Genomic DNA, 141,784 nt, shown 5'->3' with positions numbered 1-141,784 from the left:
CAGCCGGCCACAGCAGATAGGGCTGCGTCACAAGTAAGAGGCAGAGGCAGGAGGATCTCTGTGAGGTACACAGTGAGACACTGCCTTGGGAAAAAAATAAGAATAAAGGTGTCTTTTGATGGTTCACAGATTTTTTTTAAAAATCATACTGGCATCTTAATTTTACTTTGTTTTGTTGAGACCGAGGCTAACCCCAAACCTGCAATCATCCTGCCTCTGTCCTGAGTGCTAGGGTCACAGGTGTAGACCAGCACACTGTGGCGGGTGGGTCCCACTGGCCCTGAGGGTGCCAGGAAGGCTCTAAAATGTCTGAACTCTGGTTAGAGAGGAAGAAGTGAGAAGGTTCTGGTGCTTTAAATAAACAAACAACAACAACAACAACAACAACAACAAAAGGCCAAACGCCCCAAATAGAACAAAAAGTAAAACAAAACATCCCAAACCAAACCATAGAAGGACAGGGAGCAGCCTACAGACAGGAGACGCCTCTGAGGACCCAGTTCTAAAAGGAAAGCAAGTATGGTTTGGCAACTTGCAACAAACACGATTGTCAGAAAATCCCCTAATCAGACACTGAATGTTTGCTGAGACACAAAGGAAGAACCCAAAAAGACCAACGGACAGGAAGGAGGCAGATGAATGGCAGCTCTATAAACATGGTTCCAGCATGACTCCAGCACATGGGAACAGTGTCTCTTGTTGGGTGACTTCTCTGGATCACAGAGGGCAGAAGGGACCAGGCACAGGGTGCTTCTACAGAGCCATCGTGGGTCCTCTGTGGTTTAAACAGGAGGCGGGGAAGAACTATCTTCTGTACTCGACTGACCCCGCAGCGCAGCATCTGAAGCCTCTTCCTTAGAGTTCCATCTAGGCCATTGTTTGACTCTGAGAAGGCCACAGAAAGATCACAGGGGTGGGAAGTTACCGCTGTCTGTCCCCTTACTTCCTGGTCTAGTTAACAGCAGAGTAGAAAAGGCCAGCACAGCCTCCACGAAGACCACAACAGTTGATCTGAACCAGGACGAAGACCTCGCCTTTATTTGTAAACAGAGTTGGCTATATAATATATCTGTATATATATAATCTTTTCCTTAGTGGAGATTTAATCCCAGCCTGGAGCAAGTTAGGCATGGAATTGGAGTTTTGGTTTGTGGGAGTCATGTTATTTTCCCAAGTCTTAGTCCAAATGTTTGCACATTGCAAAATTCCAAATTAAAAGACACGGAAAGGGAAGGGGTGTTGAACACATTATCTCTTTGCTCTCACAAAGTACAAGGCGTTTGTTTTTGGATAGTACTTCACATTCTGCTTCTTGTCCATGAGCCCTCCAAATATGATGAGCTCGCCTCGGCCCTGTACCACTGTGTGCAGGCTGGTTTCAGGAGGTCCAACCACAGAACTGCTAGTAAATACTTTCCACTTGACCCGGCCCTTCTCCTTGGTGTCTTTAATGTCCAGCACATACATCTGCATGGGTTTGCAGTTCATACTCTGGTACAAGGGCTTGCCAACATTGAGGGACTGTGGAGGGTGGTGGCCCAGGCGACGAGCAATGGGGGGTAAGGAATGACCATCTCCTTGGGCTGGTCCTGGGCGGGGGATGGGTACTGTTTCTCCACTGCTCAGGCTCTGACTCCCAGGGGAGCTTGGAGAAGACCCAAGAGGAGGACTTAGTGCTGCGGAGGCTGAGGGGCCTTTGGATGACATCGCTTTGATGGCTTCCAAACTCCGACGCAGGGCACCGGGAGATACAGCCCCTGCAAGGGCACTGGCCACATGTGGTGGGGTATGGACACCATTGGTCTGTTCTGGAGGGTGTCTCACACTCCCCGCAACTGTCCTGCTGTCTGTACTATCCACATGACTGTTATTGGACGCTGACTTGAGGTCCCAATTCAGATCAATGGAGCTTAACCTCAGGTCCTTCTGATCTGGTAAAGACCCTCGCCGGGGAGCCAGAGAAAGTCCTGCTTTTAGGTCATACCCATCAGAGGCAGATGGGGTGCTTGGAGATACCACCTGTACAGGGCTATCTAATGAAGCACCTCCGACAGCTGCTGTCCCTGGAGACAAATTTCCACCATTGAGGATGGGAGAGCCATCTCCTCTGGCTGGGGAGAGGCTCCCTTCCCGGGAACCTGAGGGAGTCTGCCTTTGAGCCCTGGGCCTCAGTGTTCCCCAGCGGCCGTTAACACAAGGAGCTTCGTCCATACTCCTCACTGGGGACTGGGAGCGGTACTCTCGGGTCTCGGGAACCAGGGCTGGCGGAGTGGCACTGATAGGTGATGGGCGAGAGTTCAAGCTGGGGCTGAGGGGCGCTCTCCCACTGGGTGCCTGGCTGAAGACCACCACACACTGTCCCACCTGGAAGAGAAAGGACTCCTGCTCACAGCCCCGCCCTTAGCTCTCATCTTTCATGCAGTGATCAGACTCTAGCTCAGACTGGGGATGAGCAGGAGCTGTGTAGGCCTACCACGGGAAGGAGAGTACCCGTCATGTGCGCTAGGGAGGCAGGCAGACAAACATGACTGCTGCCAAGTGTGAGTTTATCAGTCATGGCTGCGGAACACGGGGAGAAGTCTGTAGACAAATGAACTGAAAGCCACAAGTAAGACGTGCACATGTTCTACCAAGCAGCTCACGGACACGGGAGATACTGAAAGAGCACGACAGCGAACTGTTTGCTACTTGTGTAGAATTTCTCTTCAAGTTTAACAAATTAATTCAGATTTCTAGTTTAGGGCGTTTCCTGCTGGCTGCTCATTCCCTACTTACCCGGCAGGCTGGATGACACCATAGCTCTGGGGCACCGTGGTCTTCGTTTTCTACCTTGAGTGGCTGCCAGGCCCAGGGCCCCGGGTGCATGTGCAGCAGCCAGGCATCTTTGAACAGCTGTAGGAGGACCCAGAACAGAACTTATGCTCCAGTACACACACAACTGTGACACAACTACCGTCGGAAGGCTGTGGTGCCTGGCGCAGTGTGCGTGTGGGCTTGGCAGGGTGGGCGTCCTAACCCTTAGGCATTCGCTCAGCTAGGACTCCTGCCTCCATTCATTCATACATGGCCGCTGACTGTCCTGGCCCATGGAATTGTTCTTGTGACCCATGTGCCAACTCCAGCTGGTGTGTGTGTGTGTGTGTGTGTGTGTGTGTGTGTGTGTGTGAGAGAGATAACATAGCCATTAACTTTCTCGGTCTGCATTCTTAATCAAATTCCGTGTGGATTTCAGTCATCTGCCTGTTTATTATTTCCTGCCCCTTCCCAAACAAATCATACTGGAAAATCTTATAGTTTAAAGAGGAGACAGGGATAGTAAGAACTGAGAAATGAATATGTAAGAAACCAATGTTTCTATTTAAAAGTACCTCTCAAGCGCCACCCCCCAAAAAAAAAATGGAGAAAAAAGGTAGAAAATATAAAAGCTGTCTACTCAAAGTGGAAAGGACATTCTGTAAGTCAGCATGCGGGAAAAGGATTCTGTGTCTTACTGAGCAAGCGGGCTAAGCACTTAGCAGCTCCACCAAGTAATACTCACAGCATTGGGACCGCCACACCCGCCAAGGATCAGGATAGTTGCATCATCTATGACAATCTGGGGAGATGAAGACATTTAAAATAAATCTACAAAGACACAGGCACCTGATTTCCCATGCTTCTGTGATGTACACAAACGTCATGCCCAGCTCCCAAGTGAGTATCCCAGGTGGCAGCTCCACTCAACCCATGCGTGTCTATCCCTTTAAACTCATGACCCTTGAACAGACACATTCTTACTTTAAAAAATAAAAGTGTTAACCATAAGAGTGTTAGCCACAGAAATGCAGAATTCTCTTAATAAAACCCCCACTCTAATACGGCACAATAGATATTGAGAGCGAGCACGCATATGTGAGAGCGCTCGCGCGCGCGCGCACACACACACACACACACACACACACACACACACACACAATTCTCTTTGGCTCACTGCACAGGGACCTCACCTCACTCCCAAAAAGATACTACAGTGCTTGCTCAATAGTTAAACTCTTTAGCACCTGAGACTGGCCACCTCGGGGGTGAGGACTGGGGCCAGAGATGTTCGGCTTGGACCACGCCCACTGCTCCAGGTCAAGGACCCAGACTTCATTGCTCCTGTGAGGTGAGAACACAGTCAGAAGGAAGTTGTGAGTTCCAGGGAGCACAGTCTGAGTTTCTGGTGCCTGTCCCAGCTGGTAGACTCACACCATTTTCATACATACAGCCTGTTTGGGCTGGAGGAGTCTTCAGAGACAGTCTCCTCAGAGTCCAGGAGCTTCAGAAAAAAGACTGCAGCTGAACCCTACATCTGCAGCCTAAACAAGAAATTTTATTTTCTCTACTTTTGGTGTCCTCTCCTATGAAACAGAAACACTGCTGTTCTACAGAATTGACAGAAAGCAGGCATGGTAGCACACACCTTTGATTCCAGCACTCAAAGGAAGAAGCAGGAGGATCTCTGAGTTCAAGGCTAAAGTGATGTACAGAGTGTTCCAGAACAGCCAAGGCCACACAGAGAAAATCCCGTCTCTGAAAAACCAAACCAAAACAAGCCAAAAGAAAAAACAAAAACATAACAAAACAGAGGGGGAGGGGAGAGGGCACCAGAGCAAGCAATACTTCTACAAGGGCTTCTCAGAACACAGTCAGCACTGAACCTGTCCTGAGATCTTTCAACCTTTTATTTCCCTCTGGCCACAAGGTCTGAGCTGAGAGTACAGCCACACTTTGGACCTGAATAATAAGTTCACCAGTGGCAGTAGGAGGTGGCTACTGGTCAAGCGATAGCCTTCTAAAACTGAAAACCACAAAAAGGGAAAGAAATGGTTCTGAAGGCATCTGTCATTGTGCAGGAGTTACAAAGCTCTGTTAATGACAGGGTACTTCACAGTGGCTAATAAAGCTGCGGTTCTACCAGGAACCAACTGCTATCTCCAGAAGGTAACAATGATGGGCGAGGCGAGGTGGCATGCACCTTTAGTCCCAGGCAGAGGCAGAAGATCTCAGTGAATTTGTTACTAGCCTGGACTACGTAAATTCCAGGCTAGTCAGAGAGACCCCATGTCAAAACATCAACTCCCTCTACAAGGAGAGGGGCAGGGTGACCTTGGTGTGGCTGTCCCTCAATTTCAATCCTAGCACTCATGAGGCCAAAGAGTTACAAGAATTCAAGGCCAGACATAGCTGGAGAGAAGGAAGGAAGGTAGGAAGGAGGGAGGAAGAGAGGGAGGGAGGAAGGAAAGAAGGAGATAAAGAAAAAAGGAAGGAAAAAAAAAAATTTAACAAAGCAAAGCAAGCACAACACCGCCTGCTCCTGGCTGGCAGTCTTGGTTTCTGGTTGTCTCTTTAAGATCTTCTATTTACACACAATAATATAAAGCACTCCAAATTTAAACCCTAAGCCCTCTCATCTACAGGGCAGTTCCTTTTGTTTTTCTCCATAAATATTTTATATTTAATTTACATTTTTGCTTTTGTATTGCTTTGCTTTTTTTAATGTACAGATTCTCATATACCCCAGGCTGGCTTCAAATTTGCTACATCACTGAGGATAACCCTGAACTTCTCCATAACTATTTTAAACAAAGCTGGTGGGGTCATCATAGGGCAAGCTTGGGTCTGCAATGACTTACTTACTTTCTTTTTCTTTTTTCTTTTTCCTTTGAGACAGGGTTTCTTTATGCAACCCTGGCTGTCCTGAAACTCAAAGAAATCCACCTGCTTCTGCCTCCTGGGTGCTGGGATTAAAGGGGTATGCCACCATGACCAGCCGCAATGACTTTCTTAATGGATCATCAACCCCCCCCCCCATTTTATTCAGGGCATACAGGAAACTCCAGTGGCTCCTACCCATGCCAGTGACACAGACGGACCTGCTGCCCTGACTTTAACACAGGGTGGGCAGTGACACAGAAAGTGGTGGCTGGGGTCAGCCTCTCTACAATTTCCCCATTCTAATTCACTTTCCCAGTCTCCTATCCCATTTGGAGAGTCCACAGTTTTTACCCATCCTGTGAATAACCTTTGTCCCTTCTTTGGAAGTGTCTGAGTTGGGCAGTAAACCATCCTGTTTCTTGAAAGATGGCCTTCTTTAGGTACAAAACAAGGAGCTTTCACAAGAACTTGATCCCACTGTATTAAACAGAAAGAAATCCTTGAGGCTGAAGAGATGGCTCAGCAGTCAAGAGCTGCCCTTCCAGAGGTCCTTAGTTCAAGTCCCAGCAACCACATGGTGGCTCAAAACCATACATGAGGGGATCTGATGCCCTCTTCTGGCCTGCAGAACTCTCATACGTTAAATACAAATTTTAAAAAAGTCTTTACATTGAATTTATGGAGCAAATATTTCAGCCTATTTATCTGGGATAGAGGGACTAAAGAGCTAAATGCTGGGGTGAAGTAAGAAGTTGGGTTCAAGAGAACTATGTTCAGAGACATGCCTGTGCCTAGTTCACCTCTCTGGCCATTATGAACAGGAGTTTCTACCTTCTGGTTAGCACAACATGAAGCAAGCTGGAAATACTTACATCTGCCGGGATCCTAAGGAGCCACCGAAGACAATCATTTTATCACCTATCACACAGGAGGAATGGCCAGCCATGGGAGGAGGCCCGTGTGTGGTGACAATGCAGTTCCACCTAATGGAGAGCAGGGGAAGGAAGCAGAAGTCAGAATCACCTGCTCCATCTTGGAAGTGCAGGGCACAAAGGAGTGAGTGGTCCACTGAGAACCTTAGTCTGCCACCCTCCTAGCTGACGTGGGTAGGACAAGAATGGGGGCAGAGCACGGGGTGTTCGCAGCTTTCCCGTGCACTTCCTTCTTCAAGTTACGTCCGCTGCAAGATCTCAATGTGGCCGCAAACAGCTAAGAAGAATTGCAGACCATCACAGGACAAGATTTGGCTTCATGGCTCCCTCAGCATGGTTTGCTGAAGAAGTTCTACTTGTCATTTTATCTGATTGATGGTTACTGTCATTGCGACAGACATGTCTAGGAGTGGAGAGATGGCTCAGCAGTCAAGAGAACTAGCTGGCTGCTCTTCCAGAGAAGACCTGGGCTCATTTCCCAGCATCCACATGGTGACTTGTAACTGTTTGTAACTGCAGTCCCAGGGGACCTGGTACCCTCACACAGACACATGCAGGAAAACATCAATGTAAAAACAAAACAAACTCAGGAGGCAGAGGAAGGAAGATCTCTGTGAATCTGAGGGCAGCTTGGTCTGCAGTGAGTTCTAGGACAGTCAAGAAAATGTAGAGAGACCTCTCTCAAAAAATGCAAGGAAACCAAAACAACAAAAGAAAGACAGACGTGTCTGAGAAAGAACCTGAAACTGTGTGCAGTGCTCCTATGTTGCTGGAGAAGCTACAAAGGCCAAAGGCTCCTTCTCAACTGGAGGAGAACTAGAGCTCTTCTCCTTCTTCTGGAGTGTGTGTGTGTGTGTGTGTGTGTGTATGAGGAGGTGCTCCTTAACATCCTAAGGGCACACTGCAAAGCATCTCAATTGATAACTAAACTCTTGCTGTGCTCCCTCTGCCTTGGAAAAAACTCTCCAAGGGATTCTGTTGTTTTGTTAATGCTTTTCCAAGATTGTTAGTAATTTTTAAAAAATTTATTTTTATATTTATATATATATCTATGTGATTTTATGCTGTGTGTGTGTGTGGGGGGAGGAGAGATGGACCCTTTGGAGCTGAGTATTGGGAAGGAAGCTCTGGCTTCTGTAAGACCTGAAGGCACCTCACCACAGAGCCTCTCCAGCCCTCCAAGAGGTTCTGGACACAGAAATAAAGACTCCATTGATCTAAAGCCCATCCGGGGAAACAAGCTAGCTTGATGGACTAAGGCCCTTGCCGGTGAGCCTGAACTTCATCTCTAGGATCACATGGTTACAAGAGAGAGAGATGGCTGCAGATGTCCTCTGCCCTTCACATACACGGCATAAACCAACACCCAAAATAACTTAAAAATAACACAATGAAACCCACTTCTTTCAGACACAGAATGGCTTATCTTTGGGGCTTACCAATTTTTAGAAGGTGAATAGGTGTGAATTTCATCAAAGAATCTCTCTGGTTGGTGTAAGGGATAGGGACTTGGCCTTGTCCAGCCACCAAACAGCACTAGCAAGTCCTTGTACACAACCAGGGTGGCCCCAGCTTTGGGGGAAGGATAGGACCCTAGGAAAAGGCAACAGCACCATGATTAGGATTTAGGACAATACCCACAGATCACCTTTCCTTGTACGGACAAGAAGGGAGACAATGTTTGTCACACAGCAGAAGGGTAAGGGAGGAAAGCTGGGTTTTCAGGTCAAAGAGACCCATTATTGAGTTATACATCTTCATACCCAACAGAGAAAGGTACTCAGCTTTCTTTGGAAAGTGGTGTGGAATGGGCACCCATCTCAAAATGCCCCAACTTACCTTGGCTTAATATTACAATGGAGCTACAGTGGCCTACAGTCAGTGGGACCCTCCTAAGAAATTAGCTCAGTGAGAATGTTGGGTAATAGAGTGAACTTCACCTCAAGTAAGTTTCATGGTCACAGAAAGAATGGTGGGTACTACAAACCATTCTGTGTTGCTGTGGTGTCTTGGAGGTATATGAAGTGTACTTTTAACTTACAACAGGTTCAGTGGGGTACAACCCTGTCAGATTTAGTCCAGGGACAGCCTCAACTAACAGTTTGAGACCAGCATGGGCTTTATAATGCCCTATTCAAAAGAAAAAGAAAAGAGAGAAATGTCTCATACTGAGATGACACATCTCTCATAGATAGGAACATACCTTTCCAGAGTTTTTTGTTTTGAAATGACCACTGTTACTCCCCCCCAATTCCTACTGGGTATCTCATTGTTATTATGGTCAAAGTAATTTGTCCCAATATCTATGGGTCAGAAAATATTGGAATATTAAAAAACAAAACTTCTAGGCAGTTAAGGACCAGGTTCAATTCCCACATGAAGGTCACTACATGTTACTCCTGTTTCACGGGATCTGATGCCCTCTTCGGGACTGTATGGACATCGGGCACACATGTGGAACACAGATACACATGCAGGTAAAACACTCAAGCACATAAACTGGTGCTGTAGACCAGGCTGCCCTCAAACTCAGAGATCCACCTGCCTCTGCCCCCCAAGTGCTGGGAGCAAAGGTGTGAGCAATCATCACTCAGCAATTTTTTCTTTTTCCCCTTTTCTTTTAAATTATTAAAAAAGGGTCTCATGTAGCCCAGGATGACCTCCTATCTCTGACAAGTGTGACTGACCACACCCAGTCTATAGGCTGCTGTGGGAGGTACCCAGGGTTTCCTTTGTGTCACTCAAGTACACCAACTAAGATGTAGCCCCAGCCCCACAATCTGTTTTTCTCAGTCCATATTGTTTCTTGTTGAATAATTTTGCCTTCCTTCAAGGAAGCCTCTTAGCTAAACTAGACAAATCTAACAATTATTCTGTTTTAATGATCTAGTTCAGAGTTATTGTACTCCAAAATGATTCACTTTGTGAAATACAAAATAAAGTTTCATATTCTTTCAACTCACTTGGAACTTATAGTTAAAGCAGAAGAGATAAATAAACAAGCAAGCAAAACAAAACAAAACCCTACAAATAAAATATCTAACAGGCCAGGCTGTACAGTGAGATCCTGTCTTTAAGGGGGGAAAAAAAACTCAGAAAAAGTCAGGTGGTGGTGGTGTCTGCCTTTAATTCCAGCACTGGAGAAGCAGAGGAACAAGGATCTCCCAGTTCAGAGCAAACCTGGCCTACAGGTCTAGCTCCAGGACACCTAGGCTACACAAAGAAACCTTGTCTCAAAAGAGCAAAAAAGAGCTAAACAGGAGAGTTGGCCCTGCCCCACCTCACTTGGGCGGGGGCGGGGCTGAGTCGGCCCCACCTTTAACCTGGGCAGTGCTAGATGAACTGCTGGAGCACTGCAGAGGATACAAGAGCTCCCGGGGTAACAGTGGGGTATCAGAGAGGAGCTCTAGCGAGGAGTAGCAGGAGCCCAGGACTCACTGCAACCATCACTGGCAAGAAAGGCAAAAGGTACTGAAGTGGAGATTGAAGTGTTCTCTGGGAAGTCAGTTGGATGGTGTTTTGCTGGGGCAAACATGTAAAGGAGAGTTTTCCTGAAGTGGACACAGGTGAAAGACTAAGGCAGACTTGTGAGGGAACGTTTCAATGAAGCAGATTCAGGAAAGAGGATGTTCTGCTAAATCAAGCACGTGAAAAGACATGTGATGGATTAGCAAATATGCTAATAACACGCATATATAGCTCAGCCTTACATTGTGTAGTTGAGCTCCATTTGTCAGGACCCAACAGAGAGATGCACCAAAAAGCTTCTGGTTACCACCAGTTTCTTGCCACTTTTGTGGACTTGGACTGATTGGCACAGTGATGTCAGCTGAGACAGATGCGTGTGCTGAGACAAGACCCTTGGAGGACACGTGATGTTTGGAGAGAGTATAAACGAACTCCATAGAGTGGCTGAGATAGAGCTTGGCCTGCTGGGACAGCTAGCTGTGGGTCTCAAGCCTTTGTTGATCTTTGCTTCCCTGAGACAGGCACAGCTGAGAACTTCTCCTGGTGTTCCTCTGGGTCCCTCCTGCTCACTCGAGCTGAGGCTGAGGCCTGGCTGTCTCTGCAAGGTCGTGCCACCGCTGCTGATTCATGTTTGCTGTCCCAACTCTACCGAACTCGACTGCTGGAATATCTGTGAAGTGTCTGCAAGTGGGTTGAGCTGCTGCCGCCTGCTGACCTGTGAACTGAACTGATGATTTCCAGACAACACAATGGGAGTTGCTTCCAAGAACCTTTCTAAACAGGTCCATTCTTCGTATCCTCTTTCCCACTACCTCTGGCGGGTGGTAGGCTACAAGGGAGGTTAAAGCGTTTAAGAACCATCATTAAAAATAGGTTCTAAAAAAAACTAAAGTTACAGTATACTGTGTGACACTGTGACATCTCGAAGTTTCCACAGCTAGATGCTTCTGTTTGTTTTCTTTTGGGGGGGGAGGTTGCAAAGTTGGAGAGTTGCTATGAGGGAGGGATGAGGAGAAGACGAAGGTTAGGGCGAATGATGTGACATTCACAAGGAATCAATGAAGAATTAAAAGAAAAGAAAAAAGAAAAAGTGATTTTCATCTTCTAGACCAGCTTACTGATTGGATCTGAGACATGGTGATAGGGTTTACAGTCAAATGTAGAAACTGAAGCTTAATGCCATGGGTCTGTCCAACAGCCATACAATGGAACAAACCAAAATGTAATTCTTATTTTTATTTATTTGTGAGATTTACTTTAGTATTTATGCACATGTTTGTGTGTGTGTGTGTGTGTGTGTGTGTGTGTGTGTGTGTGTAGTTTGAATATTCTTGGTCCAGGAAGTGGCACCATTTGGAGGTGTGGCCTTGTTGGAGGAAGTATGTCATTGCAGGCGTGGGCTTTAAGACCCTTGTCCAAGGGCTGGAGTGATGGCTCAGATTAAGAGCACACTGACTGCTCTTCCAAAGGTCCCGAGTTCAAATCCCAGCAACCACATGGTGGCTCACAACTAGAGATCTGATGCCCTCTTCTGGTATGTCTGTGTCTCAAGACAGCTACAGTGTACTCATATATAATTAAAAAAAAAAAAAAAAAAAAAAGACCCTTGTCCAAGTAGCCTTCCTTTGGTTAACACAGGCTGGAGGCAGTGGCTGCCATCACAACATAATAGATCCAAACAGTTCTCTTTTATATTCTTGTATTTTTAAAACAGGGTCTTTTTATGTAGCCCTGGCTGCCCTGGGATTTGCTCTGTAGGCCAGGCTAGCACAGAAATCAGAGATCCACCTGCCTCTGCCTCCCGAATGCTAGGATTAAAGGTGTGTTTGTCACCATGCCTGGCTTTCTTAGTGTAAACCTGTGTCTCCAATTTACCCTGTCTTTCTATTATATTCCTCAATTTCAACAAGATCAGACACATCATTAATTGACACTGACATTAGAGCTTGAGGGGATATAGATTATAGATATAGTCAGACAGACAGATAAATAGATAGATAGATAGATAGATAGATAGACAGACAGACAGACAGACAGACAGACAGACAAAGTTTCACCATGTGGCTTTGTTTGTTTTGAGATGGGATATCCCTATATGTTTTGTGGGCCAGGGAGACCTTGACTTTGCTTCAACTTTCTAGTCTCAGGCTCTGCAGTGATGGAACAGACTTGTGCTGTCACAGACAACTACAGGCATACATTTTCACTCACGCCCACACCCATGCCTTTAAAAACATCTTGGATAGTTTATGGAATTGTCCCAATGGCAAAAACTTTAGTACTTGCCATGAGAAGCAAGCCAGGGGCATGAACATAAAGAACTCCATGGGTGTTGTTCCCAGTGCCAATAAAGCCACATGAAAGATCACTGCAGGAACAGGACTAAGTTTACCAGCTAAAAATTAACAACATGAAAAACAGGGAAGACTCCTTGTCTCCACTCCAAGCTCTTTCTGGGGCAGGAGAGGTTACATCTGATAACTTGTTAATTGCAGCCCTAGTCAGAGGCACCTTTCAAGTAGCTCCATTCATAGTGAAGACAATGTTGCTAGTCACAGACCTTCCCTCCTGGAGAAACAGGAAAGCCCCACTAGCCCTGAAATATGCTAGTCTATTTACTGTCTCTAGATGACCAAAGGCCACACAGATTTGTATGGGGTAGTTCCTGCTCTTCTCTCCAGCTGCACAGAATACTATCCACTTCCAAAAAGTACGTGTTCTAGAAAAACCTCAGAATCTAAAGAATCCCTTTCTTCCCTCTGCTCTTCCCTACAAACCCTGAGACCACAGGCACACACTGTCCCAGGACTGCATCAGGTCAAAGGAAACAAGGCAAAGTCACCATGCAAAGAAGAGTAATCAGTAAATTGTGTCTGTAAACAGTAAGGGGAAGCGAAAGCCAGCAGCGAGGGGTGGAGAAGCCCTAAATCAAGCACACTTCCTCTGCTTCTGTTCTGAGCCACATGGAGCATGTGCTCTAGGCCTAAGGCTCAAATGCCTGCCAACAAGAGAAAGGCAGGCAGGAGCTGACCAGGGTCAGACCGACCCCATGATAGGTGCCTGGACAGGAGCTCCTCCTACTGTGTCCCCTTGCCTCCCAACCAGATAGAGCAAGCTCGCCTGCAAATGCAGGACAGAAGTGATGGAGGCACAGACACATATTTAACTGGGGCTGGCTGACAGGTTTAGAGGTTCAGTCTATTATCATCATGGCAGGAAGCATGGCAGCCTGCAGGTAAGCACAGTGCTGGAGAGGTAGTTCAGAGTTCCACATCTTGAGCCTAAGGCAGCCAGAAGAAGGCTATCTTCCACAGACAGTCAGGAGGGGCTCTCTCTTTACTAGGCAAAGCTTCACCATAGGACCTTAAAGCTCACCTCCACAGTGACACACTTCCTTCAACAATTAACCGGTTGCCTTTATAGAATTGTCTTGGTCATGGTGTCTCTCTCTTCACAATAAAACCCTAACTAAAATACCATCTCTCTGGTACCACCAACCACCAAGCCAATAAATCTTAAAAAAAAAAAAAAAAACATAAAAAATAAAAACGGTAGGCATGATGGTATGTCTCTAGTCTCAGCACTCCTGAGAAAGACAAGCACATCTCTGCGAATTCCAGACCAGTCAGGTCTATAAGGTGAGACCATGACTGAAACAAAACAAAACAGCTAATGTCAGAATTGACAAAATGGGGTTAAGAACACTGACTGCTCTTCCAGAGGTCCTGAGTTCAATTCCCAGCAACCACATAGTGGCTCACAACCATCTGTTATGGGGTCTGATGACCTCTTCTGGTGTCTGAGGACAGTGACAGTGTGAGAACAGGCAGAGTGGTCTGTAAACATTGTCCGACTGCTGTCACATGGCGTCTGAGGTACTTTAACTAGTAGCAACTGTTAGAATGAGAACTTCCCGGGGTGAGGTGTTGCAGAAGCAATGCTTAGGTGCAGGTGCTAGCAGGATAATTCAATGGTAGACACTTGCTGTCCTGGGGCTCAATACCTGGTGCTGCATGGAGGAAGGGAGAAACTCAGAAATTCCTCTGCACTCCATACATGTGCTACAGAGCATTCATGTTTGCATCACCATATCAAGTGTGGGGTTTGGCTTTTTTCATTTGTTTGTTTTGTTTCATTTTTTGAAACAGGGTTTCTCTCTGTGTAGCCCTGGCTGTTGTGGAGCTCTGTAGACCAGGCTGGCTATGACCTAAGAGATCCTCCTGCCACTTAAGTGTGTCACTGGTCCCCAACAAGTGTGGGGTTTTCTTAACAAAACGTTCTTCATGTAAATACAGTCAATATGCCACTGACATATGTCAATCAAATAGCATTTTAAGATTTCAGAAAGTGTATAAAAATAGTAATGGTGCCAAAAGAGCACATAGGGTAGAGCCACACTCAATACATACTCATCAATACAAAGGCACTCAACACACACTCAACACACTCAATACAAAGGCACTCGATACACACCCAATAGACACTCAACACAAAGGCACTCAATATACTTAATACACACTCAAAACATGCAACATACAAGCACTTTAATATACACTCAACACACTCAGTATATACGCAATACAAAGGAACTCAATACACTCATTACACACTCAACACACAATACAAAGGTACTGGCAGAGAAAGCATACAGAACAGAGCCACACTCGATACAAAATTACTGGCAGAGACTAGGAGAGAGAAAGTCCTAGGGCTCTGCCTGTCTGAAATATAGATTCTAGGAAGGGAAGCTCAATCTCATTTCCCAGGAGACCTTCTGAGCTCTGAAGGATGAAGCAGTCTCCTACCCAGAAGTCAAGCTGACATCTGTAAGCAGTAATGACCAATCACAGCGCTCCTCTGCCTCACAAAAGCAGGTGATCTTTTCCACAACAGACCAAGCCAAGTCTTCAAATACACTAAGTTTATTCAAACCAGCACACTGAGAAAGCTTAAGTTAGAAACTTCGGGATAAAAACCTGTGTTCCCACAGTTAGAATGGATTTCTACAACTTCCTAAAAGGCAAACATTCAGATGGCACCGGGACACATAAGACAACATACAGAGTGAAGTTCATCGTGTCCTAAGCCACAGAGAGATGGCTCAGCGGTCAGTGCTCTTCCAGAGGTCCTGAGTTCAATTCCCAGCACCCACATGGTGGCTCACAACCATCTGTAATGGGATCTGACGCCCTCTTCTGGTGTGTCTAAAAAAAGGAAATCCCATGGATATCTGAGAATGAACAAGGGCAGTGCAGGATGATTTAGGAGTGTCACTGCACAGGGAGCCCAAGAACAACCAGGAGGACATGGGAAAGACCTGAAAGCTGAGGAGTCTGCTTTATTTTCAGTGACGCTACAAGACTAAGCAAAACAAAACAAAACAAACCTAAAAGTAGAACTGAGTCTTCTCATTCACAGACAAAACTAACCAAAAAGATAAAGCAGTGGGATCAAGGGCTGGAGAGACAGCCCAGTGGTTAGAGTAGGCTCTGCTCTTCCACAGGACTAGGTTCCATTTCCAGTACCCACATGGTGGCTCACAGAGGTCTGTAACTCTCGTTCCAGGAGATGCCTCCTCCTCCTCTTCTTTTTCTCCATTTGTCAAGACTGGGTTTCTCTGTGTAACCCTGGCTGGCCTGGAACTCAGGGATCCACCTGCCTCTGCCTCTTGAGTGCCCTCTTGGGCATGGTGCCCTCTTTTGACCTCCCTGGTCACTACACACACATGGAACACAAACATATACACAGGCAAAACTCCCAGACACATAAAATAAATTACTGTCTGCACCTGAGACCAACAGACAGCAGGAACTCGCACTTGAAAGACGCACAGGTCTCCCTCCGGGTGCTCAGTGTGCATCAGTTAATAAACACCCACTCTAGCTCCACCAATCCCGAAGCCTCACAACATTTTTCTGGGTAACAATTAAACTGTTTAAGGTTGTGCGTGATGATGCACACCTTTAATTCCAGCATCCAGAAGGCAGACATTAATTTTTAACAGTTCCCGGTCCCAAAATATAAACAAACAAACAAACAAACCTGAAAAGAGCTAGGTAGGTTCAAAACAACCCTGAACGAGGGCTTTCCTGCCCACAGGTATGTTTCTACCTTCTCTTTGTGTTGATGTGCATGTGTACATGCCACATTGCACATGTGGAGGTCAGAGGAAGACCTACAGAAGCTGGCTGTCCCCTTCTACCATTTGGGTATCGAGGATCAAACTGGTCATCATCCTGGTACTGCTGAGCTATCTAGCTGGCCCACTTGTCTCTTTTGAAAGTAGAGATCCAGGAAGCTGGTGAGGTGGCTCAATGTTAAGAACACTTGCTGTGACAACTACAAGGATCTGAACTGGTATCCCAGATTCATGTAACAAGCTGGGTAAAGTCCTAGGAGCACTTAAAATCCTTGTGCTATGGAGGAAGAGATAGGAACTATTGGGGTTGCTGGCTGTCAGCCTCCCCCCTCCCCCCAGTGAGCTCCATGTTCAGGGAAAGACTCAATGGCAGAGCGTGACAGAGGACATCCGACACCCTCTTCTGGCTTCCATGTGTGTATTCACACCTGTGTGTGTTCTACCTGCTCATGTACATATACCACCCCACCGGCCAGATCCACCAGCCTATCCACAACTCCACACACTAGGAAAGAGAGTCTCCTATGGGCTAAAGACTCTACATGTAAATATGCGGAGATATGAAGAGGGCCGCCATATCTACGGTTGAGGAGTGGATAGTCTTTTTCACTTCTCTGTGCAGAGAGCTAGGAAGTGCACAGAAGCTATGAAGTTCAGAGACACAAAGCTGAGGGTGTGGGGCTGAAGTAAACAGACTGCAAATCTTTGTCCTTGGGTATAAATTCCTCTAAATCAAGATTCTGAACCCACAAGCCAGTACTGGGAACTCCACATGAAGGTACAGAAACTGGAAAGGGATTAAAAAAAAAAAATCCTTGGAAGATCCTATGGGAGAAAGTGGTGGGAAAACCAAATGATGTCCCAGGGCTATTTAAGCCATGCCGGGCTTAGCTCCAGCTTTGCTATTCAGAGACTCCATCAGCACAGTATCAAAGCTGCTCCTAACTGAGAAAACATGTCTCACCAACTGAAATTCTCTCCTTTTTTGCACATGAGAGTGGGGTAATCTTTAGGAAGTTTTGAAGACGGAACTCTGAATGCTAACGTAATAACTGCATCTTGAGTTGACAAGATGGGAAGGACAGAGTAACTTATAACTGTTCTTAAATACGTGCTGGAATCAGCTTCAGTTGGAATCACAGTAATTTATTTGGGAAACTGGTTTAAGCATTAGTCTTCTGAAACACACTCTTAAAGAATAGCTTATGCACTCTGGGAATTAAGCACAAGGTAAGTCAAACAAACCTCAATAAGAATGAAGGTGCCACCTTTGTACAATTCTAGATGGTCAGTTCATTTCCCGGAACTGTTTGGCAAAGACTAGATTTATGTTCATTCACAAGAACCATAACTTCTGATGGTTCCTCTCGTCCCAACCTCCACTACTTCATGAGTGATGAAACTATCAGCTCGAGTCTGCACCAGTCCCTATTCCCACCAACGGGTGTTCAACTCCTTCACTTGACAACCCTCTCTCTCTGTCTGGTCAATTATTTCTCCTAGAAGACCACTATCACTGGCATTCAGACATGATTCTAAACATTCTGTTCATACCTTTCTAAACTGGCAGCATTTCTCATGTAGAGATCACTACCAGCCACTTGCCCAAGGACAAATACTTCTTGAGATGCTGGAGGCTGTTGTTCTTTTAACAACCACATGTCTTCACTTCCCCAAAATAAGTATGGTTGACCCAACTGCACCAGATGTGCTTAACCACAGATAGGCAGAAGTATGTCAGGGTGTATGCTAAAGATCCAGCTGAAAGTCGTCCACTTGATCCTCTCCACACTGTGACTCTAGTCCACGACTCCACACTGCTCTTACTATGATGAAGATGGCTCTTACTCCAGCCTCTCTGATCCACTTCCTTGCTTTTCTGATATCCAGGAAGCAATAGCAGCATTCTTTGAGATTTTTGTTTTGTTTTGTTTTTCCAATACAGGGTTTTTCTATGTATCCCTGGCTATCCCAGAACTCACTTTGTAGACCAGGTGAGGCTTGAACTCAGAGATCCATCAGCTTCTGCCTGGAATTAAGGGCACGGGCCATCACAGCCTTGCTGAGTTCTTTGAGACTAAATTAGATCTTCATACTCCTCTCTTGAAAATCCCGAAGCTCAGCCTGATTTTTCTCCTTTTTCTCACTGTGGTGGTGTCAATGAGAAAGGCCCCATAGGTGTGGCCTTGTTTGTGTGTCAATGGGGATAGTGGACTCTAAGTCTCCCTTGGCTCATGGGTTAGGACATGGCCCTCAGCCACTGCTCCAGCACCCAGAGTGCTGCTGTGTCCCCGCCATGCTAGGAAGATAATGGACTAATAAACCTTTGCAGCTGTAAGCTACACTCAGTGTGTCCACGTTGCCTTTGGTCATGGTGTCTTTTTCACAGCACTAACACAGTGGCAAAGACACTCACAATGTGATAATCATTCATCTTGCTTTAGACTCACATAACACATTGTCCTCTTTGCTACTCAAGGGTCTTTGCATATGAATTCTCACACATTTCTTCAGTTGGAACTGAACAAGAGGCCCCTGCTTACAGAAGTCGTCTCTAGTTTATACGCTGTTGCTTGCTTGCTGTGCAATTTCACCTTGGCTTTTGCTTTACTGCTCCAGTGTGAGCTCCAGTTTTCTCTGAAGAGTCTGCAGTCTTTCACTGTGAGGCCCGCCATCTTCCCCACCCACTCCAGATGGAGCAGTGCTGTCACCTCAATGGATCTGAAAGCTTTACTCTGGCACACAGAAGGGTAGGTCCAAGGGAGGGCGCTAATGCTGTTCCAGACACAGCAGCACACACAAACTTGGGTTTTGTTCAGAAAGATCTCAGTTTCAGCTAGAAAGCGGTTTGAGCTTGGACTCAGGAGAGCACACACAAACATTCTTTCAGGGGATCTCAGCCTAAATGAGAATTTCATAGGGTTCGGGTTTTTTGTTCGTTTGTTTGTTTTAAGCAACAGTTGTTTGGATTTTTGTTTTAAATAGTTATCTCAGCCTGGTGGTAGTGGCACACGCCTTTCATCCCAGCACTCAGGAAGCAGAAGCAAGAGATCTGTGAGTTTGAGGCCAACCTGGTCTACAGAGTGGGTTCCAGGTCAGCCAGGGCTACACAGAAACTCTGTCTTGGAAGAGGAGGAATGTCGGAGAAAACCTCCCTCGAAACACTAAGCTCTAGTTAAAAGTTAGAGTGAGACAGCAATGAGAATCTTTTAAGGCACTTCTATAGAAAATGATTTTAAACATTCAGTACAAACAGTCCTAGCACGTGACAGAAGCAAGAAGATCAGGAGTTCAAGACCAGCCTGAGATACAAGAGAGTCTGAAGAGACTCTGTCCCCAGCAGTTAGCCAGCCTAAAAAGAACAGTCTCCGTGGTTATTTCCTGTGTTAACTGAGTTACCCAACCAGGTACTACAGGGATTTCAAAGCGTTGTCTTTACACTTCATGGTTTACCGGGCTGGAGAGACGGCATGTTCTGCTTATGCAGAAGACCAAATACAGTTCTTAACGTACATGACAGTTGCTCAAAACCACCTAAAGTCCAGCTCAGCAGATCTGACACCTTCTGGACTCAGCACGCAATGACTTATAGCACAAACCTTCCCCGTGCTACATAATTGAAAATAAAATATTTTTTTTCAATAAAATTTTAGTAGTTTTTTAAAAAAAACTACTATTTATTTAAAATTTTTTTAAAAAAGTTTCATGTGTATCTTAAAGAAAGTTGTGAAGGTCCCCAGCCCAGAGCTCCATTTGCAAAGGAAGAAGACCCATGGCAGATTAGCAAGGTGTATGGGGAGGTCACACAGCAGAACCTAGCAGAACTGGCACTGAGACTGGGACCATCAAGGCTGCTCAGAAATGGTGCCTCAACCCAATGCCAGGTATAGTAACCACAGGATACTACATTTTAAAAGTGTTTATTTATTTAATGTATATGGGTGTTCTGTCTGCATGTATACCTGTATACCTGTGTGTATATGTGTCTGGTGCCTGTGGAAGCCAGGAGAGGGTCTTGGATCCTATGGGACTGGAGTCATAGACAACTGTGAGCTACCATGTGGGTGCTGGGTCTCTGAAAGAGCAGCAATGCTCTTAACCACGGAGCCATCTCTCCAGCCTCAATGTTCTACATTTTACAGTCTGTAGCTCCAGGGGCTGGAGAGATGGCTCAACAGTTAACAGCGCTTGTTGCTCTTGCAGAAGCCTGGGGTTCAACTCCAGTACCCACATGGTGGCTCACAACCATCTGTAAACCCCGTTCCAGGGGATCCAACAGGCATGCACATGGTTCACCTCCTTGCCCATAGGCAAAACACATGAATGTTATTTTTTAAAAAGAATCTGTGGCTCCAAACACTTATTAATCAGTGCTTCATTACATGTAATAGGAAACAAAGGGACTAGAAAAGGAGTCCTTTACTCAGCAGAAAATCCTGAGCCCTAAAATAGCAGCATTTAGCCACACTTTCAACTTTTCATATAGCCCTGCACAACCCCCCTAGCACGCCAATAGCCCTGTCGCATGCTCCTGCTCTATTTGCATGGATCTGTGGAAGACCTAAGTTTCTGGCACAGCCTCACTCACAGCAGCGGCTGTTCTGTAAACACGGGGCATGACGGGTGCTCCCAGCCTTTCAGACAGGATCCGCAGTCCACACTTCTGAGAGCTGCAGTAAGTCACGGATACTAAGAACTGAGATCATGCCGAAAGCAAAGATCCTGCCTCCTCACCAGTGCCCTTCCTAAAAGGCCAAGCTGACCCAACCTCAGCCAACCAGCGAGGCAAGGTCGAAGTAGATGACAAGAGCCCAAGGAAAACTCAAGTCTCCTTGGTGCCAAGACTCAGTTCCAGCCTTGAAAAGCCGAATGAAGAGTGTCAGGGAAAGCCAGCCAATGACTATCAGGGCATCTTATTCCCTGGGGGCTCAACTTCTCCATAGCACCAGCACCTCCAATCTTGTGACTGATACTTCAAATTGACAGGACAGTCTTGTGAGTGCAGATACAACTTTTTTTTTGTTGTCTTTTAAAGAAAAGATTAAATCAAAAGGAGAAAAGGAATCTGTTTTCCATCGTAATTCTGCCATCCTGGGACTGGGTAGGAATGCACCTACTATGAAACCTTCCCACACTCCTGAGTAACCAGCAGAGGCATGTCCCATACACTCCCCGAATATCTGAGCTGGCAAGAACAAGTGTTATTCAGAGACCTCAGCCTGGGACAATAGCTCCTGTCAGTCAACTATGTTCTCACGACTGTTCTGTTCTTCAACTTCATTCCAAACACTAATCACACATGTGTAAGTACCTGAGAAAACCACACCATGGACTCACATAGTGCCATGGTGATGCTGGACAGCTACTGACAATAAAACACAAACTTATTTTTTGTTTATACAGAATCTCTTTATGTAGTCCTGTGGCCCTGGAACTCTCTATGTAGACCAGGCTGACCTTGAACTCACAGAGAACCATCTGCTTCTGCCTCTCAAGTGTTAAAGATGTGCACCACCTATAATTTTATTTTTACTGCAAAGATTTAGATGAGTATGTGACCCTAGGTATTTGCACAGCAGATGTGACATGGGACACTGGTAACATGCCAAGAAGTCGTTTGGTGAGAAGGCAAAGGTCAGCAGTTCATCACTTACCTGAGGCCAAGGGTCGAATCCACTCTTTGCTATTTAGATCGAGCCTCCAGAGGTCATTGAAGGCAGCATTGCAACTGCTCTGGGTACAGCCTCCAAAGACATACATAGACTGATTGGCATCATAATAGCATGCACCTACAGGGGATAAAGAAAAACAACAAGTGACTGCAGCTTAATTTTGAGATTTCTTTAACATTTAACCATAAGCTGCCCTCCTCCCCCACCCCCTGCTTTTTTCAAAACTCAGTTATTCCACACATTCAACAGCTCTGTACCAGGCAGCTTCTCTCCTTAGCAGCTGGTCTTCAGACTGATCAGTATCTTATCGCTGGGGAAAAGCCCAGAGAAAAGCTGCGAACATTTCTTTTTTATTACTTAAACATTTCTTAACATTTGTCTTTATTATGTGTGTGGGTTTCTTTCCTGCATGTATGTCATGCGCATCATGTATGTGCAGTGTTCATGGAGGCCAGAGAGAATGTTAGACTCCCCTGGAACTGAACTCAGACAATTATTCGCTGCCATAAAAATGCTAGTAACTCAATCTTTTACAAGAGCCAACCGTGCTCTTTAACAGGTAAGTCATCTTTCCAGCCCCTAAACATTTTATTTCTGAGCATTAAATACACCAACAATGACCTCACAGAGCACGCTGGCATAATTCCAGAAAGAGCAACATGCATCCAGATGGTGGCATTTAGAATGGAGTCTCTTTCAGTCTGGCCGATCTAAACTATATCCTGTGCCCAAGAGCAAAGCAAGCCAGCATCCACTAAGTCCTTCCTCTGTCCTCCAAGGACTTTGCTCTAAGTTTTGTATTTCCAAATGTAACCTAAAGCACAAAGCTTTATATGAAACACAACATTGAGTGAAAACAATTTTAACCAGTGCCATGAACACCACACAACCACCACTGTGCCTAAATCAAGATGGGTTTTGTACAGGAAACAGCAGTTCAGGCCCAAAGCAACTGAAGGAAGAAGCCAAAGCAATTGAGCCCCTAGGCATGCTGGTTGGTATAGGCTAAAATCAGGATAGTAATGACTCTGAAGAGAACCAAGGCCACAGAAGAGCCACAGCTAGTTGGCCACGTGCTCATCATAGGAGCATTCCCAAGAATAAACCCAGAAAGACCTAACCCAGAGTTCAGCTGAGAGGCAGAAAGCTGAGCTCTGCCATCCAGGTGCTGTCCTTAGGAGATGAACACAGCCCTGCAGCCTCACAGCACTGCAGGAAGACACTGAGCAAGCATTCCGGTGTCCACGTCATAAGCACAGGCCGGGGGAGTCAGCCCTCCTTTCTCATGTAAACCCAACAGCTGGTGTCACATGAGAGGAAGGGTAAGAACAAAGAACCCGTAATTCTGAAACACTTGTGCTTGGCTGCAGTTTAGTCTTGCTTGACACTATATTCAAGTTTGCAATTACAGCAGCGGTGTGCACTGGCTCTGGGAGGCACCCCGTTTCTCTCATCTCAGCCAGCTGTCAGGCCTGTAGGTAAGCTCGTTAGCCAGGCCATGTCAGAAACCAGCTGAATAAATCCTTGTGCTTCAGTAACTGCCCCTGTAATCCCAGTAAAGGAACAAACGACCACAATGGCTGCCACTGCACTAACAACAAAAATGACTATGACACACTGGCTCTCACTGCTCAGCATCCACGCCAGTGACACAGGGAGCTTTAAATGTTCTGGGTTGGTTTTTTGCTTTTGTTGTTTTAGGGGGTTGTTTATTTGTAGACAGAATCTATGTAGCCCTGGCTGTCCTGGAACTCTCTACATAGACTAGGCTGGCCTAGATCTTACAGAGAGACTCCTGCCTCTGTCTACTAAAAGCTGAAATTAAAGGTGTGCACCACCATGCCCAGCCTTTAAATATCAACCCTTCTGAGATGGATCAGCAGTTAAGAGCACTGTCTGCTCTTCCAGAGGTTGCAAGTTTAATTCTCAGCAACCACATAGTGGCTCACAACCATCTGTAATGGGATCTGATGCCTCTTCTGACATGCAAGTGTACACGCAGCAGAGCACTCTACATTTAAAGAGAGAGAGAGAGAGAGAGAGAGAGGAGAGAGAAAATATTTAAAAGTACTGGGTGCTCTTCCAGAGGACTAGAGTTCAATTCCCAGCACCCACGTGGAGGTTCATAACTCCAGTTCCAGGAATTTGATACCCTCTCCTGGTATCAGAAGGCAGTGTGTACACATGATGCAAAGACATACATGCAGGCAAAACACCCATACATATAAAAATAATTTAAATTCTTGCAAATGGTAATTTTAAATCTATATTTAAATGAGTTACTTTGTCTTCACCACACAAAAGTCTATTAAGAACCTAGCATGTTCTACAAAGCAAGTTCCAGCTCACACTGTGAGCTCCTATCTCAAAATAAAAGTAATATAAATAAATAAACAGAGTAAAAAGTAGAGTCTAATAAAATCCTATTGCTCCTATTTGTTAAGAACTGCACATAACAAACATCAAGTTAATGGCTTGAAAGGAATGAGGATAGTTCCGGGTGCTGCATCTCCACTCCATTAAGGAAGTGCTGCAGCTCCAGGTTAGCTTCACTCTGCAGCCCAAGCTTGCCTTGAGCTTGTGGCGAGCCTCCTGCATACTAGGAATACAGTATGGGCTACACACTGGGTCGTCACAGATTTGGAATGGACGAGTAACTCCAGGAACAGAGCCATCGTGGGGAAGTACCTGACGATACTCTAGAGTTTCTGGAACGTAACTGCCGCTCATTACAGTGATGCTTGGTAACGTAAATCCAGGTCAGCTCAGTGGGTAAGGGTGCTTGCTGTCGGGCCTGATGACCCAGGAACCACATGGTAGTGTGCATACATACAGTAAGTGATAATATGGCAAGTCCCTGATTTCCTCACTAGGATTGTCAAGTCAAGCTTATGTTGCCCTAAGTCTCCACAGACTCTTAGCAGCAGGTTCCTTCATGTAGCAAAGGGGCAGAGTGCCTTTATTTTTCAAAGACATGGGAAACATTCTTCTCCTCTATTTGGATTGAAAACCCAGCCAGTTGGGCCCCATGAGGTCCTTCACATGTATTTAATCCTATACTAAAATAGCGCAAGCTGCACTTGCCTGCTTCTCTGAACAAACAAAGGTTTCTGAAGCAGGAAATAGGGCCAAAGCTAAGGTACCGAACCTCAAGTGACACAGAGCTGAGTTTCAGTGACCAGTGAAACTGGGAAGAAAAGGAGTCAATTTGGAGCACAACGGTTAGAACTCAGATATAACAGGACAAGAACGTATCACAGGACTGGACACGATGCATGCTTAGTCACAAGCTCAAGGACAACATGGTCCAAATAATGAATTCCAGCCAGGGCTACATAGCAAGACTCTATCTCAAAACCCAGAAAGAAAATAGGGATTCATACAGTCCATCAAGCACCCCATTCACTTCTCGTACTGCCTGCTTGGATGAGACACTCATGGTGACAGCAGCGGGAAGGCCCGAGGAGAGAGGACTGAGCGCAGGCTCCAGTTCTCCACCCAAATAGGCTTTCCTTCCAGACATCTAGACTTCTGGAATGTCGCAGCACTCAGAGCTCACAGCGGTGTGAATACTGCACTAAGATCCTAGAACCTGTGTGTCCCATCTGTTAAATCCCCAAACCTGCCCACAAACAACTATAACAAAGACACTTATCTCAAATTTCAACACTGTCCAGACAAAGACATAGCCATGATATAACTGTGCGCTAAAACCAACAGTTCTCCACACACCACAATAATTTTCTACTGAACTACAATCATCTCAGGTTCAAGACCTTGAGCAATCTGAATTTCTACAGTGCCTGAACAGTCCCCAGTGTTCCCTGGGTGAGCTTCACACTCGTTAACGTTCAGACTTTCTTGTTTTCCTCCTGTCACCAGGGAAAGGCCCTGAGGCATTTATCCCATGCTGGAAGAGACTATGCTGTCATGTGTCTCCCAGGTACAAGCTGGAACATATTTGATAAGGCCTGTAATTACATAACGCAGGACAGCCAAGGGTGGGGATCCAGCCTGGGCCTGCAGGCTCCTGCAGGTGCCAGATCAGCAGTGTGTAGAACTACCTGACTGTATGAGAAGCCTAAACACTTCAAGGCTTACGATGTTGGGAATTGTCTACAGCATTCTGACAAGAGTATCCGCCGTTAACCAAGGCGGTCATGATTAGACTTGCAGATGTTCACCAAGTGAAACTTCACCTGCCTTTTCTGTCCCAGGCTTTTAACACAGGAAAGATCTTGTACTTGACAAATATTTGTTATGCCTATAGCTTTTAAAGTTATTTTTTAAATTGTGTGTGCACGCTGTGGCACATCTGTGGAAATCAGGTAACTTGCAAGATAACTTCTCTCTTCTGTGTGGGTACTAGTAATTGAACTTAGGTCTTCAGGCTTGGTGGTAGGTACCTTTCACTTCTAAACCATACTTGTTGCTGTTTAAGCCTACAAGTCTTGATAATTATTAAAACCTGTTAGTACTGATACAGGAGATGCCCAAATAGAATTGAAGGATTTACTAGTAGATATGCTTAGGACACATCAAGACACAAAATACAGCTTAACTAAGGGAGCTGCCTCCCAAACACCCAAAAGATACATAGTCTGCTGACCAGGCCTGTCAGAGACAGGTAGAATTTAGGAAGTAAGGATGCTAATGTTCACTCATCAGAATCAACCCTCCACTCTCAAGGAGTCAACTATGACTTTGAACAAGCCATTAGAACCATCTCCGTATCAGCTATAAGGGATGACAAAGGGTCACAGACAATGTCAAATCCTGGCCTACCATATAGCCCCCTCAGTTCTCTTCTTGAAAAACGCATATTCTGTCAGGTGAGCAAGATGAGTAACAACTGTTTGAAAAGACTGGTGCACTAAACAATTCTGGCAATATCTTTGCTGTGTGGGTCTCCCGTCTGCCTAGGTGGCTAGACTTGCAGTCTCCTGATTCTGCCTAAATTGTTCAACATGTGTGTGGGGGGGGAGGGTTGAAGAGATGTAAGGATGACAGAGAATGTGGACTGCATAAGCCTAAAATGTAGATAAGCTAGAAGATCTTCTGTTTGAGGCTGGTCTTCTTGGGGCATTAGTTACAGCCTGACATTAACGGTATTGAAGAGCTTTTCCTTTATTTCCTCTAAGTGTGGAGTGATTTCTCACTGGAAAGGCACAGTGACTATAGAACTGGCTATGAACTAGGTGCTAAAAGATACAAGGCTATCTACCATTAGGCCTGTCCTCAAGGGACAAGCACTGGAGGAGACATTGTGATTGTTTCCCAACCACACTTTATAAGCAGGATTTGCCACATACATTTTACAAATATAGAAACTGGGTCAGAAGCCCAAAGAACTTGATTCCCAGATGCAAGGGTATTTGTTGTTGGCTAACAAAGCTTCTTTAACAGAGACTATGAGGAAGGTGCCGTGTTCAGAGAAGGGCAGAGGGAAAATATAGTCTCTACAGGAGAGGCCAGGGCGGTCTGTGAACAATGTGGCTTTTTCTGTTGTTGTAGGAAGTAGGGTCTAGCTTTACTTTCATTCAGCTATAGGTGGAGACAGAAAGAGGACACTCAGAAGGGGGAGGGGGCAGGGCTCAATTTATGCTTGCCTTGCACCACAGAGGGAAGAGAGGGATGTCCTGAGATGCCTGAGGTGTAATAATCAAGGAAAGGAAGACGGAAAAGATCTGAGGCACAACAGAAACTGGCTTTTGGTTTGTTTTACATAGAATCTCAGGTAGCACAGGTTAACCTCAAACTCATTCAGTAGCTAGGGCTGTCCCTGAACTCCCGATTCTCCTCACTCTAAGTACAAACATATACTACCACACCCAGCTTTATATCTTGAGGACAAGAATGGAGAATGAATCCAATACCTCAAGCCTGTGTATTTAAGATGATGGTGATATTCACTAAATTAAGGAAGGAAAAAGGTTGGGGGTGGGGGCTGAGCTCCACTTTTAGCTAAATGACTCTGAAACATCCAGTATCTCCATGGTAACATAAGTGAAGAATTAAAAATGAAGATCTTGAACCAACATGAAGTAGGGATAAGAAAGAAAACTGATGGATCAAAAATAGATACAGAATAGAAAAAGGAAGGAACCAAGGGAGAGAAATTAAATCCTTTAGTTTTCTTTTCATTTAAAAATTACATTTATTAGCCAAGCAGTGGTGGTGCACATACCTTTAATTCCAGCTCTTGGGAGGCAGAGGCAGGCAGATCTTGGAGTTTGAGGTCAGCCTAGTCTGGTCTACAGAGGAAGTCCCAGGATATCCAGGGCTACCCAGAGAAACCAACAACAAATTTCACTCATTCATTCATGCATGCATGTACCCTGTTTGTGTATGTATGAACACATGTGCCAAGGTGCATGTATGGAGGTGAGAGGACAATTTTTGGGGACTTGGTTCTCTCCATCCACCATGTGGGTTCTGGGTATCAAACTCAGGCTGTCAGCATTGGTTGCAAGCACCTTTACCCTGAATTCTTAATTTTTAATATATGTTCCAAATTTCCTGTTTTTCTATAATGATCCTCTTTAGTTTGCCAATCAGAACCAGAAAAAAAGCAATCCTATGGAAACTTTAAAAAAAAAAAAAAAACAAAAAAAAAACCCAAAATTACCTGAGTCCTTCGTGGATTTCAAACAGCATTTCAAGCCACCCTAACCAGAAGCTCATGGCGAGTTACAGGCTGGGAGGTGCAGCAGCTTAGGTGCGAGCCCTTTCCCTTCACGTGCTGCCTGCCTCCAGTGCTCTGCTCACACAAAGCTGGCTGACACTGTGTTTGTGACAGTCTTGGGGCTGGGACATTAGTTCGGTAGTAAAGAGCTTGCCCTCAGGAAGAGGCCCTCACTCTGATCCCAGCCTTGTAAAAACCAGCCCAATAGTCTTCAGAAACCCTGTCAGCATCTGCTCTATTATCTGTAGTAGCAACACACATTGAATCAAATATGGATCCCAACAGAGACGGTCATCCAGTCCAGCTGTTCTGAATCATGACCTGCAAACCTCAGAAACAGTTCAGATCTTCGCAGAACAGCCCAGCTTGGTCCCGAAGCCCTCCTGCCCCACCTCCACAGCAGAATGCTCTTGCACTGTGCTGCCAACGGCTCACACAGCTTGGTGGCACTGGGTAAACTGCCAGTGTTTCAGCATGGCTCACGGCACCACTCCACTAGCCTCTTTTCCCTCACTCCTTTTATTGATTGATTCACTGGGGGAGGAGACAAGCCACAGTGTGAGTGTGGCGGTCAGAGGACAACTCTCAGTCAGCAGACAACCAGTAGGAGTTGGCTCTCCTCAACTATGTGGGTCCTAGAGATGGAACTCAGGCAATGACAGCATGACAGCAAGCCCCTTCCCCTGCTGAGCCATCTCGCCAGCCCTCAACTATTCTTGCAAATCCAGTGTCCTTCACTGCCACGCACTCACAGTTCTGATTTCAGCAAGTCCCATGGAGGACTCATAGCTGTCCCCTCCCGAGCAGCACTAGTGAACGGGTAGCTCCCTGAGAGCTGCATTCGACACTTTATCTGTCTCCTTGGTCTACTTTCATCCAACCCAACATCTGGGGGTAGGTGGCATTGAGGAGCCTCACCTCCTGGTGTTTACAAGTCCTGTCAATCTCTGTGTGACCAAGACAACAGAAAAGAAGAGATGCACTCACTTCAGAGACTGTGAAAAATGCTCTGGCTTCCGTCTCAGACACCCTCTCAGCTCTACAGGAAGCAGCTGACAGTGTGAATGGTTCTACTGAGAGGCCCATGAATAAAAACCTTAGGCCTCTGGATGACAGAGATGGCAACTCTAGAAGACACTTCTAAATCAGAAATCATGACCATCTCCAAATCCCACACCTTCGAGAACAGGTAAGAAATACTGTTTACGCTGCTAAGTTTTGGGGTCGAATTTTTATGGCATGGGTAACCAATACATGCTCCTTCCTACCAAAAGCTCAAATTCTAGCCAGGTACGGTGGCACATGCCCAAAATCATCACCTTCAGGAGGCTGAAGCAGGGGTACAATCAAATTAAAAGCATAACATTTAGAAGCCAGCACTTTATCCGTCAAGGTGTCAGGGACTGAACCTGGGCCTTCCTGGGCAAAACATTCTACCACTGAGTTCTCCATCAGTCCTCACCACGTGCCTACACTCACTTCTTTCTAGTTCTCTTAGAAACTGTCACCTCACACTCTCCTCATTTAAATGGCAGACAAAATGCATGCTTCCAAGAAAATCTAAAGACACAGCACAGGCAGTGTGGGACTTGCTTTCCCAATGTGGACACTCACTGTGGGAGAAGCGCTGAGTGATGGGGGTTCCGGGATAAGGGTAAGTCCGGCTCTCCCACTGAATGTTTCCTTCCTGGACAGCCTTCATGAAACCATGGTAACACTGGTGGGCCACACCTAAAGATGAGGGAAAAAAAGATGTCAGCTCAGATACTAACTTCAAAGGGGAAAAACATTAAAATTGTAACTTTTAACTGTGTTATCACTTGTACAAGTCATAAATGTTTTGAGAAAGTCCAAATTTCTCATGTTTGTTCAAAGAAAGGAAACAGAATCAAGGAATTTCAAAATTAAGAGAACTGCATTTTATTAAGCCATAGGAGGTTTAGAGTGAGTGTGAGTCAATGTATCAGGTCACGTGAGAAACCTTGTCCTCATGTTTACCACGAGGCAATGAAGACAACTGGCAGCCTTCACTTCAAAGCAAAGGGGCTGAGCAACAACTTATCTCCATGAAGGACAAGATAAAGCAGTGTCTACAGCTTAAAAACCATCGGCAGTTAGATCACAACGATCAGATTCTCTCAGTAATCGAGATCCTGTAAATAGATTATTATAGATTACGAGACATGGAATATGTGTCTATAAACTGTCTCTTAAAAGTTAAGAGCTTAGGTGGTCTGGACAGATGGCTCGGTGGCTATGAGCACTGGTTGCCCTTACAGAGGACCCAGGTTCTGTTTTTGTTGGGTGGCCTAAAACCATCTGTAATTCGTTCCAGAGGATCCAGTGCTGACTTCTGACCTCCACAGGCATCTCCACATGTGTAGTGCACATGCACACACTGAAGGCAAACACGCACACATATAAAATTAATAAACATCTTTTTCTAAGTTAAGAGTTTTCCAGGAACTAGGTGCACTTTTAAGCCCAGCATTTAGGAGAGCAGAGGCAGGTGAGCAGTGTGGCCAGACAGGCAAGCATGTTGAGACCCTGTGTCATAAAGGTCAATAAACATAGGTGAAGAGCTTTTCTCCAGTAGTAAATGCACATCAGTACACCCTTGTGTGCATCTGTAGTACGGACACCACCACGACCGTAAAGGATAGTCCCTGGGTGGTAATGATACACCAATACAGGTTCACCAGCTGCAACAAGGCACCACTATGGTGGGCAGTGCTGACAAGGAAGGAGGCTGTTTCTGCGCAGGGCCCAGGTAGATGGCAAGTCCCGTGCCCAACACTATTGCCTGTGAACCTAAAATTTCTCTAAAAATAGAGCGTTATGCTAGGCTATAACTCCTGTACTTAGAGAACTGACATGTAAGATCATGAGTTCAAGTCCAGCCAAGGTTATACACAAAGCACATGTGTTTATGTGGTGGATTTTAAAAACTAAACACTCATCAGGCACTGTAGCTCCATGATTTTAATCCCAGCACCCAGGAGGCAGAGGCAAGTGGATCTCTGAGTTCCAGATCAGCATGGTCTACAAAGTAAGTTCCAGGACAGCCAGAGCTATATAGAAAAACTATGTTTTTTAAAAAAAAAAAAAAAAAAAAAAAAAATCCTGGCTGGAGAGATGGCTCAGCAGTTAAGAGCACTGACTACTCTTCCAGAGGTCCTGAGTTCAATTCCCAGCAACCACATGGTGGCTCACAACCATCTGTAATGGGATCTGATGCCCTCAACTGGTGTGTCTGAAGACAGCTACTGTGTACATACATACATACATACATACATACATACATACATATATATATATATAAAATAAATAAATTTCAAAAAATCATATTTCTAGGGCGATCTATTTTTCTAAAATATTCATTCTAATAAATAATCTCATTTGAAGTCATATTTTGTTTGCTTTTTTTGTTGTTTTGTTTTGTATTTTGAGACAGTTTCTCTGTGTAGTTCTGGCCGTCTTAGAACTCACTCTGTAGACAAGATTGGCCTTGAACTCAAAGATCCGTCGGCATCTGCCTCTCAAGGGCTGTGATTAAAGCCACATGCTATGTTAAGTCATCTCTCTAGCACACCTCTCTCTTTCCTTTATATTTAAGCATATATTAAAATATCTCCAGTATCCCTGCTTTTGTTTCATAAAAATTAAAAAAAAAAAAAAATAAAGGTCACAAACAACTGAGGAAAGACACTAAAAGTCAACCTCTAGTTTCCATACACATGCACTCACATACATGTACCCACATATATACACAGTCACGGATAACAGACATACACACCAGGCCTACAACTGTCTGTAACTTCAGCTCTAGAGATCTGATCCCTTCTTCTGACCTCCACAAGCACCAGGCATTGTACATGGAATACAGATATATGTGCAGGCAAAACACTCACATACGTAAGACACTAAATTAGTGTTCTAGCTGTTCATAAAGTAAACCAAGACAGAAAAATGCGTTAACTTATCTAATACTAAATTCTAATTTTTATGAGTAATTTTTAGCTGTCTTCAGACACACCAGAAGAGGGCATCAGATCTGGTTGCAGATGGTTGTGAGCCAGCCTGTGGTTGCTGGGATTTGAACTCAGGACCTCTGGAAGAGCAGTCAGTGCTCTTAACTGCTGAGCCATCTCTCCAGCCCCCTACATTCAAATTTTTAAACACAATGTCTTTAAGGGAGAAAAGAAAGAGGGGAGGAGTCTAAAACTAAATCGCTCAATAAAAATTGACATAGCAAGGGCTCTGCAGTTAAGAGCTGGTGCTGCTCTTCCAGAAGACTGAGTTCAATCCCAGCTTCCACACGGTGGCTCACAGATCCTGTAACTCAAGACCCAGTGCCTTCTTTTGGCTTCCAGATACCTGCACACATGCAACATATACACACATGAAGTCAGACAGACACACACACATCTCTTTAAAACACTTGTACCTTTGATAAGCCGATACCACTGCTTGCAGACCAGAGCTGCAGTTTTGTGCTCCTGATATGGTGAGAGGAAGGACAAAATATACTCCAAAACCTCTTCTGGCAGCTCCGACATGGACCTATTGTGTCTTGTCTCCTCAGTCTCCAATACTGGGTGAGGGTTCTCATCTTGCTCCATTGTCCCTTCCAGTGCAGTTTCTTCTTGGTCCACGGCCATGAAACTGTCATCTTCACTGTCTGAGGAACTGGCCATGACACACACCTGAAGCTCTAGTGGAAAAGAAGTAAACATTAGTGTACACCTTGCAGACGCACAGAAGCCACTGAGCACATGAGCTGCACATGGTCTCCTTCCCACAGCGTGAAATTGCTCCAGCACTTTCCCATACTAGTTGGATCCATATTAATTTGATAGGTAGAGTTCAAATGCCAAGCCTATTACATCCTCCCTCCCCTAGAATAATGGCAGACAAGTCCCAGGATAACCTTAAAACAGGAAGACCAGGATAGGAAAGAAGGCTCAGCAGTTCAGAGCACTTGCTCTTCTAAAGGGCCCAGGTTTGGTTCCAGCACCACACAGCCGCTCTTACAGCCTGAACTCTATTTCCAGGGGACCTAGCACTATCTTCTGGCCTCTATGGGAACTGCACACGTAAACACTAAAACACATTAAAAATAAAAAACAAAACACCACCAACTGGGCCTGGTAGCACATAGCTTTAATTCTTTCATTCTAGTACATAGGAGGCAGAGGCAGGAGGATCTCTGTGACTTTTAGACCAGCCTAAAGTCTACATAAGTTCTAGGCCAATCAAGACTACACACATTGGAACTGTCTTAAGCAAGCAAAAACAACCTGGAAAACCTGTTCTTTCATAATTCCTTTAACTCAGAGACCTGACTAATACATGGTGCAGGGAACACAGCCAATGATACAAAACCTCCCACTGACAAGGAAAAACTAACTCTGGGCCCTGGAAAAGAGTAGCAGCACGCTGGGAAGATGTATGAGTTACAGAACCGCAGCTATGAGACAGGCACAGTGGCACACGCCTGAGATCTCAGCTCTTGGGAGGCTGACGCGGGGCAGCTGGAGGCTACACACTTTACTACATATGTTTATACACCACTGTTTGAGAGGGGGTACGGTTCAGCTGTAGAGTGCCTACCCTTACAGAGGACAATTCAATTAGAGAATAGTAACTTTTCAAAGAACAGGCTTAGCTGACTAAACTGCTAACCATAAAACAGTATCAACAATGGAAAACATGATAAATCTAGGTAATAAAGACAAACAAACAACTAGCAAAAACACAAATGTTTAACAACAGAACCAATAAAATGAACTATCATTCGTAATGGAAATGCATAAAGTCAGAAAGGACAGGCACATCTCTCAGCAGAGAGGGCAGAATGCAGACTATATGACGGTTTATACCAGAGCAAAGCTAACTTATGCCACTGTAGGTGAGAACAGAGATTAACACACACAGGCTGAACATGTACGTACTTCACAATCGTTGACCAGAATATGTGCTTGTCAATAGTTATTTCTAGTGGAGCTATTCTAGATAATTTAATTTTTTTCTTCTCTACTCCCAGAAATCTCTAGAAAGAAAATTCTATATCATAACCAAAGGCAAATAAATCATTTGCATGTGCAAAGCCTAAGGTAAAAACAGTAAAACTAAGGAGTTGTCATTTATATAAGAACAGGTACAGTGGAACACACCTTTTGTCCCAGCACTTGAGAGGTAAAGGGTCAGAAGGATCTCTGAGTTCAAGGCCAGCCTAGTCTACACAGTGAGTTCAAGGCCAGCCAGTCTATTCAGTGAGGCTGCTCAAAAAGAGAATTATGCTCCAGTTAGACCTGAAAGGAGAAGGTGCTTAACAGAATTAGGACTAAAAAGGTTTAGTGGGAGGAAATTTTTTAAGGGATGTAGGGAGCTGACAGGAGACAGATCAGGATGCCAAGCTGAGCAAGCCTGCCTCACAGAGCTTGCTGAGACAGTCAGTTAAATCAGAGGAAGGATAGACAGAATGGAGCGCCTGAGGCACTACCTGACTAAGACCAGCTGGGGACCAATCACTCCAAGAGGACTGGGCTGCAAAGCTCTAGCAGACTTCGAAGCTAGATTCTTCACAATGAATGTAGCTTTTTAAGTCTTTCTTTTTGGGGGACGGGGTATTGGCTTTTTGAGAGGGGGTTTCAAAATTCATTATGTAGGTGTTGACTGGGCTGGCTTAGAGATCCACCTGCCTCTGCCTCCCAAGGGCACCATGTCCAATACAAGTTCTTTAAGCACGTGTAAAGAACATTAGGCTTAGTTGGTATTTGTTTTATTTTTATTTATGCTTTGTCTGCTGTATTTATAAGCAGCACTTGCATGCCTGCTGCCCACAGAGGTCAGAGAAAGGCACTGGATTCCTGGTACTGTACTTACAGCTGGGACTAGTGTGTGGGTTCTGGGAATCGAACCTGAGTCCTCTGCATGAGCAACAAGTCCTCTTAACCACTATGAGCCAACTTGCCAGCCTTGTGGTGTTAGTTTTATGTTTCAAAATGATTTACCTTTAATTATGGATCTACGATCTACGGATTTCTGCATGTGAGTATGGGCATGTGAGTTCAGATGCCCTCAAGTTTCCCAGTGTAGGAATTGAATTCTGGTCCTCTGCAGGAGTAGTACGCACTTTTTTGTTTGTTTGTTTTGTTTTGTTGTTTTGAGACAGGGTTTCTCTGTGTGGCCCTGGCTGTTGTAGCCCTCACTCGGCAGAGCAGGCTGGCCTCGAACTCAGAGATCCCTGCCTGCTGCCGGCAGCAATTGTGTTCATTCCTAACCTCCGAGCCATCTCTAACCCTATTGTTTGTTTGTTTGGTTGGTTGGTTTTTTGATATCCTGTATCCCAGACCGTCTTTAACTCACACTAATCCTCCTGGCTCAGCTTTCCAAGTGGTAGAATTCTAAGGCATGAGCCACCATGCCTGACTTGGTTTGCTTTCCTTCCTTCCTGTGGATATAAACCCTGCTCTGTACATACACTGCTTTGCAGGCTCCTGATGTCTTTTGAGCTTATTCCCCCATCTTCCCCTACTATTCCCAATCTCCCTCCTCTCAGGCCCCTGGCTCTCCTACAGAGTTTTACTTCTATTTTCATTTCTGCATACACACAAGACTTCTCTCTTCTCTGCAAACTAACTAAAGAAAAAAGTCCAAGAAAAAGACCTGTTGAGTGAGGCCACAGTCAGCAAATCTGAGCAGCAGGGGCCCTCACACAAACATCAGCCCCATGCTTCCATGGACACAGGCGCGGTAGATGCCTTGCCCTGGCAACTGTATGCACTGCACCAATTCACATAGCTTCCTTTTCTCATCCACAATCAGGTACTCAGAGCTCCTGAGGATATGGAGGCATTCTGATGCTCGAGTTTTGGAATTTTCTTTTCATTTTGGTTTCTGTTGGCTTAAAGCATTTCCCACATAACCATACTGACCCCAGGAACGAGGTTTTCATGAAGCTGCCGAAGACAAGTTCTCATCCTCCCTTATGTCAGAACTCTTCTTTCCCCAAAGTGATGAGTCTTTTGGGAAAACTCACAACTGGAAGTCAGCTTAATAGAATTAGAATGTGAGGACTGGCTGTTCAGCTGGGACACTTTGCCTTCTATGGGGTATCCTGATGAGCACAAGTTCCCCAGACATGTCCTCAGAGCATCTCTATGCTGACTTCACTTCATAACAGAAAGTAAATCAAAATACAGCAGATAGGCCTGTAAGCCACTGAGTGCCAAGGTAGTCTGCGGGCCAAAACTAACAGCTTTTGTGTCTCTTGAGTTCAGAAGTTTTTGGTTCTTTTTTTTTTATAGAGGGGAGCAGAAAGAGTGGGGCTGTTTGCTTGTTTGTTTAAGAATGCCAATGTTCTGTTTGCCAGGAGGTCACTGACTAGCCACACTAGCTGCATCACTGAGATCCAGCTTCAGTGAGAGACTCTATTTCAAAAATGCAGTAGAAGAGAAGGTGAAACGGGTCAGTGAGCAGAAGACACTTTACCCCAAACCCGGTCACTGAGTCCAGTCCCCAGAACCCACATGGTAGAAGGAAAAAGCCAGTTCCCACAAGTTTCTCTCCTATCTCACACATATACTAAAGAACATACACACATATAGACAGAGATGAAACTGAAATTCAGTTGATTCACTTAAATAAAATGCTGGTGAAGATTTAGAGCAGAATCTAGCTTGCTCTTCATAATTTCAAAAGTTTTTTTTTTTTTTATCATAATCACACAGATGCTGTGCTGTAAGCTCAGGAAGTTCCCACCTCAGAGGTGCTAAAGACAACACTGCCCCTGAAAATACAAACACTGCTGGACCAGAGATCTATACAGAACCATAAGAGATTATACTAAGCCTTAAGAATATACAGGGCTAGAGAGATGGCTCAGTGGTTAAGAGCACTGGCTACTCTTCTAGAGGTCCTGAGATCAATTCCCAGCAACCACATGGTGGCTCACAACCATATGGAATGGGATTCAATGCCCTGTTCTGGTGTGTCTGAAGACAGCTACAGTGTACTCATATAAATAAAACAAATCTTTAAAAAGAAAAAAAAAGAATATACTGCTATTATCAATCATCATTTATTTTACTCTACTTTATGCAGTCACTAAATATCAATGTGGGCTGGAGAGACAGCTCAGTGGTTAAGAGCACTGACTGTTCTTCCAGAGGTCCTGAGTTCAATTCCCAGCAACCACATGGTGAATCACAACCATCTGTAATCAGATCTGATGCCCTCTTCTGGTGAGTCTGATGACAGTTACAGTGTACTTGTATATAATAAATAAATCTTAAAAAATAAATAAGTATCAATGTAACCTGTACATGGACTAAAATACTGCCTTCAGGGCCAGTGAGATGGTAAAAACTTGCTATACAAATCGACAACCTGAGTTTCATCCCTGAGTGCCATAGTGGAAGGTGAGAGCCAGCTCGCACCAGCTGCCCTCTGACATCCACTGTGGTGGGCATATACTGAAACACAGACACAAGTTACATTGTTGCAATTATTAGAAATACTATGTTTGGATCTCACAGAAGGTACAAAAAGAATGATTCCATTAAGAGCTAATAACATAGCCAGGTGATGGTGGCTCACACCTTTAATTTCACTCAGGAGGCAGAGGCAGGCAGATCTCTGGAGTTCCAGGCCAGCCTGGTCTACAGATCACGTTCCAGGCCAGCCAGGGTTACACTGAGAAACCTTGTCTCAAACCAAACCAAACCAAACCAAACCAAACCAAACCAAACCAAACCAAACCAAACCAAACCAAACCAAACCAAACCCAGTAACGTATGATGAGCTATGTGTGGTGTGGAGCCTGAGCAGCTCCAGTTGGAAAGGAGGAGCCCGCCCACTGTGCAGGACACTCTGCTGAATCACTCTGCTGACCAGGTAGAATTTCAGAGCACCAAAAGGAAAGGTGGGGATGGAGGGTTTTAAATTGATGCTTTTTAAACTGGTAATACACCAGTTAGAAAAACTGCACTAGAGAAAAGGGTAAAATCCACTTGGCACTCAAACAGATGTTTTGACCACACACATGATAATAAAATATCTTATCTATAGTAACAGAAGCTCATAATCGGGACACTCCTCTCCTGCCAGTCAATGATTTAACGCCCCCCCCCCCAAAAAAAAGAAAAAGAAAAGAAAAACATCCAGGAATAGAATGTTTTGGTGTAACTGCTGCTGTACAGTGCTATTAGCAAACCGAGTCCCTCTGATGCAGACACTGCCTGGTGGTTTCTATAAAGCATCCCATATTTAATCACAGATGTCAGCAGGAGTGTTTTTTTCAGTGGTTAATATGTGTTACCCAATTAGGATTCCCTTTAATAAAATAAAGTGTGCCCTCATATTACCCATCAGCATTTTTTCTGTTTGGAGACAGACTCTGAATATATGCCAGGCTTACAACTCTCTATTGGGCTTAGACTATCCTCAACTTGTGATCCTCTTGCCTCAGACTCCAAAGTGCTACAATGTCAGATAAGTGACACAAAGGTCAAATCATACTTTTAAAAACACAAATATTGTATGTGAATGGATATTTTCTCTAAAGGTATGTCTATGTACCACAGGTGTACCTGGCGTCCCATGTGTGTGCCTGGTGCCTCTAGAGGTCAGAACAGAGTCAGATCCCTTGGAACTGGAGTTACAGACTGCATGAGCTGCCATGTGGGTGTGAAGAACAGAACCTAGGTCCTCTGGAAGAGTAACCACTGCTCCTCACCACACAGCTACCTCTCTAGTCCCAAGTCACACCATTCTCTACAATGGTCAGTATTAAATACAAGTACCTCAGGGCTTACAAGGGCTGTAGGATTGGGCCAGCTGCAAGGCCACACACTCTCCTTGTCTATATATATAGCCGTCAAAGGATTTGCTACCTCTATGCATAGGTTGGTTAAGAAAAGGGCACTGGTTTCAACAGGGAGGATACTTTATGTTCCAAACCATGCATTCTAGACTCAACTTTGTAGAAAAACCACAATTATACTTTAACTCTTAAACTTCTGTTTTTTGAGGCCTATATTCTTCTCCTTATGCAGTGCTGGGGACTGAACTGGGGACCTGATACACGCTATGAAACCACCACTAAGTAACCTACATCTTCAGCCAAAAATGGAGATCCTGGCTTTCTCCACAAGGTTTCATATAACCTGTCAGTCTTGAACCCATGCTCCTCTGGACTTAGCCTCTGGAGGGCTGTGATTACTATGAGAGCTGAATTTGAATTTGGTTTTAGTTAAATCTATGATGGTGGAGGGGCGCACAGGGGAGCTCAGAGGACAGCATTCCTTCCACCTTAGGAAGGCTGAGCTCAGGCTGCCAGGCTTGTGTAACACCACCGACCTGAATTTCTGTATCTAAGAAAATATGGCACAAATATGCAATGCATAGGATAATTCTGCTTATGATAATCTGACATAATTTTAAGCAGAAGGCTGTGGTTGTAAAAATACAGTACAAATCAAAGGGGAAGTTAGAAACAGTGTCTTTTTTCTTTTTGTCTTTTTCTGACTTGGTTTCTGTCCACTCCAGGCTCTCCTTGAACCTGTAATCCTCTTGCCTCAGCTTCCGGATTGCCTGTGCTTCTATGTCCAGCTTTCTCACCACATGCTTCAGACCTGGATTGGTAACAAAATTTAACTAACACTATATTTTACTTTTATCTTATAGATTCCAACTGATTGATTATATCAATAAAACTTTACTGCAGTCAAATCAGAGTTTCATACTTACTCCACAGAGCTTGGTATTTTACGCTTAGATTCTCACGTATTAGCGTAATGTGAAGAACAGGAAGGCGACCTCCCCAAATGGTGCAGTTTAGGGAACAGCTCACCCGTCCACGGCAGACCTGTGCCCATCAAGACCCAGCCTTCTAAGCTCTAACCCACTGTGCTCTCTACATCAGTGGTGCATTCCCTAGAGGTGCAACTGTGAATGCCACTCAAGTGACTGCTGCTACTGCACAGGCAGAAGGAGCATGTTAAACTTTGGTACTACTGCACTTGGCAACATGTATCCTTAAATAAGTAAACTGGGGGTAGGAGGTTTGACTGAGCTAGGTAATTTTCAGGCATCTCTCACAGGCTTCATGCGCCTTCTTTGTTATAATAAAATCCTGCAAAACTGAGGTGGCTCTAACAGGGCCCCACGGCTTCAGTTGTCCTTGCCTAGAACACACTACAGTAGTTCAGCTGGCCTCAACCTCCTTCATTTACACACATAACTTAAAGCTACACTACGCCTACATCATGGACTGCACAGACATCTCAGCTTTGTCAACGTCGAATATCGATGAACCTTTAACCTTTGCTAATCTCCACCGGGTGTCGCCAGGATACCTGCTCGCTTTATAAACCTCACGTCTCTAACACACTAACAGGCATTTATCAACACCACTACTGTGCTTTCTTGTAGTGCTGATGTGCAAACCCACAGCAAGCACACTATCCACTCTATTTTAACACCATTTGTTGTTTTGTTTGTGTGGATGAGTGTTTTGCTTGCAAGTATCTATGTGTGCCACGCGTGGTGCCTGTGGAGATGAGGATGTGGGTATCAGATCCCCTGGAACTGAGAGCCGCCATGTGAGTGCTGAAGCAAACCCAGGTCCTCTGTGAGAGCAGCCAGTGCTCTTAACTGCGGAGCCACCTCTCTGGGCCCAGTGTTTTGTTTTTAAGGCAGGAATTGACTATGTAGCTGAAGCTGGCCTCAATTTTACATTGATTCGCTTGCCTCTGCCTCACTAGTGCTGGGATCCGTGGCACATCCTACCGTGCTTGGCTGTGGATACTCTTGAATAGAGTCCTTCCTGATGAAGTTAATGTTAATGACGAGTTGTAAAATACAACCTTGAAATGCCGAATGCTAAGGAGTCCTGTGACTGTAGTAACTGAGAAATATATAAGTGGCCTTTCTTCTGCTTCCTGGCACACAACTTCTAAAAACAGGAGAATTTTCAAAGTAGAATCTTTCTGTACTAATGAGCTAACTGACAACTGGCAGCCCTAGGAGCTTCAGGACTGGGACTGATCACAGTAAAGGTTAAGGCATGATTAAAAAGTCAGACTATTAGGCCAACCCTCCAGTTGCTAACTTGATCACCAATAGCCAATGATTCAATCAATCAAACTCAAAAAGGCACCAGGCCTGGTGTACCAGCCTGTAACCCAGCTCTTAGGAGACTGAGGCTGTAGGATTAGGAACTCAAGAAAGTCCTGCTTATCTATAATACAGAGTTTAAGGCCAGCCTGAGTTACACAATAGCCTGTCTAAAGAGCACAGAAACAAAGTAAGAGCTCCTTGTCCGGGGAATCCAGACTGAGTCTATAGATACTGAGCCTGTATTCTCAGCCCCTCACAAGTCAGACTCCACCCACTAATCACCTGCCTAATTAAAGGCCACATTTCTGTCCTCACAGCTATGGTTCCCAATGAAGTGGAGAGCAAGGCAATAAATAGCAGGAAGAAACTAAGCTGTAACACACACAGCCAGAATTGTGCTCCAAGGTAATAAGAAAGCCTCAGGACACAGGGTCTAGCCATCCTTTAATCCAGTACCTGGGAGACAGAGAGAGGAGAATCTCTGTCTGGTCTACAGAGTAACTTCCAAAACTGCCAGGGCTACACAGAGAGACCCTGTTTTGAAGAAAACGTAACACAAAAAGATTCCATGTCCAGCCAGTGGCTCATACTGTAATCCCCAGGACCAAGGACTGCAAGTTCAAAGCCAGTCTTGTATACAGAAAGTATTCCAGCCCAGCTGAGGCTACAGAGAGAGATCATCTCAAAACCAAAACCAAAGGTATCATGTCCGGATACATGGAAAACGGCATGACAGACTGTCCTCAATATTCTGTGTCACCCCATAACATATCCCCCAGGAGGGAAAGTAGAAATGACTACTGTCAGCAATGCTGCAATTGAGGCTTAAGGGTCAGCATTTAAAGGAAGAGTAAGATACACTTCCTTCTGTGCTGGCCAGTTTTTAGGTCAACAAGACAGTGAGGATCACCTGACAACCAGGCCTGAGGACCGAGTTCTAACAACAGGACTCACATGGTGGGAGAGCCAACTCCCAAAGGCTGTACGATGGCATCCCACACTCACATACTCTCAAAAAATTTAACACATTTTAGAATAAATATTTGGACAAGGGGCAAATATGAGAAGATAAAATGACACACACATATGTCCAAATGGAATCCCAGTACATGCTACCTAAAAACTTAGAAAAGCACTTACCTGTGCAAAGGGCCCTGGGTTCCATCCTAGCACCTTAAGCAGACAGATGGACAGACATGATAAATTCTTTAAAGAACCCACAACTAATATGCTCTACTAAAAATAAATACTCCTAATTTTTTTTTCGTTTTTGATTTTTTGAGACAGTTTCTCTATGCAGCCTGTTCTGGGCAGGGAGCGGAGCCTCAGACACGGCCTCTGTCGCGCACTGGGATGAAGTGTCTGCAGTGTCCAGCACACTCCTAATTTCACTGCTTCTCACTCACTACTCCAGCTCAGTCTGCAAATTCTAATATCAAGCTGACTCTTCCCACAACACTGCCACACAAGAGAAGGATGATCCCTTCTAGGATTTAACTATCATGCTTTTGTTTTGTTTTTTCTGAGACAAGGTCTCTGCCATACCCCTGCCTCAGCCTCCCGAGTGTTGGAATCATAGGTATACGACACCACATTTAGTCCTGGTCCATCATTAAAGTGACAAATCATAAATCAAAGTTTAAGATGGGACGGGGCTTAGTTCAGTGGCTAAGCACTTCCCCACCCCCAACATTGAAGGATTCCAGTTCAATCCTAAGCAGCTAAGAAAATTAGAACAAAATCAGAAAACACTCGAAACAGAAGAGACTCTAGATAAACAGAGTGCATCAGCGTGGGTTGTACTAGCAAACAAGTAGGCAGAAGCACCCCAAATTCTTTCTTATCTTTTGATTTTCTTTTTCAGTGCTGGGGAATGGGTCTTGGACATGCTATGCCATGTAAGTGCTGTGTTTCTGAGGACAGCCCAGAGCAGTCAATCCTCCTGTTTCAGCCACTGACTGTGCCAACCGTATTTGTGTGAAGCACTGTTCTCAAATGACTCACAGAGCTGAATAAACGGAACTGACACATGGGAAAGACATAAAACTGCTACAACAGTGTTCGCTCTCTCCCTCTGCCAGTTGTCTTAACACTGATCAGGAGCCAGAGTTCCCCAGACACTCCTCCCTTACAGGATGGGAAGGGTGGGGGTGAGAGGGTTTCTCTGTGTAGCCCTGCCTGTCCTAGAACTCTGTAGTCCAGGCTGGCCTCCAACTCACATCAATCAATCCTCCTGCTTTAACTCCTGACTGCTGGTATTAGAAACATGAGATACCAGCCGTACTTGGTAGCACACGCCTGTAATCCCAGCACTTGGGAAGCAGAGGCAGTTGGACCTCTATGAACTTGAGACCAGCCTGATCCACACCGAGAGTTCTAGGTCAGTCAAAAATACATAGTGAGACCCTGTCTCCAAATAAAGAATTTCAGGCCTGCGCTACATAGTAAATGACTTCCAGGACACGCTGAGCAAAGCATGAGACTCAATTAAACCCCCCTGAGCCCTTGTCCTTTAAATCCAGGCCATTAGCATGACATGTTATTTGTTTTTACTTAGGTGTCTGTGCAGGACCAAGTGCAGGTGCCTGAGGAAGTCACAGGACAGACCAGGAGCTGGAGTGACAGGTAGGTCTGCCCCACATGGGTGGTGGGAGTTGAACCCCAGTCCTCTGTAAGAGCTCTCAACTGCTGAGCCACCTCTCCAGCCCAGACATGCTCTTGGCTTTCATTATTTGGGGGGACTGGGGGTGCTAAGATTAAGCCCAGTTAGGGCTAGTGTATGTTAGACAAATGCTGTATCACTGAGCTACTTCCTCAACTCTGGTTAAAACCTTTCTTAGATTTACTATTTATGGGAGTTAATGTGTTGCCTTCATTCCCATCTGTATATTATTTGTATGCAGTGCCCTCAGAGGCCAGAAGAGAGGATGGGGTCCCGTGGAACTCAGCCACTGTTTGGGTGCGAAGGTCTTCGCTGCTGAGCTGCTTCTTCAGCCTCACCTCCTCCCCTACCCCTCTAAAACATTTTCCTGTAATGAACTACTCCACTGGCGACTGAAGTGCAGTTTAGTGGCATGAGTCCATGTGCTCACTGAACACAGTTCCCATCTCAGACAGTCCACATTCATCACCCGTTTAAGTCCCATTCTCCCCTGACCCAACTCCTGGACACTGTCCTCACAGGGCTGCTACCATTCTACTGTCTGTCGCTAGGGATCTGACAGTCACTTGTGAATGGATTCACATGTTACTCTCTCTTACACCTTAGGCTTATCTCTCATAGCACAGAATTTTCCAGGTTAAATTGTTAAAAATCTCAAAATGATGCTATCTATTAACATTTTAAATGTACAAGCCAGGTACTTACACAACCTACCTCTGGAAATGTCCGAATAAAGGTTCGGGAGATAGCTCAGTGGGAAAGTGTTATGTAAGCATGAAGACCTAAATTCAGACCACCACCCACACAAAAATTAGGGCAGAGTAGCATGTGCCTGTAGTCCCAGGACTCAGCAGGTGGATGGACATCTGAGGCTTGCTCAACAACCAGTCTAGGCAATTTGTGACTTCCAGGTTCCATCAGACACACAGACATATAGACACACACACACACACACACACACACACACACACACACACACAGAGAGAGAGAGAGAGAGAGAGAGAGAGAGAGAGAGAGAGAGAGAGGAGAGAGAACAAGAATAGAGGAAAAGAGAGAGGATGAGAGAAAGGACTTTTAAAGAGATTTTTAAAAGAAACTTTATAACAAAGAGGGGAAAAAACCACAATCTAACTAGCCTTAGCATTTGAGGGAGCCTGGGCAACGTGTCTAGAGAACATTACCTGCTAAAATGAAAACTTGCTTGCTCTTGTATAACTAATGGAGCTACCTCAAAACTGTGCGTGACTATGCTGAAATGTAAGAACAAGTCGTGTCAAGGCTGAAAGGCTAGCTCAGTGGCTGAGTGGTGGAGAGGGGCGTGACCAGCGTGGGGTGGTGAGCAGGGTACAGAGAAGTCCTGGGCTCAACTCAGAAGGAAGATGTGTGATTTATCTAAGCTAAGTTACCATACAGAGTAATAAAGTTTTCCATAATACCTACATGTTCATCACACACACACACACACACACACACACACACACACACACACACACACACACACTAAAAACACACCATCCCAAAGTACCACACAATACTTCCATCTTCTGAAGCAAAACATAGAATAACAGTGGGAAAAATAACATGATTTTTTTTTCTTTTTTTACAAATTAATAGTAAAAAAAAAAAAAAAAAAAGTAATATAAGAACATCCAGGGACTGGAGAGATGGCTCAGTGGTTAAGAGCACTGACTGCTCTTCCAGAGGTCCTGAGTTCAATTCCCAGCAACCACATGGTGGCTCACAACCATTTGTAATGGGATCCAATTTCTCTTCTGGTGTGTCTGGAGACAACTTACATAAATAAATAAATATTAAAAAATAAAGAACTCCAGAATTCACAGCAGATTGCCTTCTAATTACATATATCATTAAGGAAATGCAAATTTCAAGCATCAGGAATTCCACTAAGTCATAATTTCTAAGATTTGCAGTGTCACAGGAACAATTTCAGAAATAAGATATGTATTATGCACTCAATTCTAGGTGATTTTAAAATGACTTATAAATAGGTCATCTCCTTCATGGAACAACTGTCACAATGCAGAATGATGAGTGTCAGGGTAGATGGCTCAGCTGGTAGCCTGTCTGATGAGTATGCACACACAGCCCACACCTGGATCTGCAGCACCAAATGAACCAGGCTTGGTAGTACACACGGGCCTGAAATTCTAGCACCAAGGAGACAGAGGCAATAGGATCAGAAGTCCCAAGTCATCTTCTGTTCCACAGAGAGGTCAAGGCCTGTGAAGATATACAGTGCAAGGTGCACATATCTGCAATCCCAAGCCTAGAGAGCAGGAGGCAGGAAGAGAGATAACAAGTTCCAGGCCATCTTGGGAGCCACTAAACTTGTCTCAGAAAAAAACAAAACAAGCAAATAAAGGGGGGAGGAAAGGGGGTTGGAGAGATGGCTCAGGAGCAGCTGAGAGCATTCCCTCCCGCCCACACCTGAGCATCCACATGGCTGCTCAAAACCTCTGTAACCCCAGTTTCATAGGATCCAATGCCGCTTTCTGGCCTTTATTGGGCGCCAGGCTCACAAACATGCTTGTAGGTAAAGGACCCATATACACTAAAAAGAAAGAAAAAAAGGATAACACAAAACAGGGCTGGGCACGTAGCTCAGTGGCAAAGCATTTGCCCAGAGTTCACAAGGACAGGGCTGGATCCCTGGCACACACACCATCATCACCATCACCACCACAGCCACAATTAAAACACAATGCCTCGTATGCTAGTTGTCCAATTTTTTTTTTTAATTTTTTTCACAATATACTATACCAGATGTCCAACACCCTGAAAAGGGGGGATAAGTCAAGTCCTACCTGAATCTTTTCAGATAGTCTATGTAAAGGCTAGCCTTTAACTCACACGTAGATCAATATGGCCTCATAGAAATCTACCAACTCCATAGTTCTAAAGAGTATATCAAAGAGTGTATCATGCACTAACCCAGATAGGTCATTGTTTCTGATCTAGGCACTAACAGGGACACTGAAAGCCCCTACTAGTGAATCAAGACCAGCAGATTTTCTTCGAGAACTCTAGCACACCAGGACAAGTGGCCATGTCAGGATGTGACTCTAGTCTCATCTGTCCAATTTTTTTTTTTTAAGTGTCACTCTGAAGTTGCCTCATTCAGAATCTGAGAAACTTTCACTGATACAAATGCTTGCTGCCTGCGCCTGTGACTCACTCAGAAAGGCTCTCCCAAGGCTGCTAGATCTTTGACAATTCAGAAACTATAACTGGGGCATGCATGCTGGGCAGGAAGCATCATGATGGTGAATGAATAAAAGGGAAAGAACTCAGGACAAAGACTAAGTATTCCTAAACCATGCATTGCAATGCACACGTAGAATCCCAGCCCTAGGAAAGGCAGGAGGAGGATGGGGAGGACCCAGGCTGGCATGAGCTATATATGGAGACAAGAAAGAAATAAGCAACAGCTGCATTCCTAGCACCTACATGATGGTTCACAACCATTCACCATCCACCACCTCAAGTGTGTGTGTGTGTGTGTGTGTGTGTGTGTGTGTGTGTGTGTGTGGAGGGGGGTGGTCCCATGTCCTCTTCTAAACTCTGAGGACACCAAGAAGCATATGTTGAATATATATACATACATGCAGAAAAAATATCCATACACATAAAATAAATCTAAAAAGAAATTTAAAGAAAAAAATAGGCCTGGAGTTGGGCACACCTTTAATCCCAGCACTTGGAAGGCAGAGGCAGGAGGATCTCTGTGAGTGGGAGGCCAGCCTGGTCTATGGAGTTGAGTTCCAAGACAACCAGGGTTATATAGTGAGATCCTATCTCAAAGATGAATGAATAATTAAGTAAATAAATGAAAGAAAGAAGGAATAAAATAACTAACAGACTAGGCAAAGCTCTGAGAGCCTCCCTTCTCTTCCCTGGTTGGAGATGCACACTTACTACACTACCATAAACACACTGTTTTTCTTGTCTGGCTTTACAACAAGCCTCAGACAACTTTTAGATTAAAAAAAAGAAAAACAAAAAAAAAAAAAAAAAGAAAAACAAAAAGCAAAGCTGTCCTCAGAAATCATCAGTACCTCCTTCCTCAGTACCCAACACACAGAGGACCTTATAATAAAGATATATAATCTTATTTCTCTTGTACTTTTTTTTTTTTAATAGCCTGGGTCTCGTTATGAAGCCCTGGTTATCCTGGAACTCTCACACAGAGACCAGCCTGCCTCTGCCTCCCTCGTGCAGGGACCAATGGCCTGCACTGCCATGACCAACTGCTTTGCATATTCAGAGTACACTCTTTCAGAGCTCTCACAGACCTTACCTCTTATTATCCATAATTTTGTAAAGTGGGAATCCTATTACTGAACCCAGCAGCATTGGGTTTTATTAAGAATTTTTTTTTTTAAGAATTGTTAATTCACTAACTAAACTGCCCTGAAAACACACAATCACATACTCTTCTCATCTCCAGAACAGATTCCCTGGAGACTTAGGGGTGCCTATCAACCCAAAACTTTGCTCCTTTCCTTTGCCAGCTCTTTACAGACGGTAGCTATCACACAGCTACATAAAATGACACTAAGAAGTGTCCTAGGAGCTGGACATTGGTGGCACACACCTTTAATGTGTGACACTCAGAAACAAAGGCAGGTAAATCTCTGAGTTCAAGGCCAGCCTGGTCTGCAGAGTTCCATGACAGTCAGGGCTACACAGAGAAACCCTGCTGGCGGAGGGGGAATGAAAAGAAAAATAAAACATTTAAGAAGCATCCTAGAGCTGTAGAGATGGCTCAGTGGTTAAAAGTGCCTTCTGATCTGAAGAGGATCCAAGCTGAGCTCCCAGCATCCAAACCAGATGATGGGTCACAACCCGCAGTAACCCCATCTCCGGGGGATCTGATGCCTCTGGCCTCTGCTGACACATGGATTTCTCTCTCTCTCTCCTCCTGCCCTTCTCCCCTCGCCATACACACGCGATTTTTTAAATAAAAACAAGTCTTTAAAAGCAAAAGCATCCAAGGCTGGGTAGATAGTTAAGAGTACTGGCTCCTCCTTTAGATGACAAGGATTCCATTCCCAGCACCAACATGGCAGCTCACAGCTGTCTGAAACTCCAGTTCCCAGGGGATGAATACAAGGCACTTGGCATGCAAACAGAAACATACAGCTGAGTGCTGGCAAAAATACCTGTAAACTTAAAATAGACAAATCTAGAAGCAAACAAACAAGCCATCCCTCGCTGTTTTTCCTGCTCTTTCTCATTCTGTACCTGAGTCCGGTAAGGAAGTCAGCCAAAATGCTACGAAGTAAATGATGTCCCAGAGTTCCACCAAAACCCAAGACTGTGGCACAGCAGTGAGACCAACAATGGCCAGAAGCATGATGTCAAGCCACCACGGATCCCACGATCCTCTATTAGCAAATTCACAGGCAGAGCAGCCCTCCAATTTCCTGCTCTTGGCTCTATTTACATCTTTAGCTAAGAAAGTAAGGAAGTCCGCACACTTCCATTTAAAAAAGAGCTAGCTAATGTTAAATTTACTAACTGTCCTTTTAACTTAATACCTGTCATTAAAGGGGAGTGCAGAAAGCGCTCAAGGCTCAATGCAGATCGAATGCTACCTTACACTGGGTTGTTTCAAAAGCAAACAGCTACAGGATATAAACAGACAAACATACAACAGAAAGGACATCCAACCACACTAAACGACTGAATACTCTGTCAGAAATATGACACAAGGGGCAACCCTGTCCACCTTAAGAGCCACAGACCGAATTCTAAGTGATGGTATCTCTCCACCAATTTCCCTTGTCCCTTTAAATCCATGATGTCATCATCATTCTTAAGCCCAAGCAAAAGCCGATGTGTTACAAAAGACATTTGGTGTGTCCAAGCAAAAGAGATGGCCCCAACAATTCATAACAGCACAATTCCAAGTGAAGCCATTCTTGCTCAATGAAAAGGCTGCCAGGCATCAAACATCTTCTCTACCCTAGAGAAACGAAACCGAAGTCTCTCAATTACTACCATTTCAACAACAACAAAAAGTTCCGAGAAAAATAAATAAATAACAAAAATGGTCCAGTGTTGCCTCCTGTGAAAACCGGTTTTGTGTCTGGTTCTGCATCTAGATCCATCAGAACGCTACCACAGAAAAAGTCCAAACGTTTTGGCCATTGAGAAACAAAACGATGCTTTTATTTTCCTATTAAAACTCAAGAGGATCCAAGAGACAAAGCAATCGGTTTATTCCAAAGGTTTCCAACCAACTCCAGCATCTGAAGTTTCTCTGCTGAAACTAACAGGATCTCACCCAATTGTGGTTCTCTTGATTTACAAACTGTTGCCACCCTCCACAGTTCTCACCACAAACAATTCTCACCAGGGCAAGCCTTCCTCAGTCACAACGTGGACTGCTGTCTCTCCAGCCAGGAGAGCTGCAGTTCCCACTCCTAAGAGAACACTCAAACGGCTAGGGGTCAGGAAAGGAACTGCTTGTGTTTCATTTCGTCAGCCAATTCCAAAAATCATCTCTTCACAGCGGCAGCTTCCCAGACGCCGGCCCCCTCGCCGCAGCCCCAATTCGGGAGGGCAGCGGTCTCCCCGCTCTTCAACGAGAACTTAAGGGTTTCAGGGGGCGGGGTGAGGCTCCATGACACCCCGAAAGCCATTCTTGCCCTGGCCACGCATCCTCTCCCGGTCCGGATGAGGACCCAGGACCACCCTTCTGAGAAGAGGGCACAGGTTTGCACCCATCCCGAGGGCTGGCTGCAAAGGGGCGCCTGTCCTCACCTCAGCCTGGGAAGCAGAGGATGACGACAGCAAGACCCCAGGCCCGCCAAGACCCACGCCCGCGCAGGACACAGGGCCCGCGCCGGACTCGGGGTGCCCTGGGGTCCCCAGGCATAAAGCGCAGGAGGCGTCGGCGCCCGGCCTCGGCCCCGCACCGGGAGAGGCCTCACCTGGCCCAGCCCGCTCGGCGTTCTCGGTTTCCCGTCTCCGGCGACGGCGGCGAAGGAGCCAGGGCCAGGGCCAGAGCGCAGCCGCTGTGCCTCAGGCCGGTGCTTGCTGTGCTCCGGGGATCTTCACCGCTGGCGGAACCCGGGGTCGCCCGGAGCCGCCATCTTCCTCCCCTCAATCGCCGTCGCGGCTACCGCCGCCGCCGCCGCCGTCCCTGATGCCACCGCCGCTGCTGCTCAGACTGGGAGAAGACAGCGCGCAGTGCGCATGCGCCGGGGCGGGGCGTGGAGGAAGCGCGCGCGCGCACACACGTCAGCGCGGCCGGCCTTCGCGCAGTGGCCGCTGGGCGGCGCCATATTGAGAAGGGCCGAGGGAGCGGAGCTTTCTAGGACACTTGTCTGGAATCCGCGCCGCTACCTGAGCTATTTTCCCGATTGTTTGAGACTACAGATTCAGATTAAGTCATTTGTGCCCCGAGGTACCCACGAGTTGAGCACAGAGAAAGGGCAGTGGCGAATGGAAGTGCCTTTTAGATAATCGCCAGGGAGAGGGAGGCTCACCGCGTTAGAAGCCTCTGGAAACAGTAGCAGCAGCTATGTTGCTACCACCTTTTTTTTTTTTTTTTTTTTTTTTTTTTTTTAATGAGGAAACCCAGTCTCAAAGCTCCCCGTGTAGATCGGAGCCCGGGAAGAAACAGGCTTGTGTGTTTCTCTGTGTTTCCCACTGTGACCATCACCCCGCCAAAGTCTCACTTTCAAGAAAGCTGTGTGTGGGTGAGAACCTTCTAGAACCTTACCCCTACAGGTGTGGTTTAAGGAAATGCCAGATACAGAGAGCTCAAAGGCTTCACCTCTTGTGCAATCCTGAGACATCAAGCAAATATCCCTGGGATAAAGCAGACCTCCTAGACTAGTAGCCCATGAGATATCTGACTAGGTCAAAAGTACCACAAGGCTTGGTGACCCTTAAGTCCTAGCTATGAAGGAGGTTTAAGGGTAAGAATTGCTTGATCCAGGAGTTCAAAACTACTTTGAGGAACCTCAATCTACAAAACATGTATGTTCCTCAAAGGAGCATTAAACAAAACTCTTGACACACAGTATGTGAGAATTTAACAAGAAATTCCACTAGCCTGGCATGGTCGTTTACCATTAATTCCAGCACTTGGGAGGCAGAGGTAGGTAGATTTCTGAGTTCAAGGTCAGCATGAGCTGTATAATGAGACCCTGTCTCAAAAAGAGAGAGAGAGAAAAAAAAAAAAAGCAAGGTGGCTCAGCAGGTAAGAGTTCTTGCCCCCAAGCTTGAAGACCTGAATTCAATCCCTAGAACCCACATGGTAGAGGGAGAAAGCCAGCTGCACCTCCCAGTTTACCATCTGATCTTCATTCTCAGTGACACTTGTGAACATATATACGGAAAATATTGTGTGTGCCAGAGCATCACATGGTGGGGGCCCTTGGAGTCCAGAAGAAGGTGTCAGGTCCCATGGAACTAGAGTTACAGGCAGCTGTGACCCTGCCAACATCATGTGGGTGCTGAGAATTGAACCTGGGTCCTTCTGCAAGAGCAGTACATGTATCTCCAGCCCTGTAATCTAAATTATAAACACGTTCTAACAACTCAAGCTGAACTAAAATAGCTCAGCAATTAGGAGCAACTTGCCCCTCTCCAAAAGACCTGAGTTCAGTTGCCAGCACCTACAAGCAACTCACAACTGGCTAGCACCAGCTCCAGGGGATCTGACACCCTATTTGGCCTCTTTGGGCACCCACCCACTCACATGGCACACACCCACCCAATCATAAATAAAAACAAAACAAAAAAAAAAGGATTAAAACAAGACTAACTGCTATTGGACATTGGTGGTACACATCTTTAATTCCATCACTCAGGAAGCAGATGCAGGCAGATCTCTGGGTTCAAGGCCAGCCAGGTCTACAGAGTGAATTCCAAAACAGCCAGGGCTACGGAGGGAAACGCTGACTTGGGTGGCATTGGAGGACTGCTAGGTCATGTTAAAGAGTTCAAATACAGAAGCATTTTACCCTTAGCTCAAAGATGGCAGAGAGTTTTGTTGTTTTGGCAAAAAAAGCTTTATCATTAATAGTCCTCACATATAGACTAGTAGAGACTCACTGAATATTTGCTGAATAAGCGAATGATGAACTGGGAATTTGAGAACTAAAGGGATTCAGCAGATGCGTATTTAGTGAACACCTACTATGCACCACAGTATGTGACATGTCTACGTCTGTTTGTTGGGATTTTTTGTTTGAGGTAGAATTCCACTGTATGGTCCCAATTTGCCTGGAGCTCTCTTTATAGACCAAAGCAAACTCACAGAGAACTGCTCACCTCTACCTCCCAAATCCTGGGATTAAAGGAGTTTGCCATCATACCTAGCCCATTCTGAGGGTTTTTGATGAGAACAGGCCAGCCTTATACTTTCTATGTAGTAGAGGCTGACTTTGAACTTTGATCCTCCTGCCTCAGTCTCCCAAGTGCTGGGATTATAGCATGTGTAATACATGTATGACATGTATACATGCATATATGTGTGTGTGTGTGTGTGTGTACAACATATATATATATATATATATATATATATATATGAATATATATAAAGATTTTAACCTCTATTTCTGAGAGTGCATATGAGGGGAGTGGATGGAGCTCAGAGAACAACCAACACACAGTGTTGGCTGTTTCCTTCCACAGCATGGTTCTAAGGGAGCAACTGAGGTCATCAGGATTGACAACAAGTGCCTTTACCTACTGAGCCATCTCACCAACCTGTGATTTAAGTAAAACCAACAGGGTCCCTGACACACAAAGAGCTCTTGCAAGAAAGACAATAAATACATGCCCATATTCAGTGCAATACACATAAAGTTATTAAAGCAAATTATTTACTACTAGTCAGTTCATGTTTTATTTTTACGATGTGCATGAGAGGGTGTGTGTGTGTGCGTGCTTGTGCTGTGGCATGTGTGTAGAAACCAGGGGACAACTTCAGGTGTCTGTCATTTCCTTCCACCCCAGCTGAGACAGGGCTTCTTTGTTGTTCTCTTCGGAGGACTCCAGGCTCTTTGGCCCATAAGCATCCAGGGACGCTCCTGGCTCACTGGAGGCAAACTGTGATCAGAGACCGTTACAGACACTGGACGCTACTGTGCCCAGATTAAGGAAGGATCTGTCCGTTTGAACTTAAGTTTGTGTTGTAAGCATGTTCCTGATGAGTCCTCTCCCCAGCCTCTCTCAATGGTCACCTTATTAGGTGCCCAATACTGCTACCCAGGTTGTAGCATAATGCCAATTGTACTCATTGTACAAATGGAGAAACAGTCTTCTCCAGGTTAAGTAGCTCACCAAAGCAGGCAGGGCTCAAGCCTAGAGGGCCTTGTTGGTTCAAAGCAAGAGTTCTGACAAAGCGGAGGCTAAGCCGGGTTACACATGACCTGGACCATTGGGAGAACTGACTGTTATCTCCAGCCATGGAGAGAGTATATGATAATGATTCAGATTTGTCTCTCAGCCACACGAAGGCTGGGACAGATAATGGGGAACAGAATGACCTGAGACCAGGATGAAAGATGGCATTCTTAAGGGTCCAGTAAGTTTAAATGTGCTTTCCTTAGAGTCTACCCAAATAATTACAGAGGGCATCTTATGGTTTTGTTATTTAGTAATATGTGCACATGGCACAGCATTCAAAAGCATATCAGGAAGTAGAATAAATTGGAGTTGAGGACTTGGTTCAGTGGTACAGAGCCTGCCTAGAATCCTCAAATCTGTTCCCACCACTCAGGAGTCAGAGGCGCATGGGATCTCTGTGAGTTCAAGGGCAGCCTAGTTAGTCTTCAGGGTGAGTTCCAGGATAGCCAGGACTACACAGAGAAACCCAATATCAAAAAAAAAAAAAAAAAGAAGAAGAAGGGAGAGAGAGAGATGGTGGCTGTTCTTCCAGAGGTCCCAAATTCAATTCCCACAACCACATGGTGGCTCACAACCATCTGTAATATAATCTGAGGCAGGTGTACATGCAGATAAAGCACTCGTATACATAAAATAAGCAAATAAATATTTTTAAAAAGATTTATTTATTTTATATATGCAAGTACACTGTCACTCTTTTCAGACACACCAGAAGAGGGCATCAATCCCATTACAGATGGTTAACTGCTGAGCCATCTCTTCAGCCCTGTAAATAAATCCTTTAAAAGTCTCCTATTAGCCCCTCAGATATTTTTGCTCACACCAAATCAACTTCTGTTAAACCCCCTGACACTTTCCCAGAGATTTACAGGTGAGAATAAATGGGGAAAAGTGTATATATATATATATATATATATATATATATATATATATATATATTTTTTTTTTTTTTTTTTTTTTTTTTTTTTTTTTTTAAGAAAACTCGGTATCAGCATTTGTTTGTTGAAACAGGCTCTGTGTCACCCTGGCTGGCCTGGAACTTTGGAGATCTGCCTGCCCCTGCCTCCTGAGTTCTGGGACTAAAGATGTGTACCAGCTCTGCCTGACAACTTTTCTTTTGCTAAAAGAGAAAAGGGAAAAAAAGAAAAAAGAAAAGAGAAGAGAAGAAAACCACATACAGCCTAGCATTTGGGGTTTTCTGCTTGTTTGTTTAGTTTTACATGTATATGGATGGGTGCACGCACACGCCTGTCCGTTCATGTGCCCACCACTCAAATCTTAACTGCCTGTGTATTATCTTGTGCCAACAGTGTCACCATAGTCTTTGTGTTCACATTCCTACCACACCTGTGATCTCCTAACATAAAGGCCAAGCATGAATTTCGGCTAAGGTCATTTCGCCTGAAACAGAAGTATATGCCAATACATGAATCTTGCCACGATCTCTACTTTGGGGGCTTCCCCTTAGAAAACAAAACTGCCCTGGAGTCTTAACTGTGAAGTTTCTGTCCCATCCCCTCCTCTTGTAGAGAAGCAAACAGTCCAAGCAAAGAAAGGACTTGCCCCAAGTCCTAAGCGGTTGCTGGTCTCTTGGTTTCCCATTTAAGTGGAACCAAAGTTATTATTTTTGCAGCGTCCTCAGATTATTCCCAGGATTTATGTCTTTCTGAATCTCTTGAAAAATCTCAGCAAAAGAGAGTCCTGCCTTTAGGGTTGTCTGCCACAAAGGAATTATAAGAATTTATCTCCCTCTGCTGGCTGCACTCTGTAACTACAAGGCTAAAAACTTGTCCGTTCCTCCGAAATGTTGGCCATTAGAGTTGGTGTTAAGAGTTTCATTCGCGGGGCTGGAGAGATGGCTCAATGGTTAAGAGAGGTCCTGAGTTCAAATCCAGCAACCACATGGTGGCTCACAACCATCTGGTGTGTCAGAAGACAGCTACAATGTACTTAAATGAAAAAAAAGAGTTTCATTCGCTTCACTGTTTCCAAGACACAGGAGAATTTGCTTCAAACATTGAACTCAGAGGCCACCCGGTAATGCACTTGCTGTGTAGGCAGGAAGACTGGGATTCGGATCACCAGCTCCACATAAAGGACGGTGAGGGCAGTGATCCTGGAACCCCTGAGCAGACCTGAGAGTTAGACTAGCTGAATCCTCGAGCCCAGGGTTCAAGTAAGACACCTGCTAATATATGAAGAGTGACCAAGGAAGACACCTGCTATGCAATCTCTGGCTTGCATACTCGCATGTGCTCTCTCTCTCTCACACACACACACACAAATGAATTCACAGAAGACTCACAAATAAATACAGCCCCCAGAGATGGGTAAAATATGGCACCTTTATTCTTGTAGACAGTGAGATAGTCCAATTCTTTTGAGTTTCAAACAGAGTTTGAACTGCTTGTGGGACATCTGTTTGTCAATAACAAGAAGCCTGGTTGCCTCAAGTGGAATTCAGGCTGGGCATGGCAGTATACACATTCAATCTCAGTACTCCGCATACAGAGGCAGGTGGATCCCTGTGAGCTCCAGTCAGGCTAGCCTGGACTACAAGTGAATTCTAGCACAGCCAGGGATACACAGTGGAACCCTGCCCGCCGGAGCGGGGTGGTTGGTGGTGGGACTGGAATCAGAAACATCTTGAAAGAAATCATCTTGAAAATCTTCAGCATACAGGGTGTAGAGCCGGAGGTTCTAGGTAAGAGCGCAGAGTGAGGTCAGACCTGGAGACAATGTAGAAAGCTGTGAAATAGCAGGATTGGTAAACAGGTCACTTGAGTAGGAGAGAAAAACTGGTAATATTTTACCCACATAGTTGCAATTATAACCACTAAGAATACTCCCTGCAAGATGTCACAACAGGAAACTGTTACTTCATTAAGATTAATGGGACCCCAAAACTATGAGGGAAAAAAACATATTCCAAGTCAGTTAATTTGATCATAGTAGCAGCATGCTGCCCTACCCAACAACATGGTTCTTTTTTAAAGATTTATTTATTTATTTTCTTTATATAAGTACGCTGTAGCTGCCCTCTGACACAGGAGAAAAGGGCATCGGATCCTATCATAGATGGCTGTGAGGCACTGTGTGCTTGCTGGGAATTGAACTCAGAACCTCTGCAAGAGCAGTCAGTGCTCTCAACAGCTGAGCCATCTTTCCAGCCCTCAACAGCATGTTTTTTTATAGAGCTAATTATAAGGAACATGTCCCTGAAATGAAAACACGTGACGTTTGCTCCTTTCCTTCTGTGTGGAAAGGATTGAGAGGTGAGGTAGTCAGGTGAGGCAAATCTGCCCTCCCCTCAGTCATTACTCCTAGAATTTTAAAATAGATTTATTTATTATTTATTATATATAAGTACGCTGTCTTCAGACACACCAGAAGAGGGCATCAGATCTCATTGCAGATGGTTGTGAGCCACCATGTAGTTGCTGGATTTGAACTCAGGACCTCTGGAAGAGCAATCCGTGCTTTTAACTGCTGAACCATCTCTCCAGCCCAACTCTTAGAATTTTTAAGGTAAGTCAGATACTGGTTGTGACTCCATTATAATAAGGTGGGGTTGGGGGGGGAATGTGGTTGTTGTTTTGTTTCCTTTTGGTTTAGTTTTTTGAGACAGGGTTTCTCTCTCTATAACCCTGGCTGTCCTAGAATTTACTCTGTAAACCAGGCTGGTCCCAAACTCACAGAGAATCCCCTGTGTTTGCCTCCTGAGTGCCTGATTAAAGGAGTGTGTCTGCACTTCCTGGGCAAGCCTGCTCTTCACCATCTTCAGCTGCCATTTTCCCCCGACCATTTCCTCCAGATGCTTTATCGAATTTCTTTAATCAATGATTTCACCGCACCGATCTGTCTTGATTGACGTCAGTGGAAGGTGTGCCATGGTTCTATAAAGCCTAACTAAAAATTTCAACACAGCGACAGGACGTAAAGCAGTATTGGGTAATCCAAATGCTGTTTGTTTACGATTTCTGGAGATTTTTATTTATTTATTAGCAGATGGTTGTGATCCGACCCTGGGTCCCGTCTGCAAGAATGGCCAGTGTGCTCTTAATGGCTGAGCCATCTCTCCAGTCCCTAGAATACTGTTTCATGAGGGGGAAAAAAGTGATAATTTCACTCTATCAAATAGAAATAATTCAATGTCTTATGTATGAGAAATATTTTTAATCCTTTGTTGAAGTATAGAAATGTTTCAAGAATGTCGTAGAACACATAACCTATAGCTTAGAAAAACTTAGATTCACTTTTTTCTTTTGAGATTCAAAGTTTGAAGAAAAAAATAAGAGGGTTTTGGGGGGAAAAAAAAGAAAAAAAAAAAACCAGCTTGCCCATTGTCTGCCCTAAGAAAAGATGGTTCCAAAGAACACAGTTCCCGAACTGTAACAGGTTAAAGTCACTTGAACTCTCATTCAGTAAACCCGTGAGCATGTTGACCTCAAAAAAGATGGCGGTCTATCTGACTTCTCTGCCCTCTTCCAAGATGGCAGACCAGGCTAGTTGAGGGCCTGGCCTGGAGCCTCTTCCGGGCTGGGTGAGGGGGCGTGGTCCATTGAGGAAAGCCCTGCGTGCCTCCGCCCGCGACCCAGGCGCGCTTCAAGGCGCAGGCGCGGGGAGGGGTTGGGGGAGGAGGGAAAGCGGCGAGTAAGATGGAAGATGAGGAGGTCGCTGAGAGCTGGGAGGAGGCGGCAGACAGCGGGGTAAGGAGGAGCTGCCGCCCCGCGGCAGGGCCGGCAGACCTGGCGTGAGGGAAGCCTCCGGGGAGCGGGTCTGGGGATAGTTTTCCCCAAGGAAGGGTCTCCCACACCGGACCGGAGGTGTAAGAGAGTCCCCCGGTCCCGGAGCGCCGCGAAGGCCTCTTAAAGGGGCCGCGTTCCATTTCTTTCTCCACCTTTGCCCGGTGCCTCTCCGCCCAGCGGCGTGCGAGTCACTTTGAGTGCCCCACCTTCTACCCTGGGGCAACTCTCTCTAGTCCCCGGCGCCCCAGGGACCATTTTAAAGTTCTTGTGCTCTGTCTAGTGAGGGAGGGGTTCGGGCGGCGTGCCTGGCTCTGAGGAAGAGCGGGAGGAGGCCCCGAGACAGCGGGGAGCAAGCAACCATGTGTCCTCTGGGACCGCTGGGCCGAAATCCCCCGCCGCTGTGCGCCTTCGCCGCGGTGAGCGAGCCTGGGTTTTCTCTTCCTTTCCCTTTTCCTCTTTCAGTTTTACTCCAAGTCTCCCGGGGAATCTTAGCAGAGCTCCCCTAAACTCTGCAAGCATCCGCTCTCTTCCCCGGGACCCACCCTGAGGTCTGCGCCTTGGGGAGGATCTCGGACTACGTTCGTCTGGGTGGAGGGAAGGGAAGAAGGGTGTGATTTGTAAGATAGTTTCATGCCTGGTAGGAGAAGCAGAGATTACCGATCGGTATGATTTGAGAGTTTCTGCTCGCCTCCAAAAGTTATAGGGGGAAGGAAAAAATTATCCTAAGTAGGAACTCGTCAATTAGGTTCGTGATTATCGTGGTAATTTCAGAGTTTGAGGTTCGACGCTAACCCTCGTGGAGACGGAAATGTCTCTTTGGTGACCATGTGTCCACGCCTGGGCTGGGCTGGGCTGGGCTGGGCTCGGCTCCAGTGACATTCACCTCAAAAGCTTATGTGTGGGGAGTCACATATACCCGGATAGAGGAGTAACAGGGTCTGTCTGCCCAGCGCAGCAGTGGTGTATCTTCACAGGAATGTTGAAACTTGGCCTCGAAGTTTTTTCCGCTGGTTCAGCATTTCTCGAAAGATTGGTGATGCTTTCCCACTCGGCATTAACGAGCATTTGAAGGAGTTACTGGTTCAGAGATTATTTAGTAGAGGATTAACGTACATTCCCCTTTAATTAAGAAAGTAAGTGTAGCCTTGGCTGTCCTGGAGATCACCATGTAGACCAGGCTGGCCTTGAAATCACAAAGCTCTGACTGCCTCTGCCTCTGGACTGCTGGGATTAAAGGCATGAACCGTCACACTCTACAAAAGGGTTTTTATAGAGTACAACAGGTGTTGTCATTTAGGTATTTATCCATTTCACTAGTATTTTTGAGTGTGTGCTGCCTATTAGAAAGTGTGTGCAATAGTGACTTCTTCCAGTAAATGCACAATTTCCGGTAGAGGCATTTATGGCCTGCCACTAGGAGGAGTGTCACCCAAACACCCTTCATGTTACCTTTTGCATTAAAAAAAAAAATAGAAAAGATAAACATTTTTCTGATTTTTATTTATTTATTTTGAAAAGATGGGTTTTCAAAACCCTGGTTTTTATGGCTTTCCTGTAGTTCTGGCTGTCCTGAAATTTGCTCTGTAGACCAGCTGGTCTGGAAATCACAGTGCTCTGCCTGCTTCAGCTTCCTGAGGGGAGTGTTGGGATTGGATGCACGCACCACTACTCCTAGAGAAAGTGAGGGTGTGCATTTTCTGCTCACGGACTCATGAGTGTGTAGGATGCCAGATGTCATGGAGCTGGGGTTACAGACCATTGGGAGCCATTTGCCGGGAGCACTGGGAGGGAAACTCTAGTCTCCTGCAAAAGCAGTGGGAACTTTATCCCTGAGCCATCCCTCCAGCCACTGGTCTTCGTTTTTAATATGTTTGCTTTGGTTGTTTTGTTTTTTGTGAGAGACTCATAGTTACTGTCCTTTCATTGTGAAGAGACAACCCCTGACCGAGGCAATACCTGTAAGAGTCTCACAAACTGGAGGCTACTCATTCAAAAGTCTGTGGGAGCGATTCTCATCCAAACCACCACATAAGGTCTCACTGTGTAGCTCTAGCTGGCTACACAGTCACTGTGTAGGTTTGGTTCTCCTTAAACTCTTAGAGAGCCACCTGCCTCGGCCTCCCAGGTACCTGGCTCAGGTCTTTATTTGAAGATGTGCGGTTTGTGAGTGTCAGGCTTTTACACTGTAGTTCAGGCCGACCTCAAATACAGAGTACTCCAGACTCAGCCTTCCAGATGCTGGCATCACAGATGCCTCAGCCCCTTGCCTCTAGAGACTGCCATGAATTCAATTGCCTTGAGTAATGCCCCTTTGAAGGAGAAGGGTAAGGAGGGTGCAGCTCACTCAGGGCACTTTGAGGTGTGGGTGGTTACTGGTGTAAACACTCTTGGCTTTACATTACCCTGAGTCCCTTCCGGTGATGAGTTTTGAGTGTACCTGACCTCGGAAAAGAAAGACCTAAACAAACAAGTGAGCGGAAGAAAACGGGTGGGAGCAGAGAGATCAGTGACCGGGAGCTGTCTGGTGGTCAGATTGAGTGTCCAGACTCTGCAGATCCAGAGGACCCCTGCCCTCCAGCACCACTGAGTTGGCTCTCGCTGGCTCAGGGTCTGACGTCATTTTTTCCCTTGAGTGTCTTCAGAGTACCCAGGGTAGAGTGTGGTGTTCCACTGATGGAAGGGCCAGCTTGAATGGTCACCTCAGGTGGATTTTTAACCAGGCTGCTGCTGTCTGTGACTGCTTCCCTGCTGTATAATCGCTCCTTTGCATGTATGTTTCCTTCAAAGAGGTTACAGCCACACTCTAAAGACAGCTCCGAGAGTATGATTTACCTTTCACCAAGAAATGCTTCTTTAAAAATGTGCCTGGTGGGGATGTGAAAATGTTGACTTCAGTCACTGTTGATTCACACCTCATTGGTAGGGAGGGCACTGAGGGTCAGACCCAGGGCCTTCCTTGTGCATGCTAAGCACACCACCCTGAGGTGACTCTTCCCTCTACTTCAAACTTTGACCTGTGGCCTCTATCTTCAGTAGGTCTTAAATGGCAGTAAGAGCAGTTTGCAATTGGAAGACATCTTCCTGCCCCAGAAAGTCCATCAGCAATTGGTTTTCTCCTTTCTTTCTTTCTTTTCTTTCTTTCTTTCTCTTTTTTCTTAAAGATTTATTTATATGAGTGCACTATCACTGTCTTCAGACAGACACAACAGAAGAGGACATATGTAATGGGATTCCTATTACAGATGGTTGTGAGCCACCATGTGGTTGCTGGGAATTGAACTCAGGACCTCTGGAAGAGCAGTCAGTGCTCTTAACCGCTGAGCCATCTCTCCAGCCCCATTAAGCTCCTTTTTAAAAGCAGAGTCTTTATGAAGCCCAGGCTGACCTTAAACTCAGATTCTCCTGCCTCTGGGATCATAGCTGTGAATCTCCATCAGTCCCCTCCACCCCCACATGTGTTGCCTGTACCAAGAATGAAACCCAGGGTCTCATATGTGCCAGACAAGAAATCTACTAATGAGCTCATTTCCAAGCCCAAGAAAATGCCTTGTGCAAGTTAAAGGGTAGCTAGATAACTAGTCTTCTGGGTTGAGAATTCAAATGCATGCTTACTTTCCACTCATGTGAGCCAGTCATCCAACCATTGCCCCATCAGTGATGCTTAGCCCTGTGAGAAAGCATCCTAAGCTATTGTATAAGTTGTGTGCCAGGCACTAGTCCATTGAGTCAGCGACACTGGAAGGTGAACAAGTAGGTGCCATGCCTGGAACCAGAGGTCTTTTGCAGATTACGTCAACACAAGCCTTGAAAGACCCAAGAGTCAAGAGTAGTGGTGCACACCTGTCATCCCAAGGTGCAAGTCACTGAGGCAAGAGGGTCGTGAGTCTGAGACTAGCCTGGGCAACATGGAGAGGCTGTCTTGGGTGGGGGCTTGTGAGGAAGAGGAACAGTTAAAGAAGATTTGAAAGTCCAGCGGTCCCTGGGCAGGTGGTGGTGTGGCCAGTGCACACACAGACGAGGCAGAGCGGGGAGAGCTTCCCACACTGCAAGCATTTCCTCCTGGCTGGAGACACAGAGGTTGGCAGGACGCAGTGGAAAAAGATGGAGCCGGAGCGGTTAGTAGAGGCACTTTGAACTTGCTTCTGGGAGCTGCAACTTTGTCCTTAAAGCAGTGGAAAGCTTTAAATAGCTGCCTCCTGCCTCCGCCCTCCTTTAGCAGATTCGAGACAGAGTTGGGTTTTTACTTAGGAGATAAAATCTGTCCCTTTTCTTTGGAGAAGTGGCTGTATTCTAAAGGTGTTTTGTTTTATTCTCTTGTAGTTTTGGACTGTGTAGTACGCACAAGATAGTAGATGAGTTAGTCTGGGCACCCAGCTTTGCCACGCCTGAAGGCCTCAGCACATCCCATCTTTTCGGGACTTTTTTTTTTTTTTTGGCAGAGCTTTTGGCCAATTGAGGCATGGCGGCTGTGAGCTGGCTGAACCTGACCTCTGGAAAGAGATCTGCTTTCCCGTGGCTTCAGAGAAAGAAGGATAATGAGCTTTTCTCAGCAGTGGCTCCTGGTCCTTTTCACTGGGGCTGTATGGGGCCCTGTTCTCAGCATGCTCTGGGCTCTTGAGGGAGCTTCCATGGTTGCGGTGGGCTGTGGCCTTGCCTTTTCTTCTGCAGGAAAGAAGTGTCTCTCTAAAGCTGCTGGTGAAATCCTGCAAGAGAAAGTCGCTATTGTGGAGATGTAGTGACCCAGACATTGTCCTGGGGCCAGCCCTCTTAATTCCTCCTCTAGAGGACATTGGCCCCTCAGTGAGCAGCTGTCCTTGCAGGTAGCCAGCTTCCATACAGCACAGTGTTTTCTGACTGCTTTCCTCTCTGGCATTGGTTAGGTTTCTCCTGTCAAGACTGAGACTGACTCGTTGGTTTCCTAGGAAGAGATTAAGTTTAAATACTTTACCTGGTTGTGGCCAAAGTACAACATTTTAAAAAGAACTAATTTATTTTTTCTTTTTGTGGTATGAGGAATTGAACTTGGAATGTAAGAATCATTGAGCTTACAGCCAAAGCCCTCTGTTGTTCTGGGTAGAGCCGTGGGGGCTGAGCTGGGGCTTGGGAAGAGTACCACCTGGCATGCCATCAGAAAGCACTGTTAGTAACCCCAGAGATTTCATTGTGTAAACGGTTTTTAACTCTGCTAGCCTCTGACACGCAGCTTCATCTTGTTCTTGCAGGATGTTGGTTCCAAACATTAAGAAACCAAATGCCACAGAAAGGGAAACAAATCCTATCAGTGGTTTGTGTGCACATTATCTTGTCCCTGGTGCTAAGGCGTCCCCTGTGTACTCAGGAAGTAAGCCATGCTGCTCCTAAAAGAGTGGTACATGTGGACAGTAGTGGTGCTGGGCACGTCATATGCAAGTCTGTGGCGGTCAGGCTTGCCATTCTTTACGGGCCCAGAGAGTCAGCCTTGGCCTTCTTGGCTTACAGAGCATCAGACAGAGATCCTCCAGTGTCCTGCCCCTGGTGCTCTTTGAATGGCTCACTGGTGAACAGACGCTACCACCCTTTTCTGGAAGGGCTGTGAGACTGGAGTGAGCTCTGCAGTCAGTCTGAGTGTACCTTAATGCTCAGTGTCACTCTAGGGTGGAAGTTGTTCTGTCCCTGCTCCCATGCTCCAAGAAAAGAAGCCACGAGGTCAGTTCTAGCCCCAGGACCTTATTCTGGCTGTTTACATTCCTTGTGACCCGGTAATTAACAGGTGAGGTGCTTCAGCAAGCTTTTTGCTGGCTCTTTGAAGTTCTCACCTGTGCTTGGCCTGCTTCTATGGGGGTGAGCAGCTCACTTTTGCACCCACAAAAATGACACCAGTGAGGTGCTGGCTGCTCGAGATCTTAAAACACTCCTTCCTTTAGTTTGTCTCACTGTGCAGCCCAGGTGGACCTTGAACTTGTGATCCTTCTGCCTCAGCTTTCCTTTATCTGGCTTGAAATACCATTTTAACACTTGACCAGGTGAAAGAGATGTAAATAGTTTTTGCTCAGGATTAGGTTTGAGTGCCTTCATGTGGGTCCTGGCTGCTCTCTTCTGGAGTACTCTGTGTGTCTTATGGCTCATTTGTGTTCTCTTCTGCCTGCCGAATGCCACCGATTGCTTCAAAAATGGACTCTATAAGAGCACCCTTGGCTGTGCAAATAAAATTGGAGGTGTTGTAATAGTAACTTGACTTGTCCTCCAGAGCCCACCCACCTAACCTTCTCTGGGAGAAGGGGAAGTGACTCCTTTAGGTTCCTCACTCTTTCCCCCAGTGTGGCCACAGAAGCCACTTAGCCTGGGGGTTCATGCCTTCTGGGTCTGATCTGGGGCAGCTAGCTTCCTGCCTTCTCTTAGCTTCATTCTCATTTGTCTACCTGAATTGATAGGTTTGGCCTGGAGGCTGGAGAGTGAAGGCTGGGGTGAGGGCTGTGCTGTGTGTGGGTATTAAAGTCAGTGCCCTCCAGACCCTGAAGGCTCACACACAGCTCCGGAGACTGTCCAAGGGCTCTCTTGTCTGATGTCTCTGAGCACTAGTGTACAGTTGCCAGTGCTGTGTGAAGACCAGACTAGTAAGACAATGAAAAACAAGCTCACAAAGCGGAGGGCAAGAGACTTTGCCCTGTCTTATTTGCCCTGCATGGATTCCCTCCTACACTGAGCGATGAAGTGTCCAAAGGCAAACATTCCGTTTCGTCAGGGCTGCAGTTGGCAGTTTCTGAGGCCCTCTCCACTGGGGTCCTTCTAAATTACTGGGTCTGGTTTCTGCTGAAGAGTTATTTCTTTTTGTTGCTGCCTGGCGGGCCATGAAATCATCCTACCCTTTCTTAAGAAACCTGGGTTCACTGGAGCCTGCGTGGTACAGAAGCCAGTTGGTTCCATCACTAGTTGTGTGTGGTTTGTCAAGTCACCACTTGGTTGTGCATGCAGTATGGCTGATTTACCTATGGCTGCGGCCAGGATTGGAGATGATGACCAGAGAATGTACCACATTAGAGACTGCAGACCCTGCGGTCCCACCAAGGAATATATACACACAGTCCACACACGCAGTGGGGGGTATTGAACAGTCTCACCCAGACTTACCTCATGTTCTGCATCTGAACTGCACCCTCAGCCAACCTTAGCTCCAGTTTGAAAGTGTGTAGTCACTTCCTTGGACACTGAGAAGCCCAGTTGATCCTGGCTCCAGTCCACACTGAACTGTGTTGTGACATAACCGCTCAGAGTTGGTTCTCTTCCATCTGTAAAACTGGGACATCTCCAAAATTGCTCCACAAGGACTGGAAGCAGATTGGTGTGTTGGATATTGTTTTCAGGCTCCTGGGCCAAGTGTGAAGTGTCTGCTCACAAAGGTCTCCAGCATGTTTTATAGCATTCGGCAGAAAAAGGCAAATGGATTAGAGGCACAGGAAGCATGTTTTATAAAGCTGAGTCTGAGAAGGACAAAGGTAACAGGACTGGTGTGATGTTGCCACACCCGAAACTCCAGTTTTGGGAGGCTGAGGCAGAAGGGGTGCTGTAAGTTCTAGAGAGACAGGTGGATCTCTGAGGGCAGCCTAGTCTACATAGCCAGTTCCAGGACAGCCAGGGCTATGTAGAGACCCTGTCTCAAATAACCAAAATCAAAAATACTAGGATAAAATAAAAGATGAGACTTTAGAATAGAAATAGTTGTGCCTGGGATTGGAGAGGTGGCTCAGTGATTAAGAGCACTACTGCTCTTCCAGAGGTCCTGAGTTCAAATCCCAGCAACTACATGGTGGCTCACAACCATCTGTAATGGGGTCCAATACCTCCTTCTGGTGTGTCTGAAGACGACAGTGTACCTAAAATAAACAATTCTTTTAAAAAAAAAAAAAAAGTTGTGCCCTACCCGGGCATTCCAGGCAGGAGACATTGAGTGCAATTGGAGGCTTTGTGGCTGGAGCAGAATTGTGTTTGTCTGAGAAACAATGGAGGCTCTTGTGGTGGCTTAATGGGGAGGGAAAGTGGGCCTAAGGCACTGCTGGACTCCAGATTGGTGGAGACATTAGGTGGTGCTGTCTTGCAGCAGGAAGCCAGGATCAATTCTAAGACTTTTGCTGTGGAGAATTCTGGTTGTATGGGCAGGAACCAGGGTCTATTGGTGACTTGAAGCACTACTGTGAAGAACATTTAGTATGTGTTTTTAAAGCAGAGCCAACCAAGAGCAGTTGTAGTGGCATCAGCTTCTGCCTGTGCTGCTGCAAGTCTGTGCTGCTCTGGTGGCGGAAGAAGCGGGCTGGGGTGGGCAGAGACTGACGTTTATACCTCCTAAGTGGGAGAGCCCATCTGCCACCGAAATATCTGTCAGTGTCTGTGAAGTTGTGGACCTAGATGAGGTATAGCTACTATAACCAGGTATGGTGGCACATGTCTATAGTCCCAGCACTTGGGAGGCTGAGGCAGAAGATTACTGTGAGTTTGAGATCTGCCTGTCCTACAGGCAAGGCCCTATCTCAAAAAGAAACCAACCCAGGGTGAGTGAGAAGACTCAGTGGTTGAGGTGGTAGGATCCTCGTGGTAAAAGGTGAGAACCTCTAACTTCCACCTGTGTAAGATAAGAAAACACAATTAAAGCAAAGGAAGGCAGCCAGGCAGGCATGGTGGAACAAACCCTTGATTCCCAGCATTTGAGAGGCAGAAGCAGGAGGACAGTCAGTTACATAGTGAGATCCATCTTGAAATAAAACAAACAAGCAAACAAATAAAAGAAGCCAAGCCCAAGGTGGATGTAGCAGAGGCCTCTGAACTTTGGGGCCTCTAGCCTTCAGAGGTCAGGAGAGCAGAGGAACCTGCCCATTAGGGGAGGGGTCAGCAGGGTGAGAAAGTCTTTGGGAGCAGAGCCGGGCTCTGGAGATTAGTATATGGGCCAAGAGACAGCTCTTCAGGAAGAAGCTGTGGATAGTCTGGTGCTTCTGGGAGGCTGAGGGATAGAGGATTCAAAATCTATGTGTCTGGCATCTGTGAGCCCCTTGGTTGAGTAGGAATTAGACTTGATTGATAGACCTACACCAGCATTGGGCACCAGGGAAGTGCTACTTGCTTTTAGGCAGCACTCAGTAAGTAGTTCCCTCCCCTTGGGGTGGACTATTTCTTATACTAGTGTTAGACTATAAAGCCATGTTCAAAGGAAGGTACCTTGTGAGCAGTGGGTCTGTCTTTCTCCTCTCTCTCTCTCTCTCTCTCTCTCTCTCTCTCTCTCTCTCTCTCTCTCTCTCTCTCTCTCCTTTCTTCCTTCCTCCCTCCCTCTCTTCATTCCTTCTTTCCTTCCTTCCTTCCTTCCTTTTCTTTCTTTTTGAAACAGGTGCTCTGTTATATTCTTTTAGCTGTCTTGAAACTTGTTAATTAGACCAGACTTGTCTTGAACTTACAGGGATCCACCTGCCGTTGCCTCCCCAGTACTAGGATTAAAGATATGTATATACCTGGCATTTATTTATTTATTCACTTTATTTATTTAGGGTTTTGAGACAGACTCATGATACAGCCTTAGAACTTGCTGTGTAGACCAGGCTGACCTTAAACTTAGAAAGCATTTACCACACCCGGCCTAATATAAATTTTACTCTGTATATCAAAAGTGATAATATTCCATCATGTGATCCGTGTTAAAGATTTCTAATATGGAGCTAGAGACATGACCCAGTGGTTAAGATCACTTGTTGCTCTTACAGAGAACTTAGGTTTAATTCCCAGAACCCATGTGGTGACTCATGACAGCCCGTAACTCCAGTTCCAGGGGATATGATGCTCTTTTCTGGCCTCCACAGGCACCAGACACACAGATGGTAGATACATACCATGTAGATTTTGATATGTATAAAATAAATAAGTCTTATTTTTTTAATCATTAGAATATTATAACTACACTAATTCATATTCTGAAATAAGTGGGAAATCTGGTGTGCATTTTGCACTTAATAGTGACCTCAGGGTGGCCCCCAGCTTGAGAAGTGCACAGCCAGAGCTACTGCAGAGGGGAGTGTCCAAAGTGCTCTCCAATCCTGGGTCAGAGCCATCACCCTGAGAGCTGAGTGTGCCTTGGTGGGGAGGGGTTTCCGGGAAACCTTCCCCTGACAGCTAAGATGCCTTGGGAGGTGTCTTCTTTACCTCTGCTAATCTTTTCATCCTCTTCCCAGTTTCTTGAGCTCCTTTCCTCCTCGATTCTGTCTGATCCATGTGTCCTGGTTTACATGGTAGGATGACTTGCTATGCACAGGTTTTGTTACAACGCACAGTTTCTGTGGTTTGTTCGCGTCTCCCACTGTCTGACTGTGCCCACCGCCCAGGCCTGAGGACATCTGCTGCCGCAGCTTTTTCACAAATGGCACTTCCCAGCTCTCTCCTGTCTTAGGGAAGCAGAGTGGACATTGAAGGCACTGACAAAGCCTAGACTCCCTGGGGCCGGATCCTGTGCCCTGTGGTGACCCATTTAATTAGAATGGAATGTTTTCTCTCTCTGGGAGTAACAAATGAGAGAGGGATGTCTGTGGGAAATGGACGTTAAAGCCCAAGTCTACTGAAATGCAAATAGCGGTGTCTCTAAATCCCTAAAGTATGCCTTTGGCCTTGTTGTATGCTTTAACTTAGCCCATATATGGTTTGACTTTTGTCCCCAGGTGTGCTTTTGTAATTTTTAAAAAAGACATCAAAAGCACATATACCAGTATTTATAATTTAGACTATTTTGGACATTTGCTTAATTTTTGGACCTAATGTGCCAGAATTTTGGGTGCCCACCCAAGGATGGGGCTACCAGAGAAAGTAGAATGAGCAGGACAGCCACGCCAGCCAGTCTGAGACAGTGTCTGCTGCTGTCCAGCATGTAAAACTGTAGAACGGTAGGACACAGGGTGTTTGGAGAGCTCTGTGGGTTGCACATTTGCACTAGAGATGCTTAAGGCCACCACAGCCTTCTGTGATTCTTCTCTAATGTTATAGATCAGGGTTTGCTGTTACAAATGGGTTCTTCCTTATGAAGTTGTTGGCTTCGGATTCAGAGTAATCCACCTGCCTCAGGCTCTCAAATACTGGGAGTTTAGCCATGAGCCACCATATTCATATGATTTTATGGATTCCTTTACTTTGTCCCCAAGTGAAATTGAGGAACTTAGGAAGTGACAGAATCCCACCTGGGTTCGTGGGAACCATCAGGTACTGTGGCCAGGAACACAGCTCTGCTGGATTCTAACCCTGGCACCCTGAACCAGGGATATGGGTACCTGTGTCTTTTGTGGGCCTGGAACTAGCTAGACCACGCTGGCCTAGAGCACACAGAGGTCTGCCTACCTCTGCTTCTTCAGTGCTGAGATTAAAGGTGATACCAGTACAGCCCTGATGTTTCTTCTTTACACCTCGCCCCACACATACAGTTCTCTAGCTCAGCTGTGGGACATACTAACTGTGGAAGCTCGAGATCAGCCATCATTCCTTGAGCGTGAGAGAAAGTCAGAAACTGACAAAGACAGGTAGTAGTTATCTGAGAAGAGTCACGTACTGCCTGTAATGCCCATAAAGAGATACTTTGCAACCTAGATCCAGAGCTTCATCGGAAGCAGCTTATGGGACTCTTCTGGGTTAGGTTGGTTGCAGAGAGGGTCCTTTTAGCTCTGAGTGGTTTGGGACAGCTACCATCTTGGCTGGACACTGTGGCAGGGGTGGAGAACATGACTCTGGAGCTGGCAACAGACAAAAGGGCAAGCTACTCACCCCTACCCTCATGGAGAGAACAGTTTACTCACTGTCTCCTGGCAGCTAGGCTGAGGGATCCACTCCCAGATGAGCCGGTGAGCTTCCCATCTAAGTCCCATTGTGGCTGCCTCCACATCGAGACCCACATAGCCTCATCTTCTCCTTCTGTTCCTTCTCAGCAACACTTTGTAGTGCTTTTGGTTGGTTGTTTTTGGTGGTAGGGTAGAGAGGGGTGTTGGAGATTTGTGTGTATGTGGGTTTTTTTTTACATAAATAGTATTTTATGTATGAGCATTTTGTCTGTATTTATGTCTGCATACCAGAATAGAGCATTGATTGGATCCCATGAGACTACAGTTGTAGATGGTCTTGAGCAACCATGTGGTTGCTGGGAATCGAATCCATGACCTGGAAGAGCAGTCAGTGCTCTTAATAACAGAGCCATCGCCCCAGCCCCATTTGTTTGTTTTGAGACAAGGTTTCTCTGTAGCCCATCACCACCTGGCTCCCCTTTTATTTTTTAAGATTTTTTATTCATAAGTGTGTGAATCTGTAACCAGTATGAACACACGCATGCAGGTGCCTACAGAGGTCACAAGGTCTTCAGTTCCCCTGGAGTTAGTTTCAGGCAGTTGTAAACCACCTGATGTGGATATCAGAACTCGGCCTCCTCAAGAGCAGCAGGCACTTTGAAATGCCTAGCAGTCTCTAGCCCAGTTTTGATTTTGTGAAGTCTAGCCATGAGAACTGACGGGGAACTTATGGCAACTCTTTCTCCTCCAAGTGCAACACTGCAAGTACACGTTGTGCCCCCATGTCTGGCCCACAGCCTCCACCTTATGTTTCTTGTAAGACAGGGTCTCTAACCCTGCAGCTCACCATATCAGCTCGACTAGCTGCCCAGCAAGCCCCTAGATCTTACCGTCTCCACCCCCAGGACTAGGGTATATATATAGGCTTGTAGCACTGCCCAGCTTTTTCTTGGGTGCTAGGGATTGGAATTCAAATCCTCAGTTTACCTGTTGAGCCATCTTCTGCAGCTCATTGTTTTATTTTTGTATTTTCTGATTCAGGGTCTCACTCTAGCCCAGGTTTACCTGGGACTCACTGTGTGGTCTAGCCTGACCAGTAACTCATGAGCGTTTGGCCTCATCCTATTCAGTGCTAGGATTGCAGGCATAAGCCACCATACCTGGCTCTGGTTACCTCTCAATGTTAGAGGAGCAAACCTTTTAATCGTCTTTGCCTGACACACAGGCTGGATCCCTTTGTCTCCCTTGTTCCTGCACACAGGTTATGACCCATTCATAAAAGTAGGCTGGAAGCTGACTGGTCTGTGAAACCCACGTGATAAGGAGAGAGGAGAGAAGGAAGGGAAAAGAGGCTATTCTGGAGATAGTCTCTGCCTTTCTCATGTGCACCATGGTAAGCATATGCACACAGTAAATGTCAGCTTTTAAATCTCTATCAAGACAAAGTCTTACAATATATTTAGCCCTGGCTCTCCTGAAACTTGCTATGTAGGCCTCACCTGTTTCTGACTGTAAGTAAAGGTGTGTGTCACTCTGACAATTATGTGTATGGGTGTTTTTGTCAGTGTGATTGTACACTGTGCACACCTGGTGCCCATGGAGAGCAAAAGAGAACATTAGATCCCTTGGGACAGTTGGAGCCTGTCATGTCGGTGCTAGGAATTGAACCTGGACACTCAGGATGAGCAGCCAGTGCTTTAACAGCAAAATCATTGTCTTTCCATACCTCCTCCCGCCCCCGGCCTCCTGGCTTCCCAGGATGCAGCCCATGCAGGCAAACTTGAAAAATAATAAAGTAGGCTATGTGAGGCCCTTCCATACTCTTGCCCTTCTAGAATGATCTTTTCCCCTTCATGCTCCTGGCTTCCACCACAGCTTTCTGCTATATATACACATACATCACATAAGTATATATATAAGGACATGCACTTATGTGAGGTTAAAGAGCATCAACAGCCAGAGAAGCTATGCTTCCCTTCAGGTGAGTGAGCTTGGAGATGGTGGTGTCGACACCCCCAAAGGACCATCTTGCCCAAACATCTGCCTTCAGACCAGACTTCCTCTTTGTCTGGCGTGGTTACTACACACCAGGGAGCCTGTATTTTACCTTTTCGTTTGCCTCCTGTAGGTTATATTCCTTCTAGGTTCGTTCTGCCTTTGAAGTCTTCTGCTTTATCTGTAGATTAGGACCCCAAGAAGAGCCAGAACTCCATCCTGCCTCAGCCTCCAACTGGTATCACAGGCATGCTCAGTGTTCACAGGGAGCGCCTATCAGAGCACGTGGTATTTGGGTTTGGTGGCTGATCTTTGACATGGGGTTGGACCCAGAGAAAAGGAATCCATTTTACTTTCCAGAGCACAGTCTCCTCTCCTGTCACCAGAGACCTTTCCAGGGGAAGCACAGCACCCCAGACGACCCTCAGCTGTCCATGCAGTGTTCATACTCCCTTGTCCTTGTCCTGAGTCTACTCAGAACAGGATTTAGAGCTTCAGAATTTGTCACCCTGGCCATGGAGGGTGATGACACTGTCAACATTCTGGATATCTCTGTTGGAAGGAAAGAAGGAAGGAAGGAAGGAGAAGGTAATTTGGTCCTTGTTGGAGGCAGGAACCTCCAAGCTCATTTGTCCCTGTGTGACACAGTAGTGTAGGCCTGTCTCTGGAGGAGACCTGGGAGAGTTGTGATTGGGCTCAGTTTCTCAGAGTGAGCCTGGGAGCAAGTAGATTGGGAAGCCGTGTCCAGAGCAGATGGCCTGACTGGTACGTGGTGCGGGGCCTCTCCAGCTGCTTGCAGGGTGGTCTCCCTTTTTACTGCCCTGAACAGTCTGCAGTCAGCCAGCTCCACTCCTCCAGAGCAGCTCACTTTACCTCATTCTGTGACCTAACAGGAGTCACACACCCCCCAGCCCCCACCAACTCCCCCTTTTCCCTGCCCGACAGGATGGCAGATGTGGCAGTTTTAGTTTTTGCTGTGCTAGTGATGTGGCTTGGGGAATGACTGGATCAAATCTAAAGGCCTTCGCAGCCACTCACCTCAGTGTCTGAGTATTACTTTCAAGAAACAGTAATACAGTATGCAACATTTGCTGGTCATGACTGGTTGGGGACAGAGTTTACTCAGAGATGGCTCCTTCAGTCCTCTTGAAGGCTTCTTTCTATGCAGGTCTATGTGCAGGTACTGGGCAGATGATTTTCTTGTAGCCCTAGAGAAGGCTCTGTCTGTGTCCTTTGACCTTTGTGGTGATAGAAACCTGATTAATATTTTCCCTGTAAAAATCATGAATTGAGAGTTTCTTAAAATGGTGTGCCCAGTCTTGTAAGCCAAGCCTTGGCAGTGGCCTATGCTCTTTAGCTGTAACTGGTGCTCTTCAGTGGCCTGCCACCCTTTGTTGTCCCAGGTTTGTCTCTGCAAATAAAACTGAGCTACCTTGTTTGGGACAGGTGCTGGCTTTCAATCTGTTTGAAAGTTAAATTTCACAGATGCTAAAGATGTGTTAAGATGGAGAAACTGGAATCAGCAGCGGGACTTAGTAAAGAAAGAGGTTGAGACTGGAGAGGTGACTCTGCAGTTAGGAACATTTTCTGGGGGGCTGGAGAGATGGCTCAGCTGTTAAGAGCACTGACTGCTCTTCCAAAGAAAGGTCTTAAGTTCAATTCCCAGCAACCACATGGTGGCTCACAACCATCTGTAATGGGATCAGATGCCCTCTTCTGGTGTGTCTGAAGACAGCTACAGTGTACTCACATAAAATAAATAAATGGGGGGGGCACTTTCTATTCAACCATGAAGACCAAAGTTCAAATCCCAGCACCCATGTTAGGCAGCCTACAAACATCTTAACTAAAGCTGTATCTGACACTTTCTGGACTCCATGGACACCAGCATATGCCTGCACACACACTCAGACATGGCTGACACAAATAAAGAGGTTGCTTGTGAGAAACCATGAGGAATAGGCATTGAGTTAGTGTAAGACACTTGGATTTGGCCTTGAAATGACATTGTATCACAGTTCTGTCAGGAGCTGTGCTTGGTGTAGATTCAGTGTGTTTGTCAGAAGCATTCCAGTTGCTTTACTGTTGCTGTGTGTTTTCTATGCATTCACTGATGGGCACAGCTGTCTTTCCAGGTGCCCCAGAGACTTGTCTGTGCCTCCCGAGCACAGTATGATGTGTTACCTGAAATGAGGGGCAGTGTTAGTACTTAAAGGTAGCTTCAGGCCGTATAATTTTGTATTGTTGGAAGAGATACAAATTAGGAAAGACAGAAAAGAACCTTCTAGAAAATACCATTAAAGAAAGCTGGTCTGATTGTCTGACTCTTCAAGCAGTGGAGTGAACACCAGGTTCACTTGATGATGATCAGCTGTTTGTCTGCTAAACACTGATTCTCTCCTGGGCAGTTGTTAGGTGGGTGCAAGTGGCCAGCTTGAACCGCCTCCACACTCATCAGCACAGGCATTCTCAGGACCTTCGTATAGTGCTGTGCAGGGCACTTAACAGTACCCAGTCTCCACTCAGGAGCAGCCCCCACTGTCGCCCTCCCCATCATCACAACCAAAAATGTCTTGACCTTGCCAGATTTCCTGCCAGCAAAGTTGCCAGTGGCTAAGAACGACTCTTGAGGGAAATGCTTGCTGAGTACAGTCCTTCACCTCCAGGAGCTTGCTGCTCTGGTCCTCGGAGAGAGGGACAGACACAGAGCCTGGAGATTGAGACTGACTTGTCTCTGTGCTTGTTCCTATTCTGCAGGTATCATGAGTTCCTCTAGCCAGGTACAGAGGCTGCCAAGGCTGGGGTTCTGAGAGTTGAGCTCCTGAATGTATTGTTGACAGTCTCACCTGCTCTTCCCTAGGCTCTTTTCTTACCGTTTTCTACAATAGTGAGTTTGTGACAGTCTGCTCTGGTGAGGACTCTTCCTCTGATTCACCTTCAGATTCCATGGGTCACTTTGGAGACAAATAGCAGGCTTTTCTTTATTCTTCCCTAAATGCTGGCCACAGAAAGCTCATGTTGGCACAAACTAGATTATGAACTCACTGACACGTGGCCGCAAAGGGATGTAAAAGGGAGAGCTAACCATCAGGGGGCAGGCGCCCAAAGCACTGGTGGGATCAGAGGAGAGGAGGAGCCCCCCCCCCCCCCCCGGGCGTGAGGGGGCTGAGGATGCTGCAGACAGGTGGGGCCTGGGCACTGACAGTTCAGTCCTGTTCTGGGGTAAAAAAAGAAGTGTAGATTCGAGGGATGGGAGAGGCAGAGCTCGGATGTGGTCCTTTGAGCACTGGAGTGGGGAGGTGGCTTGGTTTGCTACGTGTGGAGAAAGTTGGAGTGGTCGGCGTAAGTCTGAAGGAGACAACAGGCGACTGGCTGGAGGTTGTGTAAAAATTAACCTACTTAATGAGCTCCAGGACTATTGCTGTGCTCATGGGGTTAAAGGGAGATGGACCTGCAGAGGGAGCCATGTCCCCAAATCTCAGGTCTAGTTGGAGGACACAGCCTCGTCCCTGACTAAAGAGAAGACACTGCCCTTAGTTTGGAAAAATAAAGACTTAAGGTTTTATTTGAGAGAGATTTTTTTCCACTTTTATATACATTTTTTTCCTCTAGGAAATAGACAGACGGTTGGAAAAAAAACTGAAGATCACACAAAAGGAGAGGTAAGGCTGCTGTCTGGCATGAGGGCTCATGCTCTCTGCCGCTGGAGAGCTGGGCAGGCATTGTTCTCCAGCTGGCTGATAGCGTTAGCTGGTTAGGCTCCTGGGCAGCTAGCTCTTCCCTACATCGGATTGAGGCTTTGAGGTGAGACATGTCACAGCTGTCTCCAGCCTCAGTGGACCTTTCTGAGGTCATCTGATGGAAAGAGGGAGGTGACAGGATTTGGGTTCATGTGTGGTTGTGCCCAGTGCTGAATGAAGTGTGGGGTAGTTGTCTCTCCCTATGGGTACTGGTGTCTTTGCAACATTGAAGAATCTGGACAGAAACTCCTGTGTCCTTGATGGCTTGGCAGTTTAGGGTGTTGTGAGGTTATCTCGGAAGAGAAGATTCTAGGAAATTCTTAGGAAACCTTTAAGGATTGTTTTCTCACCATTGTGTAGCTTGGGTTAGTGGGTTTCAGAGAGGGTGACTTTGGGCTCAGATAACCCAGGGGCAAGCAACAGAGAACTGACTACATTGATCCAGCAGGGGATTCTGGGAGTCCACACTGGCTTTCCAGACTCCCTGCTGTGTGATCAGACTGCTGGATCCTACTTCCCATGGTCCCTGGTCCCTTTCCATGTCATCCCCACCCACCTAGGACCTTTTGGTCTGACACAAAGCACGCAGCTTCCACCTCCTGACAGTTCAGGCTCTGGCAATGGTCTCTGGTTGTGAACTGGGGTGGCACCCGTGGCTGGTGTAGGGGTTCTCCTTGCCTTGCTCCCGTTCTCATCTGTGGCTTCTGTTCGCTCCCTCCCTGTGTTGTTGGCCCTCTTTGTGTTTGGGGAGTTTTACTTCTGCTTGTGGTCACCTGGCATTGATGTGCATCTCTACCAGCCTTGGACAATGCTTCTCTTTTGAGCATTGCCAAGCAGTTTCATCCTAGCCCCGCCGCTGCCCAATAGAGCAGAGAGCCCTGGTGAGGGAGATTTCTCTGCTCAGAGGCTCTTATGTAGAGGTAACTTGCTGGTCTGGTGTAGCCTGTCTCTTGAGAGGCACAGGTCACTTGCCAGAAGGCAGAGAGAGCTTGGTAAATCTTGTCTTGCTTGTTGCCAGGTTGGGTGGCACAGCAGGTGCCTGTGTCTTGTCTCATTTTGAGCACATGCTGTGGGAGACCTGGGCTGGGGGGCTCCCCAGTTCACCAGACTCCTACACTCTGGTCTGTGTAGGGAAGCTGGGGTTTTCATCTAAGTCATTGATTTTTGGGTGTGAAATGCTTTGGCCTCGAGGGCAAACTGGTGCTTGCTGGGCCTGTTTGCACATGGAGAGGAAGTCCCAGGACCACAGGGTGGTGACCTGTAGGGTTAGACCTCTGGAGTAGTTCTTGTGCCCTGCAGAGCTGGTGGTAAGGCTGCTGTCCTGCCTGAGGTATGGGAGTTCAGTTGTCTGGTCTTGGACCAGGTGAATAGTAAGTAGGAAGGGAGAAGACAGTGAGGAGGGTGTGGGGCTCAGATAGGCCTTCTGCTCATTGTGAGATTTATGAAGCTGTGTTTGCTCTTTGTCAGCAGGAAATCCAAATCTCCTCCCAAAGTGCCCATTGTGATTCAAGACGATAGCCTTCCCACGGGGCCCCCTCCACAGATCCGCATCCTCAAGAGGCCCACCAGCAACGGTGTGGTCAGCAGCCCCAACTCCACCAGCAGGCCAGCTCTTCCAGTCAAGTCCCTAGCACAGCGGGAGGCAGAGTACGCAGAAGCCCGGAGACGGATCCTAGGCAGTGCCAGCCCTGAAGAGGAGCAGGAGAAACCCATCCTCGACAGGTGAGTGTAGGTGCCAGCAGTGGCAAGGGAGGACCGGCCTGCTGGGCACCTTGATGTGGGTTCTGGGAATCGAACTGAGGTTCTTAGCTTGAGAGCCAAGCACTGGAGTAGCAGAGTTCTCTCCAGCCTAGGGTGTTGTCAGGTGTTAAGTGTGGTTGGTGGCTGATGGGCCCCCCAGAGTGCAGGATGCAAGATCAAAGGATGGGCTTAGACTCGGGCCCTGTCAGCTGCACACTTAAACCACTTAACCTGATGGCTGATCCCAGAAGTAGGTAGGGGTCCTTCGGCCTTGCCCACCAGGTTGAGTGAGCAAATGGCCCTGAGGTGCTGAATTCTGCCCAGGTCCCCAGAAAAGCCCAGTATTGTTGCCTGGGTCTCCAACAGCCTCATTTGAGTTTTGCAGTAATTTTCACTTGTGTCTTTTTTTGTTTGTTTGTTTGTTTTTTAAGATTTGTATTGTGTTACTCTGATGAGCTAGTAATTGTTAAACATGCCTTTGGAGCTGGGTAGTGGTGGCACACACCTTTAATCCCAGCACTCAGGAGGCAGAGGCAGCTGAATCTGTTAGTTCCAGACCAGCTTGGTCTACAGAGTGAGTTGTCCAGGATAGCCAGAGCCACAGAGAAGCCCCTGTCTCAAAGCCAAAACCACCAAACCCAAATGAAAAAAAAAAAAACCAAACAAAAAACCTGCCTTGGGGCTGGAGACGGCTCAGTCAGTGCTTGCTGTATAATCCTGAGGGGCCTGCCTTCCCAGCACCCAGCTCCAAGCTGTCTCTGAAACCTTCACAGTGACAGTAAAGAGATTGGACCCTGCAAGCTGTCCTCTGACGTCTGTACTTGTGCTTTGGGATGCAATAAGTTTTAAAGGGTTTTTTAAATAAAGTATGAATGGGCTGAAGGGATGGCTCAGTGGTTAGAGCACTGCTTGCTCTTCCAGAGGTCCTGAGTTCAATTCCCAGCAACCCCATGGCGGTTCACAACCATCTGTAATGGGATCCGATGCCCTCTTCTGGTGTCGGGTGTGCATGTACAGGCGTCCATGCAGACAGAAAGAACACTGCACATAATAAGGATGATGTGGTTGAAGATTGATATGTTGGTGCTGACACACACAGCCTGTCTCATTTAGCTTAGGCTATCCTCAAACTCACTATTGTAGAAATAACCATCCTGAACGGTGATCCCTCTGCTCTCCTTCCTGTCTGCTGGGATTACAGCTGTCCTTCCCTCCCTCCCCCTCTAACACAGGACTGCAATCAAGCCTAGGGCTTTGTATATGCTAGGCAAGCTCTGCACTAAGGCATATGTCCAGCCCATAATTTTGGTGTTTTGTGAGACACAGTTTCACCCTGTAGCCTAGGCTAGCCTGGCAGTCCTCCTGCCTCAGCTTCTCTAATGGTAGGGTTACAGCCACTCTTTCTTCTTTTCTCCCCAATGTTGGGGACTGTATACTTAGGTGCTAGCCCATTAGGCAAGCTGCCAGCCTCTGAGCATACCCCAGTCCTCTAGTTTTGAGGGCTTTCTCTGGCTATTCTTTCTGAGACAGGCTCTCTTTATGTAGCCCTGGGTGTCCTGGAACTCACCCGCGTCTACCTACCAGGTACTGGAATTAAAGGCTTACACCACCATGCCCGGTTTGCTCTTTGGCTTTTTGAAACTAAGTTCTTTACACATCTGGCATAATTTACTGTGTAGCCTAGGCAGCCTTCACTCGGGTCCTCCTGCCTCCCTAGTACTGTTATGGGCGTGTGCCACCGTGTCTAGTACCGTCGTTGTTTTGAAGGAACATCCGTTCTGTTCTCTCCTCTTAGTCTGCACCTGTCTGGAGTGGGAAAGTCCATTTCCTTCTGTCTTCTCTAGTACTAGGAGTCAGCAGCTAGCCTCGTGGTTTGGAGGGAAACAGGAGTCAGCCAGGTGGGTGCAGCTCACTCCTGAGCTCATGGCTAGGGGCCCAACCCTGGAACAGTCTGTATTGGTTCTGTGGAAGATGCCTTGCTCATGGCCACTCCTCCCTCCACAGGATGGACTGAATGCACTCCCTCTGCTTACAGATGAACAATGGCACATGAAAGGGGGGCTGCTGTAATTGCTAGAAGGTGGACCATGGACCACTTCCTCCTTCCCACTGGAGCTGCTAAAGTGGGAAATGCATGCCCTAGTGTGCTTGTCAAAGCAGGCTCAGTAGCTCAAGCTGGCTGGTATCCCCAACCTCAACCATGGGTTGATTGTAAGGTTCAGGGACTTCACGTTGGGGTGTGGCTCCATAGTGCCTGCACCATAAGCATGAGGACCCCAGTTGAATCTCCAGCACCCACATGAAAGCCAAACAAAGCTACAAATGACTATAACCCTAGCACTGGTGGGCAGCAGGGCTTGTGGGGCAGTGGGCGTGTGGGGGTGCCTAAATTGATCCCTGGTGAGTTCTAGGTTCAGTGAAAGACCCTGCCTTGAAGAAGTGGAGAATAGAGGATGGTACCTGGTGACCTCTGGCCACACACATGCACCTATACATGTGTGTCCCTCACTCAGTGTGACATACGCAAATGAATCTGGGCACCTTCTCTATGCTCAAGGCCTTCCTTTTATCTTCCTTTAGGCCAACCAGGATCTCGCAACCTGAAGACAGCAGGCAGCCCAGTAATGTGATCAGACAGCCGTTGGGTCCTGACGGGTCACAAGGCTTCAAACAGCGCAGATAAATGCAGGCAAGAAAGGCTGCCGCCGCTGCCGCCATCGCCTCCTGGATTGTCTGCTATGGTCGCACTGCTGTGGCAGACATCTGGACTTGAGCAGAGGGAATAACCTGACTTACTTGCACTGTGATCCCCCTTGCTCCGCCCACTGTGACCTTCAACCCCATGCACTGTGACCTCTGCCTTCCCCCACTTCCCACTGTGATTGGCGTGTTGACAAGGGCTGTCCCAAGTCAATAGAAAGGGAAAGGGTGGGGAACTAGGGGAGGATTAGGGGAACCTACCAAGGACTCAGAGTAGCCGGTCAGACAGTGCCACTTGGCCCTTGGCCACTTGGGGTAAAGCCAGTGCCAGCAATAACAGTTTATCATGCTCATTAATTTGGGATTTCAAAACACAAATGAGAACTCCCCCCACCCACCCCAAGTGCATGTCGCCATCACTTAAAGTAAGTTCCATTGAAAATATCCTTTCTTTTTTTTTTCTTCCTATTTTTGTTTGTTTATACAAATACCTGATTTGCAAGAAAAAGTGCATGGAAAGGGTTTTAGCAGTTTAATGAGTTTTTAATTGAGAAGGGGTAGTTTAGTAGTCACTTAAAAGATGTTTCTAGGAAATTGGCTAGAAACATTAACCAATAGGATTTTGATGAGCTTAGCTTCTGTATTCCTACTGCCGCCCAGAAGAGAGACCAGGCTCGGGAGCGCCCCATAGATGAGCATCTGTGCCTAAATCGCCTTCCTCCGGCTAAGTCCCAGCTAAGTTGCCTAGAGATAGCTCAGAGCCTGGGGGAGGGACTGACCCCACGATAGTATTGTGAGAGATGGGGAAAGTGGCAGGCTTCCCCTTCCCACACCCCTCAGGGTGGGCTGGCTCCCTACCAGCCAGGTTTGCTGCTTCTAGAGGAGGGCACAGAGTGACTGGGCTCAGAAAGGCAGTGGTGACACTTGTCCAGTGTTTGCTGTCAGCACAAGCCCAAGAGAGAGTCTGGCTCCAGATCTCAGGCCTCTGCCTGGAGTGGTCAGAAGATAGAGAGGCCTGTGCAAGACTGGATGGAACGCTTAAGGATCTGTGGCGCTCCTCATCTGTGGACGGTCCCGGCTCAGGGACTGTACCTGAAACATTGCCTGGGTGAAAAGAGGGGACTAGAGCAGCTGGGGAAGCATCGGGAAGGACAAACTGCACTGCAAAGGCAGATGATGGCCCACAGGTTCCTCAGAGGCCTCAGCTGCCCTTCCCTTAGTAGAGCAAGGCTGGCTTGAAGGCCATTTCTGTCCCTGAGCCTGGAGGTTTGCTTTGGCTCTTGGTGGGAGAAGCTAGAGAGGGCGTCTGTGTCCCGCTAGGTACTCTCTGGCTTTGTATTCTCTTCCGATGCACTTTGCCTTATCCCTGCTAGCCTGACAGCCTCCCTCTCCTGACCAGCACTCAGGTTTGGGAGTAGGTGATGTGGGATTAGGGCAGCCATAGCCGCCAAGGTGTTGAGCTTTGCAGGATCACACCGCCTTCGGTTCCTCTGGCTTGTGCCCTGTAGCAATGACCCACATCATCTTCCCCTTAGGAAGAGGCTCTTCCCCAGCACAGCCCTAGACCTGCCTGATACCAGGGGCCATCTGTGAGTGAGCTGGAACAGAGCCTTAGCAGGAGGGCCGGCCACCTCCAAGGGTAGGAAGGAACTTGGCTGCTAGCTCAGAGTCTAGGGCCCACCCACAAGGGCTAGTGGTTTTGGTTGGAGGACAGACTGTCCTTTCTTTGGAAAAGGGTGCAGAAACCCTGCTTGCCTGGTCCCCTCTAGAGGAAGCCAAGGGCAAAGCATCTGCACATTGAAAGCTTGCAAGCTTGGCTCTCCCATCTCAGTCTGGCCAAAGAAGGCCCCGCCCACAGTGCCCTGTGCCTCCCACTCCCACCAGCAGTCATGCATTTGGCCTCCTAGATGGAGAGGTGGCGGGGCACAACTAAAGAAGGAAAGGAAGGAAAACAGACTGGTGTTGGGGGAGGGGGGCTTGGGAAACTGTTTGGATTGTGTGTGTGTGTGTGTTTGTGGGGTTTATTTTTGTGTGTGTGTGTGTGTGTTTTCCTTTTTTTTTTTTTTTTGTAGTTGTCTATAACTCCATAAGTGCTTTTTTGCTTTTTTTTTTCTTTTCTGTCTTTAAGTAAGTTGCAGGCTTTGGCTTGGAAATCCCCAGGGGGATGAAAGGCAGGAACCTGAGGCTGCTGCCCCTTTGTCTGCCTTCTTGGTACTGTCCCTTCCCCCAGCTCTTCCTGGACCCCATGAGCCAGGCCTCAGCCCTTCCAGCTAACCGCTTCCCATGAGCCACTACTCTGATGTCAGCCTATAACCAAAGGAGCTGGGGGTCCGGGTCTGGTGACCAGCCCTTCTCAGTCCCCTCAGTCAGGGTGCTCCCCACCTGCAGGCAGGAGGTAACACCCTATCTGCTGCCATCAGCCCCTTCCAGAGCCCATCTGTCCCGCCTAGCCCTGTCCTGCCCTGCCATACCCTGCTCTGCCCCATCTGGGGGTGCTGTGCTCAGGGACGGGCCGGCAGGGCTGCATCCAGTCTCCCTGGTAAGCAGAGACTCAAGAAAACCTCTGGGGTCCTGTTTCTGGTCATATGACCCATGGGGACGGACCCTTGGGCATCTGTACCGAAGGGACTGGGAGGGAGGGCCGCACCCTGCAGTCTTGCTCTGCTGATGTAGCAGGCAGCTCCTCACCCTAACCCTCACCGCGGGCTCCTGAGTCGGCAGATTAAGCATTTTATAAATTGTATTTTAAATACATGTTTTAAACTTGTCAGACATTTGTCCTCATTTCTGGCTTCCTATCTCACTGTGGTTTCTTGTCCAGCTCTGAGGGGTTCCTGCTTTAGCAGAGGCTGAGGTTTCTTTGGGGTACTTGGCTTAAGTCCATCACTGTAGGGCTCCCAGGTCCCCTGGACAGGGTTTCAATGAGTCCTGTCTAGACTGAAACCTGGAGTCATGCTGGAGCTCTCGGCAAGTCCTACTTGGTGAAGGGGTAGGGAGTGGGGCTTCATTGACATTCAATACAGAGGCCGAGGTTCTTGGTGTTTATTGGCTTACCAGGCCATGAAAGCAAACTCCCAAATCCAGGCCCTGCCCAACTATCTGCAGGCCTTGAACTTCTGGAGCCCCAGTTCCAGAGGATCAGTGGGTTCGGGCTGGCACGGAGCTAAGCCACTTTCTGCTGTCAGAACTGTGTTCCCTGGGAAGGACATGAGGTTCAGAAAGTAGGAAGTTTGGTCCTCTTGCTGCCATCCCATGTACTCAGGGGAGAGGCTTCTAGAAGCAATCAATAGAGCCAGAAGTTGGGCTGGGGGCCTGATCCCAAGTCCTGAGGGCTCTGCAGGGAACAGCCCCTTCTTCCCAGTTTCTAAGCTACCCATAGTTTAGAGCAAATCCAAGGGCTTCCCATGTTTGGGAAGGGAGGATTAACACCATCCAAAGGAGGATGGTAGACATCACTGAGTCCTGGGCCCAGGGATGCTTGATGCTCAGGCTTCTGTGAAATTGACTGTTATCCGGCTTTCAACAAAGGTCAGTTTCTGCCCTGCCCTGGATGGAGCAAGCAGTTTCCCAAGTCTCATAGAAAGATGGATTTTCCAGTTACTGGCCAGAGGCCTCTTAAAGTTAGTAGATGGACCCAAGAGGCTCTGGCCCTCAGTACCCACCTGCTTCCTTGCTGTCCTGGCTGGAAAAAGAGGCCATGGAGGTCAGGGCCCAGGCTTGTCGGGACACACTGATCCAGCACAGAATGGTTATGGCTAGCCTGCTTTCGACGGACTGTCTTCTTGTCCAGCCTCGGGCAGAGTGGGATGCAGGGTACCTGGGCATAGGGGCTCTGCAGATTGGCAGCTGGAATAGGAGGGAGCCAGAGAACTCATCATGGCTGAATTGGAGAAATGCTAGACTTGCTGTATACTAAGCAGAGTGGGTTTAGCCAAATACCTTAGCATTTGAGCCTCTAAGTTGGAGAGGATATTGGCACCCGCTGCACAGAGTAGATGATGGCTGAAGGCTGGGTGTAAGGCTGGCCATCACTTAGAGAGAAGCTAGCCCAGGCAGATGGGTGAGCACAGACTGCCCTTGTCAGCACAATAGCTAGGGTTCCCATTTCTGTGAGTGGGGCGGTTGTGGGGCACATGTACGAAGGGCCTTGAAATGGAACTGACTGGTGGGCTCTAAAGGGCAGCCTGGGCGCAGGGCTAAGGCAGGAAGGTAGAGTCCAAAGTGTGGAGGTGGGTGCTTCATGGTGTAGACCAGCCCTGTTTGATAATGACTCCCACATAGCTAAGCCATGGGCTCCATCTAGGGTAACTCGGCCACATAAACAGGGATCTGCTTGCCAGTCCAGCCTGCTCACTGGCTCTCACCATAGTTCTGCTGCTTCAGCCTGCTCAGGATCCTGAGGACCCTTCGTTCTGGGACTTCTAAGTTTTCTACTTGCTGAGGATTGTAAGGAATCTTCTTCCTTTGTCGCAGCCCACCTATAGCCGATTCCATCTCTCGGGCCTTGGAGGTGCCTTCCTTCAGCTTCTTCTGGTAGTAGCTAGGGAGGTAATGCCCAGCAGCTCAGCCTGGTTATGAACAATTTACCCCTTCCTCCTGACCCCCTTTTAGCTGGCCATTTAAGAGGCAGGACTGAAGCCCAGGCATCTGGAGACGTAGTCCTCTTAGGAAATATGAGGAAATGCTTCTATCTGCTGTGCCATGCTACATGTCATTTGACATCTGGGCTTGAGGTTCTCTTCCACTGCTAAGAAGAGGGGTAAATGTGCATACAGATTGTATGTGAGAGGAAACCCATTAAGTTCTCCGGACCAGCCACTTTGAGGTGGTGTGTATTACCCACTGTTTCTGTTACTGATATCTTCACTTAGATAACATTTTCTGCTTATAAACCAGCTGTGCAGGGCTGGGGATGTGGTTCAGTTGCCAGAGTGCTTGCCTAGCATGCAGGAAGCCTTGGTAAATAGCCAAACTAAACTGAGTTTGGTGGCACGTGCCTGTGGTGGATGTGGGAGGCTCAGTTCAGAGTCATCCTTGTCTAGGTGTTGAGTTCTAGGCTGGGATACATGAAGTCCTAGTCTCAAAACAAAAAGAAAAGCAACCAACCCCGGCATGTGGCCAGCTCCACCCCATCTAAGCTGTAGCTTACAAGGTTGTGTCAGAATGTCTGCAGTCATCTGCATACTAGCCAGGCTCCCACCCCAAACTTGCTTTGCTTGCCCCCACACACTTTTTTTTTTTTTTCTCCTCTATTTGAAGACAGTCCTTGGCTGTCCTGGAACTGGCTCTAGTCCAGGTTGGCCTCAAACTCAAGGTGATCTTCTGATCTCTTGCCTCCTAAGTGCTGACATATACATGAGCCACCTTGTCCTGCTCAGTGTTAACAGTGTAAACCTTAACTTGTCTTTTATCTTACTGAGTGCATACAGTAAGGACATTGCCAGCTCCTCTCTCTGCTTTCCTGTGGCTTCCAATTTGGGTGCCTGGGCAGTTTTGTCTTCCTACCTGCTCCTACCTGCTGCTTCTAGACATGAACTGTCTGATTTGAACTGGAGGCCCGTTCCCTAACTGACACGCCCACCAGGTTTCTATACCCAGCTAGACTACCCAGAGAGCAAAGCCCACATGCACTAAAAGCTGTGGACACTCAGGAACCCTGCCTCTTTTATACTGTTTCTCAAGAAGCTTTAGTACAAACTAAAAAGTATACCCATAAAAAAACAGAAGTTCTACAGTAGGAGGGGTGCAGAGGGACAACAGGACTGGGGAGATGGCTTGTGCCTAACAGCACTAAGTGCTCTTCCAGAGGTCCCAATTTTAGTTTCCAGCATCCATATCAGCTGGCTTAAAACTGGTGGTAATTCCAGCTACAGAGGACCTGACACCTGGCCTGTGAGGATACTTCTGCAAGCACGCACGCACACAGACACGCGTAGACCTGATGGGGACTACAAAGACCTATGAATGGGCAGCATGTGTTTAGGCTTTTTGCTCTTGAGATTGTCATGTAGCTCAGGCTGGCTTCTAACTCACAGTGTAGCCAACATAAGCTCCCTGATACTCCTGCCTCCAGTTCTTACATGCTAGGAATTGAACCTGCATGCTCTGGAAGAGGATCCAGTGCTCTTAGCCACTGAGCCATCTCTCTAACCCCTAACAACAACTCTTGAAGACTCTCAAAGAACCAAAGGATGAGAATTTCAGGAAAACAAGTTGGGCCGTGCTGTATACAGCTCACTGGGGAGGGCTTTCAAAGTCACAGGTAACTGAACAGAGTGTGAATAGTCTTTGTGTTGGCATTTGTATGAAGAAGCATTTACTAGAGGGTCAGTGAAATCACCAAATCGGAGTCACTGAGCCTTAGGGCTTGAGCTCCTTTGCATTGAGTGTAGACATTATGTGTGGTGAGTGGGTGGTCAGTTGACTTGCCTAGAATGCTCAAGACGATGATCCAAACTGTCCAAACGTGGCTGTGCACACCCTTAATCCTAGCATTCAGGAGATAACGACAGGAGCGTCAGAACCTCAAGACATCCTCGGCTATATACCAAGTCGGAATCTAGCCTGAGATACATGTGCCCTTAGTGAAATTTGAATTTCTATTGTTTGAGACAGTCTCACTGTGCAGCCCAACTGGCCTGGAGTACACTGTGTATACTGCCTCCCAGGTACAGGTAATCAAAAGCACACCTGGGCAGACTTAAGATGATTGGCCTTTGGTTACTGGGCACAGTGAGGCGTACCCATAAACTCTGATGCTCGAGTGATGGAGCAGCTCGGGTTCCAGCCCAGCTGGGATAAGGCAGATCTGTCTTCACAAGAGAAGAAGAAACTTAGCTCTCACAGCTTCCTAGGACCTGCAAGTGTTGTGTCAAGGTCTCCCGCTCTCTCAAGGAAAAGCACCTGCTTGAATGAGCTGGGGCTCAGCGGCACCTTCCCTCATAAAGAACCGCAGATCCCTTGCTGGATGTCCTGATCGGTGACGGTGTAGAAGAAGAGGAACAGTTTGGGGGACACAAGTGGTAGGAAAGCACAGTCTGTGCTCAGACAGGAGGATTGCCATCCTGGGGTTCCGTAGATGTTTTCTCAAAAGCACTGTCTGCACTGGCTGCTTACGCAAAGAAAAAGGACTGTCTTATGCTGGTGATGGCCGGCTGAATCTTCCTCATAAGTGAGGGAAAGGCTGAGAGCAGGGGAGGACCACAGAGGGGGACTGCCAGCTGTGCGTATGACAGCGTGTGACAGAGGAATGAAATCCAGGACACGGAATGACCTCAAAAAACAAGAGTTAAGAAAACAAACCACCCAGTTAAACTGGGCTAAGGATCTAAACAGGGTTCTCCAAAAAAAATTAAAATGGCCAAGACAGACTTCAAAATGTGCCCATCATCCTAAGCAGTTAGAGAAATTCACGTTGAGCCCTAGTGGGAAACGGCGAAGATCAAGAAAACAGCTAAACATGCTGGCAAGGCTGTGGGGAAAGAGACCTCAGTCACTGTTCTCACTGATGGTGGGACTGTACGCTGGTTCAGCCACTCTGGAAACAGTGCGAAGAAGTCACAAAAGAGATAAGCCTACTGAGCAAATACTGAAGTGTGGTCAATCAGAACAGGAAGTAGAGGGCAAGGTTCAGCGGCTTCTGTGAGATCGGCTGGTCCTTACGTCCACCCATCCCCTTTTAGTCTGAGAATGATCATGTTTATTTAGGCTGTAGTCATCACTTTCTGAGCACCCCACTACCTGCTCATTGCCTCGCTGGAGGCAATTTTCCTATAATAGGCAAGATTCCTATTCTAAGAGTGTTTCAGAGTCTTGTAGGGAAGGCTCGCTGCAGTTCTGCTGAAATGTGGAGTTACCATTAACGCCCTTCCCAGCAGGAGAACCTAGCTGAGCTTTGAAGCCAGCACGCCCCCCCCCCTTCGAAATGGAGAGGTGGAGAAATAAAAACTTTTCTGGTATCATCCAATTTCCTAGATCCAGCCATTCCTGAAGCCTCTGCTGATCATTTGAACAGTACAGTCCTCCCCAACCCAAGGCAGTTTTATTGGGGTTTTCTTTTTCTTGCAGCTGAGAATCCTAACCCTCAAAAGTCTCCTGACTATTACAGCACTAGCTGCCCACCCCCCACCCCACCCCCGACAAAGTAGCCCTGCTTACTTTGTTATCTCCTCTAGGGCTGTCTCTGGCAGGGCCATCATCTCCACCAGCAGAGAGAGGATCTCAAAGAACAGTGTGTAGGGGTTCGGGGGTGACATATCCATCAGGACATTCTGTTCTGGGATCATGAAGTAGTGGCTGCCATTACTCTCAGGTGCCCTTCAGTGTACCCCGTCAGTCTCCAGATCCCATTTCCAGCTCTGACTGCCCAGGGCTGACCCCTGCTCACCCACAGAGCAGAAGAAGCGTTTGGTGTCTGTCATCACAGCCAAAAAGTCTTTAAAGTCCACATGACCATCTCCTGCAGAGGCAAAGAAATAAGAGTGGCCAGGGGCTGCCTTCTGCAGCAAGGCCAGGTATGACGCTGGTGTTCTGCCCCCCCCCACACCCCCAGAGCTGTAACAGTGATGCTGAATCAGCAAAAAATGTGGAATGGAAAAACCAAAAATTACAGTCTTCTGGGGTAGAAACTATTGGACCAGGACAAGTTTTGTAGCTCAGTTGGTAGAGTGTGCCCCTAGCATGCACAGAATGCAGGATCTGAATTCCCAAATACTACATAAACCTAGAGGGCAAAGGTTAATGCTTCAAGGTCAAGCCAGCCTGAACTACATACATAAGATCCTATCGTGGAATATTAGAAATCTACTGGGCCTTGCATTCTTGAGAGACAGCAGTGTGAGTTCAGAGCCCATGTCCACCACTTGCCGTTTATGTGGCCCTGGTCAAGTCTTGGATCCCCGGGAAGCTTTAGATTTTTCTGGAGATGGTTTTAATGTAAAGCACATGCACATGAAGGCCAGCACCTGGTATTACTGTGGTGGTCTCTGCTTCAGAATGTGAACCTTGAGAATTCTGGCTAGACTTCAGGGCCCTGCAGGCCCCACCAGACTGAGTCAGTAGCCTCTTCTCTTGGCAAGATCTCTGGTAATAACGGCCCTTCCCCGGCAGGCCAGGTTCTTCCCTGGTCAGTGTGCCACAGGTGGCCTCCCAAACCCCATCATGGTTCCTTAGAGGCTCAACTTTTTTTTGGGGGGGGGGGGTTGTCAAGACAGGATTTCTGTGTCGCCTTGCTTGGTCATACTGGACCTCACTTTAGATGAGGCTAGCCTCAAACTCAAGAGAGCCACCTGCCTCTGCCTCCCTGGTTACATTTTATTGATTTTCTGTGAGGGGAAGCGATGTGCCTGGCGCATCGCAGTGGAGGTGAGGTCTCTTTTGGGAGGTGGTTCTCTCCTGCCATGAGTGTCCCAGGCAGCCAGCATCTTTGCCAGGTAGGCCAAAGAAGTTCAAACCAGGTCATATCCCTTTCTAGACTGTCTCACCACGGGGGACACCAGAACTTAGAAGAGACTCTGAGAGACATGGACTGTACAATATGTCCCAGGCTGTGCCCCAGGACTCAAGCCGGTGGGACTCTGAGCCGTGTAGCTGGACTCAGGAAGTCTACAGACCAGCATGAGAATGCTGAGGACCCAACCCTGGCCACCGCTGGGACCTGGAACTCAGAAAAGGCTCTTGCCCTAGTTCGGGGGCGGGGCAGAGCTAGGTCAGCGAGGGTCAACAGTGGACTGCTTAGCAACACCCCTCAGGTGTGTGAAGGGTCTGCAGCAGCAGACGAACCGTCCTGAGCAGTGGTCAGGACTCAGGTCCTACGTGGCCCTACCCTTCCCTTTGTCAGGCCACACCTTGCCTCATGCAAGTATCTCCTGCCATTTCTCAGGGACTACTACTTCCTTCTTCCCCTGACTGTTTAATTTGGCACCACTTGGCTTGAGGGAACCTCCTCCAGGAAGCCTTCCTTCTAGACCCCATTTTCCACGGTGCTGTAAGCACTGTTTCTATTCTTTGTTTAACCTTCATGCCAACCTTTACCCTATGGCAGTAATGAGGATAGCAGGGCTGTGTCTTCGACGTCTCCGTTGGTGCCGTGGCAGGAGCACTCACAGAGGACAGCTCATGCTTACTGCAGGGATAATGCCATGCTAGCAACCACTCTCCTGCCCCACAGGCTCCGTCCCACCCTTGCCTGCTTACTCCATTTTATCTTACAGAACATGACGAGCAGGCTGCTGCTGTCAACTTTTATAGACAGAGACAGGCCTAGCAAACTGCTGGACTTTCTCAAAGCCGGAAGAAATGCTAGGCTCACCGGGCAGTGGTGGCACACACCTTTAAATCCCAGCCCTCAGGAGGCAGAGGCAGGCAGGTCTCTGAGTGTGAGGCCAGCCTGGTCTACAGAGCAAGTTCCAGGACAGCCAGGGCTACACAGAGAAACGCTGTCTGGAAAAACAAAAGCAACAGGAAGAAGTGCGAGAGTCACAGAGGAAGACTTGGTGTGCAGAGCCCGAGGGGAAGGGGACCCGAGGTCACCAACACCGTTCGTTAGGTCAGTTCTGGTCACTTCTGGATCCCCAGAAACTGCCACTGCACAGTGGCTCAGGGACCATTAGCTTCTGGATTCCGAGCCTGCTACAGACTTGGTGAGACCCAGGGCGGAAGGAAAAGGCAGAACACAGTGGGTTCAGGCCTTAGGGACACTAGACTCTGGCCCAAACCTTTAAGCCAAGCAGGGATCCTTTCAGCAAGGAGCCCACGTGGCCTCACAGGCCTCTTGCAGGGGCAGCCCCTCTCCAGGGCTCGGCAAGATCTGGCGCTCACCATTGACGTCAGCACTCATCAGGGCTTCCTCCACCTGGGCCGGAGTGAAAGTGAAGCCAATTAGGAGCAAGATGTTCTTGAGGCTCCGCGCATCCACCTCACTGGGACCATTGAAGATATCAAAGTAGCTTCGGAAGGCTGTCAAGGGAGAGAGTTACTAAGCAGAACACTCCTGCATCATCACCACCACCATCATCACCTCCACCATCATCATCACCACCATCATCACTACCACCACCATCATCACCACCATCATCACTACCACCATCATCATCACCACCATCATCACTACTACCATCATCATCACCTCCACCACCACCACCATCACCTCCACCACCACCACCACCACCACCACCACCACCATCACTACCATCACCACCACCATCACCTCCACCACCATCACCACCACCACCACCACCATCACTACCATCACCACCACCATCACCACCACCACCATCACTACCATCACCACCACCATCACCACCACCATCACCTCCACCATCACCACCACCATCACCACCACCACCACCATCACCATCCTCCTCTTCCTTCAACTTTTTTGTGGCACACAGTAATACATGTGGTATGCTTGGTGAATGCATGTGTGTGCATGTTATGAGGGCAGCAGGTATCTGCCTCTACTATCTGTTTTAGTCCCTGGTGTCAGTGAAACATTCTAGAAAATCTGAAGAAAGGAGCTGCCGTGGTCAAGAAGGTTCTAGACCCTAGGAAGGAGTGGGAGGTAGGAAGGTACACATCCATTCTCGTAGGGTCAGGGAGGATAGGGCCCACAGAGCCCTCACCCAGGATGGGGTCAGTTTTGTTGGTGGGATAGGATGTGGTGGGCAGTAGGGACCTGTTCAGAGCTGGTGGCCCTGTTAAATGGAGAGGGGTCGTCTAGGATGGGTAGGGTTCTTAGGGAACCCGGGCTCTCCTTCAGGCTTCTAAAGAGGACTGGCAGGAGTGGGGGAGGCGGCCCACTTTTTCTGTGTCCTAAGGGCCAAGTGTAGTTGATCCCCTGGAGACACTGTTTGGTGTAGTAGGACGGTGGGGCAGCAGGTTAACTGTGAGGTGCTCACCTTCCTCCTGTTTCTGGGTAAGGTGCTCCTCAGTCCTCTCCTCCCAGCTCTGATACGTTCTGGAAAGGCCGTGCTCTTCCGGCTCCTGCCTGCAGGAGAACGGGCCCGGGACAGCTTACAACCACCTCCTGCCTGCCTTTGCTCCTGTCCCTGCCAAGGCGACCCAAGGGCAGGGGAGAGGAAGATGTGGCAGCAGAGGGTAGGGAAGCTTCCTTGAGGGACTCTCTTGTGTCAAGAAGGCACAAGTGACAGAGAGAGAGACCCGAGGGAGTGAGACAGGAGCCACAGGTGGTCGGTCCCTTTGGTGGTGGGAGGACTGGGGGTGCAGTGCAGAGGTACAGTGCTTGCCAAGTATGTGTGAGTCCCCAGAATCGGAAAGAAGGGAGGGAGGGGGAAGAGTGGGAAGGAGGTGGAACTTGAGGGACACCCTGCTGGGAAGCACAGAAAGGAGCTGATGAGGGGGTGAGCAGAGATGGGGGTGAGGACCAGAGAGTAGGAGGGCCCACGTTGGAAACAGACTGGAGGCCAGGGTAAGGAAAGGCGGTAGGCTAGTGGAGATGGGTCCTACCGTATCTTGACATAGTTGAGACTTCTCTCATTGCCCTGGGGCAAGAACTCTGGCCATCTCCAGTTCTGGTCCTGAGCAGGAGTTGGCAGGACTGGGCTAGGGGACCCCATAGGGACGGGGACTTGCCCAGGGGCTGGTGATCTGACCCAGGGTGGAACAGGAGCTGGAGCTGAGGTGGAAGGTTCATGCAGGGTCAGAGGTAAGGCTGGAACAGAGCTGCTCGTGGGGCTTGGGGTGGACACAGAAGTCACAGTCTTGGGGGACCTCCTGGCTGTCAGGGTCCGGGACTTCAGAGTCCTTCTGTGGGTGGCTTCCTCCTGCTCCTCCACCTCCAGTAGGCACTTCATGAAACCCTGTCGGGAGTTCCCAGGACCCTGAGTGCCTGCAGCTGCCAAGGTCTGCTGCCGTTGCTTCTGCCCTTGGCCCAGCTCCTTCTTCTCAACATCTCTCTCCTCCTGAGGATAGGGAAGGGCACCTGTGATACCTCCAGCCAACCAGGCAGGCAGGCAGGCAGGCAGGCAGGCAGGCAGGCAGGCAGACTGGCCCACGGAGGTTTTAGCCTCCCACAGAGCCTCTGGGGATGCTCAGACTGTCCTTTGCTCTCCAAAGCCCCGGAGGAGGCACTCCAGATCTCTGAGTACTCCTCCAGGCCCCATCTGGAGTGTTCTGACCCACTAGTAACTCACCACCTCCCACCTGCGGGCTATATGCTTGAGTGAGCCGATTTCCCTTATTGCAGGCCACACAGCTGTGGTGACCTTACCTCACTCTGGATGTCTAAGCCACACAGGTGTCCTAGCACGTAATGGATACTTCAGACACTGTTTCTCATTCATCACAGAGAGCCAGCCATGCCTACACCTGGTCCCTCTCACCTCGCAGTCAGGATAACCTGAGCTGGGCAGCCTGGCCCACCCTTCCCCCTCACTCTCATCAGCAACCTTTCCCCAGTGCTAGGGATCGAAGGTGAAGCCTCAGTGATGGTAGGAGTGTTTGCACTCCTAAAATGCATCCCTAACTCCCTTCCTCCTCTAGAGGAAGCGGGACACCTTTAGTCTCAGTTCCCACCTGAAGCTCCTCATAGTCTGTAACTCTAGTTCCAGGACATCTGTCGCCCTCTTCTGGCTCCCTTGAGAACTGCATGCACGTGGTGCATACAGGAAAACACTGTAACCACCCTCCCCCCCAAAGACAAAGAAAATAGGATCGTGATGTTAGAGTACCCATGGCTGACAGGATACTTGAGAGTGGATGGTCAGGGGGAAACTGTGGAGTGACATTTAAGTTCAAGCCTGAGTAGCTCCGTGGACTTAGTCATGGCCGTATCTGTGGGAAGACAGGCAGGCATGTGCAAAAGGTCCAGAGGAAATGAGCGTAGCATATCTCCAGGATAGAAATCCCACCAGGGTGGATAGACTCAGAGCCTTGTGTGAAGATTCGGGGTCTTATTCTACGAGGGAGAAGTTTGGGCTAGGCAATGAGGCAGGGAAGGGATAGACTCAGAAATGGCTCTTGGGGGAGGGTTGTTGATATACTGAGAAGGGACTGTAGAGGAATCGGGAGCGATTTTGATCATGAGCCTCTGGGCCAACAGCTAGAGCATCCTTTGCTGAGGTGAGGCTGGGTCAGGAGTAGGTGGGAAGTGAAGGGCCTGTAGTGTGAGGAGTGAACTCCATCTGGCAGTTGGGTATAGGAGCCGGAGTTTGAAGGCACAGGGAAGCGTGGAGGGGAGAGTGCAGAGGAGCTGGGGGGGCAGAGGAGGGATCAGATCCATGGAGGGAGACTAGGAAGGAGCCAGCTTGTAATGTAGGAAGGGCCTTGAGGCCTCTAAGCCCAGGGAAGATGGGTGTGTGGAGGCAGAGGAGGAAGCCTCAGCGAAATAGCTTCATTAAGTCTTTGTGTGCAGGGCGTGTTTAGACATGCGTGTTGGACAAGTCGGGGAGTCAGTTGTCTTGTTCGTGGTGTGAGTCCTGCGGTTGACCTCAGCTTTGCACGTATTTACCCAGTAATGGATTGATTTTGAGATCTGGTCTCAGACTCTATGGAGACGAGGCTGCCCATGAACTCTGTCCCTGCCTCTTGAGCACTGCCCCGCCAGGATACCTGTAAACTGATCTGTGTGTGTACGCGTTCACAGGAGGCAGGTCGGGTGCCATGGTGCACAGAGGGAGGCTGGGAGACAGCCTGCAGTAGTGGGTCCTTCTGGTGGGACTAAGGTGGTCCAGCTTGTCAGCAAAGGTTTTATCCGCTGAGCCATCTCCCCCACCCTACCCCATCTCCCCACTTACAAAGCAGTGTCTTTAGCTCAAACTGGCCTTGACTTTCTGCACAGCTGAGAGTGACCTTGAGTGTCTGTGGTTCTGTGGCTCCCCAGTGCTTAGGTTACAAGCATGTGTCACCATGCCTGGCCTGGGAAGTATGGGGGTGGGACCTAGGAGTTTGTTCATGCCAAGTCAAGTCTGTCAACTGAGCCTCATTCCCCACTGGCTGTTCTTGTAAAGGAATGGTCCCAGGTTCTATTCTCGTCCCCACACGGAGGCTTGCAGCCATCTGTAACTCCAGCTCCAGAGAATCTGATGCTCTGTTCTGGCCTCTGAGGGCACCAGACGAGTACAAATAAACAGGCAAAACACTCATACAAATAAAATCCAAAACCAAAAAAAATAAAATAAATAAATAAAAGGATATGTACCATATAGAATAAATCTAAGGAGCATGTGGAGTTCTGGTCTTTGAAGGCCCCTTAAGGAAGCATATGGAAAGGGTCTATAGGTACTAAGAAGGGAGTGTGGGTGTTGGGGTAGGTATTGCTGTAGAAATGGGGAGACTGGTGGTGTGACAGGAAAGGCTCTGATAAATAGGCAGCAGCAGTGGGCCGGCTATTGGTGGGCAGGAAGAGGCTGGATCTTTTCCTTCCGTGTTCTGCAGTGACACTTGGTCTGCAAGGACACAGTGGAGCAGAAGTAAAGGGCAGGCTGTGTGTCACCTCAGCTGAGTGCAGGAAGTGAGGGGTACCTGGCTGGAGTGTCCTGGGTGTGGCCGGGGATGCGTTGTGAGGGTAGGCAGGGGCCATAAGGGCTGGAGGACGATGACCGGATGGGAAGTCTAAGCTTGTACGTCAGCTCGGAGACCAGAAAGTGGCCCAGCTGGTGGTGTAGGGGTGGCTGGAAGGTCACAGACATTTGGAGAAGGGCAAAGGGCTGATGGGAAGCCTTCCTGAGAAGCAGTCAAGGGCTCCAGAGTGGGACCTCACTTCTGACTGCCCACTCAAAGCACACACACTGGGTCCAGCAGCACACACATGTAAACCCCGAATCTGGGAAGCAGGGGTGGGGGTTGGGATCATTCACAGCAACATAAGGAGTTCTAGGCTAGCCTGGGCTCCAGGAGACACCAGTTCTAGGCCAGCCTGGGCTACAGGAAATCCCAACTTGAAAACCCAAAAGATGACTTCAAAATGGCTTAGCATGGGTTGGGAATTTAGCTCAGTGGTAGAGCGCTTGCTTAGCAAGCACAAGCCCTGGGTTTGGCCCTTAGCCCTGAGAAAAGAAAAAAAGGCGGCTCAGCAAGTAGAGGCACTTGGCACCGACCCTGAGATCCCAGGGCCCTCCAGCCCTGTGCCATGGGACATGTGGCCATGTGAGAGGCAGAGGTGTCTCTGTGTACACATAATAGCACTTGCAATTTTATTTGTTTGAATAAAGAATAAATAAATAGGGCTGGAGAGACGGCTCAGTGGTTAGAGTACTGGCTGCTTTCCCAGAGGTCCTGAGTTCAATTCCCAGCACCCACATGGTGGCTCACAACCATCTGTAATGGGATCTGATTACATGCTCTCTTCTGGTGTGTCTGAAGATAGCGACAGTGTACTCACATACATAAAATAAATAAATAAATCTTAACAAAAAAAATGGATAAATAAATTAAAATGTAAAAGAATGAAATATAAACCAAATGTGAGTGTAGCCCAGACATACATCCACACGTTCCCCAGTTCGACTGGAAACGTTTTGCCCCACCCTCCCTCCCGAGCCCCCATGCCCCTTCCCTTATTTTCCGGCCCTACTTACTGGAGGAGGCGGTGGCCTTGGTACTGCTTTGCTCTCTACAGCCTCGCCTCTAAACAGAGGAGAAACAGGGTGGGGGCGGAGTTGCAGGGCGGGGCTTGCACATTACACGGACCCCGCCCCTCTGTCATGTCCCCTCACTGCCTCATTTGCACACATGGAGATCCACAGAACAAGGATGGGAAACATTGGAGCTCAGCAGCCTATGACTTAACCAAGGGACTTCAGCAGGCCAGAAACATGAAACGCCCCACCATTTTTCATGCTTGTAGGGTTTTTTTTTGTTTTTTTTTAAATCACATTTGTTGATTCTTTTTCATTAGCACACATGTCAGGAGACAATTTGTGTGGATCAGCTTCTTCATCTACTGTATGACCTACTATGTAGACCTTGAACATGCTTATTAGCCAGCACCTTTAACCTGCTGAACCAAGTCAGTGGCCAGTTATTTGTTGTTGGGGTGCACACACACACACTCACATACACAGGCCTGCATGCCCATTCCAGAGCACAAGTGTGGAGGTCAGAGGACAACTTGAACAAATCAGTTCTGTCCTTCCACCATGTGAGTTCCTTGGGGTTGAACTTAAGTTTTCAGGTTGGCAGCAAGCCCTTGTCTTGTTTTGAGACATGGCCTCTCATCCACCTGGAGCAGGCTAGACTAGCTGGTCGGCCATGGTCCCAGGATCCACCTGTCTCCAAGCATGTGCTTCTCTTTGTACCTAGCTTTTGACAGGGTCTTGAGGGGACTCATTTCAGCTCCTAGTCTTTGTAGAGTACTCGCATTACTGGCTGAGCTGGCTCCCTGGTGACATCTCTGGCTTAGCTGAAGAGCTGGGCAGGGGTGTCCCTGGAGGATGACTTACCTGTCTTTGTGTGTTCGAGGTTCCAGTACAGATGGCAGAACAGGAGGGGCCTTCTTTTCCTCTACAGTCACCTTGGGCTTGGGGGGCACTGCCTCCTGGGGGTTGTCCTTGTGAGTCCCTGAGCTGGGTGCTGGCATAGGCTCCTGCAACCTGACCTGTGGGCGGTCTGCTTCACTGGGAGAGTTATTCTTCAGTGGCTGACTCCTGCAGTCTGAGGCGCATGGCTTCCCCAGATCATGATCGGTGCTTCCCTGAGCAGGGAGAAAGGGAGTCTGGGAAATCAAGAAGACCCCTGAGAAGAGCTATCTCTGACTACCTGAGGGGAGGTTCAAAGGACAGAGCCCCTGAACATTTCTTCTGTCATGTGGCATCTACTGTTTTTCTAAAGGTGTCGTTTTCTTTATGTGTCTGTGTGGAGGTTTGCCCCACATGTATGTAGATGCCCTTAGAAGCCAGAAGAGGGCATCAGATCCCAGAGTTACTGGTGGTTCTGAGTCACCACGTGTGTTCTGGGAACTGAACTCCAGTCCTCTGAAAGAGCAGCCAATGCTCTTAACTGCTGCACCATCTCTCCAGGCCTCCTTGTAAGTGTGTGTGTGTGTGTGTGTGTGTGTTCTTTTTTTTTTTTTTTCAGTTCTTGCTTTGAGACAGGGTCTCTCTATGTAGCTCTGGCTGACCTGAAACTCACTCAGAGTCATAGAGATCTGCCTGCCTTGGCCTCCTGAGTGCTGGGATCAAAGGTTATGTGCCTCCCCCATACCCAACTCTGGTGTATTTTTTTCTGTTTTTTTTTTTTTTTTTTTTTCCTCTTCTGTGTTGTTACTCCTATGACCAGTTCTTAGCATTTCCTCTGTTCTGTTTCTGAATAGCATGGAGTCCCACAGTGTCTCTCCGCTCAGCTGCTGATGACTGAAGTGATGACTATTTCTGGTGATTATGGGTAATATATCTGTGACTGTCGATAGCCATGTGGGTATTGATATCCCCAGGAATACTAATCTCTGCATAGAGATTTGATTTCATTTCTCTAGGGAAAATACCTAGGAGTGTATGCTGGAGAGTTTTATGTCAACTTGACACACAGGCTAAAGTCATCTGAGAGGAGGGAGCCTCAGTCAAGAAAGTGCTTCCATAGGACAGGGCTGTAGGCAAGCCTGAAGACATTTTCTTAGTCAGTGATGGGGGGGGGGCAGGCCCAGCCCACTGTGGGTGGTGTCATCCCTAGGCTGGTGGCCCTGGGTTCTCTAAGAAAGCAGGCTAGCAAGCCAGTAAGCAGCACCCCTCCATGGCCTCTGCTTCAGCCCCTGCCTCCAAGTTCCTGCCCTGGCTTCCTTCAGTGATGACATATGATACAGAAACATAAGTCAAATGAACCCTTTCTTCCTCAGCTCATCTTGGGTCATGTGTTTCATCACAATAGACACCGTAAGAGGGTAGAAAGACTCCTGGGGTGCAGGTGTTGTTAGCTTATTAAGAAAGTGCCAAGCTGCTGGGTGGTGGTACTGGCTCACACCTTTAATTCTAGCACTTAGGAAGCAGAGACAGGCAGATCGTTTCAAGGCTAGCCTGGTCTACAGATGAGTTCCAGGACAGCCAGGAGTACACAGAGAAACACACACACACACACACACAAAGAAAAGAAGAGAGAGAGAGGGAGAGAGAAAGCAAGCTTACTGCTAAGTAAGCTGGACATAGTGACTCATACCTGTGATCCCAGCACTTAAGGAGGCCGAGGCAGGAGGATCTCTGTGAGTTCAAGGCCAGGCTGTCTATATAGCAAATGCCTTAGGTGAGCTTTAGTGAGGTCCTGTCTTTAAAAAGAAAAGAAAAAAAAAAGATGATGCTGACTTTGGGGTAAGCTTTAATATGATGAAAAACAGAGAACGTGTGCCTTTAATCCCAGCGCTCAGAAGATAAGATTTCTGTGAGTTTAAGGCCAGCCTGCTTTACAGTCCCAGGACAACCAGGGCTACACAGAGAATCCCTGTCTCGAAAACATAAAGGAAAATACAACAACAAAACCCCAAGAATGTTGTGTTAAACTATGCTACATTATTTTCTTGTATAAAGGAATGTAGAAATGAGAAAAGTAAATTTAAAGTGTTTCAGTTAAGAAAGTTTTGGAAAAGCCAGCATGCCTTTGCAAGGCAGGGACACATATACATGCACGTCAATGCACACACATGCAACACACGCAAACGATGGACAGACAAATGTGGACAGACAGACAGACAGACACATACACAGCTAGTCTCTTAAACCCAGCGTCTCCCAGCACCATCCGCCATAATACGTCATCCCTGTCCTGTGAACAAGACCTGAAGAACACACTGATTCCAACTCCCAGCACCACCCAGCGACCCACGGAGACTGAGTGCTGGCCAGCTCCAGTGCACAGCCCCCCAGCAAACAAGCACATCCGTGTGGAGGACGCAGGGGCCCCTTTGCCCCCCACATGGTGCCATGCTCTTCTCCCCAATCTCCTGGAGTTACCTGGCAGCTCTCGGTAGGATGACTCTCTTTGACCTCAGCACTCTGCCATCTCTTCTGCTGGTCCTTGGTCTGTGTGGCTGGCTGCGGCTGCCCTTCAGAGGTCACCAAAAAATCCCCGCTAGGCTGTGCTTGCTCCCCGCCAGCCTGCAGCTCCCTGGGCCCATCCTGGGTTGTCCTTGTGGAGAAAACAGACAACTGTCACTTCGCTCAAGCCTGGTGTCGCTCTCCCAGAACGCCTGCCTAGAACTAGGCACACCAGGGGTGCATACTTATTGCCCAGGAGAATAAATAAAGGACTGATCCACACTTTGAGTCTCAGGCTCCTCGATGTGGTTAGAGTTTAACCCTTTCAGTGCTGGTGGCTTTTCAGAAAGAGGAGTGTATGCTGGTGGCGCACACCTGTAACCCCAATGTAAGGTGGCAGAGAGGGGAGGCCCGGAGTTGAAGATCATTCTCAGCCTCACAGTAAGTTCAAAGCCATCCTCGTTGTATGAGATTCTGTGTTGCCTCTCTGATCACTACCCAGAGAGTGAGGGAGAGAGAGAAAGGGAGACTTTATGTTGGGCTGGGGGTATAGCTGAAGTGGTACAGTGCTTGTCTGGCATGCACAAGGTTCAATCACCAGTAACACAAGCATGTACGCACATGTGTACACATGTGCACACACATGTGCATGTACAGGTACATACACACATATACACACACAGCAAAACACCAGAAAAATCAGAAAGACTAGGATTCAGAAAGGTTGAGAGATGTGGGCCCAGAATCATAGAGCGAAAGATATCATCAGGACTTGAACCTGTGTGTCTCTGTTCTCACTTTAATCTAAGTGTCTCTTTTTCTCACTGCCCCCTTGCCCCCTCCTTCCTTCCCTTTTTTCCTCAGACAGGGTTTTGCTCTGTAGCCTAGGCTGGCCTCAAACTATCAGCCCTACCTTAGTCTCCTCTGTGCTGGGATCCTAGGTGTACACCACCACACTTGTCTGGGCCTTCCTCCTTGTGGCCCTTTCCTATGCCTGAGCAACATTAGTGCAAATTTAATTCTACATACTTGGAGCACATAATTAACATGCTAAGAGGCCTTCATGTGTATGCCTCCTTTCTGTATTGTCATTAGTATGTGGCCATTGTGATGGGTTTTGTTCTGACATCTATATATGGACATAAAATATTTTGACCATCATCACCTTCCCTTTCCCCTCCCCCTTCCCCTAATCTCCTCCCTCTTCCCAACTAGTCCCCGCCCCCATTCATTGCCCCGCCCCTTTCATTTCATATTTATTTTACTTTTAGAGATTTATTTATTTATGTGTATGAGTACGCTACTGCTGTCTTCAGACACACCAGATGTGGGCACAGGATCCCATTAACAGATGGTTGTAAGGGACTTGAACTCAGAACCTTTGGAAGAACAGTCAGAGCTCTTAACTGCTGAGCCATCTCTCCAGCCCTTCATATCTTGTTTTTGTTGTTGTTGATTGACTGAGCTTCATGAGGGTCACTGACGGTGAGCTATTTATAGATATGTGGGCACCTTATTACCAGCTACACCACTGAAGAAATGTTCTCCCTTCCCCAGCAACCATAAATGCTGTAAGGTCCTCAGGAGGGGTGGTGCCTCATGAGCTTCCCTCCCTTCAATAAACATGCTTTTGAGTGAACCCATAAAATCCCATATCGTAGCTGGGCGTGGTGACGCACACCTTTTGATCCCAGTGCGTGGGAGGTAGAGGCAGGTGAATCTCTGTGAGTTTTAGGTTAGCCTCGTTTACTTAATGAGTTCCAGGACAGCCAAAGCTACATAATATAGAGACCTTGTGTGGGCGTGGGGAGGTGTCGAGAAATGTAGGCTAACATGACACAGCTGGCATGTGGAGGTCAGAGGGCAACTTTTAGAAACTGTCTCTAGAAATCTTTGAGAAACTTTTAGAATCTTATGTAACCCCTAGGGACTGAACATTTACCCATCACCATCTCCCTGGCCCTGTGGTGTAAGTTTGACCACGTTTTTATTTATTTATTTTTAAAGATTTACTTATTTTATTTGTATGAGTACACTGTAGCTGTCTTCAGACACACCAGAAGAGGACATCAGATCCAATTACAGATGGTTGTGAGCCACCATGTGGTTGCTGGGTATTGAACTCAGGACCTCTGGAAGAGCAGTCAATGCTCTTCACCATTGAGCCATCTCTCCAACCCCTTTATTTATTTATTTATTATTTATCTATTTAGACACTGTCTTAAGTGATCTAAGATGGCCTCAAACTCACTGTGTAGCCAAGGCTAGCCTTGGGCTACCAACCCTCCCTCCTCTGCCCTCCAAGTAGCCAAGCCCAGCCCACTGACATCTTTGTTGTTGTTGTTGTTGATTCTTCTATTGATTTAGTGAATCAATGCTTATTGGGAATCTACCACGCAGATGCCAGGGCTGGTACCAGGCAGGAGGGATCTGAAGCTGAACAAGAGACAAACTCCCCTTGAGTCACATGGAGGGCGGCTCTGTTCTGGCAGCCATGAGTTGGGCAAAGGGCGGATTGAAATAATGTAATGTGATCGGTGCTCCGAAATGGGTCAATAAGGGACCACTGGCCAGCTAGCATCTTCGAAGTCCTGGGTTTGATCCTCAGTAGGGGTGGGAGAAGAGGAAAGAAGTAGGAAGATGGGGAGCAGTAGAGAGTGCTATTGGCCAGCTAAGGTCTACAGTCATTAAGACCGTAGGCTGGAAGTTCTCAGTTTTCTCTTCATGTTCCCTTTTCTACTGAGGTCTCCCACAACTCACCTTAGTCTTACTGAAGGCCTCTGCTCTTGGGTCTGAAGCTCCCCCGACCCATCCTGGGATGATCCTGTGTGTTGGAGCTCCCTCTCTGGTTCTCTGGGAGCTACAGGCTGCTTTCTGCTGTCCATTTCAGTGGCATCTGCAAGTCCAGTCTGAAACAGAGATGTGTCTGGGTCAGTGACCAAGACACTGGGGCCCTAGTCCCGTTCCTTCTTGTCCATCTTCCTATCAGGGAGGTGCTGGAGAGAGGCGAAGAGAAGGACCAGGAGGTAGCCTGGAGGTAGATGGTGGGCTTGACTCCACTGCTTAGCATTATGGAGTCTGGCATAAAACTGGAGGCCAACCAGAATGTGAGCCAAAGAATTGTGTCCAGGGCTGTTTGAGAGAATGCCAGTGGGTGAGGAACAGTGCCCGCCACAGTGCCATCCTTCCATAGCCCAGGGGGTGGACATTTTAGCTGAGACAATGGTTGTGTCTATAAGTAGCTTAGGCTGGCTTTGAACTTGACATCCTTCCTCAGCCTGAATCCTGAGGTTCCAGGTGTTTGCCACCATGCTGCTCCTCACCCCCATGGACCTTTATCTTTTAATTTGTTCGGGCTTTTAAAATTAATTCATTTATTATATGTAAGTACACTGTAACTGTCTTCAGACACACCAGAAGAGGGCATCAGATCTCATTACAGATGGTTGTGAGCCACCATGTGGTTGCTGGGATTTGAACTCAGGACCTCTGGAAGAGGAATCAGTGCTCTTAACCGCTGAGCCTTCTCTCCAGCCCCTGTCTGGTTTTTCAAGACAGGACAGGGTTTTTGTGTGTAGTCTTGGCTGTCCTGGTCTGAGACCAGGTTGGCTTGAATTCACAGAGATCCACCTGCCTCTGTCTCCTGAGTGCTGGGATTAAAGGCGCATGCCAGCACTGTGGGGCCAACTTTTTTAGTCTCCCACTTGGCTGTCAGCTACTGGTAGGCTAGACCTTAAGCCAATTTAGCTCCTGGAAAATTAGCCAGCATCATATAGTCTATTAACCAGTGGGGAACAACTGTTTTAACAAAGGATTCTGGAGGGAGCTAACTCTGGTTAGTACCTACCACAAGGCAGGGCCTCAACAGACTTAATCCAGGTAATCCTTACCATGACACACACAGAAGGCTGAAGAGGGTGCAGAGAGCTAATTAGGTAGCAGGATTGGCACCCCACATTGGCTTGCTGAGAAAGTGAGGAGAAAGAAAAAGAGACCCAGAAAGTTTGCCCAGCTCTTCTCTAGAAGACATGTGGTGTGTGGGATACAGACCCCACAGATTCACATATTGAGGCCCTGGTTACCCGCTGGTTGGTGTGAGACAAGCAACTAGACTGGGCTCTGCCTCTCCCAATGGAGTCGTCACTTGTTACAATATTAATATGGTGGCCCCGGGAGCTGGAGAGATGGCTCAGTGGTTAAGAGCACTGATTCCTCTTCCAGAGGTCCCGAGTTCGATTCCCAGCAACCACATGTTGGCTCACAACCATCTGTAATTGAATTCGATGCCCTCTTCTGGTGTGTCCCAAGACACAGCTACAGTGTTCTCATATAAATAAATAAATCTTTAAAAAAATATTTGGTGGCTCTTTGGGATGATTTTGATTAGAGACAGGTTTTGGGTGTCACGTTGACAGAGGTGGTGGACACACAGTGGTCAGCCTTGGTTGTCAACTTAATTGGATTAAGAAATGCCTGGGGCTTGACATGGTGGTATTTGCCTTTAGTTCTAGCACTTGGCGGGGTGGAGGCAGGTGGATCTCTGTGAGTTTGAGGCCAGCCTGGTCTACAGAGTGAGTTAAGGCCAACCAGGGCTACACAGAGAAACCCTGTCTTGAAAATCAAACAAACAAAGAAGTAGGAAGCGACCTGTGCTAGGAATGGAGACCCGAACAGGAAGTGACGGTCTGCCCACCTGACCAGCTGTGACAGTGGGCTCTGAATCTGTCTTCTTGGTGGAACTCAGGCCAGAACTTGATTGGACTGCTGGAGCCTCCACCCTGTTCTCTGAGTGTGTGTGGGTGTTTCTGTTTTCCATTGTTCTGGAGCCAGCAAGATTCCCAAATCGAGGAGCATAAGCTGCTGTTGCCAAGGAGACATCCAGTCAAGCTCCCACCAGACCTGAGACCCCATCAGCTACATCTACGGCGCACCTGAAGCCTGGCGTGATCGGGTGTGGGCTCAAGGGAGAAGCCGAGCCAGGCTGGGGTTAACCAAGAGCCAGCCCTGTGCAGTACAATGGGCCTGAGGAAAAGGTTCAGGAAACCTGCCAAGGTCCAGAGCAGGCTCGGACCCAAGGCTGGTGTAACTCCACAGATCTCTCCCGCTTCCCACAGCACTGTCCTGCTCTGTGCTCAATCCTTCTGTCTTCTGTCCTGAGCATCCAGAGGAAATAGGATGCTGGCCTCATCAGCATGAAACTGACAGTGCTTTGCAGGACATCTCAGGACCTTTAAAGCACTAGTGTACATTTAAGAGAGAGCCTATTAGGGGGCCAGGATGTAGCTAAATTGGTAGTGAGCTCACCTAGCACACACAAGCACCACCCAAGGCCAGGTGATCTCAGGAGACGGAGGCAGGAGGATCTGCCATTTCAAGTGTGTAGGCCATATGCCTGCCTTCATCTGTTGCTTAAGGTTTATTCATTTTAAATTTACGTGTGTGTGTGTGTGCATGTGTTCACCGTGTGCATGCAGGCTCCCAGGGAAGGCAACAGGTGTCAGATCCCTTAGAATTGTAATTCATGTTTGTGACCACTATATAGGTGCTGGGTACCCAGATCCTCTATAAGAAGAGACAGTGCTCTAACCACTTAGCAATCTCCTGCCTCCCCATACACTCCACCACCCCACCCCCTGCTTTAGGAAACACGCAGAGAGAGGGTTCTGATAATTGAACTCAGATCCTCATGCTTACAAAGCAAGCTGTTGACTGAGCCAGTTACCCATGCTCCTTTAGGGCCTCCTCAGCACTGTGAATATGGTGGTGTCTTAAAAAGACTTATTTATGTATATGAGCACACGGTCACTCTCTTCAGACACACCAGAAGAGGGCATCATGTGGTTGCTGGGAATTGAACTCATGATCTCTGGAAGAGCAGCCAGTGCTCTTAACTGCTGAGCCATCTCTCCGGCCCCTCTATGGTGGTCTCTCGGCTGCATTTTACATTCACTAGTTTTTTAAGGTCAATACCCCCCACTCCCGTAGCCCTTCAGGAAGACCCTTGTGACCTGGAGGATCTCGGGGCCTTTTCCCTTCTAAGCCACAGCAGGCCAGCTACTGCCCATGGAACGGCCTCCTCTCTGCTGGAAGTTCTAGAGCTGTATTCTCTTCACAGCTCTGTGAGGTGTGGCTCAGCTCTTCCTGTTGTATGAAAAGACAAAACAGTAGCTCAGAGTCGTCCACCCTCTTGCTCAGCACCACATGGCTCATCTCCAAGGAACCGGATTCCAACCCATATCTGCCAACTCTCCAGACGGCACTTCTCACAGGGCTGCCCTGCCTCTTGGAACCTGGGTCACTTGCCGTTTAAGGATGATCCCCTGTACCACTCGGGTGCCAGGCCTTGGGGACACCAGGAGTGCCCTGCTCACCCAAGGGATACCGAGGTTACGGCCCCGGATGATTTCTGGTGACCCAGCTTTCTCCTCTTCCCCTCCAAAGCCCTCCTTCTGTCTCACCTACCTCTCCACAGTAAGCCGGACCCAGCCGCCCCAACCCACCTGGTGGAAGTACCAGCTCCTGTTCCACTTAGGCTCTCAAATAGCACAAGCAGCTGTGGCTGTGGCTCAGTTTCTCTTCCTTCCCCTGTGCTCTGTAACTTCCCCCCCACCTCTTTCCCATTAAGGCTCCCCTAACCATCCCTCCTCTCTGGAGCTGTCCTGCTCCAGAGGGGGCTGTCCCGTCTGGGAAAAATCTCCTCAGACCCTCAGACACACCTTCCTTTGTCCACTGTCTCCATCTCAACCCCGGAATCCTCGGGTCTCTGTGTTCTACAGACCACAGATGTAAGGAAACAGAAGCCCCAAGAAGACCAGACCCCATCTACATGTGTGTCTGAAGACAATGGCAGTGTACTCACATAAATAAATCTTTAAAAAGAAAGAAAAGAAGGAAAAATTGCATAAGCCATACAGAGCACTTTGGTGGCTGTCAAGCTACATCTTTATAACATTGCTAAGAATCTTTTCCTTTTCTCCTCTCAACCCCTGCCCCTGAGTCAGGGTCTATTATAGTGCTGAATATCCTAAAACTCACTTTGTAGACCAGGCTGTCCTGGAACTCACAGAGAGCCACCTGCCTGTGCCTCCTGAGTGCTGGGATCAAAGGTCCAGACCTGCACTTGGGTGTTGACTTTCACGTGCATTGGTGATTTGACTGCATGGATGTCCGTGTGAGGGTGTCACATCCCCTGGAAACAGTTACAAGCAGGTGTGAGCTGCCTTGTGGGTGCTGAGAACTGAACCCAGATCTTCTGGAACAGATAGTGCTCGTAACCACGGAGCCATCTCCCCGGCCCCTTTCCACTCATCTTTGCAAGGCTTTGGCCTGCCTCCTTAGTGGTCCCAGTAATCTTGCCTTTAGTCTCTCCTCCTGTCTCGGCATGACTCTTTGCTAGTGCTGAAATTCTTGGCTTGAAGTGAGCAAGAAACAAAAATCACATCCAGAGGTGGGAGGACCTCTTCCTCTCCCTTCCTATATCCCCCAAGCTTTACTGTCTTCTTCTCTGCCTCGGCATGTACATAAAAATCCTCGGCCGTTGAAAGGAATGAGGTTAAACCACATGCTACTGCATGGATGAATCTTCAGAGCATCATGGGAAGTGACGTAGAGCAGCAACGTAGCTAAGGGTTGTATGATGATGGTTTATGTGCGCTGCCTAGAGCAGGCCGGTGCACAGGCACAGAGAGCAGGCTGGAGGTTATCGAAAGCTGAGGAGGTGGCAGAGAGCTATTGCTTACTTTGTGTAAGGCTGCTGTTGTAGAACGTGTGGTGTGATTACATGGCATCGCGGACACAGTCTGCTGCAGCGGAGTTAAGAGGCCATGTATGTTTGGATGCCTGAGGCCCCAGTATGGGAAAAATAAAATAAAAAAAAAAGCTCAGGTTGTCTGATGTAGGGCTGGAGAGATGGCTCAGCAGTGAAAGGAACTGGCTGCTCTTCCAGAGGACCCAGGTTCAGTTCCCAGCACTCACAGGCTGGCTCATGACCACGTGTACCGCCAGTCCCAGGGGCTCTGACACCTTCTGGCCTCATTAGGTACAGTAAGCACGTGGTACACATACACACATGTAGGCAAAACATTTATACACATACATTTTAAATTTAGGGGAGTGCACTCAGGAGGGAGAGGCAGGCAGATCTCTGAGTTCGAGGATAGCTTGGTCTACAGAGCAAGTTCCAGGACCGACAGGAATATGTGGAGAAACCCTGTTCCAGAACTGCTCCACCTTTCCCCCAATTTTAACTTAAAAATTACAAAGACTCTATATGTACAGTTTGTCACAATTAGCAGATGTAGATGTAGCTCAGTTGGTAGAGTGCCTGGCATATGTGATCTTCAGACTGCACCACTTGGGGGAGCAGGGGGAGAATTATCAGAAGTTCAAGGTCAGCCTTTGCTAGGAGATACTCAGGCCATTTTGAGTCACATGAGCTCCTTACCTTTTTCTCACCTCCAAAAGAAGTGGGAATTTAACTCGGTTGCTTAGGCAAGGACTAGACTGTAGGTTAGATCCCCAGTGTTCTTTCCCAAATAAATTAGGTTAGGTTATTCCTATTGTACAGAACTTAAAGAGTCCTTCCCAAAAAATGGAGCAGAGGGAATTGAGAGTCTTTAGGAAATCATGTACCCCAGAGAAGAGCTGGCACCCTGTGGATGCTCAATAAATATGGATGTGCTGAAAGAATAGTAGGAAAAGAAGATTTGGAATTTAACACCATGTTCCTTATTGTATGGGAAATCCATCTTAAAGCCGGAAGTGATACACCCAGGGACTCCCAGTACCTGGCAGCTAGGGACAGGAGGATCAGGTGTTCAAGGCTATCCTGAGACACTTGAGACCCTGCCTCAACTCTACCCCAGACCAAAAGAAAAGCAAAGTGAGCTGGTTACAGTGAGAGTTCTGTTTGGTTTTTTTGAGACAGGACCTTGCCTGTAGCCCATGCCTGTCCTTGAACTTCCCATGTAGACAAGCCCGAAGCAGGAGACATTTAGGGGTTGTGAGGAAAATAAAGGAGCCCCTCACATGGAATCCAACTGAATCCTCTCCCTAGCAAGGAAGCAAGAATTCTAGCATAATTACCAATGGCTTAAGGTCTTGTGCCCTCCCCAGCTCTAACCCAGTTTTCTAGGAATCTCACCAGAAACTTCCATTTATAGGAAAAGGATTTTTGTTGTTTAAAAAAAAAAAAAAAGCTAATAATGGAGGTTGGAGAGATGGCTCATCAGTTAAGAGCAGACTGCTCTCCTGAGTTCAATTCCCAGCAACTACATGGTGGCTCACAACCATGTATAATGGGATCTGATGCCCTCTTCTGGTGTGTCTGACGACAGTGACAAGTGTACTCACATACATGAAATAAATAAGTCTTTTACAAAATATTAAAAAAAACAAAAAAATAATAATGAAACAAAATCCCAAACATTTGATTTTATCAATGAAGACTCAGAAGTCAGATAGTGGGGTATAAGTTTTCACACTCAGAGTAGCAGAGAAAGCTCCCCACTGACCTTCCTACTCTACTGATGTCCCAGAAGGAAAAGCTCCTCCTTCTCCACACTGTCTTAAATAATCCTTCAACTCCTTTCTACTTCCTGTGTTTTCTTATGCTTGCTTCCTGTCAGCTGATGCTTGCTCTGCCTCTGGACCTATGATTGACTTTATTTAACCCTGTTTACAAAGAGCTCTTGGATTAAAGGTGTGTGTGCTAGGGCTGAGCCACACCACAGCAACCAGCTTACAATAAAACAAAAAAGTCTTGGCTTAAAGGTGTGAGCTAGGGCTGGGCCACACCACAAAAAGAAACAGGTTTTTCCAGTTCACAATTTTGTGTCTCACAATGCAATCATATATCTTACAAACCTTTTGTGCAATCAGAGTGTGTCCTGGCCTCATCCTATCAGATTATAACCCTGTCCGGAGCATCTTCATGACCTTCTCATGGTCTCACCAAAATAGAGAGAAACAAGGGGGAAATGATTTGGAGAGATGACTCAGGGTAACGGTAAATATTAGAAAATGGTGAGGGCTGGAGAGATGGCTCAGTGGTTAAGAGCACTGACTGCTCTTCCAGAGGTTCTGAGTGCAATTTCCAGCAACCACATGGTGGCTCACAACCATCTGTAATTGGATCTGATGCCCTCTTCTGGTGTGTCTGAAAACAGCTATAGTATACATACATACATACATATATAAAAAATAAATCTAAAAAAAGAAAGAAAGAAAATGGTGAAGGGTTCCAGGTAGTACACCGCGATACTCCACACTACCCCCAGCTACTCTCAGTCCTCCATGGTCTTTCTACCTTCGTGGCGAGCTGCATTCAGTGGCCACCTATCTCATTCCCTGCATCTACCCCCTGGGTTATAGTCACAATGCCCAGTAGCACGGTAAAATCAAAACACTAGAAACTTGTAATTTATCAATCAGATTTATATCAGTAAATTCTCACCCCACAAAAATCTCAGAGCCAATTGATAATGATATAAACTGTACATCTACATAAGACAAATTGTCCTGTAATAGTCTATAAGTCATAAATTCTCTGGTAGTGGATCCTAATGGATCTGCCACCTGAACCCGGGGCCTCCCCTACCTACACGTTGTGTCCATCTTCCTTCCTGTCCAAAAGGGAAGGTCTCTTCCTCCTTCCTCCCCTCTTCCTCTCTCCTACCCAAAAGTCCCGCCTACTCCTCACACAGTGATTGGTCCCCTGAAATCTTTATTCATTAGGGGGAGGTTCTTGCCATAGCTCAGCAGTTAAGAGCACTTGCTGTTCTTTAAAATAAAAAATTATATTTACTTACTTTATGTATATTATGTGTTTTGTCTAAATGTATATATGTGCACAATGTACAAGCCACCAAGTGGGCACTGGGAATTGAATCTATATTCTCTGCAAGAGTTACAAGGGTCCTAAGCTGCTGAGCCATCTCTCCAGTACCCAGACTTGCTGCGTTTGGGGCCCACAGTCAATTCCCAGAACCCACATGGGTACTCACAGTCATCCATAATCCTAGTTGTAGATTCCCAATATTCTGGCCTCCAAGGAACACATGAGGTACACAGACATACATGCAGGAGACTACCTGTACACACAAAATATTTTTTTTTTAAAGAGAAAGAATAGTTAAGTAATCTTTTAAGATCTAACTTGAGAGATAGGAAAATGAAATATATGGCCACTGCTAAGACAGTTACTTCTGCCTCTCCCTTGGGTATGTCTTACTTTCTGCAGCTTTTATTGAAGTCCACATCCAGGCTCTTGTCTTAGTCACTTTCCTCAGTGCCTCTTTTTCTCCTCACCCTTGTCCTTAAGCCTGCATTGGGGTTGTTGTTGTTTGTTGTTTGAGACACGGTTTCTCCGTGTAGCTCTGGCGGTCCTGGAACTTGCTCTGAAGGTCAGGCTGGCCTTGAACTCAGAGACCCTTCTGCCTCCTGAGTGCTGGGATTAAAGTCATGCACCATTACTGCCTAGTATATTAAAATACCTTTAATACAACTTCCAACTTGGCTTCATTATACCGGCCAATCCTGAAGTTATTTTCAATATTGAAGCTACAAATTCTGGTTTTGATGTGAAAAAAACCAAAGTTTTTAGGGGCTCTGAGACTTTTCCAAAATACCCAATTCTTAGAATGTGAGACCCTAAAGACACGGAAATGGTTAAAGTCACACTCGGAGATTTTTCCAGTCATCCCAAGGCTATGAGATCCTGCCTGTTCCTGACAAATAAAAACAATGGCCCAGAGTAATTCTCAGAAGAAAAAAAAAAAAAAAACCCACACAGAATATATTGACTGATAGCTACCTGGACTTCTAGAAAACCCTAGATAGGGTCCTGACAAATGTCATAATTAACTCATGCCCTAATCACCCAATTCTGAGAAACAAAACAAGGGTAAAATCCCTCAAAGTTTTGAAATATATAAACAAGATTCTGAAAATGTAAAAATAAAGTTTTAATAGACAGGTCAAGCTATACTGACCAAACTGAGTTAAGACAAAACAAAAATGTCTGCTTTAGGAACAGCTCCCCTACCCCTCCCTGTACTGAATTCCAAGGAGGATGCAAATTGTCAACAACCTCACTGACAAAGTTTCTCCCCCTTTCCTCCCCACTTCCTCTCCTCTTTCTGAAAATTATACTACTGACCAATGGTAAAATAGTAGTTCACCCGCTCACAAAAAAGTAGAAAAGATGTGTGCTTTTTGAGTTCGGGGTTGACTCTCCCTGCAAGGATGAGCAACCCAATGTACACAGAATACAAGCCTCTTGTTATTACAGCGGTCTATCGTCTAATTGTGCTCTGTGGGTCATGCTCCTGAGCTAAGACTCCTCAGGGTTTTACAACAAGCTGATTTCCCTGAAAGATTAGGGGAACTCCTAGGGCTATTGAGTGTGACAATACAGACTTTCACCTTTGTCCCCTCATTACTAAAAATGATGCTTAGAACTTGTAGCCATCCTCCTGCCTCTGTCTCACCACATTGGGATTGCAGGTGTGCTTTCCATATCCAACTGGGACTTTTTTTTTCATGACTCACTTAACCAAACTTCAATTTGTACTCTAAAATACAGCTCTCATCTCAATGAAAATGGAGAATGTTTGTTTTGGAGCCATAGGAATGAATGTGGCCCAAGAACACAGATTCAAGTTACCAGAACACATGTTCTAGGTGTGGTAAAAATTTCATGAAAATTTTATAGTGACTATCTTAGTCAGTGATCTATTACTGCAAATAGACACCTTGACTACAACTGTTATAAAAGAGAGCACATAATTGTGCTTACTTGCAGTAAGCACAATTTAGTCTATTGTCATCATGGAAGGGAGCATGGCAGCATCCAGACAGACAAGCTGGAGAAGTAGTTGAAAGTTCTACATTGGGATCTGCAGGTAGCAGGAAGAGAGAAAGCCACTGGGACAGGCTTTGAGTTTTGAAACCTCAAAGCTCACCCCCAATATCACACTTCCTCTAACAAGACCACACCCACTCCAACAAGGCCACACCCACGCTAACAAGGCCACACCCACTCTAACAAGGCCACACCCCTAGTTCCTGTCAAGTGGTGCCGCTTCCTAATAACTAAGCAATCAAAAATACGAGTCTATGGGGGGGGGGGGTCATTTCAATTCAGACCACCACAGTGATGAGAACATAGTTATAAACCAAAGCATTTTTCAAACCATTGGCGGAGACATCAGGCAGGTGAGTCCCAGCAAAACTGGGAAATGTCACTTATGGCTCTTAGATGCTATTTAGTGGCATTCTTAGTTTTTCTTCACTGACGAAAGCTGGCGTTTGGACATTCCAAAGGATTTACCTAATAGTCGCAAGTACCTTAGGTCACATACAGAGGCGGGCAATAAATGGCTATTTACAGGGTCAAGATAGTTCAAAATCAATTCGATTCCCAATCTGCATTATTCTAGCTTTTCACAAGCGACCAACGTCGGAGAAGGATGTATGTCCTTGTTGGAAAAGTTGTGATAGTCTGAGTTTTCCAAAAGCCCATACCAAGCCCTGGTCACTGTTGCATGTCCCCTTCCCCCTCCTCCAACCCCAATCCCTGTGTGCTGAGACCCTTCCACACCCACCAGGATCATGACATAAAGCTCTCAGCTGCTTCTCCAGTATCATGCCTGCCTGTCTGCCGCCATGCTCTCTCGTACGGTAATAGTGGGCTAACCAAACTGTCAACAAGCCCCCGATTAAAAGATTTCTTATTAAGTGTTGCCTTGGACAGAGTGTCTCTTCACAGCAATAAAACAGTGACTAAGACACCCAGGAATCTTAGCTCACAACTTTGATTTGTACTCCTGTTGAACTAAACCACTTGGGCACATAGTAGGTTATGAAAAGTTGTGCAGCGAGATTTCTCTAGAAGCCCCTGAGAACCTTCTGGGGTTAGCAGGGAGGAGGACAGTCTGTTGAGGAGGGCCGTCGGATGGAAAGGCTGCAGGGCTTCTCCCATTCAGCCAGCCTGGCCTAGGGTGGAGAGTTTGAACCGGATCTGGCCTTGGTCTGCACCTCAAGCTTCTTAGGCCAGGCAGCACCAGGAATCACGTTCTGATCGGAGGCGCCCGGCAGAGGGCAATCGGGAGCGATCAGGGGACCGGAGCCTCTGCTCTAGAAAGAACCTGGTCATAGCGTCGCGTCACTTCCGGTCCTGAAGGGGCGGGGAAGAAGCCGGAAGTCCCGTGAGCTTGGGCGGTAGAGATGGAGGAGAGCGAGTACGAATCCGTTCTCTGTGTCAAGCCAGAGGTCCACGTCTACCGCATCCCGCCACGGGCAACCAACCGTGGTTACAGGTGACCGTTTCTGCCTTAACCTTTCCCCCACTTCCCGGCATGCACTGCGAGACTCGTGGACCGGTTGTCGGGTTTAAGGGCGGAAAGGATGGAGCCCTGTGGCTACTTCCATCGGGGCCAGACTTAGGAGGGGGTCGCTGGCTGTGAGCCGTCAGCAGGACTCGGGCAACGGTCACAGCCAGCCTCTGGGGACCCGAGGAGGCAGAGGGTACCCTCGGCGGGGGTCTACGGGTCGTGTCACAGCGCTAACCGACAGTCTTGACGGGATCCCAGAAAACCCTGCCTCCCGCGGAAATCCCCACCGGGAGGGGACGGAAGGGAACCGGGCTCCATCTGGGAGATCCATGCCACGAAGCCCAGGGACCCTGTTCCTATCTCTGACTTCCTTGACTTCAGTTTCACCCCTGATCACAACTTAACTGCAGCTGGGAGGACTCCACCGCCCTAGTCTTGAGTAAGCGTCACCTGAGCAAATTAACACAAATACCTGTAAACACACTGAGTGTCTTTGGAAGGGAACCGAGGACCTTCCCTATTCTAGGAGAGAAGTTTAACAGTTGGATACCTTCCCTAACCGAACAAGATGGAAAAACACAGGATGTGCCCTGTACTCTATGGTGGGGTGTTGCTATTTAGGAATGGTGGCTCTTGAAGGCAACGTGTCCCTGAGTTGTGTGGAAACAGGAGGCAGTTGGTACCACAAGTGTGCTGGAGGGCCAACTTGTGTAACACGGGCTCATAGCAAATTTTCCCAACCGTAACTTATCAAACACTTTGTGTCTGCGTGATAACTTTAGAATAATATTCAAATAACAAGAATGAAGGTCCGCAGGCTACAATTGCCTGTGTGTGTGTGTCTGTCTGTCTGTCCGTCGTCTGTGTCTGGTTATGATTTGGGTGCAGGTGTGTGTGCCTAGGTAACATTCATGAGGAAGCCACAGGAGGACCAGCAAGTGGCTTGCTTTCTCGACATTCATTATTCCCTTGAGGTAGCCCCTAACGGAGCCTGGAGTTGGCTGTTTAGTTGGCTTTTAGGCTCCAGAGATTCACACTCCAGCTCCTCAAACTTGCTCGGCTCCTCCTCACCGAGCCATCTCCTCAGCTATCTCCCTTTCTCTTATCAAACAGGAGACTGGCTGTGTACCCATATCTGTTGGGTCTTTGTTCAGTAGACTGGGGTTAGCTTCTTTTCTCTTGCTCCTCCAGAGGGTGGGGTCACCAAGTATCCAGCCAGGCTGGTTTGATACAGAATAAACTGCCAACCCTGACTAAACCTTTGGGGCTCTCCCTAGCCTGAATCTAAAGCTGGTGGCGCCCATAAGAGGAACAGAAACTGAGCTTGCCTCCTTGTTAGCTGAGGATCTCCATTCGTGTGGGCCTGCCACAGCTGCCAGCTAGAGTTCTACAGAGCTGACAGTTGCTTAAGGATTTCCCAGAAAAGCCTTCTGGAAGTACCCATGGTGTTTGCTGTTCAGGGGTTTCTCCTTGATGCTGCAGCTAAACTCGGACACCATTGCCTTTTAAAGGCGCAAATGAAGGCATTGAAGAGGGTCCTTGTTTCCTCTGGCCTGGAATACATTTGAGAATATTTGTCCTAGCTACTCTCTTCTCCTCTGTACACTCATGCACTTCTAAGCTTTTTCTACCAAAAATGGTGTCCCTCTGTGCTTCCTCCGCGCTCTCAGGGTCCCAGCTGGGTCGGTCTGGCCAGCTTGGCATTAACAGAAACAATCGGCCCCTGGCTGCTTCCTCCATGGAAAGGAAGCTGGAAAGGAAATCCCACTTGGGTGAAGGTCTGTGGTCTTCAGAACAGGGGCCAGCAAGCAACAGCTGCCTGTGGTTTTGAGTACCACCAAGCTACAACTGCCTGCAGTTTTGAATGGCCACAAGCTAAGAATAATATTTTTTACAACTTTAAATGACTGGAGATTTTGAAGACTGTGGCCTAATGTAAAAGTGATGAACTTCAGATTTTGTGTAGTTACTGAGGTACAGCCATGTTCAGAGGAAACTTGCCAAGAATAGCTCTCTATATACCTGTTACCGGCTTTCTTTTTAAATGTACTTTTTGTATACGTGTGGATGTTTTTGCCTGCATGTACCACATTTGTGCCTGGTGCCTGAGGCAATCGGGGAGCCTGTAGGACTCAAGTTACAGACCCTTGTTAGCTGCTGTGTGGATGCTGGGAATTGAACTTGGGTCCTCAAATAAGAGTTGCCAGTGTTCTTAACTACTGAGCCATTCATCTTTCCAGCCCCTGCAATAAGGATTTTTTTAAAGTTTATATACTAATTATTGTGTTTATCTGTGTGGGCACATTCCTGTCACATCTATGTGGAGGTCAGAAGACAATATGGGGGAGTTGGATCTTCCCATCTAACATATGGATCCATGATGGCATATACCTTTAATCCCAGCACTCAGGAAGCAGCGGCAAGTGGATCTCTAAGTTTAAAGTCAGTTTAGGCCTCTGGTTCATCATCTACAGAGGGAGTTCCTTCTAACCAGGGCTACACATTGAGATCCCCGTTTCAGAAGAGAACTGTTTTAATTGTATTTGTTCGTGTGTGTCTGTCTGTGCACATGTGCTGCCGTGTGAATGCCCATCAGTGGACAGTCTGTGAGAGTCGGTTCTCTCCTGCCCTGTGGAGTTTCAGGGATCAAAAGCAGGTTGTCAGGCGTGGCGGTGTGTCCTTCCCTGCTGAGCCATCACCAGCGACACAGCATCACATCAATCAGCATGTACACTTTTTTTTTTTCTTTTTTCTTTTCTTTTGCCGTGTCCCATTACATTATCAGAATAGTCCAGTTGCCCAGTGGGGGCTGCGTGACCTACAGTGATGTTAGTTACCACCCTGGCTTTTACAGAAAGCTCTGCCAGCCATGTCCTTGAGCAAGGAACCCTTCTGATTCTCCTTTCCAGCATGGGAGGTGTGGAGCAGTAGGCTCAGTGTCTTTTGTCCTTGTAGGGCCTCAGAATGGCAACTGGACCAGCCATCATGGAGTGGCCGGCTGCGGATCACTGCGAAAGGGAAGGTGGCCTACATCAAGCTGGAGGACAGGACCTCTGGTAAAGGCACAGGGCATGGGTTAGGCTAAGATGCCTGAGTTTCCCCCTGTGGAAGAGAGAAACTGCTCTGGCCAAGCCAGGATGCTCAGCGCCATGGCAGAACCGTTTGCTACAAGATATAGGCCTCTGGTTCATCTTTGTGTCGAAGTGCTAAGCTGGGTGGGCTATGCTTAGAAGAAGCTGCAGGCTGCAAGGCCATCTGTTCTCATTTAGGTCATTGCTAGGGACTCAGCTGCTTCTAAGACACTGGGCTTAGCCAGTGCCTTGTGGTCATGCTTATAGTCCCAGAACAGACAACAGAACAAGGCTATGCTTGATCACTGAGGACACTATTAGAGCGCCTTTGAGTGTGACCAGCATAAAAGCTCCTAGATCTGCGGGAGCCCAGAGTTCACTCACAAGGTAATGCTACACAAGCGTGCCTTTTCTTTCTTTTTGACACAGTCTCAGTTAGCCCAGGCTGGCCTGGAAGTGCATAGTCAAAGCTGACCTTGAATTTCTGATTCTTTTGCTCTGCCTAGCAAGTACATTGATAGGCGTGCCTCGCCATGCATGCTAAGTGAGCACATAACCAACTGAGCTACTCGTCTCCAGCACAAGGGTGCAGCTTGAGGCCTGCCATCTTTTCTGCCTGGTCTCTGAAATTAAATGGAGCTAGTGTGTTTTAGACTCTTCAGTGGGACTATGACTGCTCTGCTTTCTGCAGGGCTGGCTGGCTCCTCTTACAGTCTTTCCTTGGTGATAGGCCTTTCTGAGGTATGACATGTCTGTGATGGGCTGATCACCCTTGGGCTTAGAGCTACAAGCAGATAAAGCTGCTGAGCTGGGTGGTGACAGCCCTAGCCTTGTGTTACTGTATGGGCGTGGAGGTCCTTGTAAGAGTTTTTTTTTTTTAAAAGATTTATTTATTATATATATGTAAGTATACTGTAGCTGTCTTCAGACACACCAGAAGAGGACAACAGATCTCATTACAGATGGTTGTGAGCCACCACGTGGTTGTTGGGATTTGAACTCAGGACCTTTAGCAGAGCAGTCAATGCTCTTAACCACTGAGCCATCTCTCCAGCCCCCGTAGGTAGAGTTTTAATATTTAAGAAAAGGAAAGGCTGGGCATGGCTTTAATCCCACCTGGAGGCAAAAGCATGTGGATCTCTGTGAGTTTAAGGCCAGCCTGGTCTATGTAAGCGAGTTCTGGGACAGCCAGAGCTACATAGTGAGACTTCATCTACCCCCCGCCCCTGACCCCCCAAATAAGAAAAGCCCCAGAAATAGGGAATATTTTAAAGTAGTCTGATTTGGAAAGACTTGTCAAGTAAGTAAAAACTGCTCACTGGGCATTTGGTCTATAAGCCCTATGTGGCTCTGCTTTTCCCTTGCTTCGTGCTGGCGTTGTCCCTTCAGCAAGAATAGATATGATCAGATCCTGGATGGGCTTTGCCCATCTGTCCAGCTCTCCTGGTGTGGCTTGTAATAGGAAAGCCCTAGTATATAACACCACCAGGCTGGAAGGGGTGCCCCAAGCTTACCTCCGTCATCTTGTACTTGCAGGGGAGCTCTTTGCTCAGGCCCCAGTGGACCAGTTTCCCGGCACGGCTGTGGAGAGTGTGACGGACTCCAGCAGGTACTTCGTTATCCGAATTGAAGATGGAAATGGTACGCGTGGGTCTGCAGGGCTCTTCCGAGCAGAACTTTTGCCTCCAGAAACGTGAGACTGATGGATGTCACCCCACCCCCTAGGGCGACGTGCTTTTATTGGGATTGGCTTTGGGGACCGAGGGGACGCCTTTGACTTCAACGTGGCATTGCAGGACCATTTCAAGTGAGTGCTTCCTGGACACATAGAATGTTGTCTCCTTTTCCCTAGACAAATGCTCTTCCTAGTTAAGATGTCCAAAGATGCTTTCTCTACTAGCAGCCACACAGTCCTCCTCCTGGTGGCCTTCTCTGATCTGCTGGCCCCTGAGGCTGTGTGCTGCCCGTGTCACCTGGTCTAGCCCTTTTGGTGTCCCTTCTCTTCCTCAGCTGCCAGAGTCCTTGCCAGGCTCCTGTGGCTCTAAGAGTCTGCTCCTTTATAATGTCACAAGTGGGACTAATATTTCCAGGTTACTTTGCAGATGCTTTGGTGTCCTTTGCTTTTAGGCACCTGTCCTGTCTCAGCACATAAGAGTGTCCAGGTAGGAGCCAGAGGTATAGACCATGCCAGGGGGTAGAGGGAAAGGCTTTCACACCTGGGGCTGTGTATGAATGAGCTCATTTAGTTCTTAGGGGTTAGAACTTAGGGTCTAAAGCAGTGGACCTCAGCCTTCCTAATGCTGGAACCCTTTACTACAGTTCTCATGTTGTGGTGACCCCCCAACAATAAAATTATTTTGTTGCTACTTCATAACTAATTTTGCTACTGTTATGAATCATAGTGTAAATATCTGTGTTTTCCGATGGTTTTAGATGACCACCCAGGAGGTCATAACCCACACATTGAGAACCTCTTGGTTTAAACCCTCATGCTGATGGGGGAGCTTATATCCATGCAGATGCTTTACAGTTCCAAAGCTGGGATCCGAACCACTGGCTGGGAAGTTGGCTTCAGCACGGGCTTCCTGGAGGGACGGTGCTGCCGGTGAATGCAGGGCAGCTGCTGTTCCTGTCTCAGCACTCTTTCCCTGGTCTTCCCCAGGTGGGTGAAACAGCAATGCGAGTTTGCAAAACAAGCTCAGAACCCAGATGAAGGCCCCAAATTGGACCTGGGCTTCAAGGAGGGCCAGACCATCAAGATCAACATTGCAGTGAGTCCCGCCCTCACATGGCTTCGTGGGTCACGGGGTTATGATGTGGGCCATGGATTGTAACTCTTGAAGCCACCCAGCCCAAAGCTTCCCCACTCCCAAACCCTTCCTAGCTCAGTTCCATCCACGTAGCCAGAATTGATCCAGCAGCTTGACCTCATGGCGGGCTCACCCCAGGGCACCGGGCCTCTGCTTCCATGGCATTCCAAGTTGAGCAGACCGCATACGGATGTGATTGCGGAATGGCAGGAGAGACTGACCAGAACGTGCCCTGGTGCTACGGCTTCTGGGGGGAAACACATGGCCCATAATGCAGGAACCCAAGGGAGACTTTCTGGAAGCAGTGACCAGAGGGCGGGCATGAGGGAGCAGAGGGGGCACATAGGACCAGCACTGGTGTTTCCATCCACCCTGGCTGTTGGAGTGGGTCGGGAGAATCTGTGAGCTTATCCAAGCTATCTTGGCCTCGTGCCTGAGTAAGAAAGGTTTCGGAGCACTCTGGGTTAAAAGGCAGCAAGGGGGCTGGAGAGATGGCTCAATGGTTAAGAGCACTGACTGCTCTTCCAGAGGTCCTGAGTTCAAATCCCAGTAACCACATGGTGGCTCACAACCATCTCTGATGGGATCCGATGCCCTCTTCTGGTGTGTCTGAAGACAGTGTACTTCATATACATGAACTAAATAAATAAGTAGATCTTTAAAAAAGAAATGTTTAAAAAATAAAAAAATAAAAGGCAGCAGGGAGGATGCTGGGAGTCTTGGGCAGCTTCTGCTGGTGGGTTTGTCTGGCTTCTTGAGTCTTCTTCCTGTGTGGCTATGCATACAGCATCCCCTGCCAGCTCTTGTCAAATAGAAACAGATTAGTGTGGGCTGGGTACCCGACACACTCTTCCTGGCTGCTGGAGTGGAGGGGGCAGTGGAGTTGGGAGGCATTCGGGGGAACCACAGACCAAATGGATGTACGGAGGAAGTGTGCGACTCTGAAATAATGCTTTTCTTCTTCACTTACCGTTTTCTTTCTCTCTCCTGCTTCATGCTGGTGATGCTTTGGGACCTTGAAGTTGGCCAGCTGGCCCTTGAGAGAAAATGCAAGTCCAATCCAGGGGACTGGTGGCACTGATTCTTTCTCTTGCTTGGAAGAAACTAACATTTACTGAGCGTCAGCTGTGGGCCAGGTAGTGTTTTCCAGGTGTCCTCATTGACTTCAGCCTTCCCTTTGTAGGAGATGAGAGAGTGAGGCTCAGGTACAGGGGACTTGGCCAGGAGAACTGAAAATAACTGGCCCAACTGGGTGCATGTGGAGGATGCTGGGACTTCCACCTTTGCTGCTGCTGTGGTCACAAGCAGAGACCGCTGTCTTCATCCATGTGGCTTGCGCTGGTTCCCGGCTCACTGCTTAGTTATGTTGTACTGAGGTGTCATGTGCAGAAAAGCACCAGGATGGTGAATGCAGGACAGAGTGAAGTTTTCAAACTTAGGGCTGGGAAGATGGTGCCTGTCAGTAAAATGCTGTTTTGCAAGTGTGAGAGTCTGGATTCAGGTCCCCAGACTGACACAAACATGCTGGTGTCAGTGGCACATTTTATAATCCAGTGCTAGGGGACAGGAGGATCCCTGGCGCTCACTAGCCAGCCAGCCATCCTCGCTAACTGCTGAGGTCCAGGTCACTGAGAGAGGCAGGCTCAAAGAGGTGGGTGATGTTTCTGAAAATGACACTCGGGTGACCTGTGGCCTGCACACTCGCATGCACCTTCAGTCACATGTATGAACACACACACACACACACACACTCTAAAAGCATGGAGTTTTCCCAGATCAGGAAGTAGAAGACTGAGCCCTTTGGGAGCGTCTGTCCTGCCCTGACTTCCAGTGCCCTGGATCGGGTCTGGGCTTCGTTTCTGTGAGTTGAGTGGGAGACGTACTCACTTTGATATGTGGCCCCCTCATTCGTTGTGGTGCTGTAAGAGTTAGCCATGTGGTTCCCTGTGGTGGTTCCCTGTGGGTGGCACATGCCGTTGTGCCTGTGCTCCCGGTTCATCTGTTTCGCTGAGGATGGACACTAGGGTACTCCATCTGGGTCAGCTGCAGATACTGCTGCTGTGAATGGCCAAGCTCGTGTCTTTGTTGTGCACACGGATGGGGCTGCAGAATCCTGTGCTGCACTGTGGATGCCTCTGGATGCTTCGGCAGAGCACTCTCACAGCTTCCCTTGCCCCGCCATGCATGATGCTCTGGCTGCTCTGTCCTTGTCAGCACTCCCCAGTCGGCTGTGTTTGTGGGACGGAATGTTGTGTGGCTGTAATCCAGTGTGTACTTTCCTGCTGAGAAGTGACATCAGGTGCTGGCGTTAACACTGACCGTATTGGTGCTAAGTGGGAAACCGGGGCGATTGGCTATAGCTCATGCTGCTACCATGTTGGGACCGTCATTTGCTGTGCAGGTGTTGAGGACTGGAAGTCCTCATGGGTTTTCCAGTGCATCTGACTCTGGCACAGTGGCTGACTTGCATTCTTCTCTTTCGTCTAGAACATGAGAAAGAAGGAAGGAGCAGCTGGGGCCCCAAGAGCCAGGCCCGCCAGTGCAGGAGGGCTGAGCCTGCTGCCCCCGCCTCCAGGAGGCAAGACGTCGACCCTCATCCCTCCCTCTGGCGAGCAGTTGTCTGTGGGGGGCTCTCTGGTTCAGCCAGCAGTTGTTTCTGGTTCAGGTGAGTTCTGCAGTTCATCCATACCTGGCAGCTTTGTTTCTAGTAGTGGTTTTGTCCTTTCCCTTCAGGTCACTTGTCCTGGTAGTCAGTGACCATGAGGTCATCAGTGTTCTGGTGCCTGGGCCTCGGTGTGTTGTCAGTGGTCTCTGCTCACATGTGATAGGTAAAGGTGAACTACGGGTGCACAGATCAAATGTATGGGGCCCTGACCATCTCCATCTGGGGACCCTCCAGAGGAGCTCAGACTGAAGGGAGGCCAGAGATAGTAGCATTCTAGGTAGAAAGAAGAGTGTGACCAAGGCCCACATTTTTAAAAATACCATTCTTAGAGAGGTAGATGCAACTCTCAGTGTGCCTTTGTGAGCTGGAGAAGTGAGGCAGGGGACCTAGTGTGGGCTCCCGGTCCACCATCAGGCTCTGGGAAGCTGAGAGGCTGCTCCTAGTGGGCTGGACTGAGGGTCCCTTTCCACCCGCTCATCAGGCTGGGAGTGTCCACAAGGGTTTTCCACAGCACTGTTCGCAGATTTGGAATAAGCACACCTCGGCAGGAAGCTCCTGTGCTCCTGGTTATCAGAGTCTCTGATGTTGGCGCCTCTGTGGGAGTCAGGCTTCCAGCCTCACTCCTGTGAGCCTGGCCAGGAGAGTGTCAGACTGGAAATTAGCCGCTGGCCGGTTTCAGGAAATGGTTCTACAAGCATTATGTTCAGAGCGTGCTCACTGGGCCACTGGCTTAGGCATCGCTAGGGACAGGAGCAACAGTCTGAATGCTTAGGTCATTCTTGTGTGTGTCTGAGCCCTCTCTGCTTCCTGGTCTCTGCCTGAGTGCATGTGGAGAATTATGCCCCAAAGACACTGTAGGACAAGTGTTCCTTGACTTAGGATGGGTGGAGTAACATTCTGATACACAGGTGGAACATGCATTTAATGCCTTCATAAGCCATAACAAAGCTGAAAACCCAGATGTAGCACCATCTGTCAGGTCTATTTTACACATGGAGCCCTTGCTCTCTGTGGCTTCCATCCCAGTACTCATGGCCTGCAGTGAGCATGCTCATATGCTTACTGTGAAATAGTCCTATCAGCTATAGGAGAGCTAAGAAAACACGCTAAACAGTCACACAGCTAATCCTGGCCCTGACCTTCCTAGGGGCTGTGCTGGAGTTCAAATGAGATAATGCGTGCTTGGCACTCAGCAAACTGTCAAGTGCTTCCATTGTGGACCTTGGGGTTTTATCTGGTTTTCTAGCCCTGAGCAGAGGAAAAATGGCATTGTGGCCATTGGCAGCATGGGAAAGACACCAGGAAGCCAAGAGTAGGTCTGTCCCTGTGGGGAGAGGTTCAAGGTCAGCTTCTGTGTGGCCTCTGCTGGAAGGCTTTCCCTGTAGTGTGTGGCCTGCAGCTCTAACCAGTTAATACACACAGTTCTACAGGCCTTCTGGAAGGAGCTCTGAGTTTTGAGGGGGCATTCTTCACTCCAGAAGCCAGGGAAAGACACGGGTTGATTCACTTTCCCTACCACCCTTCCCTCTGCCTTGTATGTGGTTCCTGCCTTCTCTCTAGGGGCCACCAAGAGCCTATGAAAATGTTGATGGCAGAATGGCCCTCTCTGGAGTTGTTTGTTCCTATAACGTGTCTCCTTGTGTTGCAGCTTTGTGGGGTCCTAAGACTGGCCACTTGTAGTGAGTAGACCACCAGAAAGATGTCTCTGACTCTCTGTTTCTTTTCTTCCTCTCACTGGACATCACTAGGAGGTGCCACAGAACTCTGGCCACAGTCTAAGCCTGCTGCCGCCGCCACTGCTGACATCTGGGGAGACTTCACCAAATCTACAGGGTGAGGAGGGACAGTAGCTGGGCTGGGTGGAACCAGAGCTATTTCCCTGAGACCCTGGAATTGCTGACTGGACCTGCTAAGAAACCAGCTCTGGTTAGACATTTTCATAGCAGCCACAGGGCAGAGCCCTCTCTTAGGTAGCATTGCCTTCTGCCTCTAAAGGCTTTTCACTGTTCCTCACTGCCTGAGACCTCCAGCCCCAAACTTGTCCACTTCTCACCAAGTATTGCCCTGGGTCAAGAATCAAGACCCAGATTTTAGGCCAGGACCATCTTCATGGAACCTTTGAGACAAGGCATCTCCTGAGCCTTGTCCTTGTCCCAAGGCCTGTCCTTGGGGTCAGTGTGGGAAGATGCTAGGTTTCTGTTATCAGGTGTGTGGGAGGCTCTGGAGCTGTCAGCACAGGTCTGTTTTATGGAAAGGAGCAGACAGCAGAAATCCACACACAGACTAGGTTGGATCCTTGAGCCACATCTGCCTGCTGCTCTGGCTCATCTGGGGACTGCCTGCTCAGAGCTCCTGCCCCAAAAGATGCCCCTTTTGTCTGCTCTGCAATATCTGGATACTGCCACCCTCCCTGTCTGTTTCACAGGTCCCCCTCCAGCCAGTCTCAGCCAGGTGCTGGCTGGGTCCAGTTTTGACCTGTACAGCTTTTTCCTCAGCCGACTTCTGGGAAGGAACTGCTTCATCCTGGCCCTCGAAGGAGGCAGGTAGTCCTCCCTGGCTGGCCCCTGGCTACTTGCCTGGCTGTCTAAGCACAAGAAGCAGTAAGCTGGCACCGTGCCACACTGTCGCTGGGCTCAGGCCCTGCTCAGCCAAGGAAGAGGAACAAACACTCCAGAGCCCCCAAGCTCATCACCCTCCTCACTGGAGACCCCAGACCTGCCTTCTTCCATCAGGTGATCCTTATTAAACAGCCCCCAAAGCACACAATGGATTGAATTTGTGGCCTGGGTTCAACTCTGCCTCTCGGGTCGGCAGGTATCCCAGATTCGCTGTTGGGCAGGGAACTTCCAAAGTAGCCTTTGTCAGGAACCTTCGAGAGGAGTTCTTCCTGATTGCTAGCAAGTCTCTGAGCTGTGGCTTGAATGGGCTGCCGGGGACACTGGAAGGATTAAGTGGCTTTATTGAAAATGTTAATACATTACTCTGCTAATACACTGACCTGCACTAATGCACCCTTGTGAGGGCCCCACAATGGTGAGAGCCTCTGACACACCCTTCTCCCCGCCCTGAGCCCTGGAGGCAGCAGTGGGAGTCATCCTGGATGCCTGGTTTTCATGGCATCCAGCCTCAGATGAGGCAGGCCCCGGAAGCCAACTGCACAGTGCTGTGGGGAAACTGAAGCATTACAGACCAGGCTGCCTGTCTTCTGGTTCTGCTCCGGGCTCACAGGTTCATGATGGAGCTGGCCCAGTTGACTTTCCCTGGTGGCTTCTGGAGGAGCCTATCTGTAGATGCATCCTTCTTTTCCTTCAGAGACCGTGACGGAGGGAGCTCTGTCAGCTGGAAGTTCGGGCCATCAGGAGTAGTAATTTATAAGAAATTACTGTCTCCTCAGTGAACCTCCTAGTTTCCTTATAACCTTTTCAGTTAAAAGGTTTCTTTTTTAAAGGGTCAAAACTGTGTTGACCTTGTGGGACCAGAGTTTTAAAGATGAAAAAAAATAAATGTTTTTACTTCTGTACTACATCTCAGATGGATATGTTTTTGGCAGTGTGGCTGCTCAGCTCTAGGGTGCCTGGGTATCCTGTCATTCAGGGAACCCTGAGCCTTTCACTCTAAGAATGAAATGTCTCTTAGCGTGTCTAGAACACTCGCTAGTGGAGACTGATTGTGCTCTAGAACCTCAGTGGATAAAACTGTGGTGAAACCTTGTTTCTGCAGACCTATCACACAAACCCAAGTGTGAAAGGTGCACAGAGGCCAGGCAGAAAAAGTTTTAGATTTATTTTATTGATATGAGTACACTGCAGCTGTCAGACACACCAGAGAAGGACATCGGATCCCAGATAGTCGTGAGCCACTATGTGGTTGCTGGGAGTTGAACTCAGGACCTCAGGAAGAGCAGTCACTGTTCTTAACCGCTGAGCCATCTCTCCAGACCCAGAAAAGTGTTCTTAAAAATGCTAATGCCTAAAGGTTCTGGACAAGAGGCAGCTTTATGGCCACAGTCTCTGGTCACCAGCACAAGGGAGAGAGGACAGGGCTGCAGGATCCTGCCCACTGGCAACATCAGAGGCTGGGCCCATCGGAGCAGTTGCCCTCTGTGTGCCTGGACGGTGAAACTGGAATGCGCAGACTTACCCATAGGGTGCCCAGAACTAAAGTCTGCCAGGTGTGGTAGTGCCCGCCTGTAGTCCAGCCTTGAGGAAGTGGAGGTGGGACTGTATCAGGAGCATTGTAGCGCTGGAGAAATGGCTCAGCATTTAAGAGAGTGTACCAGGCCAGCAGGTCACAACTGCCTTTAATTTCAACTCCCAAGGGATCCAGTGCCTCCTACTTCCCTGAGCACTTGCACTTGTAGACACACACAAACACATGCTTTTCTCTGTGTTTTTATGTGTATGGGTGCTTGCCTGAATATATGCTTGTATGTCTGGTAGCCATGGAGGACACAGAGCATCAGATCCTGCAAGACTAGAATTACAGACAGTTGTGAGCCATCAAGTGGGTGATGAAATTGAAAGAGCTACTAATGCCCTTACCCACCGAGACATCTCTCTAGCTCCACTTAATCCTTGAAAATCTTCTGAGGTCAGTGCTCAGCTTCTGGAACCAGACCTGGGCTCTGGATCTAGGATGTCTCCTTGTTAGAAGCATGACCACTGCACTTTCTCTTCTCTGTGTGTCAGCTGTTGTCCTCAGTTTGCCCTTCACTTTGTTTTAAAATTTTGGTTTTTTATGAGAATATTTTGCCTTCATGTAAGTCTGAGCGTACATGTGCCTTGTACCCCCAGAGGCCAGCAGAGGGTGTCGGAGCATCTGTGGTATAGCACTAGCTACCTCACAGCTCTGTCCGAAGTATGGTTTTCTACAGTTGGGTGATCTGAGCTGCTGACCAAGGTGGTGAAGCACCTTGGCTTGGGGCAGGGATGAAGGTTATTGGGGCCCTAACCTGAGGAGCACCACTTTGAGGGATTTGGTGGGGTGGGGGGAAGTTTGCTGTTTGTTACCAAATGGAAGCCCCATTTTGAACCAGTAGAACACAGTAGTAGTGGTCCAAGGTTTTATGTGATTATGTCTCGTGAGATTACAGCATCCCATGTGGGGCAGAATGACAGAACCCTGGAGGGCAAATCCTTGAGTCTGAGGCCAACCTGATCTACATAGCTCCAGGTCAGCCAAAGACACACACCACACACACACACACACACACACACACACACACACACACACACACACACACACTTACTTTTTTTTTTTTTTTTGGCAACCTCTTACTGAGAAATTTTAAATGAAATTCTTTTGTTTGCCTTGAAGAAGCATGTTGTAGAGTGGCAAGAACTGGCCAGTGACAGCCAGGGAGAAACCAAGCGTGGTCCAGCAGCGTCCTGTAAGACTCGGTGCTAACAGCCACTGAGCTTGGACCTTCCCAATTAAACTTTGGAGAGAGGCCCCGGGCCTGGCCAACACTCTGTAACCTTACAGAGGGTCCAGAAAGCCGGGCCTGCACTGACCTGTCAAAACTGAGGCACTGAGCATTTGTCTCTGGACTGGGGTTCTGGCCGCTGCACTACAAAAGGGGCAGATGGAAGAGGTGTGTGGTTCTGCTGAGAGAGTGCTTGCCTAGTGTCTGTCATGCATGAAACCCTGGGTTTGATCCTCAGTACGTCCAACTGCCACAGCAGCCCAGCCTGTAATCCTAACATCTGGGAAGCAGAGACAGGAAGATGAGAAACTCAAGGCATTTTCAGCTCTGTAAGGAGTTGGGAATTAGCCTAGGCTACATGAGACAGTTAAGCAGCAGCAGGTGCGAAACTCAAGGCATTTTCAGCTCTGTAAGGAGTTGGGAATTAGCCTAGGCTACATGAGACAGTTAAGCAGCAGCAGGTGCGATACTCACTTCTAAACCCAGCACTTGGAAGGCAGAGAGGCAGGAGGGACCACTTAGGTTTGAGGTCAGCCAGTGCTACAGTAGACCTTGTAAGTTTAGTTTGTCCAATCCTTTTTTAATGATGGCCTTAACTTCCCTTGTAGTCCACCACCCACCAGAGCTAGTGAAGAAGAAAGGATGGGGGGAAGTGGACCTGTTTAGAAAGGTTCTTTGGGGCAACTCCAATCTGTGTTGTCTGGAAATCGGCAGTTCAGTTCACAGGTTGGTAGTGGCAGCTCGATCCACTCACAAATACTTACTGGCTACACCAGCAGTCCAGTTCAGTAGAGTCGGGTTAGCAACAGCAGTTAATATGACCTAGCAAAGACAACCAGGCCTCAGCCTCAGCTCGAGTGAGCAGAAGGGACCTAGATGGACACCAGGAGAAGTTCTCAGCCGCGCCTCTCTCAGGGAAGTGAAGATCAGCAAAGATACGACTCCCAGAAGCATTGCACAGCTAGCCGTACCAGCAAGTCAAGCTGTCACTCCATGGAGTCTAATTTATCCTCTTCAAACATCATGTGTCCTCCACATGTCTTGCCTCAGCATGGGTTCTGTCTCAGAATGGGCATCCAATCACCTGGAGTCCGAGGAAGCGGCAAGAAACTGCAGCATATCACCAGAAGTTTTTGGGTGCCTTTTCTCTCTATGGAATCTGCAGCTTCACTATGAAGTGTAAGATGGAACAATACATGTGTGTTGTTAGCAAAGAATTCTTCATCATGTGTCCTTTCACGTGCTTACTTTAGCAGAGCACCTTCTGTCCTGTGTCTGCTTCAGCTAAACTTCCCTTCACTAGTCTGCTTCAGCCTTTCACCTGTGTCCACTTTAACAAAACACATTCCTTCACATATTTGCCCCACAAAACCGACCGACTTTCCAAAGAACCCTCAAGTTTCCACTTCACCTTGCCTCTAAAACAACAGCAGAAAGCTTGCCACTAGGAATCTAGGTAGGCCTCAAAGGCCAGAATCCTTGCTGTGTCCAGCTTCTGGCAGCCCCAAGCATCCTTGGTTTCTGACAGTACAATGCTAGTCTCTGCCTCTTTTCATGGCTTCCTCTCTGTCCCCTCTCCTTGTTGGTATGCCCATCATTGGATTTAGTCACCCTTATGAATCTGTAATGCCACCTTGAAATCCTTGATTAGGGGCTGGAGAGATGGCTCAGTGGTTAAGAGCACCGACTGCTCTCCCAGAGGTCCTGAGTTCAAATCCCAGTAACCACATGGTGACTCACAACCATCTGTAATGAGATCTGATGCCCTCTACTGGTGTGTCTGAGGACAGCTGCAGTGTACTCATATATAATAAATAAATCTAAAACGAAGTCCTTGATTAGTTACAGCCACAAAAGGGCCCTACTTCTAAACAAGTTCACATATGCAAGAACTAGGGATTTGGACTGGAATATACATTTTGAGGGGGACAGGGTCTGGTGATTGCAGTGTCTGCTGAGAGGTTAACTAAATATCTGTATGTCCAGTAGTTCACCAGATCCCGGGAGAGAACGGGTAAAAGTGTTGTATATATCGATCACTAAACTGTATCCAGGGAGCAGGGAGAAGTATATGGTACCGGAAGGAGCTCAGTATAGAGTGCCTGTGCAAGGGCATGGGTAGGCCCCAGCACTGACAGCCCACGGTACAGGCACGATATGTGCTCTTCTGCACAAAAGCGGAAGGGCAAATATGTCCATGTCTCCCTAGAGAGACATAGGAAACCACGCCTCACAGGTTACCTGCAGGGTTACCCTGGCTAGAGGCAGAGGAGGTGGATGTAAGCTGAACAAGGTGAGGCAGAGGCAAGCTTGAGGTCAACCTGGACTACAGTGTGAGATCCTGTCTCAAAGAAACATTAAAAAATCTTGGGCTGGAGAGATGGCTCAGTGGTTAAGAGCACCGACTGCTCTCCCAGAGGTCCCAAGTTCAATTCCCAGCAACCACATGGTGGCTCACAACCATCTGTAATGGGATCTGATGCCCTTTTCTGGTGTGTCTGAAGACTAACTCGCAGTATATTCACATACATGAAATAAATAAATCTTAAATCTTTATTTCAGATTTGAAGCCAGTATATACATCATCTTTTCTACAAACTGCACTTTGGAGATAGACTGGTATACCAATACCTAACGATAAAGTATAGTTACTATTTTTTTAAAAAACACTTTAAAAAGATCTGTGTCTGCATGGTCGTAGGCTGGAAGAGTTAGTGTTAGCAGTGTATGCTGGCAGCAGGCTTGTGTGGGTGCTGAGATTCAACCTCTCATTCATGATTGTACAGCAAGGGCTCCTCATCTTTGAGCCATCTCCAGCTCGTTAGCATGTTAGAGTCCTCTTTCTATGTGACAAGGTCTCATGAAGCCCAGGTTGGCCTCAAACTCCTAATGTTGCCAAGGATGACTTTAAGCTTCAGATCCAGCCTCTGCCCTCCTGGGTGCTGGGATTTTGGTGCGCTCAACTCAGCTAAGTTTTATGAAATGCTGGCTCGTCCTTTTCCCCATATCTTTAGAGGTTTTTTTGTTTGTTTGTTTTCTTTTCTTTTTGAGACCTGGTCTCTCTACATATCCCTTGCTGTTCTGAACTCATTATGTAGACCAGGCTAGCCTCTTCCTTAAGTGCATGAGCCATTTAGAAAACAAGTTTTCCGAGTATGTTTTTCCCCCTAATGCAAACCCAAAATGATAAAGGTGCCTTTTCAAGCCAACTACCCATTCTTCAATGGGCCGGTTTCCTGCAGGGAGCTGTTCATGTCTTGTTCTCTGTTTTATTCCATTTAGAAGAATCAGATAGATGAGCTTGCAGGATAATATGGTAACAATCAGGGCACCACCATTTTTTAAAGTAAGATTTTAATTATTATTTTGTGTCTGTGTTTTGCCCGTATACGTATAAGGGGCCTAGGAATCAATCCAGTTCCTCTATAAGAACTAGTGCTCTTTACCTCTAAGGCAACTCTTCCTCCTGTCTGCACCACCATTTTACATGAGAACAAATCAAGGCTCAGCAGGAGGGCTTCATCATCAGGAGAACATTCTTCCATGGGTTAGTTTTTTGCAAGCCTGGAGCACAGCTTCTGTGATGTGACTGAGGGCGGGAAAGAGATAGCCATCATCTGGGTCGCTATCTTTGGCCAGAACGCAGAGGCTTAGAGCCCATAAGGCTGTGAACGCTTCCCGCCCTACGGAAGGCTCAGACGATCCCACTGTTGGGCAGTCCAGAGCAATAAAGGCGGGAATCAGGAAGAAGGAGCAAAGGGAGCACAGCCCGCCAGACTTCCTCGCGCCTTGCGGGAGGACCTTCCTGTGCTCCGCCCCGCTCGCTTCGCCTCGGCCCCGCCCCTGGTTGAGCCACGCCCCATGCCTACGTCCCCGCCCCGTAGAGCCTTTTTCCACCCCGCGGGCGCTAGGCTTCGCCACGGACACGCCCCTTCAACAGAGCCACGGCCACGCCACACCCCTTTGGTGGTGCGGGTTTTTTCCTTCACGGTGAAGCGCATGCTCTGTCTTAGCCGCCTTTCTCCATCAGGAGGCGCTCACTCGGCCTCGGTCCTGCCCTCGCCGTTAGCTGCGTCTCCTAAGCCTCCGCCCCCAACCCCGCGCGGTGGAGGCCTTTCTCTTTGGTCGAGCCCTCCCGCCACTCTAACTCCACCTTCTACGTCGCCACGCCTTTGCCCCGCCCCCTGAGCGCACGCCCCGCCTTTCGGTATTGGCGGTGGACCGCGAAGGTAGGAGGCCGCGGCGCGCGTGCGCGGGGCGGGGACGAGGCGGGTGCGCCGGGCTAAGGAGGCGTTCTCGAGTGGTGTGGGTGTCCTGGGGGCTCCCAGCGCCCCGACGACCCCCATCGGACTTGGCTTGGCCAGGTCTAGGCGGGAAGGGGACGTACCGCTGGTGCGTCCCCTTCCCATTGGAGTCTCCCGTCTGGGGCCCGAGGCCTGCAGTCCAGCAGCCTCTCACAGAGGTGCCCTGGCTCCCCCTCGGGGGCGGGGGTGGGGGGACGGTCACCGGCAGTCGCGCGCCACTGTCCGTGGCCTCCTGACTGCTAGGCCCGGTTCAGTGTCCCTCGGTCGGATGCTCTTCCTATTCCTTTTAGCTGATTCTGGGGCTTGGGGGAGGCTCTCCATAGTGCATACCAGCAAATTGAGGCCCAGCGCAATTACTGAGCGTTCCAGAAGGAGCCTGTGCAGAGATTTGCGCCTCCACCTAGGGTTTTTCAGGATGAGTCCAGCCAGCAGCTCCAGGACTGGCATTTGGAGAGCCCTCCCAGGCTTTTTTGCAAACCCAAGTCAGAACGGATGTATGTTCCGCCACCTCAGATCTGCCCAGCCCCTTGGGTACTGGATTTGTCTGGAAAGTTGGGGCCCTTAGGTGTTGTCTACTTAAGATTTTCTATTTTCCTGTTGAGCTCACAAGTAGCTCTAGGATTAGCAGAGTCTGTGGATGGAGAAATTTGGAGAGACTCCCAAATACTCAATCTCATCATTTGCTCTCCCCCCACCCCGAGGGTTGAGTGGGCCCTCTGAGCATGGGCACCCTTAATAGGGGTGCATCTTCTAGGAGGTATTGCCTGGTCTGGCCCTGGCTATGTGGCATGGCTGAGATTTATGCAACCCACAAAAGTCAAAGGGGATTATTTATTTTCCCTCCTGTTTAATTCCGTGTCCAGGTTAAGTATCCCAGAAGTCCTTCGTTTAAAACAAATGTTTAGATATTTACATATACATAAAAAGATTTGGGGGGGGACAGGACCCAAATCAAAACAAAATGTATTTGAGCATCTTACTACACTTAGCCACATAGCCTACAATAGCTTTACACATCTTTGGTGAACTGTGGATTGTTACAGAAAGTTAGGGATGGGCCACTGTGGCATTGTGTTAGGTTTTCAGATTAGAGATGGTCAGCCTGTATTGTGGCTCTCCTCCATATTCATTCATTCATTCACTCAACAACTGTAGAGCTTTAGGCCCTAGGCACTATGGAGGTAGTGATGTACAAAGAGGATTTGCTCCTGACTCTCCACAGAGATAGTAATGTAAGCAAGGACCACTTTAACTGGGAGCTCCAAGCTAGCTCTCCAGAAGGTGATGTTTTGAGCCAGATCAGATCTCCAGGTAGCTCTTACTTCATCTTGTACAAAGAGAGCGGGGGTCTTAGGCAGAAAGGATGGTAGGCGCAAAGGTGTGTGGTGGGCACCAGGCTGGGGAGTTTGAGGAATCAAGGCCAGTGTGACCGAGTAGTGGGGGAAGAGAAGGAACTGAGGTGGGCTGGGGCCAGGCTCAGTAACCTTTCAGACGGGGACAAGTTGGGAGCTTTGAGCAGAGACGGACAGGATCTCACTGTGTGAAGCAGAGTAGGATTGAGAGACCAGAGAGGAAGCGGGAGACCCTGGGGAGGGGGACATCTTAACAGCTCATGTGAAGCAGTGACTTATATGATATACATTAGAGACCAGGATGTGCCTGGCACATAGCAGGGGCTGCATGACGTCAGTTGTTGCTGTTACTACTTAAAACTTTGAAATAGAAGGGCGTCAAACGGTACCTTCTGATGAGGTAGGGTTGGGTTGGTTCAGTCTTTTTGTTTATAATTTCTAGTCAGCAACCAGAGAAAATGAGAGGTAAAACCGGTCTGTGTGGGATTTGTGATTGCTGAGGAGCTTTTTTTTTTTTTTTTTTTTTTTTTTTTTTTTTTTTTTTTTTGGCAAGGCATGGCAAATGGGTTCGGAGCTCCAGCAAGAGTGGGTAAGAGAATGAGCTCAGAGGATCCCCTTGTCCCTGCAGATAGTGGCTGAGAGTCAGGAAGTGAGGTGTGACGTCAGAGACTACAAAGGATGGGGTGAATATTACAGCAGCAGCAACAGGCAACACCTGTCCTGTTAACTGCAGGAGAACTTAAGGTAACCCTAGCTCTTGGAGTCATGTGACCCTCAGACCTCAGAGGCTAGCACAAGGCAGGTTTACAAATGACCACTGGGAGCTGGTGTTTAGCAGGTGGCTTTCTGTGCAGTGAGTCTGTGTCATCCTCTGGGACCCTGGAGTTATTTCCTTCCATTTGGCAGGCTGGGACAGATGAAGGCCGTTCCTCCCAAGAAGATTTTACCAGTTTCCAAAGTGACACATTCTGTTGGGTAGAACCTGGCTATGTGGCCATATTTGGACACAGTTTCTGGCTGCTGTATCCAGGTTCACAGTTTATTCCCTCCCTCCCCCAGCAGAAACAGGCACCATCAGCACGCCGTTCTACAGAAAAGAAAACAGACTCAGGGTGAAGGGGGTGAATCACTTACATAAGGTGACAAAGCCCAGGAGGAAGCTTAGCCAAGATTAGAGTCAAACTAGTCACTTGCTGTCAGAGTTCATTTTTGTTGCTGTGCAGAACATACAAGACTGGATTGTTGTTGTTTTCTTTTAACACTTATTTTTATTGTATGTGTATGAGTGTTTGCATATATGTATGTGCATTTTGTGTATGTGTGTGTGTGTGTGTGTGTGTGTGCATGTGTGTGTGCATGTGTGTGTGTGTTTCTGGGATCCACGGAGGCCAGCAGAGGCTGCCAGACTCCCTGGAACTAGAGTTACCATGTAGTTGCTGGAAACAGCCCAGGTCCCCTGAAAGAGCAGCAAGTGCTCTGAACCACTGAGCCATGTCTCCAGCCCTAAGATTAGGTCATTTATAAAAGAAAAAATTCATTAATTCACAATGCTGAAGGATAGGAGCTCAGTGGGTGGCCATAATGCTGTGGGGAGACAGAAGATAAGCCAGCAAGAGGACAGAGGGCTGGGCTGGACCTTCAACAGCTACTTTACATTGTTGTTTACATGTGCATGTGTCTATGCAGTACGTACATGTTTGCATGTGTATTCACATTTGTGTGGGTGTATGTTCGTGTGCACCAGAGGTTGGTATTACATGTGTTCCTCGCTTGCTTTCCTCTTAACATACAGAGGCAGGGTCTCCCACTGAGCCATGGTCCGGGATTAAGCTGGTCTAGCGGTCCAGTTTGATCTGAGGAGCCCCTGTCTCCTCCTCCTGAGTGCTGGGATTAGAGGTGGGCAGACATAACCACTGTCTTAGTTATAGTCACTGTTGCTGGTATAAACACCACAACCTAAGCAAATGGGAGGAAAGGGTTTATCTGGCTTCCATTTCACTGTTGATCGTTGAAGGAAGTCAGGCCAGGAACTCACACAGGGCAGGAACCTGGAGGCAGGAGCTGACGCAGAGGCCATGGATGGGTACTACTCACTGGTTTGCTCATCATGGCTTGCCCAGCCTGCTTTCTTATAGAACCCAGGACCACCAACCCATAATGTCACAACCCATAATGGGCTGGGCTCTCCCCCATCAATCACTAATTAAGAAAATGCCCTACAGACAGATCTTCTGGAGCCATTTTCTCAACTGAAGTTCCCTCTTCTCAGCTCACTCTAGCTTGTGTTAAGTTGACATAAAACTATCCAGCACACCCTGTGTTACATAGGTGTCAGGGATCAGAACGCCAGGCCTTGTGCTTTTGTGGTAAGTGCTCTGCCTGCTGAAGCACCCCACCTTTAGATTATTTTATATGCATAAGTGTTGCTTGCATGCGTGTCTGCAAACCATATTCATGCATGGTGCCTGCAGAGACCAGAAGAAAGCATTTGATCCCCTGAACTATTGTTAGGTAGGTTCTGGGAACTGAACCCAGGTCCTCTGCAAAAACTGCCAGGTTCTTAATAGCTGCACCATCTCTCTCTTAATGTAGCCAGGTTTGGCCTCAAGCACAAGATTCTTCTGCCTTTATTTCCAAAGTGCCGGGATTACAGACCTGAGCCAACACGTCTGCTTCAGCCCACACCTGTGATAGAAGTGAACTCACAGTGGTGAGAAAGGCATTAGTTTCCTCTGACCTAATCACCTCTTAAAGGTCCCATCACCTCTCAACTCTTACATTGGGGACCGTATTTCACCAAGAGTTTGGGAAGGAACAAATGTATCTTTTGTTCTCCTGATCTAATTGTCTCAGAGGCTTACTGCCTCCATCTGCTAACCTGAGCCTAGTCCCAGAGCCTTCTAGCCTCCATACAATCTAATCCAGGCCTAGAATGTTTTCAGCCCCTGAAACTTCCTGCTGAGTTAGCTCATCCTTTCTAGCTCTTTCTGAACTCTGGCTGGCTGGTCACCTCTTCCAGCTCGAAACTTCTCTCCACACTGACTGGTTCAAACTGGCTTCTTTCAGCCTCTGACGGAATTGCTTTGTTGGCCTCATACTTAACTTCAGCAATCTGTTCTAATCTTCAGGCTCCTTCTCATTCTCTGGCCCATTCTGTCTCCACCTGTGTCTCGCTTGCTCTCTCTCTGCAACCTGACTGTACAGCTCTCCCAGTGACACGTCCTCTCTCACTTTCTCTCACTGAACTGCTCTCTCTTCAATGGTCTCCATAGCAGCTTGGTGGCATCACCTTCTTGGCCAGGTGCGCATCCTTTCCATTGAGTGTGGAGTCCTCAGTTGGGAAGGAGAGATCCAGTCTGGACTGAAGTGTATGTATCCTTGGGGCTGACTTGATACGGCAGCAGGTCTTGAGGATTCAGGGGCCTGGCTTTGCCCTTTAGGCATTTTGGGGAGTCTGCTTGGCTTAAGGGGGTTGAGCTTCAAGCTTACACTTCTCCATAGCATGTCTTGAATAGGTGAGACCTCCACCCCTCTGAGCCTCAGTTTGCTTATGTGGAAATGGGCAGATGTGAGACTTAGAAGAACTTGACATACTCTAGAACCTAGGGACCTGGAGAATGGAAACCAGCAGGCAGGGCTAAAGTGAGCGACTGTGAGCTCTAGCTTGCCTTGTGTGCTTCTGAACCCCTCCCCACCATCAGCACAAATAAGGAAACTGAGGCCAGGAAAGGTAATTTATCCAGGGCTATACTGTCAGCATGGCAGGCCAGCAACTCCAGGTCCTTACCACTGTGACACACAGCCTTCTTGCTGCTGTGAGGGAAAATGCTCCCGGATGCTGTGTCTTCTTTTTCTTTTTTTTCTTGGAGCTCTTACATTTTTATTAATCATAATTCATGTATAGGACAAATATCTTTATTTCTATATTTTTAAGAAATATACCATTTTTTGTTGTGAACTTTCCTAGTAAATTTCTTTTGTGCCCACTAGTCTTAAAATAATGTTATCTTGTGCGATTGTTAAAACCTGTTTTACTCCCAGTTTGTTTTGCATAAACCAAAAATCCAGGGCTTTGGTTAAAAAGTTAAATATCTTCTCTTGTTAATTCTGTATCAGCATATTTACAGTTGAGGAAAAATTATTTTGCCTGGAGTGTAAAATGGGTTAACAATGATAAATGATACAGTTCGCTTACAGTTTACAAAAGAAGGTTTACCAGACAGACAATAAATACAAGCACTTGGGGAATCCTTTGAGTGAAGGCCCGCGGCCATGTGCATCCATTGCAGGGGTTCTGTTAAGAAAAGGCCAGATTTGAAAATGTACTCTGTCAAGCAAGCAAACCAATGGTGGGCGCTCTCAAGGAAGATTACAGAGTGTCCTTCTGGAGTGACTGACTGACTTCAGCAAATCCACTAACAGACATGCCTAATCTAAGTCCTTTACGGCAGATTTCTTCTGTGAAGTCAGAGCACTTCGAGTTGCCTCCCAGATCTTTTGTTAAGCTCTTTCCATCCTTAATGGTAGCAAAGCACGCAGCCTCGATTTTTGCTGCGTGGTCAAAAAGTCCCATGTGGCGCAGCATCATCACGGCACTAAGCAGGAGGGCCGTGGGATTGGTCATGTCCTTGCCTGCAATGTCCGGGGCTGTTCCATGAACCCATTCAAAGATGGCAACACCGTTGGCTCCAATATTGCCACTTGGAGTCACACCAAGACCTCCAGTCAGTCCCGCACACAGATCACTAAGGAGGTCTCCATAGAAATTTGGCATGACGAGAACATCGAACTGGGACGGGTCTTGTACCATATTTAAACATACAGTATCGGGGTACATCTCATTAAATTTAATATCTTTACAGTTCTCCACAACTTCCCTGCACTTTTGCAGAAAGAGCCCATCTGACAGCCTCATGCTGTTGGCTTTGTGCACAGCTGTGGCATTGCTCCGGTGGTTGCTCCGAGCAATGCGCTTGCCTCTTCAGTGATGAGCTTGATGCCCTAAACAACCCCATCAACGATCGCATGCTCAAATCCCACTGTATTCTTCCGTGTTCTCTCGGATGGTGACAATATGTACATCTGTGTAAGGGGTTTTATAACCTTCAATTGAGACACACGGCCGGATATTGGCATAAAGGTCAAATGTCTTACGAAGCAACAGATTCATCGATGGATGGCCGGCTGCTATTGGGGTCTTTAGGGGGCCTTTCAAGCCCATCTCGTTCTTATCCATGGACTCTGGCTTCTGAGCTCATGCTTTCTTTGCTTCTAACCTGTAGTGCACAAGCATCTATCTGCCCAGCAGCAGGCTGCAAGTGAGTTCTGAGCAAACCATGTGAGCCCGTTCCGGGTCAGGGAAGATGTTCCATAAACTAGGGACTCTGGCCTTTCCTGCCTCAGGCCGCTGGGCTTGTAAAGCTGCTGGACCCACAGCCAGGGTGATGGGGGGAGGGGAGATACTGTTCCCTTCCATTCACCTTCTCCTCCTGTTCCTGGGCTCTTCATTCCTGAGTGCTGGCTGGGCCTCTTATGCACCTCTGCTTCCTGCTGCTCTCCTCCCTCCTCTCCCATCTGAATCTCTCCCCGCCCCCTGCATGGTCACGTGGAGGCACCATTGGATTTAAGCTTAATCTTGCTGGGCTGTTCACCCAGCAGCCTAGCGTTGGTGTGTTAGTGCGTTGGTGTGTTAGTGCGTTGGTGTGTTGGTGCATTGGTGTGTTAGTGCGTTGGTGCATGTAGCTGAGACGACCTACGACCTTCGTACTTTGGGGAGGGGGGCTGTGGAGTACCCACAGACTCCCCCTCCATGAGCCTGGGGCTGGCAGAATCCCTGCAGGCCCAGCTGGCCCTGGAGATTGTGATCCAGGTGGGTTGTGCCCGCTGCGTCTACCTTGTCCTGGGCAGTACAGAAGAGCTGGCCTGATAGGGTGGTGAGGTGGTGAGCAGAGGGAAGTGTGGGGAAGTGTGCAAGGGTCCAAGTTGGCTGCTGGGTGGGGGGGCACAGGCCAGGGCGGGGACTCTTTAATCCCAGCGCACATTAGTGGGGGAAGGGCCCCTCTTGGCCCTTGGGGATTACTGGCCTCTGACACAGCAAGACCTTTTCCACCTTCTCTGCCCTTCAAGTCCTGCCTGAGACACAGAGCTAGGAGAGACCCCTCAGGAGCTCTCTGCAGTTTACCCTTGTGTCCTGTGTTCTCTAGGACTCAGGCCAGGAAGTCAGGGGTCAAGGATCCCTGAAAACTCTCTCTTCTCACAGACACTGGAGAGTTGTGTTCTGGGATCAGATCAAGAGAAGAGCCTGAGTGTGCAGAACCCAGCCCAGGACTTCCAGGGAGCCAGCCTGCCCGTTTGTGTCAGGGACATCATCACCAGCAGCCTCTCCCAGCCCGAGACCCCAGGTACTACCTCCCTACCCGTCCCTCTCCCTTCTCAGCAGCAGTGACACAGATGGTGCTGTGTGTGT

General features: G+C 47.7%; 5 protein-coding genes and 1 pseudogene across 10 annotated transcripts in view; 3 read left to right on the top strand and 3 right to left on the bottom strand.

The window, feature by feature from the left end:
• Positions 1-51,543, bottom strand: part of FBXO42 (F-box protein 42) — a 53,673-nt gene extending 2,130 nt beyond the window's left edge. The window contains exons 1-10 of the mRNA XM_080921070.1: positions 51,319-51,543; positions 33,020-33,286; positions 30,187-30,303; positions 21,870-22,004; positions 8,048-8,201; positions 6,549-6,659; positions 4,041-4,137; positions 3,539-3,595; positions 2,776-2,892; positions 1-2,364 (exon numbers count right to left, since the gene is read on the bottom strand). The exon at positions 1-2,364 is cut by the window's left edge and continues 2,130 nt beyond it. Of these exons, the coding sequence (XP_080777196.1) occupies positions 1,249-2,364; positions 2,776-2,892; positions 3,539-3,595; positions 4,041-4,137; positions 6,549-6,659; positions 8,048-8,201; positions 21,870-22,004; positions 30,187-30,303; positions 33,020-33,269 (2,154 nt within the window). The 5' untranslated portion in view covers positions 33,270-33,286; positions 51,319-51,543 and the 3' untranslated portion in view covers positions 1-1,248. The remainder of the gene's footprint in view (positions 2,365-2,775; positions 2,893-3,538; positions 3,596-4,040; positions 4,138-6,548; positions 6,660-8,047; positions 8,202-21,869; positions 22,005-30,186; positions 30,304-33,019; positions 33,287-51,318) is intronic.
• Positions 51,544-59,385: 7,842 nt separating this feature from the next.
• On the top strand, positions 59,386-84,185 carry SZRD1 (SUZ RNA binding domain containing 1). 5 transcript variants are annotated; one of them, XR_013975136.1, is made up of 5 exons: positions 59,386-59,460; positions 76,875-76,924; positions 78,470-78,724; positions 80,538-80,640; positions 81,323-84,185. XR_013975136.1 is itself a non-coding variant. In XM_080921609.1 (4 exons), the coding sequence occupies exons 1-4, from the start codon at positions 59,410-59,412 to the stop codon at positions 81,423-81,425; spliced, it is 459 nt and encodes a 152-aa protein (XP_080777735.1). In that variant the 5' UTR covers positions 59,386-59,409; the 3' UTR covers positions 81,426-84,184. The 5 variants fall into 5 exon arrangements, 4 of the variants coding, with proteins under 4 accessions (XP_080777735.1, XP_080777737.1, XP_080777736.1 ...); XM_080921609.1 differs by lacking the exon at positions 80,538-80,640 and having other exon boundaries at positions 81,323-84,184; XM_080921610.1 differs by lacking the exon at positions 80,538-80,640 and having other exon boundaries at positions 59,398-59,460; positions 78,473-78,724; positions 81,323-84,184.
• Positions 84,186-84,580: 395 nt separating this feature from the next.
• Positions 84,581-106,174, bottom strand: SPATA21 (spermatogenesis associated 21; the record flags this gene model as incomplete). Its single annotated transcript, XM_080921846.1, has 13 exons — positions 84,581-84,638; positions 85,105-85,288; positions 85,807-85,982; positions 89,600-89,717; positions 89,829-89,900; positions 92,261-92,398; positions 93,340-93,428; positions 93,908-94,362; positions 97,978-98,026; positions 98,842-99,092; positions 101,335-101,509; positions 104,119-104,267; positions 106,052-106,174. The coding sequence occupies 13 exons, from the start codon at positions 106,172-106,174 to the stop codon at positions 84,581-84,583; spliced, it is 2,037 nt and encodes a 678-aa protein (XP_080777972.1).
• A 9,372-nt stretch (positions 106,175-115,546) lies between these two features.
• Positions 115,547-127,703, top strand: NECAP2 (NECAP endocytosis associated 2). Its single transcript, XM_080920584.1, has 8 exons — positions 115,547-115,676; positions 118,647-118,747; positions 120,299-120,403; positions 120,488-120,569; positions 121,425-121,533; positions 124,060-124,237; positions 125,986-126,070; positions 126,663-127,703. The coding sequence occupies exons 1-8, from the start codon at positions 115,585-115,587 to the stop codon at positions 126,709-126,711; spliced, it is 801 nt and encodes a 266-aa protein (XP_080776710.1). The 5' UTR covers positions 115,547-115,584; the 3' UTR covers positions 126,712-127,703.
• A 6,102-nt stretch (positions 127,704-133,805) lies between these two features.
• LOC308424342 (isocitrate dehydrogenase [NAD] subunit alpha, mitochondrial-like) lies at positions 133,806-140,892 on the bottom strand (annotated as a pseudogene). The gene is made up of 3 exons: positions 140,857-140,892; positions 139,765-140,566; positions 133,806-134,098 (listed from the first exon to the last, which is right to left on the bottom strand). The product of its transcript is annotated as an isocitrate dehydrogenase [NAD] subunit alpha, mitochondrial-like (transcript).
• Positions 140,893-141,127: 235 nt separating this feature from the next.
• CROCC (ciliary rootlet coiled-coil, rootletin) overlaps positions 141,128-141,784 on the top strand; it is a gene marked incomplete at its 5' end in the record, with an annotated part of 34,987 nt that continues 34,330 nt past the window's right edge. Inside the window, 2 exons of the mRNA XM_080920997.1 lie at positions 141,128-141,187; positions 141,578-141,719. Of these exons, the coding sequence (XP_080777123.1) occupies positions 141,128-141,187; positions 141,578-141,719 (202 nt within the window). The remainder of the gene's footprint in view (positions 141,188-141,577; positions 141,720-141,784) is intronic.

The sequence above is a fragment of the Micromys minutus genome, assembly GCF_963924665.1.
Source record: "Micromys minutus genome assembly, chromosome: 9".
Classification (NCBI taxonomy): Eukaryota; Metazoa; Chordata; class Mammalia; order Rodentia; family Muridae; genus Micromys; species Micromys minutus.
The sequence above is the reverse complement of the archived record's forward strand: the minus strand, read 5'-3'. Positions and strand labels throughout refer to the sequence as shown.

Coding starts and splice junctions, on each gene's coding strand:
- SZRD1 (XM_080921609.1), top strand. CDS start 59,410: ATGGAAGATGAGGAGGTCGCTGAGAGCTGGGAGGAGGCGGCAGACAGC. Junction 76,925..78,469: donor AAGATCACACAAAAGGAGAG/GTAAGGCTGCTG, acceptor GCTCTTTGTCAG/CAGGAAATCCAAATCTCCTC. Junction 78,725..81,322: donor GAGAAACCCATCCTCGACAG/GTGAGTGTAGGT, acceptor ATCTTCCTTTAG/GCCAACCAGGATCTCGCAAC.
- NECAP2 (XM_080920584.1), top strand. CDS start 115,585: ATGGAGGAGAGCGAGTACGAATCCGTTCTCTGTGTCAAGCCAGAGGTC. Junction 120,404..120,487: donor CCGAATTGAAGATGGAAATG/GTACGCGTGGGT, acceptor CCCACCCCCTAG/GGCGACGTGCTTTTATTGGG. Junction 126,071..126,662: donor GACTTCACCAAATCTACAGG/GTGAGGAGGGAC, acceptor TCTGTTTCACAG/GTCCCCCTCCAGCCAGTCTC.